This window comes from Bos taurus, chromosome X (assembly GCF_002263795.3).
Source record: "Bos taurus isolate L1 Dominette 01449 registration number 42190680 breed Hereford chromosome X, ARS-UCD2.0, whole genome shotgun sequence".
Lineage (NCBI taxonomy): Eukaryota > Metazoa > Chordata > Mammalia > Artiodactyla > Bovidae > Bos > Bos taurus.
This window is the reverse complement of record NC_037357.1, coordinates 13,445,684-13,567,579: the sequence shown is the minus strand read 5'-3', so window position 1 is coordinate 13,567,579 and position 121,896 is coordinate 13,445,684. Positions and strand designations below refer to the sequence as shown.

General features: G+C 38.2%; 1 protein-coding gene and 1 non-coding gene across 7 annotated transcripts; one reads left to right on the top strand and one right to left on the bottom strand.

Moving 5' to 3' along the window:
• Positions 1–3,125: 3,125 nt before the first annotated feature.
• On the top strand, positions 3,126–76,120 carry SMARCA1 (SWI/SNF related, matrix associated, actin dependent regulator of chromatin, subfamily a, member 1). Of its 6 annotated transcripts, none has more exons than XM_005227493.5 (25): positions 3,126–3,424; positions 8,062–8,148; positions 10,104–10,270; positions 10,579–10,679; positions 10,786–10,886; positions 13,800–13,979; positions 22,873–23,028; positions 24,152–24,283; positions 25,616–25,684; positions 29,239–29,348; positions 30,678–30,904; positions 32,021–32,142; positions 34,706–34,741; positions 35,670–35,822; positions 38,003–38,135; positions 38,900–39,048; positions 40,496–40,615; positions 46,628–46,738; positions 46,995–47,108; positions 55,632–55,754; positions 58,408–58,540; positions 60,961–61,079; positions 61,204–61,416; positions 74,168–74,278; positions 75,386–76,120. In XM_005227493.5, exons 1-25 carry the CDS (start codon positions 3,242–3,244, stop codon positions 75,455–75,457), a joined length of 3,222 nt encoding a protein of 1,073 aa, XP_005227550.1. In that variant the 5' UTR covers positions 3,126–3,241; the 3' UTR covers positions 75,458–76,120. The 6 variants fall into 6 exon arrangements, with proteins under 6 accessions (XP_005227550.1, XP_005227552.1, XP_005227553.1 ...); XM_005227495.5 differs by having other exon boundaries at positions 74,168–74,309; positions 75,317–76,120; XM_005227496.5 differs by having other exon boundaries at positions 74,168–74,309; positions 75,386–75,520.
• On the bottom strand, positions 7,878–7,948 carry LOC112445269 (small nucleolar RNA SNORD112). The gene has a single exon (XR_003033635.1). It is a non-coding gene; the product is annotated as a small nucleolar RNA SNORD112 (small nucleolar RNA).
• Positions 76,121–121,896: the final 45,776 nt, after the last annotated feature.

Here is a 121,896-nt window from a genome sequence, read left to right as displayed (position 1 = left end):
GTTTAGCCTAAGTCTTTGTTTTCTGATATGTAAAATAGGGGTAAAATATTTATTTCATAAATTACCAGGAGGATTACCAGTATCATACGTAAAGAGCCTAACACAGTGCCTGATACAAGAGTATACCATAGACATACTAGCTATTTTACTATTTTACCTTTTCCTTAACGTACCAAGGAAACTGCATATTTTCAAAAATGTCACTAGCTTAAATGTCTTTGATAAGAATCGTGAAGTAGCTTGCTGATAAGAACAGAATGATCACTAGAGTGGTAAGCAAGATACTGTTACCAGAAGTGTTTGTTCCAGCTTCTGAAGAACACTGAGCAATGGGATCATAATGTGGTTCTTGGCATACTGTGGTTTCAGTGATGAATTTCAGATATAGGATAGAGAAGGAACACCAAGCCCTTGACCTTGCCTTTATGAACTTTATGAAAGTATTTAAAAGCACCACTGGACACGCATTCTGATAGCTAGTAAACAAGCTTTGGCTATGTGAAAATGACTATTGGATAACTTCTACAATGTTCACACTTGGCCAAAATGGACATATTGTCCTGTCCTATGGACTAGGATTCATTTTGAGGTTCTCAAAGATGACTCCACGGTTCTCTATAAAAACTTTCCTTGCTCTACAGCCTCAACAGGGAAGAACAATTTAAGACCATTTCAAATGAAAAGACATAATAGGGGAAAGTAGAAACAGACAGGGCAAGGTGCTGAGTAGGATCAGAAACAAGGTGACTCGAGAACAAAGTCTACAGATAATGAATTTTAGGCAGATTTGCAAATAAGGATAGTACATGCTCTGTAAATAGCAGTTGTTGCCACAAGCCAAAGGGCAATATTTACATGAATCCGGTGGCAAGGTCTGTGGACCAAGCCTTGACCTTTCCAGCCAAACTTATACTTGCTAGCACTTTCAGCCACGTCATCTTGCAAAGGATCACATAATACATACATGGAAAATTGCCAAATACAAATATGCTTTGTTCCCCCAAATTAATTTCTAAATTCTTTTTTCTTGAAACTGGGAACACATGTTCCCACAGAAAAGGTGTTATGAAAGTATGTGAGTTTCCCACATCTCCTCACAAAAGTACATTTAGACCACTTCTTTAACTGAAATACCATACACTGGAAATGAGAAAATCAATCGAATAAAGTACCCTTGCAAGCAGGAATACATCAATACACAAGGAATATTTCTTGAGACTTTCTTTGTGGATGCCCCAGGCAATGAAAAGGGGCATTCTATCCTCCCATAGCTGCAATTTGGTGATAAAGAACTCTTCCATTGCCCTTGTCTGGAAGGGTCTTTCTCAAGTCAGGTGGATGCATGTACTATAGCATCCTTCTCTTTCAGTGCTTCTTGAACTTTCCCACCAGACAACTCTTAGTGACTGAGGAGACTGAACAGCTAGTGGGGAAGGGGTAGGATATTTAATTAGAAGTTTCAAGCTATCATTTGGAGACACTTCAAACTCTGCAGTTCATTCTTTAATACATTTGCACATTTTAATTTTAAAAAGTCGTGTTTAGAATGACCTGTCAAGTAAATTAATTCCATCCCACTTTTGGATTGCAGTTGATGCTTCAGAAATAGGAACGATTTTTAATATTGAGACTCCATATACCTGTTGGATAGTACACATGTGTACTTCAGGGTGAGAAATGTAGGCACTGGGGGCAAAATCTAAAGTAAATGAGAAGAACATAATGAAAGTAAAATCAGAGAAAAGCTAGCACCACCAGCCTCTCCTTTCTTCTCAGTGGCACACTCCTTCCATCTTCTGTGTTTTGCTCTTTCCTTTTCTCTGTTCAAAACCAGTCCCAGGACAGGATCTCACACTCCTTCACACTAAGGTGTAAATGATCAATAATAGCCGAAATGTCACATGGTCTTTGGACATTAACGAGTCACAGCTTTAAAACAAAAAATGAATTTAGGGTACTATCCCAAGGAAAAAGGGATGTATTTAGGGGGCAATTGTGTGCTTTCCCTCTTTTTGCGGAAATCACACTTGACTTCAGGTTCATAATTTAGAAAGGTGTGTTGAGGGAAATTAATTGTGACTTCTTTCCACTTTGGAAAACACTTGCTTCTTTTTGGAAATTTTAGGTTTGTGATTGTTGCTTGGTATACTGTGTTCTATATGTTTTGCTACCTTTTTTTTCCCCTAATGACTGAATTTTAAGACTAAGATGTAAATCTTCCCATTATTGATCAAAATAAATGCGTGGGGAGAAACAGAAACAATAATATTTAATAACAATATTTGCATACCCTTTACAAAATTCCTTTGTATCCACAATCATGCATGATCGGTGTTGACTTACTACTAAATAACAACAGGGATATGAATAAAACAAAAAAACCCACAATAACTCAATCTAATTATTAATATTAGGCACCTAACATGAATTGCCCCAGGTTCTGTGCGGACCTTAACTTTGCCCCCCAGGACTTTTAAAATTCAGGGGTGAATGCAAAAGAAGGGCTTCTGTACACTGGCCATCTGAGAGATAGCAGAGTTGAAAACAGATCGAGTCACGCTTTGCCTTGAAAGTGAACGTCTGCAGCTGCAATCAAGAGATTCAAGGAATGCTTCTTTTGCAGAATTTACGAAGGTGGGAAAGGCACCACCAGTCCCTCTTTGGGGACCTCGGAAAGGGCAGTCCCCTGAGGGGTTCTGGGCTTGCAAATGGTGAGACAGACCTTCTACAGTACAGTTATAAGCAGAGGAAAAGTTCTTTGTGCAAGAAGAGGAGAGCGCCCCGAGGTACAAAGAGCAGATTTAAGGGGAAGAGGATTCCTTCTGCACACATCTGCGAGGGGAGCTCGGGCTGACTGTTGGGGGCGTGTGGGGAGCGAGATTTTCAGGGGGCCGCGGGCTGTGGGTTCCCGCCTCCACCCCTGTCCGCGCCCCACGCTCAGGCAACAGTTGGTCGTGCGGGGCCGCCCGGGCTCCGAGTGGGGAGGGGGAGTCTCGCGATCGTTGGGGGGGGGGGGTGGAGGAAGGGGGGAGGGTGACGGGGGGAGGCCATGACGTAGGGTGGGTGGACGGAAGTGGGGCAGGGTTGAGGGTTATTTAAAGAAGGGGGGCCCGAGCGAAGGGGTTGGAAGCGAGTGATTCCCCACCCCTGCTCCATCCAGCTCGTTCCAGTGCAGACACTGCCGCCGCCCCGGAGCCCTCGTCCCCTTGTTCGTCCCCCTCCTCGTTCCCGCTCCAACGCCATGGAGCCGGACACCGCCGCAGTGGCAGGCACCGTGGCAGCCTCTGATGCTACCGCCGCGATCGTGCTCATAGAGGACGATCAGCCGGGGCCGTCCACCTCTAAGGAGGAGGGAGCGGCCGCCGCGGCCACCGCGGCCACCGAAGCCACCGTGGCCACGGAGAAGGGCGAGAAGAAGAAGGAGGTAAATAGGAAGGGGGTGTGTATGCGGTGGACAAATCCCGCGCCGGGCCCCTCCAAGGGGCCCAAACCTTGACCTTTGGGCGCCGACAGGTACCCGCAGAGCTCGGCGGGGCTGGGGGCTGCGGGCGTGCGGGGTGGGGGCGGCGGAACAGTCTGGGCTTCGCTCCCCTCCCCCTTCCCTTCTCGCCGCCGGGAGGGCGGGGGCGGGGCGCGGGTGCAGCGCGGGGTGACTGGTTCCCGTTATCCCGTGGCTGGGGTGCTGGGGAGCCCCCCGACAGCCCCCGGCCCCCTTCGCGTTCCCGGAACTGGGGTAACGGGGTGGGGGATGGGGCCGTGCAGGAAAAAGCCTCCGCCTCTCCCTCTCCTCTCGCTCTCTCTCCCCCCCTTCCCGTCGGCCTCTGCCTGGGAAATCTGGGCCCTTCAATCCCACACTCGCGCAAAAGGGGGTTTGCCGGAGGCTTATTTTTTTAAAATTTGAATTTCCAGGTGCCGGTGGTGGGGAGGCGGAGGACGAGAGGAGAGACTTTTACATCTTTGATTGGCAGTGTCGGCCTCTTGGGTGGCAGGGGAAAAAGAGAAAAAAAATCATCTCTTGTTCGTTTGGTCCCCGCCTGCTGAGTGAGGCGGGGGTGTCACCCCGAGAAAATGAGCTCTCGGCGTTGTACCCCCGCCCCCTTCCAATCCAAACCCCAAACTGAGGCACCGTGGACGCTGACTTAGGAAAATTTCCAACGTGTGCACCCTCACCCTCTCCTGCCCCGCCCCCGACGGTATAGTGTTTCACTCCAGGGCCACCCAAATGGTCCCCCAATCCGGCCCCAAGCCTTCCAGGCTTCCGCCTCTCTTTCCTAGTGGGCGCTGCTGGCTCCTGGACACACGCAGGTTTTTTTTTTTTTTAATTTTTTTTTAAACCCAGCGTCGCCAGGATGAACTGCTGCTACTGTACATAAGGGGACCGCTCTGACACCTATTAAAGCCAGATCCAGAAAAATATGTATTATCTCCGTAAGGCATATGTCGTATGGACCGAGACGTGCAAATGAAAACTAGGAAACTCGCTGAAAAAATTAAGATAATGAATAGGATGGGGCATAAGGATTTTTCATGTATAATGAAATTGCTTATGGCTGGATTTTTTTCCATTTACGAGTAGACGTATCGCAATTTTTAAAAAAGGTAGGTAATTAGAATTATGCTTTAGCGATCTCCAGTGGCTTTGTCTGAATCATTATATGATATTATACGACCAAATGAAAAGCTTTTGAGGGAAATTGACACCTTTCACCCTGAATTAGAGTAATTTTAAATTCAGCAGTTGCTTAAGTGACATATTTTACTATTACAAGGTTGACTAAACAGAAAGACAGTTGTAGTGCTAAGTGAAAACCATAGAAAACACACGCATTTCAAGATCTGTGTGGTACTTGGATCCGTAAGACAATATCAGTGATTAAAGCTGGGCCAAATACCAAGCATCAATATAAATCAATGTTGGGAAATTCAGCAGTGTGTCTAGGTGCCTTTTATTCCCTAGACTGGACGAATGTAAGTGCTCACCCGTCTTTTGAACGGCAATCAAGGTTGTCGAATTTCCAGGGTGGATTAAATTTTTTGGATTGTGAAGAGATTGGGAATCAATAGAAAACCTGTATGATCACTGAATTGAGGCATAGATATTGCTATAACTCGGTGGCCTCATCAGAAATTGCCCGAATAGTACCTCATCTGTCCGTTCAGCACAGGGAAATGAGATGCTGCCTGGAACTTACTTCCTGGATATCTGAAGTTTACTACTTTAGTCACTGCTTCTTTTTTATTTTTAATTTTTCCTTGAAAATCTGAATAGCCAAAACATCTGCTTAAGTGCTTTCATTTGTACCATTCCTTCAAATAAAGTAATCTGGTACCTACCCCCATTCTAAATATTTACATGCTGCCTTGACGCCTTAACTGGTGTCCTAAAAGTGCAGATTAAATGCCTTTTTCTTACGTGTGTCAGTTATTGTATTCTGACAGTGATACAAAGGCATTTAAGACCTAGGAGGTTGTTTCCCCTCAATTAAATAACCATCTCCCAGACACTTCAATATTGTGTTGATTTTTTTCATAATGTTTCAGTCTCCTCCCTCAATTGTCAGACTGTTGTTGTTCAGTCACTCAGTGGTGTCCAACTCTTTGCGACCCCATGGACTGCAGCATGCCAGACTTCCCTGTCTTTCACCATCTCCCGGAGTTTGCTCAAACTCATGTCCATTGAGTTGGTGATGCCGTCCAACCATCTCATCCTCTGTTATGATAAAGGACATAGATGTAACACAACATTTCAAATAAAACAAATGTAATGTACAAAATTACAAGTGATCCAAAAGGGAGAGGGAAATCACCTGAACACCCAGCAGAAGGGCTATTCCTGCAGTGGAACTGAAGTTTCAGTCCTGGGCTTCGGCCATTCCTCTTGCTGTTGCCAGGGTGTCTTCTTCAAATGGTGGTTCCCAAGTCGTTTGCTGCTGCTTTTACTCTCTGTAGAATAGGAAGCCAGATTATCAATCACGCTGGAATTGTGTATATATTAAATAAAAGAAAATAGGCTCTGAATGAGAGCATTTTCATGATGCATAAAATAGATGAGAGTGGATTGTCTTCTGACATTTAGCTAAGAAGGGTATTTTTGCTTACCTTCTGGTTCTTTTTTTTTTTTTTAACCTTCTGGTTCTTGAACTTCTTTTTCTAAGTAGCAGTTGGATAACCCAATGCCATGACAATTGGAGTTGGTATTTTTGGTAATGAAAATGTCAAAAAAAAGGTCATGGTCTTTAAACAGGACATCTTGGTGACCTTGTGCTGCATTCTTATAGCATCTAGACTACCAAATGAGAAAACCCATAAGGAATTCATTAGAATATCTTAGTCACCTTTTATATTTCCTAGGATGAGAGGTATATTTGCAAAAACATACACATACAAAAATGGAAAGGTTTTGAAGGTAGGTATTTTAAAATTTGTTGTGAAAGATAGTGCCAATTAAGTAATTGCCTACTGCTTTAAATGGCAGTGCTCACAATTAGGAATTTTAATTATCATATAATTAAAATTTTATGATACTCTACTACAAGGCAAGGAGAAAAGTAACAAGTGTTTTTCTAATATTAAAGTTTTAGTTTTCTGTAAATGAAATTTGCATTCCACATTATTAGATATATACTTGTGTATTTGAGAGGTAATTTTTGAAACTTGTAGATTTTATTTAGCTTTTCAAGGAATGATAAAGGATTTTCTTATCCATTTTTTTTTTTTACTTTTTGCTTAGAAAATAAAAGAGAGTTTCTAGCATATGTGACAGTTTGAAAGTGTGTTATTAAGGGCATTTTAGTAGTTTTTATTCTCATCCATCCAGAATTACATTCAAAACATCCCACATATATACATATGAGATGCTGTAAATCAAGACGGCTGTTATTTGGGCTAAGAATAACTGGACAGTATCTAATCAGTGCTCCAAAGGAGAACCCTGATCAGGGTCAAATTCCATAATCTTAGTTTGGATTTCCTCAAAATAGAAATTTTAATAAATGTTGGAAAACATTTATTAACTACCCGAGCCAGATTTTTCTTGTTTAAGATCACATTCTTCTATTGATTTATGACCCAAGCTTTCAGGAACAGTATGTTCCTGGAAAAAAAAAAAAAAGTAATGCTCAAATGGACATAATTTCTTTAGTTTTCACAGATTTGTATTTTGAATTTGCAGTCTGTGTTAAAACTTGAATGCCCTCTAATTTGGTACTAATGGGTAGATTTATATTTGTATCATTTTATTTCTTGATTTCTTACAGGGATGGAGGTGTATTCTACATATCTGTTTATAAGTACAAGCTTGTCTTTCAAAAGGATAGGGTACATGACATAACCCTCTAGATAATTTCAGTATTCTAAAGTAGCTGATTTATGTTACTATTCACTAAATTACAGTGTTTTAAATATCAAAGTTTAACAATTAATAGCCCTGAGAAACTGCTTCTACAAGATATTCATGTATATACTTTTAAAAGGTTTTCTGTCCAGTTGGAGAAAATTAACATAAACCAGAAGTTTGAAGCTACTGTTTGATTGTTTCAAATATAAATGATCACACTGCAGTACATAAAAGTTTTAATGTTCTAATTAAAATATAAAAACTATTAAAAAATTACATCTTTTCAGGAGCAGAAACCACAGTCTTTTCTCATGAAAGTTTGGCTTCTTTCCATTACATAAAGAAGTACCTTTGAGAATTAATATTTACTTTCTTTGAATTCTTTGGTTTGTGGTTGAAAATATCCTAGCTTTTGAATCTCCTCTTGAGTGGTTATGCACTTCTTTCACTTTACACAATAGGTGAAAAGGCTCATTTTCCCACCTTTTGGTTTTTAATTAGTATTATTTCTCTGGCTTTACAATTCTTTGGATTTTTTTTAATTGGACCTCAGGTGCACAGAACTGGATTAATCATAAGCCCTGTTCATGACATGCTCTCATCATTGGTCCATGCATGGCCCATGTGGATTTATTTATTTAGTATTTAATTACTTTTTATTTTCTTCAAATGAGAATGCTGACCTTGCTTTGCAATTTGATGATTTATTTTCTTTGAAATTCTAGAAAAACGTTTCTCCATTTCAACTCAAACTTGCTGTTAAAGCTTCTAAATCTGAAAAGGAAATGGATCCAGAATATGAAGAGAAAATGGTAAATATGTTCTTGGGTAGAAGAGTGAATACAGTAGTTGATTTTTATAGAGGAGATGTGAAAGATTAAAAAATACATGTGTGTATATGATGAATACAGAATTATAGGCTTTAGAATTCAAAAGTAATTTAATATATAATCCATCATAATAGATTTTTGTTGGATAAATGAATCTCCTCATTTTCAGATGAGGAAATAGAGTATCAGAGAAATGATATGGAATAGTTGAGACCAGAAGCCACATCTCTTCATTTTTGTTTAGCCCTCTTTACCCCATAATAGGATGTTTTATGCTAGAAATATTTTATCCACAAAGTGAAAATATAAGTGGCAATATCAGTATGGCTGAGAGAAAGCAGGTCACAAAACCAGCCTGGTATTTCTTTTCCTCTCTCTCTCTTTGCTCTGGATATGTGAATGAATGCTTCATATTATGAAACATGTAATACATGTTTTTGAGGGAAGGCTATTTGCCCAGTGCATGAAAATATTACACATTTAAGCAATATAACCTTAGATACACCTACCTAGTGCTTTGCTGTACATTTCATTATTTAATTTTTACTCACCAAAACTCATATTTTAGCTTTAATTTTAACTGGACTTTTATGCCTTGGGATCTTTCAAAACCAGTGAACTTGGTTAACTGAAAAGAGAAATAAATGGGTAGCTGGAACTGGATTTTTTTTTTTTTTTTTGTCAAGGGGTTGTTTTTGAAAGTAAGTAGAGATGAAGTACATTTTTCGGTCATTTGTAGTGATTTTACAGAACTCAGTGCCTTAACGCTTAAGGCCACATCTAACATGGACAAGTTAATGTTTTAACAACTCTAGAAACAACATTCCAGTGAGGATAACATAAAATGGAAAGATTTTGGCCTCCTTCCAGCTACTGGTTTGAATGTATTTGTCTAATTCTTGTATTTATGGTAATGAATTCTTGGAAGATTCTTATGTTATTAATTATGCATTCTTCATTGGTAATCAAATATTGTCTACCCTGTGGTTAGAAAGTGACTGGGAATTAAAAAATCACCTTTGTTTTTTTTTTATCTGGAATAATAGTCTTTTGATCTTTTAAGATGTTTTTAGTGAAAAAATTTTATTGCATTTATTTTTATAAGCTATATGACCTTTTAAAATGTATTTAGAATTTATAACATACACTTCTGAATTGCTAATGTGTATTAACTGTTTCACTTATATGTGTGTGTGTGTATTTTTTCTCTAAATCCTCACTTTCAGGAGAAACTTTATATACTCTTAGCATAAACCACAATTCTGCAGATCACTGTACTTGAACAGAGAAAAGTATTGTACCAAAGCATTGAAAATATTTTGAGAGAAGATGACACTGTATTCTGAGTTTTAAATTATTTCTAGATGAAAATTCTTGGCTTTCCAAACCATTCAGAATTTGCTTTTTGACCCCAATACTTTAAGCAGAATACTTATTATTGAGGCATTTATTAAGCCTGTCAGATCACTTGGCTTCTATTCAAACAATCTGAAAATACCATTTCCAAATTCTCCTTATTAGCTGTGGGAGCTTGGGCAAGTTACTTACCCTTTGTGTGCCTCAGTTTTATTTTTATTTATTAATTTTTATTTTAATTGGAGGCTAATTATTTTACAATATTGTATTGGTTTTGCCATACATCAACATGAATCTGCCCTGGGTGTACACGTGTCCCCAGTCCTGAACCCCCCTCCCACCTCCCTTCCCATACCATCCCTCTGGGTCATCCTAGTGCACCAGCCCCAAGCATCCTGTATCCTGCATCAAACCAGGGATGATACTAGTACCTACCTCATAGATTTATTAAAAGAATTAAATGAGTTAGTATGTTTAAAGTACTTAGAGTGTAGTACAAATTAAGTGCAATGTGTGTATTTGTTGAATTTTGAAAGAACAGAAAAGGAAATCATTACTTTTTCTTTTGTCTTGTAAATTAGAAAGCAGATCGAGCAAAGAGATTTGAATTTTTACTGAAGCAGACAGAGCTTTTTGCACATTTCATTCAACCTTCAGCACAGAAATCTCCAACATCTCCTCTGAACATGAAATTGGGACGCCCTCGAATAAAGAAAGATGACAAGCAGAGCTTAATTTCTGTTGGAGAGTATGTTGGCATCTCTCTAACTTTCTTCCCTCCTTTCCTCCTGCCCTTCATATTTACCTTCCTTCTTCATGTATTTAGTGTGATTTTATGTCTAAAAAACAAGGTTATCGCCTGTGTAAATATGTTTTAGAGACAATACTTTTTTTCTCAATAGAAGTCAACCAATAAAAATGTCAGCTGGTTTTATCAACTTTTATGCAAGACTCTAGATAACTTTTTTTTCATAAAAGATATTAACAGAATATACTGACTTAATTGACACCTTAGCATTTGAATTGAATATGAAGATATGTCTTTTTCTGTTTCAGCTACCGTCACAGGCGCACAGAACAGGAAGAAGATGAAGAGCTCCTCTCAGAGAGTCGGAAAACATCTAATGTATGTGTTAGATTTGAAGTGTCACCTTCGTGTAAGTACCTCATCATGTTGGTGTTTTTTGTTTTCAGTTTAGTTTTAGAAAAATTTTACTTGGTTGTACTAATGAAAGTATGTGAGTCTTGATTTTTTTTTTTCAGATGTGAAAGGAGGACCACTGAGAGATTATCAGATTCGAGGACTGAACTGGTTGATCTCTTTGTATGAAAATGGAGTCAACGGTATTTTGGCTGATGAAATGGTAAGGCGTTGGTAGCTAAAAATACATTCTCACTTATCAATAATTTTATGTAAATTTGAAATACCTGAGCTGAAATTCCCACCAGCCCTGGAGTTCAGAGGCTAGATGTTTTATTTAGCTGTAACATACAAGGTATTTGTAAAGTCTAGAATTGTTTAACCTCTGGAACATATGCTTTTACAGGCCCCTAAATTTGTTATTGAAATTTCCTCAAATGGTATTAAAAAAAAACCTCCTGTACTTTTGTCGATATTTGCACTTTGGCTTCCAAAGAGCTCAGAGCTATAGTGAACGCCGAAATGGAACATCTGTGTAACTTTTAATGGTCTGCCCATTGTGTTCTTTGTGCCTTTTCCTATTCTTTACCTTTTACTTTCCTTGGCCCTCTTTATTTCTCTTTGACCATTAATTTATGTTCCATGTTTTCATTGTAGGCTACCTGAAATCCTTTTGGGACTGAGGTGGGGCTAAAAGCCAAATGCTAAATGAATGAATGCATGCATGAGTGAATGTAAATGCCTTTGTGTGTGATCAAACCAAGTGTGAATAGATGGAATAAAGAACAAAAAAGTGAAGAGCAGTATTGAGTCTTGATAGTAGAGTGCCAGCTGGGTCAGGAAATGAGCTGAGCATTGTTGGGAGATATAGTCTTCCCTCCATATATGGGGGAGATTGGTTCAGGGACTCCCCGTGGATACCAAAATCTGTGGAAGCTCAAGTCCTCATGTAGAATGGCATAGCACAGTTGGGCCCTCTGTGGATTTTGATCTGCGGTTGGTTGAATACCTGGATGTGAAACCTGTGGATTCTGAGGGCACACTGTGTTAAAAAAAAAATGACCAAAGAGAAAAAGTAAGGCCATTTAAGATGCTAATTCAGCAGGTCAGAGGAGTATATGAAGACTTGGTTTGACATTTTAAGACCAAATGTATATGGTGGGGGTTAAGAGAGGGTAGTGATACTACTATATATGACTCTGGAGCCATATTTGCAATCACTTGTCCATATGGGCAACATGACTATTTATGCTCCATAGCTTGTAGTGTGGTAGTTGGTTCCATAAGTACTCATCCCTGGCTAAGCAACTGGTAGGTGTGTGGCAGGTCCTTGAAAACTGCAGTCAGCTCAGGCAGGAAGGAGCTTAGTTAATTGTTTGCAACTCCATGGATTGTAGCTCCCCAGGCTTCTCTTTCCATGGGATTTCCCAAGCAAGTATACCTGAAGGGGGTGCCATTTCCTTCTCCAGGACAACGGAAAGACTAGGATTATTTGCCCCAAACTCCTCTTGGCTGCAGTCTGTCTAAACAGGAATTAACTAAAGATATTTCATATTGAATTTGTGCTGATACCAGTTATGTTTTAATTATTAAAAAGGAGAAAGTTTAATGATGCTAGAAAATTTGGGAAAAACTCAGCAAAAAATTTAAAGCAAGTTTTATTTTTATTACTTAGAAACAACAATATATAACAGTTTGCATATTTCTTTTTAGTCTTTTTCCTCTGGTTTTATTTATTTTTCATATTTGAGGTTGTATTGTATATATGATTTGGTATTCTGATTTCTTCACCTTCATACATATTTTCCACATAATTAAAACATTTTGGTAAAAATAATTGTTAATTACTGCATAATAATTAATTATAGGGAGGTAACATAATTTTATTCATTTCATATGGATTGGTTGATGCATAATATATACATATAGTATATATAACATATATGTATATAGTATATATTGGTTCATATATATGTATCTACTTGATGTCTAATAATACTATTATGAAAACCCTTGTAATTCAGTTTTCTGCACCTCTCAGATTATTTCCATAGTATTTCTAGAAGCGGAATTACTTGGTTGAGGAGTATAAACATTTTAAGTTTTTTTTTTCATTTTAAGATTTTAATGCATAACATCCATAAAACCCATCTCATAAGTGAAATGTCAGGCAGGATAAAGCCTACAAAAATAGCTTTTAGCTTAGGTTTATAAAAGAAATATATACCTTGACTAGAGACAAAGTCAGAAAGTGTTTTAAAAGGTCATGTGACATAGGACATAGTTCCTTTTCCCGTAGGTTAGGTAGTGGGTTCATGGGTGTTAGTATATTATTTTTCTTTTTAAAGTCACCTGGACTAAGTGATTTCTAGGTTCCTTTCTGGCTGCAAAGTTCTTTTATGTTTTGTTCCCTTATAATTCCTTAGGTCTCAAGGGTATGAGATGCTATAGAGGGTATGAGGTCTCAAGGGTATGAGAGTCTATAGAGCTATAGACTCCTTGAGATGCAGAGTCTGAATATTTCAAACCTGGGCTGTAATAATGTTGAGGGCAATGGGAAAGAAAGAGTGGTATCTAAGCAGGCTGACTGGCTTCCCTGGTGGCTTAGTCTGTAAAGAATTAGCCTGCAGGGCAAGAGATCTAGGAGATGCGGGTTTGATCCTTGGGTTGGGAAGATCCCCTGGAGAAGGAAATGGCAACCCATCCCAGTATTCTTGCCTGGGAAATCCCATGGACAGAGGAGCCTGGAGGGCTATGGGTGTCCGACATTTTGTGACTAAACCACCACCACTAACACCAAGCAGGCTGATAAAGGAAATGTGTCTTTGTGAAATACACAAAGTTCCTAATTTTGCAAACTAGTAGAAAAAATGATAGGGGTTGCTCACTCCTTTAGGAGTAAAAGTCTCCTAAATAGAAAATTGCTTTGTTGAGCAACTTTCTAACTGCAAGTTCTTGGCTTCTTTTTGTGCTCAGCCTAAGTATTGAATTGGAATGGTTATTCACTTTAAAAAAAGTCTTTTAACTTTTCCCAATGTGAGATACTTGGCAGATATCTTTTGTAATGTTGCTACTAACAAATGTTTCATTAAATAAAAAATGATTATGGATTTTTTTCTCTGTGATGATAATGCAGGGTCTTGGTAAGACTTTACAGACGATTGCTTTGCTTGGTTATCTGAAACATTACCGAAACATTCCTGGACCTCACATGGTTTTAGTTCCAAAATCGACTTTACACAACTGGATGAACGAGTTTAAGCGATGGGTCCCATCTCTTCGTGTTATTTGTTTCGTTGGAGACAAGGATGCGAGAGTAAGTGAGAAACAGGTTTTAAAAGGCAATCAAGAATAACAACATTTCTGGGGTTAAATTTTGTTGCTATAAAAGACATTTGAATTGACTACTACTACTAAATAACACTTAAGTTGTGCTTAGTCTGTGTTAGATTCTTTTGTAAGTGCTTTTTTTAAATACCACATTTATTCCTTATTATTGACTTTTGTGTGTATCTCTGTCAATGTACTTATACATTTAAAAAAAATTGGAATATAGTTGCTTTACAGTGTTGTGTTTCTGCTGTACAGCAGAGTGAATCGGTTATATGTATACATATATCCCCTCTCTTTGTTTAAAATTTCCTTCCCATTTAGGTCACCACACAGCACTGAGTAGAGTTCCCTGTGCTATATAGTAGGTTCTCATTAGTTATCTATTTTGTACATAGGGGTGTATATATGTCAATCCCAATATCCCAACTCATCCCACCCCCGCTTCCCTCCTTGGTATCCATATGTTTGTTCTCTACATTTGTGTCTCAATTTCTGCTTTCAGATAAGTTCATCTGTACCAGGTAAGTACTTTTAATATATTAATTGAGCTAATTCTCACAACACTCTTCTGAGGTAGATGTATTACCTATTCATAACAGAAAATCCGTTATTATGCTTATTTGCATTTACTTTTAACCAGCTCATTAATCTAAGCACTTTTGAGTTGCACTGAGTAACTTTCTGTTTTTAAAAAAATCTTATTTTATTGACCATCTATCTTTTTTTTTACTTTTTTAAAATTTTATTATTTAACTTTACAATATTGTATTGGTTTTGCCATATATCAACATGAATCTGCCACAGGTATATACGTGTTCCCCATCCTGACCCCTCCTCCCTCCTCCCTCCCCATACCATCCCTCTGGGTCGTCCCAGTGCACCAGCCCCAAGCATCCAGTATCGTGCATCGAACCTGGACTGGCGACTTGTTTCATATATGATATTATACATGTTTCAATGCCATTCTCCCAAATCATCCCACCCTCTCCCTCTCCCACAGAGTCCAAAAGACTGTTCTGTACATCAGTGTCTCTTTTGCTGTCTCGTATACAGGGTTATTGTTACCATCTTTCTAAATTCCGTATATGTGCGTTAGTATACTGTATTGGTGTTTTTCTTTCTGGCTTACTTCACTCTGTATAATAGGCTCCAGTTTCATCCACTTCATTAGAACTGATTCAAATGTATTCTTTTTAATGGCTGAGTAATACTCCATTGTGTATATGTACCACAGCTTTCTTATCCATTCATCTGCTGATGGACATGTAGGTTGCTTCCATGTCCTGGCTATTATAAGCAGTACTGCGATGAACATTGGGGTACACGTGTCTTTTTCAATTCTGGTTTCCTCAGTGTGTATGCCCAGCAGTGGGATTGCTGGGTCATAAGGCAGTTCTATTTCCAGTTTTTTAAGGAATCTCCACACCGTTCTCCATAATGGTTGTACTAGTTTGCATTCCCATCAACAGTGTTAGAGGGTTCCCTTTTCTCCACACCCTCTCCAGCATTTATTGCTTGTAGACTTTTGGATTGCAGCCATTCTGACTGGTGTGATATGGTACCTCATTGTGGTTTTGATTTGCATTTCTCTGATAATGAGTGATGTTGAGCATCTTTTCATGTTTTTGTTAACCATCTGTATGTCTTCTTTGGAGAAATGTCTATTTAGTTCTTTGGCCCATTTTTTGATTGGGTCATTTATTTATCTGGAATTGAGCTGTAGGAGTTGCTTGTATATTTTTAAGATCAGTTATTTGTCAGTTGCTTCATTTCCTATTATTTTCTCCCATTCTGAAGGCTGTCTTTTCACCTTGCTTATAGTTTCCTTTGTTGTGCAGAAGCTTTTAAGTTTAATTAGGTCCCATTTGTTTATTTTTGCTTTTATTTCCAATATTCTGGGAGGTGGGTCATAGAGGATCCTGCTGTGATGTATGTCGGAGAGTGTTTTGCCTATGTTCTCCTCTAGGAGTTTTATAGTTTCTGGTCTTACGTTGAGATCTTTAATGCATTTTGAGTTTATTTTTGTGTATGGTGTTAGAAAGTGTTCTAGTTTCATTCTTTTACCAGTGGTTGACCAGTTTTCCCAGTACCACTTGTTAAAGAGATTGTCTTTAATCCTTTGTATATTCTTGCCTCCTTTGTCAAAGATAAGGTGTCCATAGGTGCGTGGATTTATCTCTGGGCTTTCTATTTTGTTCCATTGATCTATATTTCTGTCTTTGTGCCAGTACCATACTGTCTTGATGACTGTGGCTTTGTAGTAGAGCCTGAAGTCAGGCAGGTTGATTCCTCCAGTTCCATTCTTCTTTCTCAAGATTGCTTTGGCTATTTGAGGTTTTTTGTATTTCCATACAAATTGTGAAATTATTTGTTCTAGCTCTGTGAAAAATACCTTTGGTAGCTTGATAGGGATTGCATTGAATCTATAAATTGCTTTGGGTAGTATACTCATTTTCACTATATTGATTCTTCCGATCCATGAACATGGTATATTTCTCCATCTATTAGTGTCCTCTTTGATTTCTTTCACCAGTGTTTTATAGTTTTCTATATATAGGTCTTTAGTTTCTTTAGGTAGATATATTCCTAAGTATTTTATTCTTTTCGTTGCAATGGTGAATGGAATTGTTTCCTTAATTTCTTTTTCTGTTTTCTCATTATTAGTGTATAGGAATGCAAGGGATTTCTGTGTGTTGATTTTATATCCTGCAACTTTACTATAGTCATTGATTAGCTCTAGTAATTTTCTGGTGGAGTCTTTAGGGTTTTCTATGTAGAGGATCATGTCATCTGCAAACAGTGAGAGTTTTACTTCTTTTCCAATTTGGATTCCTTTTATTTCTTTTTCTGCTCTGATTGCTGTGGCCAAAACTTCCAAAACTATGTTGAATAGTAGTGGTGAAAGTGGGCACCCTTGTCTTGTTCCTGACTTCAGGGGAAATGCTTTCAGTTTTTCACCATTGAGGATAATGTTTGCTGTGGGTTTGTCATATATAGCTTTTATTATGTTGAGGTATGTTCCTTCTATTCCTGCTTTCTGGAGAGTTTTTATCATAAATGGGTGTTGAATTTTGTCAAAGGCTTTCTCTGCATCTATTGAGATAATCATATGGTTTTTATTTTTCAATTTGTTAACGTGGTGTATTACATTGATTGATTTGCGGATATTGAAGAATCCTTGCATCCCTGGGATAAAGCCCACTTGGTCAAGGTGTATGATCTTTTTAATGTGTTGTTGGATTCTGATTGCTAGAATTTTGTTGAGGATTTTTGCATCTATGTTCATCAGTGATATTGGCCTGTAGTTTTCTTTTTTTGTGGGATCTTTGTCAGGTTTTGGTATTAGGGTGATGGTGGCCTCATAGAATGAGTTTGGAAGTTTACCTTCCTCTGCAATTTTCTGGAAGAGTTTGAGTAGGATAGGTGTTAGCTCTTCTCTAAATTTTTGGTAGAATTCAGCTGTGAAGCTGTCTGGACCTGGGCTTTTGTTTGCTGGAAGATTTCTCATTACAGTTTCAATTTCCGTGCTTGTGATGGGTCTGTTAAGATTCTCTCTTTCTGGTCCAGTTTTGGAAAGTTGTATTTTTCTAAGAATTTGTCCATTTCTTCCACGTTGTCCATTTTATTGGCATAAAATTGCTGATAGTAATCTCTTATGATCCTTTGTATTTCTGTGTTGTCTGTTGTGATCTCTCCATTTTCATTTCTAATTTTATTGATTTGATTTTTCTCCCTTTGTTTCTTGATGAGTCTGGCTAATGGTTTGTCAATTTTATTTATCCTTTCAAAGAACCAGCTTTTGGCTTTGTTGATTTTTGCTATGGTCTCTTTTGTTTCTTTTGCATTTATTTCTGCCCTAATTTTTAAGATTTCTTTCCTTCTACTAACCCTGGGGTTCTTCATTTCTTACTTTTCTAGTTGTTGACCATCTATCTTATCAGTGATTCTATCATTTGTGCTATTTTGATGCCAAAAGTGTATAAATTTGCATTTCAGTTTGTTTAATTTTTTTACTTTTGACTTTGACTTGTTTACATGCACACATGCACATGCAGACTCACATGAATGGAACCTTTTATCCTTGTACAGAGAACCTTGTGTTTTGTGTTTATGCACAGACAGCTTTCAATTTTGATCTTTGAATAGAAAAATAAGTGTCTGCATACATTCTTAGATAATATTCGAAATTAAGGGTTCTTGTTTAAATTAACTATTTGTCAATCTAGAAGGCTACAATTATTTTAGGACTGTTGAATTAATCTAAAAATAATGAATTATGCAAAAATACCAAAATGAATAATCAGCTTAGAAAGCATATTATTAAACTTGGTCTTTATTTGCCTCCAGAGAACATAGTTTGGAGTAAAGATTTATTCTATTTTACATATTTAGATAGGTTATCAAAAGATATTCTCAAAAGAGTGGTAACATAATGAATTATGTAATTTTATTCTTATCATTTTGCTTGAAGAAAAATTACTTAAATTTATTTAAATTTAACTTATAAATAATTTAAATATTGAAATACTGAGCTCATAAATTTAGAATTACAGGCTTGATTCTTCCCTATGCCTCATATTTCCCAGTAGCAAATTAGTCACTTAGAATTCTTTCTGATCACTGCCATTATTTAAATGTAATACCATTCCTTATAAAAATTTTGTATTTCCAAATTACTGATTTGTTTTGCTGTAATTTTCTTGACGATCATAGATATTGAGAAATATCTGGGCTGTGTTTTCATTATGTCTTCAGTCAGTTCAGTCACTCAGTTGTATCTGACTCTTTGTGACCCCATGGACTGTAGCACACCAGGCTTTCCTGTCCATCACCGACATGTATGCCAGTGGTTTTCGATTTTACTATATGGAATCCATGGGCTCCATGAAGTGTCTCTGGGAGTTTTCAAGAAAGAGTGGATTTAATTGGTTACTTCCCTATCTCTTTTTTTAAAAAATATAAATTTATTTATTTTAATTGGAGGCTAATTACTTTACAGTATTGTAGTGGTTTTGTCATACATTGACATGAATCCACCACGGGAGTACATGTGTTGTTCCCCATCCTGAACCCCCCTTCCCCCTCCCTCCCCATCTCATCCCTCTGGATGCACCAGCCCCAAGCACCCTCTCTCATGCATCGAACCTGGACTGGTGATTTGTCTTATATATGATAATATACATGTTTCAATACCATTCTCCCAAATCATCCCATCTTCGCCCTCTCCCACAGAGTCCAAAAAACTGTTCTATACATCTGTGTCTCTTTTGCTGTCTCGCATATAGGGTTATCGTTACCATCTTTCTAAATTCCATATATATGTGTTAGTATACTGTATTGATGTTTTTCTTTCTGGCTAACTTCACTCTGTATAATAGGCTCCAGTTTCATCCACCTCATTAGAACTGATTCAAATGTATTCTTTTTAATGGCTGAGTAATATTCCATTGTGTATATGTACCACAGCTTTCTTATCCATTCATCTGCTGATGGACATGTAGGTTGCTTCCATGTCCTGGCTATTATAAGCAGTGCTACGATGAACATTGGGGCACATGTGTCTCTTTCAATTCTGATTTCCTCGGTGTGTATGCCCAGCAGTGGGATTGCTGGGTTGTATGGCAGTTCTATTTCCAGTTTTTTTGAGGAATCTCCACACTGTTCTCCATAGTGGCTGTACTAGTTTGCATTCCCACCAACAGTGTAAGAGGGTTCCCTTCTCTCCACACCCTCTCCAGCATTTATTGCTTGTAGACTTTTGGATCACAACCATTCTGACTGGCGTGAAATGGTACCTCATAGTGGTTTTGATTTGCATTTCTCTGATAATGAGTGATGTTGAGCATCTTTTCATGTGTTTGTTAGCCATCTGTATGTCTTCTTTGGAGAAATGTCTGTTTAGTTCTTTGGCCCATTTTTTGATTGGGTCATTTATTTTTCTGGAATTGAGCTGCAGGAGTTGCTGGTATATTTTTGAGATTAATTCTTTGTCAGTTGCCTCTTTTGCTATTATTTTCTCCCGTTCTGAAGGCTGTCTTTTCACCTTGCTTACAGTTTCCTTTGTTGTGCAAAAGCTTTTAAATTTAATTAGGTCCCATTTGTTTATTTTTGCTTTTATTTCCCATACTCTGGGAGCTGGGTCATAGAGGAGCCTGCTGTGATTTATGTCGGAGAGTGTGCCCTATATCTTTACCGCTCCTGGACTTCCCAGGTGGCGCTAGTGGTAAAGAATGCAGGATGGTGCAAGAGATTAAGAGACACGAGTTTGATCCCTGGGTTGGGAAGACCCCCTGGAGTAGGGCATGGGAATCTACTCCAGTATTCTTGCCTGGAGAATCCCACAGACAGAGGAGCCTAGCAGGCTACAGCCCATAGAGTTGCATAGAGTCGGACATGACTGAAGAGACTTAGCACGCCCTACCTCTACCCCATGGGAGGTTGAAATTCTTCTAGAGACTTCAAAAACTTCTTAATCATGAAAACTAACCTTCGAAGTTGGTGTTTTGCAAATTACCACTCATTAATGTGTTGGGATTCAGCTTTGTGGGTGGTGACAACAATTTTTTGAAACACTGAGATAGGATAGAATAGAAAACAGGAGTGAGAATATGTAATATGTATTGTTTCTTTCTAAAAACATGTCCTCAAACACATATGTATACTGAATTGCAACCTAAAACACAATTTTACTCGGCCATGGTCAAAGAGTTTGAGAACCAGTAATTGTTAATTACATAAATAATTAATGTGCCATATGCAACACTTAAAGATTGATGTCGTTATGTATAGAGAACATCTGGAACATTACTTATAGACAGATTTGAACGTTTGTACTGCACAGGATAGATATATTGGGTCTTTTTACTTTCCTGGCCTCCTGTAAACATTTTATGAGGTCAGTTTGGTAACAAAGTATTTGATGTAGGCTACAGTAAGTATTTAATTGAGGTAGGAAATTATTTGAGAAAATTATGATCCTATTTGAAGCTAATGTAGTTCTGAAGTATTTAGAGGTATGATTCCTAAATGTAATTCTTTTCTTTAAAAATGTTTTATTTATTTGGTTGCACTGGGTCTTAGCTGTGGCAAGCAGGATCTTAGTCGCAGGCATGTGGGATCTTTAGTTGCAGGCATGTGGAATCTAGCTCCTTGACCAGGGATTGAACCTGGGTCCTCTGCAGTGGGAGCTTAGAGTCTTAGCCACTGGACCACCAGGGGAGTCCTCCAAACATAGTTTTTGACACCTTCCTGTCCTACTCTAGAGGCATCAAAGGTCATGGACACGGAAACAGATCTGGTTTTAGTTCTAGGTTTGCTACTGACTGTGATGTTGAATGAATCTCAAAGGGCCTTAATTTTTGTCACCTATGAGAACTTTTGAATTATGTGATATTGAATGTTCTGTCGACATTTAACTCTGAAACTATCAAATAGTTACACAAGTTTCAAAGCAGAGGTAATTTAAATTAAAATGTGTATGTTCTGTGAAACTGTAGGAGGAACCATTAAACTGAGTATTTCACAAACTCTAATAAGGATAAAGTATTTGCAGGACCAGATGGGGTCTGGCGCCCTGGTTCTTTTTATTTTGCCTCTAACTCCCTAATGTCTTAACTTTTTGACTACGACCACTTCCCAGGGTGAGGCTGAGATCTACAGAGGACTTTTTTCCTGTCCTCTCCTTCAGTCCAGGCAGTCCTTTTATACATAGTGGGCACTCATTGAATATTTGTTAAGAGTGTCCCTGGTGTGTTTGGTGCACGACTGAATTTATGAAATAACGACTTTGAGATGAACAGTCGGTTATGTTTGAGCACTGTCATTTCAGATTTACAGTACTAATCAGCCCCTTCTCAGTGTAGATTTTGCTGCTCCTTGTTAACCTTTTTGGTTTTATTTTAACCCATAATAGAGGTGATCTGGAATTCAGTTAATACACATTAGAAGTGCTTTCAGTCACATTGCACATTGGCCACATGAAGATTTAAAAATAGTTTTAAGCAGTCTCACTTTTTTAAAAAATAGATTCCTGTAGTATATAGAGCAAGCCTCCTTTATAAAATTGCATTTGTAGCCTTATAACATCAGGACTTTCACAAAAACACTAATGGGCTTTCATGACCCTTTAACAGAGTTTATGACTCATCCCTGCTAGAAAGTGAAGGAAACATAGGAGAGATCTCAAAAGGTTGGAATCACTCATGAATATTGAGCTTTTTTCGTTTATCAAACAGAGAAGGAGATGGCACCCCACTCCAGTACTCTTGCCTGGAAAATCCCATGGATGGAGGAGCCTGGTGGGCTGCAGTCCATGGGGTCGCGAAGAGTCGGACACAACTGAGCGATTTCACTTTCACTTTTCACTTTCGTGCATTGGAGAAGGACATGGCAACCCACTCCAGTGTTCTTGCCTAGAGAATCCCAGGGACGGGGGAGCCTGATGGGCTGCCATCTATGGGGTCGCACAGAGTCAGACACGACTGAAGCGACTTAGCAGCAGCAGCATTTATCAAAATGATATCATGTTGGTTAGTGCTTGGATCTTGGTAAGAGTATGGTATTCAGAAACTAGTTCCTTTTGCCCATGTCCTTTTGATCCCTTGTGGTATGAAGAATAATTGTCATCTTTTGGTGATACGAACTTCTCCAGTTCATTGAATATACTGTACTTGTTTAATGGAAACCTCTGCTTCTCTTTCGTTAATGGAAGTATTAGCATGTCATCCAGATAATTGACCATAAAAGTACCTTTGGGCTTTAGCATTCCTATCTCTAAAATGAATGAGACCAAATGATTCTAGAATAGTCTCTTGATGCTTTAATTCTGTGACATCTTGTCAGCATATTCTAATATAAGGAACTTTGTTTTGCATCAGGCTGCTTTTATTCGTGATGAAATGATGCCAGGAGAGTGGGATGTTTGTGTTACTTCTTATGAGATGGTAATTAAAGAAAAATCTGTATTCAAAAAGTTTCACTGGCGATACCTTGTCATTGATGAGGCTCACAGAATAAAGAATGAAAAATCTAAGGTAAGCTAGTTCTGAATATCTGTATTAAAGTTTCTGTTAACTACCACATCTATTGGTTTACTCCTCTGTATTCAGAATTTGAAAAGTGATAGATTGTGATTTTATTCACAGAATGTGAATGAAAATCAGTTTTTAAAAATGATTTTGGAGTTTAAATAATTGAATATAAGATAAATGAAAATTGAACTCAGTTTTTAATGTAAAGAAAATTCATTTACTATACCTGTTGCAGTCTAAATAACTCTGTTATGCTACAGTGGTTTAATATTTTTGCAATATTTGGTGTACAAATGTCATTTGCTTTGGTTTATTTTTTATTGAGGAGCTAACTTATGTGTATTCATATGGATTAGAAAAAAAACTCGTTTTCTAGAATTACCTGACTTGTGTGTATTAGAGTGTGGTGTTAACATTGAAAAATACCAATATTTCTTGCCATTACACTCCATCAATAGTAGAAAAAGCCTCAGTTAGGATGATGAACCTCTCTTTGGGTCATTGGTCTGCTTTGGGAGAACCAGAGACAGAACTGAAGCAAAATCACCAGGTGGTGCTTTTTGTAGTTAATACTCAGTAAGAGGATACATGTTAGAGAATAATTGTTAATTTAAGAGCAATATAAAACGAGCCTTTTTATTGATAAGATTACTGTTATTTCTACTTTTTGTGCTTTAATTTTTGTGGTTTTATATTTAGAAAGTTAACATAAGATATTCGGGGAAGACGGGCTCAGGTGTGGTGCTTAAAAATTGTGACCAGGCCAAGTTAGAAGTTGGTGAGGTGTGGTGGATGAACATGATTGGCATGGAGAAGGTGATTCTATGCTGTAAAGTGACCAGCCTGGATTCCATAGAGTTCTGACTGTTTCTGTGGACCGAAAATAGAAGAAAATAAATTTTTTACAGTGGGGGAAGGGTCTCAGATGTGACTGTGATCTACATTCTTGTAAGTGTAGAAATGCCTATAATATTTTGTTTAGCTGTGCTTCACTGTGGCAATGTCACGTGAACTAGGATTAATAGTTATTTCAACTTTCATTCAAAAAATGTTTTGGGTTGGATGAAGATCTGAATGTTCAACATTCTAATAAATAAAACAATGTTAACATAACTTATTTTTCTAGCTCTCAGAGATTGTTCGTGACTTCAAGTCAACTAACCGCTTGCTCCTGACTGGAACACCTTTGCAGAATAACCTGCATGAACTCTGGGCACTACTCAACTTTTTATTGCCTGATGTCTTTAATTCTGCAGAAGTAAGTTTAAGTAGTGCATTTGAAGTATACTTTTCTTATGTTCACGACATCTGTTTTCAAAACACAAAATGTATGCCTGCGTGCTAAGTTGCTTCAGTTGTGTCCGACTCTTTGCGACCTTGTGGACTGTAGCCCACCAGGCTCCTTGGTCCATGGGATTCTCTAGGCAAGAATACTGGAGTGGGTTTCCATGGATGGAAATTGATAGTTCTTTTTTATTTGTGATTCTTTGTGGTTTAGCTCTTGAATAGAAATTTTTTCAAATGGGGGTATTTAGAGAAATAAGTTTCTTTGCTTTGAGATTATCCTATTAAGGTTTGCCTGTATCACATTGCTACCACAACTTATGACATGAGGTAGGCTGAGTTCAGAATAGTGCTTTCTACATTTTCTTTTAATTAAATTGGAAGGGCTTTCTGCATACTAGTTTAGCAAGTAGAGTCATTGAAATAATCTTGAGTTATTGCAGGTATTAACATTTGGTGAGTACTAAAGAGCTTATAATATGTGATTTGAAAAGCAACATATTTTATAAATATGATTTATACTGTTTTTATCATTGACACAAGGTTATGCTAGTGCAGCAAACAGAATTGAATGATTTAAGGACTTTGGAGCTTGATTTTCCTTATTGATATTAATTGATAATAAAAAAGTATCAAGTTCATCTACCTATTTGTATACCTTACTTTGCTTTTGTTAATTTTTACTGTTTGATTAACATTTTCATTAGCATGTCTTCCATTTTATATTCTTATTCCTACTCCTCTTAACTGGTTATAATTCTGCTGTGGTATGCTGCTGCTGCTACTGCTAAGTCGCTTCAGTCGTGTCAGACTCTGTGCGACCCCATAGAGGGCAGCCCACCAGGCTCCCCTGTCCCTGGGATTCTCCAGGCAAGAACACTGGAGTGGGTTGCCATGTCCTTCTCCAATGCACGAAAGTGAAAAGTGAAAGTGAAGTCGCTCAGTTGTGTCCGACTCCTAGTGACCCCATGGACTGCAGCCCACCAGGCTCCTCCGTCCATGGGATTTTCCAGGCAAGAGTACTGGAGTGGGGTGCCATTACCTTCTCCGCTATGGTATGGGGAAGCCTAATAAAAGCCTTTTAAAGAAAAACTGCTGATGGAGTACTTGTATAATGGTGTTCAAATTTTGTTAACTGCTCCAGTATTTATTTTCAGAAGTAAATAATATTGGCCATAACAGTTAACATAATTTTGACAGTGCTTTTAAAATGGATTATTGCTATATGAGTTGTGTAAGAATTTATAGAATGTTACATTTATTTAAAAAAACTACGCACTTACTGCAGAATTTTCGCCCTCCACAGGACTTTGATTCTTGGTTTGATACTAAAAATTGTCTTGGTGATCAAAAACTTGTGGAAAGACTTCACACAGTAAGTAATAGAAGACAGGAAAACTTAGTAATTACATGTGTAACTGAGCTGGAAAACATACTGAATCTGTTGGAACCTGTGGATGGGCCTCTGAGCTCAGTCTCAGTGTTTTTCTCTCTCAACCTTTCTGACAGCCTCTTTGGGAGGTGCGCTCCCACTGTATCCTCAGCCTCTCTGTGGAACAGCTCTTTTGCTTTGGCGCTGTCCCATGGACAATGTCGTGCTCTCCCGTAGAGGCTGTTCACTCTCCCCTATTCCATGGATCCTTGAGATCGCATTCATTGAACATCAGTTTTCCCTTCTTGTATCCTTCTTTCACTCATGTTACTCCTTTTGTACTTGTCCTGTTATCTCACAAGGACATCCAGTGCCTGGACCCCTGCTTTACCCCCATCTGTCAGCCCATTTCTGTTGTTACATTTTCTGTATCCAGCAAGGAGGAAGTTCTCTATCACTTGAACCACTTTTTTGGGGGCCAATATCTCAAACTCTCTTGCTCTCTTGATCTGCCATTTCTGCCCTAAAAGCCCTAAACCAATTATGTAACTGTGTCTGCTATCCTCTGGGTTTGAATTCAGCTTCTACCACTTACTAGCAGAGTGACCTGCTCTGTACTCAGGCTGCTCAATACTGACTGATAAAGAAGATGACACCCACTGTACAGGTTGGAACCACTACATTTTCATGTTTGCTGACATGATTTGATTTCCTTTAATACCTTTCCCTTAATACCTTCCCCTTCTGGGATTTGACGATGTTGGTGATCCTTCTTCGTAGCCTTCTTTAGCATTCTCTCTCACTTCCTGTAAGAGCTATTTCAGACTTTCCACAGTCTCCCCGAGACCTCTAACGCATGTGTTCCCTGTCCTCCTTTCTCAGCAAGTAACGTCATTCCTTTCTCAAAGAGGAAATAAAAGTCATTAGGCAGGAACTCTTGAAGGATATCCATCTTCTAAGAATATCTGCATCTGTATTACCTTCTGTTTGAGTGGAAGAGGTTTTTTTTCTCTTTTTGATAGTTGTTCAGTCACTAAGTCGTGTCTAACTCTTTACAACCCCATGGACTGCTGCACGCCAGACTCCTCTATCCTCCACCATCTCCCAGAATTTGCTCAAATTCATGAGCAGTGGCTAATTCTTCCAACATGAACCCTGGATCTCATCTTTTCCTGTTTCCTTAGGGACTTTTCTCTTTGATTTTTCCTTTTTATTGGCTGAATTTTCTACCTCTCTCTCCATGTTGGCTCTTCTCCCTCAACATGTAAACATGCTCAAGTATCTCCCTCATTAAATCCTAACCCACACTTAGACTCTCCTCCCTACATCCACAGAACAGTACTCCTTCAACACTCTGTCCCTCTCGAGCTGTGATTCTGGTTTATTCCCTTGATGGCTAAGCTATTTGAAAGTTTAGTTTCTCCCCTCTTCATCCACCACCAAATCGTCTATTCACGCTTCTTTTTTATTGGCCGTGACGCCTGTGGCATGTGGGAATCTTAGTTCCCCGACTGACCGGGCATTGAAACTGCGCCCCCTGAATTGGAAGTGTCGAGTCTTAACCACTGGACTATCAGGGAAGTCAGTATTCACTTTTTTAAAAAATGTACAACTAAATTTTAATTGACTCAGTGGAGTTTTGTAAGATGGTATAGATGTGTTTTTTTTTTTGTCTGCTGTTTTTAATGAGAATCTCAGTCTTTGTTTATAAATTAAAAAAAAACAAACATGTATTGCTCATCTCTCCTTCTCTCCCCCTCCCCCAGAAAAATGTAAACTTAATGTGGCAGGGATCCTGTCTGTTTTCCACCACATTGTGCCCCGTGTGCCTGGTCCAGAGTAACTGCTCATTAAATTTATTTATTGACTCGAAGCCCCACCAGTCATCATGTGTTATGCAAATATTTATTTAGAGTTAAACAGAACAAGTCAGAAACCAGTGACCTTATGTAATAGGGAACTTATTGTAAGAATGCAGAGGCGTAGAAGACAAATCTTCGAAGAATCCTGTCATACAAGTTGCAGTACAGCTGGGCCTCTCATAGCAGGAACTCGGTCAGCTCTGAGGAATGGCTACTCTGTTTCTGATGGGTCCTATTCATTTCTGAATCCACTGACCATTAAATACAACTGAAACTTAACCTCACAAGTATTTGTGATTTTTCATTGTACCTTTTGGTCAGTGCCCTCAGTTCTCTGTAATACTTAGTACCTCTAACCATGCGTGCTTGAAGTGCTTTCCTGCTTAGTGTCTGGGGATGGGATACATTTTGTCTTATCTCTTTGGCGGTTCTTTTCTGTTTCCATCATGGGCTTTTCTTTCTTTGTCCCTGAAAGTTCAGTGTTGCAGGGCTTTGTCTTTGATTTCCTTTTTCATATGTGCTCTCCTGGAGGATCACTCCCATAGTTTCAGCTATACCTCTATACTTATAACTCCCAAATTTCTCTCTCCTTATCGCTCTCCTAAGCTCAAGACTTACATATCCCACTGCCATCTGCGTGTTCTGCTGAATGTCTCACAGACAGTTTAAACTCTTAAAAATGCAACTTAGGCAAATTTAAGAGGCCCAAACAGGAAACCAGAAGTCTTCTTTTGCACTTCCCTTTTCCTTACCTCCCATGGATCTCTAGTAATAATAGCTACAGTTTACTGATGTCTGTTGTGGTTAAACTCTACTTATGTACTGCCACAGATTGTCACAGCAGCCTTGAAAATAGCTATCTTTTCCCCCATTTAAAATGCTTAGCATAGATATATACCATAAATCTATATGTTTTGGATGAATGAATGAGGAAACAGGCTTGGAAAAGTTAAAGAACTTGCCCAGTTTACAACCGCTAATCAGGGACTGAGCTAAATGTAAATCAGCCTGATGTGGGTTTGATTACTGTTTCTACCATTTACTAGCAGAGTGACTTTGGTGATGTTACTAAAATTGAAATAAATGTCTTTCCCTCAAAGACTTATTATAAGGATTTAATACTCTATCTAAAGTTCATGGTACATTGTCTGGCACATTCAGGTGCCCCACAGATGTTCTTTTCTTGTAATAGAATCTGCCTTGCAGGTATACATGGATAATTTCATGTTTTTTTCTTTTTGTTCTGATCTTCTTTTTCATTGAACCATTTTCTTCTCATTCATATATTTAAAGCCATTTTTAAATGGCTTGAATTTTTATTTCATTTTTAGAGACACTCTGATTCATACTCTGATTTCAGATTTCCTCTCAGGTTTACAAATCTTATATGACAGCAGATAATTTTAAAAAGGTTTTTTTTTTTGTACTTTTTCAATATTCAGTAATCTTGTTGTCTTAATTTTTATTGTCTTTTGTGCCATCAAATCATGGATGTCTAATTTAGGTCCCCTATTCTGGTTTGCTAATGGGCCATTACTTGGTTCTTTTTTACCAAGAAAATTAGCAACTGGTGTTGGTAGTGTTTTTCAGATTATACAGTGGGAAGTAAATTTCACCTCAGAGTGTTGTCAATGAAATAAATGGTTTATAATATTGAATGTTTTATAAACGTTTATAAAAACTCTCACTTTTTAGGTTTTAAAACCATTTTTGTTACGTCGAATAAAAACTGATGTGGAGAAGAGTCTGCCTCCTAAAAAGGAAATCAAGATTTACTTGGGACTGAGTAAAATGCAGCGGGAATGGTGAGTTATTTTATTTCTGCTAGAATTTATGTGTAAAGATTTATTAAAAATCAGCTTTGTAGTGTTTCAATTGTGACTTTAGTTCAGAAAGTACATTTTAGGTTCAAGTGCCAAGTTAAGTAGTTCAAATATTTTAATATAAAGTTGATAAGTATTTTATTTAACCTTTAGGAAAGAATATAGGGAGTCTGTAGACCTGTGTTTGAATCCATGCATTGCCTCTTAATGGCTGTTTAGCTTGGACAAGTTATGTAACCTCAATTTCCCTTCTGTAAAATGGCGATAATAATACTTATAAGAATGATGTCAGAGTTAAAGGGGATAATGTCACTGGCACATTTGTTATTCTTGCTTTTTCCATCAATGAAAATAGTAATAACCATAATAATGAGTGAAAATATCAGTGCTTGTAGATATTATAAAAATAGACGCTGGATTGGTTTGATAAATACAAGCAGAACAGGAAATTGACAAGAGTCACACAGAATCATAAATTTGATATAAATTGAACATGTTAGTAATGTAATAATGCTAGTAAGAGAAGCAAAGTGTTGCTTATATAAATAAAATTTAGGTAACATATACTATATAGACACTTCTCTATTACTGAAGCCAGTATAGGGTAGTGATAAAGAGGATATTTCTCTAGACTCAGAAGTAAGATCAAACCCTTGCTTTGTCCCTTTCTGTGGCTCTGAATAAATTGTTTCACTTCTTTTAGCTGCCTGAATTTCTATCAGTAAAGTGGTGGCGACCCTAGTACATACCTCAGAGTTGTGAAGATTTAACAAGATGATTCATATGCCTGGCACTTGCACTCAGTACAAGTTGGCTATTGTTAGAATTAAATACTACTACTCCCCAGGTGCATACATAGATCTGTTTTTTTCCTGGGTGAAAGTCTGGAAAAGTCAATAAAAATGTTTATAGGGTCAGAAAAAAATGACCTATGAAGACAGGTATAAGAAATTGCAACTGTTTTTAGCTCAAACAAGTAAAAGCTGGATGCCAACTTTGAAAAAATATTGTAGTTATTAAATAATTATTGTATGTAGTTGTCTGAATTGTTATCAACTGATGGCAATTTTTAGCAATGGATAGAGCAGAAGGAAATCGGTTTATAGGCAGCACACAAGTTAAAATACTCAAATCCTCGCTAGTTTTTTGGTTTTGCTCATCAGATTTAGTCTCCAATCAGATCTTTTTGTTCTTCTTTAAATAGGAATCTAAGCAGATTATCAAAAGGACATTTTTTTTCCCAAACAGACATTTCTTGATGGTGTTAAGCCTGTATAATAGTTGATGATTAATTATAGTTTAAATTTTTAGGTATACAAAAATCCTGATGAAAGATATTGACGTTTTAAACTCTGCTGGCAAAATGGACAAGATGCGACTCTTAAACATTCTGATGCAGCTTCGAAAGTGTTGTAATCACCCTTACCTGTTTGATGGTGCTGAGCCTGGTCCCCCCTACACCACTGATGAGCACATTGTTAGCAACAGTGGTAAAATGGTAGTCCTCGATAAACTATTGGCCAAACTCAAAGAACAGGGTAAGTTACAGATCTTCAAAGTAATGTGGAATAACGTAATATTGTGTATGAATAACATTTTGCTTAGTTGTTCATCATTCATCCGTTCACTTATTCAGCACACATTGTTGAGTACTTACTCTTTGGTTAGGGATTGTCCTGTGGGCTGTGTATGTTGTTGTTTAGTTGATAAGTTGTGACTGACTCTTTTGTGCTGCTGTGGACTGTAGCCCATCAGGCTTCTTTGTCCATGGGATTTCCCAGGCAGGAAGACTGGAATGGGTTGCCATTTCTTCCTTCAGGAGATCTTCCCAACCCAGGGATAGAACCCGCGTCTCCTGCGGCTCCTGCATTGGCAGGTGAATTCTTTACCACTGTGCCACCTGGGAAGCCCCTATGGGCTGGGTATACAAGAATGCGTAAGACAACAGTCCTTGCCTTGTAGATGCTCACAGTGCAGTCAGGAGACATAATTGCAAGTCATTGCGATAAGTGCTGTGATATGCTAAGATATTAGGGGTTGAGGGAGTCTTCACAAAGATAACATTTAGGGTGAGCACTGCAGGATGTGTAGGAGTAAACAGTGGAAAAAAAGGAGGGCAAGGGTTTTCCATCTCTGCAATGAAGCAGAGGTGTGAAAGAAGGGAATGTGGAGCTTATGGTATTTGGATAGAGTGGCAGTGGATGAGTCTGGGAAGATGAATTGGGGCTATTACAAAAGGCCATTTAAACCATGCTTTATGGGTTTTGGGCTATTTTGAAGGTGCTGTGGGTAATTGCAGAAGATTTGCCTGTGGAGAATGACACAATCAGACTTGTATGTTAGGAAGAGAATCTTGAAAGCAATGTGGGGGTGTACCTCCTGAGCCTGAGAGACTAGAAACATCCTCAGGACAAAGTAAAGGCAGACTTTAAATCATCTCAATATGTATGATTTTGAAGACCTTAAAAATGTATAACTCAGCAAATACATACTTCTGTATAGTATCCATTGAAGAGATGTGTGTAGGGGGCTTAGTATTCATTAGTGGTATGAGTGTTCACGTGTTAAATATTTATATTGCATATGATGTTTTAACTTTCAAGTTAGTTTTACACAAGTTGAATAACTTGCCTTTTGTTTGTGAAATGTTTTAGGTTCAAGGGTTCTCATTTTTAGCCAGATGACACGCTTGCTAGACATTTTGGAGGATTATTGTATGTGGCGTGGTTACGAGTATTGTCGACTGGATGGACAAACTCCACATGAAGAAAGAGAGGTGAGGAAGAGAAAATAAAACAAGACTTGAAAAATCAGAGTTCAGTTACGCCATGTTTTTCATCATTAGGTAGTTTTGAATTTTGGCCTTTTCTTTAGCTAGGTGCATTGAATTGCTCACTACCATCTTTCGCTCCTTGAGATCTTCAGCTGGACTTTCATTACACTGCCTCTTTACAAATCATTCTTTCCAAGGTTTTCAAAGACATTCTCGCTTATCAAAAGGACACTGCACCATCGCATCCTTACCTCTTCTAACCACTGCTATCCTTGGCCTTTTGACTTGCTGTTTCTCCGCTTCCTCTTTGACCCTTGATTCTATGTCATTTTCTTTTCCTGATTTGCCTCCTACATTAGACCCTCGCCATTCATGGAGTTGAACAGTTGAGACTTTTTCAGTTTATGAGCAAGTGTAAGGATTCATGAGACAATAATTTGTAAAGGAAATGATCTCAATAGACATTTTGTAAAACTGAAATTGGACGACATAGGTACAGGTGCTTATCATTCAGTTGGATCTTGGAAGACTAAAAGGTTGGTGTGCAGGAATGAGTCACTTAGCTAATGAGGAAGCCAGTCTAGCACCCAGTATATTTTAACTTGGAAATTCTTAAAGATTTTAAGATTATTTTTCATGAATATCAGGGGTCTAATGTATATAAAACCCTTTAAAGCACTTTTTCTGAGGGAGGGCTTTGCTAATTTATCTTCTCTTTTCTGTGATCCTTCAGGGCTCTGTCTTTGGCCTCTGTTTTAAGTCTATACTCATGCTGTGGGCAGAGACCGTGATTTCATGGTATAGTGGAAAATGCATTGAACTTGGTTTCCGAAGACTTGAATTTAACATCAACTCCACCATTATGTGTGCAAGCTATTTAATCCTCTGAGCCTCAGTATCTTTAACTGTATATTATAAGGGTACTTTAATGCCTAAGCTTTTGTTTTCCTGACAGTGTTGTGAGGATCACTGGATAGAATAGGTATGAACATAGTTTTTGTGCCGTGCAGTGCAGTATAGATCACAGGTCATGAAAGTGCACACAGGCCTTTGCACTTCTCAGCTCTTGGACCCCTTCTCAGGCCACAGAGACTCTCAGCCTATGTCCTTGTCCTTCCATAGCTGCAGGGGGCACTCTGTCCCTTGTGTGCCTCCTATAGCAGAAGCACAGGCCCTTTTCACATTAAGGGTTTCCCTGCTACCCACTATGGGGAAACGCTTGTGGTAATATTTATAAATAAGGATGTTTCAAAGCTTACACTGTTCCCTGCTCTATAGTCTGACTCTCTCAGAAATGGTAACTCAAAACTTTATTGGGCTTTTGCTGATTTCTTCCTGAGAATGGATTTCTGCCAATCCACATGAAGCATAGGCCATATAGTACCATTCAAGATGGCCCTTCTTCCTGGAATGAAGTTGGTATTAAAGCAGAAGAGTAGGTGCTTTCTGATCTCAAATAGCCAGTTTGCATTTCTGACTGATCTCTCTGCTCATGAATAATATGGACTTTACCTAATTATGCCCCAATTATCTGGTCTCTTAAAATGCTAAATAATGTTCTCTCTTCAGAGAGTTGGAATCACATGTTTTGACTTTAGATGCAGCACAGTGAGAGCTGTTCATTTTATTTTGGAAACATCCTGCCTCCCCATTATGTCATCGTTCAGATAAGCATTTCATCTGTTTTCCCAATAAGAAGTGGAAATCCACCTTGGATTCCTTACTCAAATTGTTCACGAGCTGTTCATAAGCAGTTCTTTCTCAATAGCACTCAGATTTGCCATAGATATAGCTAAATTCAGCTAGCTTCTGTAACCTTGACTTACCTTAACTTTAACCTCACTTTTATAGGGAAAGGAGCTAACATTTATCAAGTAACAGCTATAAGCGAGGCAACTTTATAGTTCCAGTTGAATTCTCCTAGCAGCCCAGTGAAGTATTGGCATAATTTGCTCCACTTGAAACTGTGTCTCAGAGAGGTTAAATGCTTGCTGAGAACCACATGTGTAATAAATGGTAGAGTTATGACTCATGCCCAGGTTTTTGCTATTTCCTCTACACCAAATTGCCTCTCACTACACCATGCTGCTTTCTGTACTGCCCCTCTACGTGCTGTATGGACTGCAGCAGAGTCGCCTTCTCTGCCTGCAGCTTTTGACCATGCCATTCCATTCCTTGAAAATAGAACTTCCTGTATTTCATGATTATAAAAGTGATATATGATTGCCAAGGAAATTTGGAAAATAAAAGTATTTCTGGCGGATCTTTCTATGCATATATAATATATAAGTAATTAATATTATACTGTATATGCTACATATAAAGTTCAGTATCCTGATACATTGTACTCAACATTATGTTGTATTTCCCCATATTAGTAAAAAAAAAATAAATCACCGTAAAAATAATTTCAGTGTACTGTTTCATCCTATGGACATACAGTAAATAATTTATCCCCCTGTTGTTGATCATTTAGGTTGTTTCCAATTTTTCACTATTATAAATAATGCTTAAGTAAAAGTCCTTCTACATAAATCTTTGTGCCCATCTCTGATTATTTCCTTAGGATAAATTCCTAGAAGTGGAATTACTGGGTCAAAGGGTATGAACACATTTAAGACTCTTGATGCATGTTGCCAAATTGCTTTCCAGAAAGGTTGTACCAATTTACACTCCCAGCAGCAATGTATGAGAGTGCCCGTCTCATCGCCCCCTCGTCAACATTGAGTATTATCATTCTTTTAATCTTCAAAAAATGGTATTATGTTTTTTTTATTTGCATTTACTTGATGACTAGTAAGACTGAACATTATTCTTGTGTTTATTAGCCATTTGTATTTGTTCTTCTGTGTACTGTCTGTTCTTTTTTTTTTTTTCCCCTCATTTTTCTACTGGGGTCTTAGTGTTTTTTTTTCTCTAATTAATTGAAATCTTTATATAGTAAGGATATTAATGTCCTATTAATTTTTAAGACTCTTTACTAAATATCCATGGATTACCTTCCTGATTTTCCTCATTACTTCCCTGTTTGCTCCTTTTCACCATACGGTAGTAAATCTACCTACCTCCCCTTTATCTGTTGCTCTCATTCCCATTTCTAAACTTTTTTTTCTCTCTTGGTTGGTCTTCTAAACTATATCTTCTTTATTAATCCTTCATAAATTAATGGGAATGAAGTTGAGATATCTGACATTTTGCCCCCTAAATAAATTTTAGCTCTCACTCAATTAAAACATTTTCACTATTTTTATTTTAAAATAATTTATCACTTGCTTAGTTAAATTTGTGTTTGTGATTGTTGTTTGTCTTTACTGGTGTAAGTGTCTAAAGATTAGTTACATTATTTAATATACTTTTTACTGTATACACAGTGCAGTTTATAGATAGATGCTTAAATATTTTTGAAGGTGGAAGAATATTACAAAGTGGGGGTTTGAGCATGCATGTTAAAATGTTTATTTATTTCTTAAGAACTCTGGTAATATAATTATATTTTTCTTTTTCTTCCATCTCCCATCAATTAAAAAAAGGAAGCAATAGAGGCCTTTAATATTCCTAATAGTAGCAAATTCATCTTCATGCTGAGTACCAGGGCTGGAGGTCTCGGAATTAACTTGGCAAGTGCTGATGTGGTTATACTGTATGACTCAGACTGGAATCCACAGGTGGATCTGCAAGCTATGGTTAGTTATCTTTAATGATATCAGATATTTATCTTAGTTGAGAAAACTATTGCGATTTATACAGCATGAAGGCAATTTATGATGAAAGGGTAACAGCAATCTTTGGGAGGTTTGGAAAAAAAAGTTGCTATGCTAATTGCAAAAACGAAATGAAAACAGATAGATGCCAAATCCAACTGCAGCATTTCTGTGTTGATTTTGGCTTTTATCATGAAACACAAATGAAAATTTTCCCCATTCCTAAATATTGAAGAGGGTACATTCATGTTTGAATGATAAGGGATTAAAAATTAGTCTCTCTAAGTATTATTCTGCTCAACAACTAAATATATTAAAATCCTTAGCACTAAAATTGGGAGAGATAGGATTTTAACTTCTGTAATAAAACAACTGGAGCAAGAAGGTGAAAATGTAACAAAGGAATATATTCCAGGAAAACATTTGCTACCTAGAAACACTATCAGAAACTATTCCACCCTAAGAAATTCAAAGAGCTTTTCTTACTTTTAATCATGTTATCATTTATTGAACTAGAGCTACAACTTCAGTCACTGTGACTCAAATTTTAAGGTGAATTTAATTTCAGAAGTAAAAAGATACAAAATAGCTATGCATTCAAAATCCCCAGATTTTTGGGGACAATTGACTGTCTTTGGAAACAAAATCATATGCCAATGAGGCAGAGCTTAGAAGTCCTCCCTTTTCTTTTGTAATAGAGAATTGAAAATACTTACATTAGGACATTTTAAAATTCACATGCTTTGGCATGCTGCTGCTGGTGCTAACTTGCTTCAGTTGGACTCTGACTCTGACCCTGGACTGTAGCCCACCAGGCTCCTCTGTCCATGGGATTCTCCAGGCAAGAATAATGGAATGGGTTGCTATTCCCTCCTCTAGGGGATCTTCCCCGGAGAGGGCAATGGCACCCCACTCCAGTACTCTTGCCTGGAAAATCCCATGGACGGAGGAGCCTGGTGGGCTGCAGTCCATGGGGTCGCTAAGAGTCGGACACAACTGAGCGACTTCACTTTCACTTTTCCCTTTCATGCATTGGAGAAGGAAATGGCAACCCACTCCAGTATTCTTGCCTGGAGAATCCCAGGGACGGGGGAGCCTGGTGGGCTGCCGTCTGTGGGGTCACACAGAGTCGGACATGACTGAAGTGACTTAGCAGCAACAGCAGCAGCAGGGGATCTTCCCAACCCAGGAATCTTACCTGCATCTCTTATGTCTACTGCATTGGGAGGCAGGTTCTTTACCACTAGCACCAGTTATTACTACTTTAGCGTGTTTGATCTGACTCGGTAGGAGTAAGTCCTGGTAAATTAGTGTTAGTGAACTGGAAAACCTGTTGACAACACTTCATTTCCTTAAAAGTGTTAGAGTATAGCTGATCTTTCACAATTTACTGATTTGAGTTTGAAATGTAAATGTGTGTAGGGGTGTTGCATTCTCTTTCAGCGTGCTGTGTTGAAACTGTTACTGGTGCTGGTGTTTTTATATTTAGTACAGGGCTGTTTGAAACTTGTTTCTTTGCTTTTTTGCTCAGCTACCCTTCTCCCTTCACATATTTGCTGAGAACTTCTGGGGTTTTAGAAAATACTCCCCCTAGCTGTTTATCTGTTATCAGAACTTGCCACCTGTCACCTTTACCAACTGTAAACCACAGGACCAAATTCTAGACCATACAGTAAGGGTATTAATCTCCCATTAATGTTTATGACCCTTTACTGCAGATTGCTGAATTGCCTCAGTAAGCAGAAAGAACTGCTTGCTGATGAGAGAAGGCTGACTTTTGCCACCATAGCAACCCTTGTTAACTACTTTGCCCCTCACTTAAAAACCTCCTTGCTAGGGTGGAAGATATTTTTATTTAATGGCTTAAAGTTACTCAGTAACTCAGTCCAGAAGCTTTCAGCTCTTTTTAGACCTTATCTTAAAGGGCTTTTGTCTTTTGTCCTTCTGGAAATTTCCATTAATTATACAGCAGAATATTTGTGGATTTCTTTGTTCCCAGGGTTCTCTAGATAATCTTAATATTTATTATCCTTCTTTCAGAAGTGGCCGGTCTAGAGAGATCAGGAACTAATTTTATTTTCAGAATTTTATAGCATAAGCTAGCTATACCATACATTTTATCCAAAATACCAAGTGTCTTATATTAGGATTTTTTCTACTAGGATCGGGCACATCGTATTGGTCAGAAGAAGCCAGTACGTGTGTTTCGTCTCATCACTGACAACACTGTTGAAGAAAGGATTGTTGAAAGAGCTGAGATAAAACTGAGACTGGATTCAATTGTCATACAACAAGGTATTTATATGTGTAAACTTACTTAGATGTTTCTTTGGAAAAACACATGCAGTTTTCTTCAAAGGAGATTGCTTTTAATGATAGTTGACCAAAATCTGCAATCTTAGAGAAGAAAGTCAAATTAAAAATAAATCCCCATTTTGAAACCTTGTGTTCAGTATATGGGGTAGGTAGTTGAACCTCACTAGCTTATAGTTGAATGTCAATGGCATGTCTTTTGAAGTACTTGATATTATGTAGCAGATAAAAGTTTGGCTTAAAATTTTAAGTATGTATTAGAGGGTGCCTTTTCATACAGAGAAATTTGATCTGAGAAATGAAGTTTGAACATGAAAAAATGTTTTTGTCCTCCTGTGTTTTAAGTGAATTTTATAGAAGGAAATTCATTGAAATAGAAGGTATTGTAGAAGAAAAACTTGCAGGGTTATTCATTTAAAAAACTACTTCAAAGTTCACTAATTTTCTGCTGTAAAGCTTTACTTATGGTTAAATGTGTGCTTAGTCACTCAGTCGTGTCTGACTCTTGTGACCCCATAGACTGTAGCCTGCCGGGTTCCACTGTCCATGTGATTCTCCAGGCAAGAATACTGGACTGGGTTGCCATTTCCTTCTCCAGGAGATCTTCCCGACCCAGGAATTGAACCCAGGTCTCCTGCACTGCAGGAAGACTCATGGTTAAATGTAGTAGTGTCTGATTAGAACTATTATGCTATGCTTTCTCTGAAATATCATTGAATATATACAGTTTTTATTTTTATTATTAGGGCGACTCATTGATCAACAGTCTAACAAGATGGCAAAAGAGGAAATGTTGCAAATGATACGTCATGGAGCCACCCATGTTTTTGCTTCTAAAGAAAGTGAGCTGACAGATGAAGACATTACAACTCTTCTGGAAAGAGGGGAAAAGAAGGTAGGTTAAAATGGCTTTTTGTTTTCCTGATCAATTGCTTTAAAATCAACATACTTCAGCATAATTATTTTATTGCATTGTTTCAAATGCCTGTTTCAAATAACACATGTTCTCTGTAAGAATTTATAGATTTATATCTAGGGATAATTAAGTATTTTTTATTTTTTTAGTTTAATTTTTGGTGAGAAAGACTAAGAACCAGAGTTTAAAATCAAGTGACCTTATACCTCATACTTATAATATTGGTATTTACTGTATTTAAAAGCCAAGTAAATTTTTTGTTTAATCACTTGTATCAGGACTGCATTTTATGACCTTTCTTTTTGCATGGGATTAGAAATTATCTTGGAGAAGGAAATGGCAACCCACTCCAGTATTGTTGCCTAGAGAATTCCGTGGACAGAGGAGCCTGGTGGGCTGCTGTCCATAGGGTTGCACAGAGTCGGACACGACTGAAACAGCCCACCAGGCTCCTCTGTCCATGGAATTCTCTGGGGAAGAATACTGGAGTGGGTCGCCATGTCCCTCTCCATTCTTTCCCTGACTTATTTCATTTAGCATAATAGCCTCAAGATCCATCCATCCTGTCTCAAATGGCAGGATTTCCTTCTCTTTAATGGCTGAATAATAGTCCATTGTATCCATATACACCACATTTTCTTTATCCATTCATCCATTGATGGACACTTAAGTTGTATTCCTGTCTTGGCTATTGTAAATAGTGCTGCAACAAACATGGGGGTGAAGGTATCTTTTCGAATTAATGAGTTCATTTCCTTCAAATAAATACCCTGAAGTGGAATTTAGAATTGCTGGATCATATGGTAGTTCTATTTTTAATTTTTAGAGCAACCTTCATACTGTTTTCCACGGTGGCTGTACCAGTACCAATAGTGCACAAGGGTTCCTCTTTTTCCACATCCTCACCAACACTTGCTATTTCTTGTCTTTTTGATAATAGCCATTCTAACAGGTGTGAGATGATATCACACCTTTGTGGCTTTGACTTGCATTTCCCTGACAATTAGTGATATTGAGCACCTTTTCAGGTATCTGAGGTTATATGTTGGATTTTGAGCAGTCTTGTATTACTGTGTTTCATATTAGTGTGCAGATGTGTTGTTTAGTCCAAGTTTGCCTTTGTTTTATCATTACCATGTGTCCCATAAAATTATGCAGCAGAAATTATAATAGGGATACATTTTCAATGATGAAAGATTTTAGAGAAAGCCTTAGTCAGAGCACTTAAGAAGAACCATTGAAATATTTAAAATACTTAGGGTAAATTAAATTTATATTCAAGTTTGATGTTAGCATTGCATTATTACCTTGTAAATGAACAGATTGTATATTTCATATCAATAATTGCCTTTAAGAGACAGAGAACTCACAGATTTTTATAAGTAATTCAGTGATAATTTTCTAATTTCAATGCATTCAACTTTAGACCGCAGAGATGAATGAACGCTTGCAGAAAATGGGAGAGTCTTCTCTGAGAAATTTTAGAATGGACATTGAACAAAGTTTGTACAAGTTTGAAGGAGAAGATTATAGAGAAAAACAGAAGGTAACTTTTTACTGTCAACCGTTAGATTCTCAGATTAGCATTTCTTCCCATAACAATTAAATATTTAACAAAACACTGGCATTTACCTGTTAACAGTACTCTACTATAGAGTGAAAATGATGTAGGTCAAAATGATCTTATCCACGGGCTACCTTTAATATATTTTGCTGGTTGTTTATTGTTATTATTATTACCACTATCATCATTATCATTTTTGCTGTTGCTGCTATTACTGTACCACTACTTTGGTTTTTGAGAAGTAGTATAGGATTGTGGTTGAGTTCCTGGATTCTGAAGCTGAAATCACAACTCTATTACTAATTATGTGACTTAAATTTTTTTTTAGTTTAAATATAGTTGATTTACAATGTTGTGTTAGTTTTAGGTATACAGCAAAGCAATTCAGTTACATGTACATATATATTTTTTTCACATTCCTTTCCCTTATAGGTCATTACAAAATATTGAGTATAGTTCCCTGTGCTGTACAGTAGGCCCTTGTTGGTTATCTATTTTATATATAGTAGTGTGTATATGTGAATCCCAAACTCCTGATTTATCCTTCCTCCCCTTTCCCCATAATCAAGTGACTTTAGATAATCAGTGTTTTCACCAGTCAAATGGATGTTGTCATCATTACATTTTAGAGCAATTAGAACAAAATGTGCAGTATTTAGTATTAATTACATTAGTAATAATATTACCGTTGACATATAGTTGGTTAAATGCTGGAAGGACTTTGTTACAGGTGGTCTCATAAAATAATGCCTTCTAATATTCTTCATGGGCCACAAAGTTCCCTTGAAAAAAATGGGAAATTTGTTTATTGTCTCTGTTTAAACTGAAATTATGGCTGTAATTTTTAAAACTTTTAATTTTGAAATGGCTTTAGACTTTATTGCAAAAAAATAGTACAGAGTTCACATATATCCTTTACTCAGCTTCCCGTAATGTTAACAATTTACCTAATCATATTACAGTGATCAAGTATAGAAAGTTAACCTTTTCCCCCAGTACCCTAGTATACTTTCCCTGTTGCAGGGTTTACAATCTAGGATCCCACTTTGCAGTTTCTAAAAACAGTTTTATTTTTAAGAGCAGTTTTAGGTTCATAGCAAAAAGGAGCGGAAAATACAAAGAGTTCCCATATCCTATCTGCACCCCCCCCAACAGCTTCCTACACTATCAACCTACGTTGACATATCATTATCATGCAAAGTCCATCATTTACATTAGGGTTCACTTTTGAAATTGTACAGTCTATGGGTTTGGATAAATTTATAAATGATTGATATCCACCATTATAATATCATCCAGGATAGTTTCATTGCCCTAAAACCCCTCCGTGTGCTGCCTAGTAATCCCACCCTCCCCTCAGCCACTTTATACTATTGCCATAGTTTTTCCCTTTCCAGAATATTATATTGTTGGAATCATACAGTATGTAGCCTTTTCTGCTTGGCTTCTTTCACTTAGTAATATGCATTTAAAATTCCTTTGTGTTTTTTCATGACTTGATGGCTCATTTCTTTGTAGTGCTAAGATCCATTTCTGATGTACTACAGTTTATTTATGCATTTATCTACTGAAGGACATCTTGATTGCTTCCAAGTTTTGGTATTATGAATAAAAGCTGCCATAAACATTCATGTGCAGGTTTTTGTGGGAATATAGATTTTCAACTCTTTTGGGTAAATCCCAAGGAGCACGATTATTGGATTGTATGGTAGTAGTGGTGGTGTAGTTGCTAAGTCAAGTCTGACTCTTGTGACCCCATGGACTGTAGCCCACTAGGCTCCTCTGCCCATGGGATTTCCCAGGCAAGAATACTGGAGTGGGTTGCCATTTCCTTTTCCAGGGGATCTTCCCGACCCAGGGATAGAACCCAGGTCTCCTGCATTGCAGGTAGTTTCTTTACCAACTGAGCCACCAGGGGAGCCCTGATTGTATGGTAAGAATGTTTAATTTTGTAAGAAACTGACAACCTGTCCTCCAAAATGGCCATACTGTTTACATTCTCATGGGCAGTGAATGGGGCTTCCCAGGTGGCACAGTGGTAAAGAAACTTCCTGCCAGTGCAGGAGATGTGGGTTCGATACCTGGGACACGACTAAGCAAGCATGCAGTGTAGTAGTATCTCTTTGTTTTAATTTGTATTTCGCTGATGAATGATATGGGGCATATTTTCACTTGCTTATTTGCCATCTGTGTATTTCATTAGGGAGGTGTCTGTTCAGATCTTTTGCCCGTTTAAAAATCTGATTGGTTGTTTTCTTATTGACAAAGGAGGCAAGAATATACAATGGATTAAAGACAATCTCTTTAACAAGTGGTGCTGGGAAATCTGGTCAACCACTTGTAAAAGAATGAAACTAGACCACTTTCTAACACCATACACAAAAATAAATTCAAAATGGACTATTATTGAGTTTTAAGAGTTCTTTGTATATTTTGGATAACAGTCTTTTATCAGCTTTTTTTTTTAAATAAGGCAAGATTTATTTCTTCTCAGAGTTTACATGAAACATTGGTTGCTAGTCAGATAGGTCTTTTGCAAACACTTCTCTCAGTCTGTGGCTTGTCTTCTCATTGTCTTCACATTGCATTTCGTTGCTGTGTCTCCTTGGTCTCTTCTAATCTGTGATAGTTCTCAGTCTTTCTTTGTTTTTCATGAGCTTGACACTTTTGAACAGTATTTTTCTGCTGTCTTATAGTTTGTCTTTCACTTTGGGTGTTTTTTTTTTTTTTCATGATTTGATTGCTATTGTGCATTTTTGGCAAGAATGCCTTGGAAGGGATGTTATGTCTTTCTCAGTACGTCATACCAGGGAACATGATGTCACTATGTTGTGTTACTGGGGACATTAATCTTAGTCACTTTGTTGAGGTGGCGCCTGCTGGATTTTTCCACTGTAGAGTTACCAATTTTCCTTTTATAATTGATAAATATCTTGGTGGGGGGAGCTACTTCTCAAACTTTTACACACTGATTTTGGCATCTCTTGGTGGAGTTTGCTTACAATAGTTATTGTGGCATTTACCTAAAGGTAATTTTGTATTTCCTTCATTCCATCTATATTTATTAACTGGGATTTTTCTATAAGGAAAAGCTGTCCCTTCTACCCATTTATTTATATACTCATTTATTTATATCACCATGGACTTAAGAATGTTTATTTTTTTAGTTATAATAAAATTCTGTCATTTTTATTTTGTTACTCAAATTGCTCTATAAAGCTGTTATATTTTTTAACTGACAGTGAATTTTTTAAAATAAAAAAAGCTTATTCTTGGGTATTGATTTTATTGAAAAATGAGGTGGGTCATTTTAATTTACATTGCAACTAGTATGGTGATAACACTTTGTTGCTACCATTATTACTGGTTAGTTTTTAGTATCTTGACCAAAATCTATCTGGTTATTCCATCTCTAACCTTAATTGAGACCATTTATGGTTTACTCTGATGAGATGGAGGTGATAGCCTGCATGCACAGTGTAGAAACTGCCTTCCTAATATGCTTTTTAGATCTCATTATGTGACTTTTTAAAAATTAATTTTGCAGTCATTCCTGTGGGCTTATTGGCTTTAAGAGTGTTTTTTAAAGTAGAAAATATTAAACAGTGAAGAGTCTAACCATCACTGGTGCATCTTATCTACATTCTTCAGGGAAAATTAGGCTTAATAAAATATTTGTCATTTCTAATATAACATATTTTCCTGTGCTTCTAAGAAAATAATGATGTGCAGATACAAAAAAATTTAATAACAATTATGATGACATACTTTTATAATTGAATGATTAAATCAGAATTTTTATGAATATTCTGAGTTGAGATTATAATGTGTTTCCTTATTTTTTAGATAGGTTCTTAAAATAGGTTCATACTATCCTTTGAAAAGAATTGAAAACCTGCAAGAATGTTGTTCATACATATCATGGAAATTGCACAGTAAGGGAGATTTTCATGTAAGATTTGTTGAACTAGTTGCATTAATTCATAGCCATACTTGATGAATTAAGTCACAGTGGCTGACATTGATTCTGAATAAATTGACCTAAATAAGTTTGTATTAATGTACTCTTATCTAAAACTAATTTAGCATATTTGTTCTGTTTTTGAAAGTACAGGAATTGCCCTTTAATACTTGTTTCAAATTTGAGTACCTAAACCTACACACGAGTATAGATTAAATGGCCAGATACATTACTTTTAGAAAGTCGTTATTATTGATTTATTTTAACCCCAATTGAGACAAATAAAATATTGGTTATTGAAAAATGTCTTTTCTTTCCATTACTGTCATCTCACATTAGCCCATCTGAGGGGAAAGACAAAACACAGCTCATTTCACTGTTGTGAGTATTTCTCATTTTACATAAACTCACATTATACTCTCCATCTCTTACGAACTTACAGAGTTAAAAGAGACATTTAGTCTAACAAAGAACTGGTTTTTTTCTGTCTCACAGATGTTTCCATATGTGGATACCGCCATTTTATTTGACTTTAGCCTTTACTTCTTTAGACACTGAGAATTTGTAGATTTCTAACCATTCTAGTCATGTTAGTTTATTATCCACTCTTTTAAGCTAATTTTTAAGCTAAACTAAAAAATTATTATCTTTAAGCTAATAAATGTATTAGCTTAAAAAATACTTAAAATGTATTATCCACTCTTAAAACTCAGCCTGTAGATGTGGTCAAATAGAGTGGGACCATTAATTGTAGATTAGTGGCCAGTTTTATGTAAAGGCACTAGGCTAGGTACTGTGAAATCAAGAAAAATATCTGAGCTAGAAAACCACACCTCAGACTCTAGAACTTCATTTTGTCATGTTTGTATATTGACTTTTAAATAACTTTTTCTAGCTGATATCAGGGTAAAGTTTTGTAATGCTACCAAATCATTGTCTACCAAATGCTACTAAATCACCCCACTTTGGATGTTTAATAATAGCTTACATTTAGCTCTTGACAGTCTACCTAATGCTTTCACATATGGTCACATGTAATCCTCAGGTAGGTATTATTATTATTCCCATTTTACAGATAGAAAAAATAATTTCTTCAAAGTTACACAGTTGATAAAGTGGCAGAACCTGTTTCAAATTTCAAGTCTTTCTGATTCCACTGGCTTGTCCCACATCTACCTTACCAAGAGGTCTCATTTTAAAATTTCTCTTGATTTGAAGGGATATATGGCTGTCATGTTGATATTCAGTATTTTATGCTTTTCAACTGTTTTCTAATTCATACACTTAACAAAGTTACCAGAACCAATGTTAGTCTTCCTCCAGTATTAAGTCACTATTTATTTTGACATAAAATATTAACCAGATTGTACAAATTCTTCTCAATTACTAATAAGGAAGAGCTAAGCTTCAGAAGGCAATGGCACCCCATTCCAGTACTCTTGCTTGGAAAACCCCATGGACAGAGGAGCCGGGTAGGCTGCAGTCCATGGGGTCGCTAAGAGTCGGACACGACTGAGCAACTTCAGTTTCACTTTTCACTTGCATGCATTGGACAAGGAAATGGCAACCCACTCCAGTGTTTTTGCCTGGAGAATCCCAGGGACAAGGGAGCCTGGTGGGCTGCCGTCTATGGGGTCACACAGAGTCGGACACGACTGAAGTGACTTAGCAGCAGCAGCAAGCTTCAAACATACTTAAAAAAAAAAAAAACCAAAACCATCTTTGCACCTGAACTTGCTATATAGAATGAGGTTTTGGAATTTGGGATGTATAGCTGTGACTTAAAAACGCTTTGTTTTGAAGTATAGTTGATTTACAATATCGTGTTAGTTTCAAGTGTACAGCATAGTAATTTAGTTATTTTTTCAGATTCTTTTGGGGGTGCATGTATCTCTTCCATTGAGAGTTTTATAAAGCAAGTTTTGATTCTTCCTAATGCTTTGGTTTTCTCGCACTTCTACAGCCTTGATGTACTGGATATTTATAAAACAATTTGGAGTAATTAAACTCTGCATTCTTGTTTTTGTGTACAGCTTGGAATGGTGGAATGGATTGAACCTCCCAAACGAGAACGCAAAGCAAACTATGCTGTGGATGCCTACTTCAGAGAGGCTTTACGTGTTAGTGAGCCGAAGGTTCCAAAGGTAAAGCAGTATGAGGCCAGGTTTCACGTCCTATAGCAGAATTCTCTTGTAGCATGGTCTCTGATTCAGATTTACTTATATTAGTACTAAATCTTAGTCTCTAAAATATAACAGTACAGAAAAGTACTTGATATGCCCCAGCCTTATGAATGGATTCCATTGTATTTATTTTTCTATGTATAAAAGAAATAATAAAAGATAAGTTCACTTCATGAACTGAAACAAATATGTGTGTAATGCATTTTTTCCCCCACAGGCTCCACGACCTCCAAAACAGCCAAATGTTCAGGATTTTCAATTTTTCCCACCACGTTTATTTGAGCTCCTTGAAAAGGAAATCCTTTATTATAGGAAGACAATAGGCTATAAGGTAATTTTTCAGTTTTTTAGATTAGCACAATATAATCTTTTAAGCTAATGTAATGTATTAAGCTAGACTAGAAAGTGTTCCATTTTAATGTGAGAGAACCTAAGAGTAAATAAAAATAGTGGTGTTTTTAAAACCAAAGAGAAGGTTTTTACTAGAAGTAAAGTATCAAACTACCCAGTCACTAGTGAGATCATCACTAAATGAGATTAATGGAGAATTTTCTAATATTTTAAAAATATTTAAAAATATTAAAATTTCATTTTAATAATGCTAGTGTTCAAGTGCTCAAAGAATATGTAGAATAAGTAATAGGTATGTATTTAGATAGAAGTGAATGTATGGTAGATGATAAGAAATTTTTGATTATTTTCCTCAAAATGACCAAGAAATAATGTTTTCTTGTTGATTGCTCATAGATTGATAGAAGCCCCGGTGGTGGTTGGTAGATTATGTTCACTTAGGTGTTAAAATAATGATAAATATGATAGTGAATTGTGGAATTTAAAAATGATCTTTTGGAATTCAAATTTCTTATTTATATGGGTAGATAGGAACCTATTTACAGTGAGTGAAATTTAAAGTTTGTGATACTAAAGCTATCACATTGAGAGATTAAGCATTCCAGGCTATTTTCTATATGTTGAAATTGGCTTCCTAGTGAATGGAAAGAGATGACCAAAGGTATAATAATCAATAGTATGAACAAAATTATGCAGATATTAACACTAATAATAATTTTATGAAGATTTTTGTTTTATGAATTTGAAACTGTGTTTTAAAATTTATTGTGAATCTTTATCATAAATGGAACTATGACCAATTATTTTGATTAGTAACTGTCATGTGCCTAGAAGAGCTCCATACATATATATAAGATATTTATAAGTTAGTTCATATTTTGGAACTGAATGACTCTCTGGAATGTTTCTACTATTTGTCCAGAGTTAGAGCACCGTCTTTTGAAATAGAACAGAAAAGTTTTGCTTGCTGTTTATGTACCGAAGTTTAGATATATTTAAATAGGGATAAGAAACTTAAGGTGAATGTAAGTGGAAATGTATATATAAATAGGAACAAGAAAGTTAGGGTGAATATAAATGTAAACATTTATAAATAAAGTGGCTAGTTATAATCTGGTTAGGGAAATGTGATTAAATTTGAATGTATTTAACCAGCAGGACTGGATAAAATCCTTCTTAGGAAGTTGTAGAAGAGTAAAGTACTCATGGTTGAACATCAGATCAGGCATAAAACCAGCTTCAAAGAAAGTGAAAACAGTGATACGTTTGAAGAAACAGGCAAGTTATAGGTTCAAAATGTAAAATAAAAATAGTAAAATTAATAAAGTAGTGAATAAGATTTTATGAGGTAAGCATATATATACATGATCCCACTAGGGATTATTAAACATTTTAGATCATTATTTTCTGTTACTTTTATTGACTGTTATTAGTGAGACTTGAGAGGAGAATCAAATTGAAATGTTAGACCTCAGTTAGTAATCAACCAAATATCTGTGTAGAACATCTGATAATTGGATAATGCTTTACCACTTCATTTGATTTCTAAGAAATGCTATGAGATAGGTTTTGTTATCACCTCTATATAATAGGTGAGGAAACAAGTTTGGAGAGGTTAAATGACTTATTTAAGGTCAGGTAGCTAACAGAGTTGCCAAAGGTGCTGGTCTCAAACACAGGTTCTAAGCAGTCTAATGCTATGCTCTTACCACTCAGACATTCGGGGCTATTTCTGCATGTGACATAACTCTGCTTCTTTCTGCAGCCCTAAATAAGGACTGTGTTTACAGTGGTTTGACATGTTGTTTGGGAGGTGAGCCAAGTGGTAGTCAAGTAGCAGCAATAAAAAAATCACCTCTGTTAATATAGCTGTTTATACTCCTTCTTTGGGGATACTGCAATTCTGTTCCCTGTGATAATATAGTGCCCACCACATTCTCACCACAGCTCTGGTTTTAATGTAAACAGTGCCTGTCATTACAGGCAATTCTGGTTAGGGGTTGGGGGTCTTACATGAACAGTTGGGCAGTGGCCAGCTGGAAGGAGATGGAGGAGAGAGGAAACTTTAGAAGAGAGGGGAATGAAAGTACAGCTTTTAAAGGGTGATAGGGAGGAAGATGCGAGGAGAGGAAAGGGATGAGTGATGAGAGGGAAGGGCGTGGAATCCATGCTATGGCACCTTCCTGGGTTCTGTTCCTCACCTCCTGGAGAGAAGTGACAAGAAAGGGAGTGTGAGTGAAAGGAGAGCTGTTTTTCATTTAAGACATATTCATCGAGTGCTCCCCTGTGCCAGATTCTATGCCAAGCTCTGAGGATAAACTGGTGAATAGGACAAGGGGGTTCCTCACACATGGTACTTAACATTTTAATGGGAGACGAAGACATTACGCTGAAAGTACAGAGTAGTAACTTTATTTGGTTTCAGTGCTTATAAAGGGTGCTACGAGGGAGCATAACGTGGGTATCTAACGTGGACTGGGAGGTCAGGGAGGTGGTCTCTAAGGATCAGCATTTAAGCTGAGATCAGAGAGATGCATAGGAATTAGCCAAGTGAAGTGTGGAAGATAAACGCTAGGTTGGGGAGCCACAGGTACAGAGGTGTTGTAGGAAGGAAGAGTGCCCCTTTAGAAACACTCCCCAGTGTTGCTGGGGAGTGGTGAGAAGGAGAATGACAGATGAGTGGGTTGAGTTGGATCATGTGGAGCATTGAACATTAATTATAGGTCATATTAATTAGGTGGAACTTTAGAGCAAAAGAAAGCCTTTGAGATGTTTTTTTAAGGCAGAGGGGTAGGTGGGTGATGGAATAATAACAGCAGATGCTTATTTAGTCCTTACTTGTGTTGCTTACTCTCCTCAGTTTAAAATGATTAGTTCATCCTTCTCAGAAGAGCCCTGGAACTACATACCTATTTTACAGATGGGGAAACTGAGGCATAGAGAGGTTGAGTAATTTGCCCTGAGTAATTTGCTCAAGGTCAAACCACTTATAAGAGGTAGAGTATGATCAGCTTTACATTTTTAAAAACCACTCTGGCTGCAACACAGAGAATGGTGAGTTTCTCCAGGGAAACCCAGCCAGGAAGCTGCCACAGTGTGAAGATGAAAAGATGGAGGTGGCTGGGAGTGTGGTGGTGGGTTGGAGGTGGAAGGAGAATGATCCCCTGGCACTCCACTCCTAGTCCCAAACTCTCCTCAGCCCCATCTGGGATTTCCTTTGTATTGTCTTAAGACTTCCCTTGGTCCTCCATATGCATACTTAGCTGAGGATTTACAAAACAAAGAAGAAAATATTCTGGATGTTGGTTCTTTCTGAACCTTGTCTCTTCCATTCTTTACCAGGGGCTACAGACCTGAGCTAAGGTGGGTGCTTTAATTGGGTGGATCTTGTGTTTGAGTACAGCTGTCCCTCAGTATCTGCGGGGCATCAGTTCCAGAAGCCCCCACAGGTACCACAATCCGTGGATGCTCAAGTCTCTTTAATAAAATGGTGTAGGATTTGCATGTAACCTATGCAAATGTGACCATATATTTTACATCATGTCTGTATTACTTACAATACCTAATCCAATGTAATTGCTATGTAAATAGGTATAAATACAATGTGAATGCTACGTAAATAGTTACCTGCATGCAGCCAAAGCCAATTCACATTTTGCTCTTTGGAACTTTCTGGAATTTTTTTTCCCGAATATTTTTTTAATCTGAGGTTGCTTGAATCCACGGATGCAGAACCCACAGATACAGAGGGCCGACTGTATGGACAGATGAGCATGGCATGTTAATCATCTGCAAAAGCTTCCTGTTAAGGACGATGTGGTATTGATAAGTGTTGGGCATATCTTCTCAAGGATATATAGCATTGATTTTTTTTCCCCTACTAAACCTCCAGAAAACTCAACCCAAGCCACAAAAGTGAATGGAGCAATAGTTTGTTCTCAGATAAACGGGACCGTCGTAATGGAGTTTCCTGATATTCTGTACATAGTTAAACTCTCAAAAAGGGACTCCTCTCTCCCTTTTTTTTGCTTAAATGATTGTTAGCCCAGGGACTACAGGTTCTGTGTGAAGCTGGGGGCACTGTGGTGCATGGTTCCATTTTGCCCATTTTGAGTCCCCACAGTCACGTTCTGTAGTGACTTGGGGTGGAGCTGGTGAGGGACTCAGTAGGTTTGAAGCAGTTGGTAAATAGCATTTTTCTCCAAGGCCTGCTTATTTGCATTTTTATTTCCTGTTGTGTTTTTTTCCGCTCCATACTCAGCTTGACAAAGTCACAGCAGTATTGTTGATAATAAGATCTGGAATTGAAGAGTTTTGTTTTATTTGAAGCTGAGAGAAGTAGTTGTTTTACTCTCACCACTTGGTGGAGAGCTGTGTATTATGTGCCAGTTTTCCCTGCTGTCTAAGTTTTGACCTTGTTCCAAGTTAAACATATTCAGAAGCTTCATTGCTCTTGTGACTTAAAGGAGTTACCCTAATGCTTTTAATTACTTGTTCACTAAAACCTTTCTGTCGGAAGAAGGTGACTGAATTGAAATTTCAATTGCAGAATTTTAAAAATCCAGAGTATCCAGAAGTCCCATGGAGTCTAAAGACCTACAGTGAAAGAGTTTTGCCGTAGTAGAAGCTGAAGAAGGCTGTAGAACATTCTAACATATATCTTCAGTAAAAAAAAATTCTTTAGAAGTGGATATAAACATTTGACAAATGCAGGAAGTTCTATGATCTTTGTGAGTTTTGGTAATGTGTCATTGTGGGCCACCTGTTGTGCTGTGGTAGAACTAAAATACGTGAGTTGATTTCAGGTTACTACTTTCATTTTGTGTGTTGTCACATTTAATTCTGTACTCCATATTTCTATGAGATGCTTGCTGAAACTCCTAAGAAAAATGACCCTCCAAAAAGTTTTTCACTTTTCCATGGAACATAGCTCTTAATCACAAATTCCTTACAATCTGACTAGAAATCTAAATCATAATTGAGCTGTTTTCTTGAAAGATAACTTCTTGTATGTTAAGTGTTGCTGGGGACCATCAGTGAGATATATACAATGTGAGTACTTGAGATACTATCTAGGTATCTGTTTAGTCTTTTGGCCTATAATTTGTCTATTTAATTCTTTTATAGCACTTTGAGATCGAGGGAAGCTTAGTGCTCATAAAACCTCATGAGGTGAAAAATGAATACCTTTTAAAAATAATAAATATTAAGAAGTAGATTATTTGTAGGAGATACAGGAATTTAGGAAATTTGAGTCATTTCTAATTAAAAAATTCTAGCAGCTATTTTTGAGTAACTTTTAGAATTAAAATAGTAAATGTAAAATTAAATGTCATTCTCAAGTTTTGCTATATTAAAAATGTGAGCAGTGGATCCTAAAATTTAATGGGTATAATGTAATATTCTGATTTTGCCTTTATTAAAATTCAAGGGATGAATTTTTAGTATTGGGGAATATCTACACAGGAATAAGCAGTTTATTTTGTGTGGGTATATTATCCATTTTCTATCATAAAAATGAGGTATTTGTGAAATTTTTTGTTAAAGTAAGGGTTTTTGCATATGCAAAGTTTGAAGCTATTTGGTAGAGCAATATCTTAAGATTAAATAGATTTTCCTCAATTAAAATTAAAATTTGAGGCCAAAGTAACTTCATCAGCAATTTAAAGGGTCTGTTAAACTTTTAAAGCTGTGTCTGTAATTTTTTCAACATTTTATTATGAAAAAATTTCAAATATAGAAAAATGTTGAAATAATTATACAGTGAACACCACATATATTCTCCAATTTACATCTTACTGTATTTGCTTTATCACCTATTTAACCATTTCTCCAGCTTTCTATCAAATGAATATCCTTATTTTTTAATGCATTTCTAAGTTACAGATATAAAGCACTTCAATATGCATATCATTAGCCAGAGTTCAATATTTATTTGATTTTTAAGATAAAATTTATATACATTGAAATATATAAATCTTGTGTATCATTTGATGAATTTTGACAAATGGTATGCCCACATGACTGAAGTCCCTACAAAAATATAGAACATTACTGTCCCCCAGAAAGTGCATCTTTCCAGTCAATTCCCAAACCCACTCCCCAGACAAACTCACTGTTCTGATATTATTTTCCTCCGTAGATCAGGTTTTTTGTTCTAGAGTTTCACAGAAATGGAATCATATAATATTTGTAAGGCTTCTTTCACTTAGCATAATGTTTTTGAGATTCATCCATGTTGTCTCATTATCAATGGTTCATTCTTTTTTATTGCTGAGTACTATCCCATTGTAAGGAAATAGCACAATTTGCTTATCTAGTCTCTTGTTGACGGACATCTGGACTGTTTTCTGGATTTTGGCTCTTGTAAGTAAAGCTGTTGTAAGCATTCTCCTAAAAGTCTTTGTAACAGTTCAGAGTGAAATTGCTGGTGTGCCGGTAATCTAACAGTGGGATTTAGCTATTGAAAAAAGTTATGTTAAACCGTACATATCACTGGACTACACTTCATTTTTAATTTACAGCTTCCTTTTCATTTCCATTTGCTATCATCCTAGGCCAGGTGACCGTACCTCATTTCTAGGTTAGTTTAGCTGGTTCTCTTGCCTCTAGTTGCTTCCCTACTTCAGTCCATCCAGCACAAGGTTTACAGGTGATATAACACTACTCCCTTGTAATCTCCGGTGGCTTGTTGTTGCCTACTGTGTGGTTTGAGAAGGCCTTCTAATTCTGTCTCCACCTGGCCTTGTTTCTTATCCCTTCTCAACATAAACTCCATATATGCTCCTTCTGGTTTTTACCGTCACTGTTTTTGCTTTACTGCTCCAGCCTAGAATATTCTTTCTCTCTTTTCCATCTCCCCAGATCTTTAGAATTCTTAGAGTACAGCTCAGAATTCCACAACTAGGTTGTGAGCTCCTTATGTAGGCAAGGACCGTGTTGGCTGCTTTTTATATTCCAGTGAACACCTGTCATAGTGCTATGGATAAAACAGACATTTAGTCAGTACTTACTAATTTGATTGTCTCGTACTGATGATTACAAATGAATCTGTTTTTTCAGTATGTCTTAAAAATTTTTTCTTTTGGCCACAGCATGCATGTGGGATCTTGGTTCCCTGACAGGGGATCAAACTTGTGCCCTCTGCATTGGAAGCACATCAGGAAGGTCCTTCAGTATTTCTTTTTAATGCCCAGTTAGTAGGTTTCATATTTAAACAACTACTGGATACAATAGTTTTTAAAAACATTTAAGTTACAACCCTGTGGTTGAAATGCTATGAAATATGTATAATGATTAGAGAGATATACCCTAATATGCATTTAAAATTACATCACAGTAAAACCGTGACTATCTGATACCCCTGGAGGATGAGTCATTTATGATAGGTGTGCATTCGAAACAGTGGAAGGCTTACCATCAATCCTGTTCTTGCCATATTTAATGGAATGCTAAAAATAATGTACTATATATGTTATATACCTGCCCTCCTAAATCAATGTGCTGCATTGTCACTGCAGATGCACTTAAAAATGATGTGAGGCTTTGCGCTGAGTAACTTAGTTTATCACTCCATACAGTGAATGCTGCTCCATACTGCTGAACTATACGGGTTGTCTGTGTTCATGGGGCCACACTGAGGCCCCTGGGGCTACATTTTTGACATACAGATGATGGCTGACTGCTTGCTTCCTTGTAGAGCTGAGCTTCTGTCCTCAGTCTTTTGAACTTGAGCTCTCTTCTTCTCAGTTGTCAGTGTATTGCAATTCTCTATACTATGCAGAGATGTATAGTATACACTACACTTTTTGTTGGTCACGGCTGCTGTAGTCTTTTTCCCTTGACTGCAGGTCCCATCGCAGCTGTTTGTGTGCTTTGCTTATCCCTTCCCTCTTATATATATATATATATATATATATAGTCTCTTTCTTTCTCTCTCTCTTTTTTTTGCTTCTTCTTTATTCTGTCAATTCTTTCAGTCTTGGCATTTTATGTGAAGATGGTCTCTCTCTCCATACCCTGGCAGGCAGTAAAAGCACTCTTTTCTTTTTGCACGCTGAACTGATCAGAGCATTGGATGCAATCTTCAGGTGCATTGCTACTTCTATGCCCTGGTCTATATTGCCAGGTGAATATGGACTCTTTCCGTACTACCAAACTTTGTTTCTGGGCTTGAGATTTTATTGTATAATGTTGGTGTTGGGGATAATGATATTATTACCATGTATTAATAATATCATAGGGATTTTTTTCGTTCCACAGTATGATTAAATCTAGAATATAATGTGGCATTTAGCAATGGGTTTTTAACTATAAAATACCACATGGCACATTTAAGAACAATTTTACTTTGGTAATATCATGGTAGGAGAAATGTGGAGAGGATCATGTGTCATGGTATGATAATTTACTGTTGAAATAACTCTACATATTGATACAAGTATGTATACCCTTAATTAATTTTTCTCAACAGTTTACTCATAACACATCTCTCGATCTTTAGGTCCCAAGGAATCCTGATATCCCAAATCCAGCTGTTGCTCAAAGAGAGGAACAAAAAAAGATTGATGGAGCTGAACCTCTTACACCAGAAGAGACTGAAGAAAAAGAAAAACTTCTCACACAAGTAAAATATTTTAAGTGATTGAAATACTTTTAGTCAACCAGTAGAAGAAAAGAAAATATAGATCACACTTATTTTTTTATTGTATGGGCCTGGTACCCTGATCAGACACACCAGCAAAGCACAGGGCCATAGTGTAGACATATATTTAGATCAACAATCCCTATTTTTTAATCTCTTATATAAAACAGTTTTGGAAATACTAAAAGATACATAAATGAAAAATATGTGTCAATTATTAGAAATAAGACATACATTTTATCAATTATACTAAAGTCACTTAACCCACATATGAATCCTGATAGACAATAATTACTAGCATATTCTTAAAATATTTATTTTATTGATTATGAGCTGTCTTCTGAAATTATACTCTACTAATCTTTTATTTATGGAATGACTTCATAATCCTCAAAATGCCTCATATCCTTTCTTGAAAAGAATTTTAATACAATGGTGAGAAATTTCTGAAACTTTTAAAGATACTTATTGTATAGTTACAAGTTATTAAATATTTAAATAATATTTATATTTACTAATAATTAAATATAAACATTTTCATTTGAACAATATATTGATGCTTTCTGGTCATTGTTGCTTTAATGAGTTTTATGAGTGACATAACTTCCAAAATAATCTGTAGAAGATAAAAAGAATTACAGTGCAAAAGGTACTTACAAAATAATAAATAAAAATGTGTTCTACCTTAGTATAGAAAAGAGCCAGAAAGATTTATTATTCAACAGATTTTTTGAGCAATATGCAAAGCACAGTGCTAGGAAATTTTCCATATTAATTATTGAAAGTTCATTTTTATATTTATATATTATTTTTATATAGGTCTTTTTGTTATAACATGTAATTTTATTGAATGAATTTTTACAAATTACATTCATAAGTTTCTGAGCCAAATGCCTGGAAGTCATAAAGTTCAGTTGGAAAATGTAATTGCGACTGGCTAAATATTAGGACTTCAGTTCAGTTCAGTTCAGTCGCTCAGTCGTGTCCGACTCTTTGCGATCCCATGAATCGCAGCACGCCAGGCCTCCCTGCCCATCACCAACTCTCAGAATTTACTCAAACTCATGTCCATTGAGTCGGTGATGCCATCCAACCATCTCATCCTCTGTTGTCCCCTTCTCCTCCTGCCCCCAATCCCTCCCAGCATCAGAGTCTTTTCCAGTGAGTCAGCTCTTCGCATGAGGTGGCCAAAGTATTGGAGTTTCAGCTTTAGCATCAGTCCTTCCAAAGAACACCCAGGACTGATCTCCTTTAGAATGGACTGGTTGGATCTCCTTGCAGTCCAAGGGACTCTCAAGAGTCTTCCCCAATACCACAGTTCAAAAGCATCAATTCTTTGGTGCTCAGCTTTCTTCACAGTCCAATTCTCACATCCATACATGACCACTGGAAAAACCATAGGCTTGACTAGACGGACCTTTGTTGGCAAAGTAATGTCTCTGCTTTTGAATATGCTATCTAGGTTGGTCATAACTTTCCTTCCAAGGAGTAAACGTCTTTTAATTTCATGGCTGCAGTCACCATCTGCAGTGATTTTGGAGCCCAAAAGAATAAAGTCTGACACTGTTTCCCTATCATATTAGGACTTACCATAGAATAAAATAAAATATTTAAATATTCATGTTTTATTTTCAAAATTTATTTCCTGAACACAAAAATAAAGTTATGGTCTTAGAATGTTCCCTGGCTTGCAGTATATTGTAAATGTACAACATATTGTGAACATACAATCTCAAGTGAGAAATTGCTTTTGTTTGTAATTAGAAACAAAATCAATTTTTTGTCCCTCTTAGTACTTGAAGTCATTTTTAGTCATTTTTCTCTACTGCCCTAAATAATTAATCTTTCAAAAAATCACAGGAGTACAAAGGAACAAAATGTGGCATAAAACTTTATCAACTAGAGGTTAAGGATAGAGTTTTGCTTTGTTGAGGTTATCACATTTATGTGGGTTGGGGCATGAGGAATGGAAGACAGAAATTTAGTCTTGTGACTTCAGAGACATGCTAATAAATACCAAAGAGACTGAAAACACTGATTGGTCAAACTGTTCTCTTTTAGGAAAGAAACTGAGTGGGCCCAATAACACCGTTTATAGAAATCCTATTTATGAATATAATTTTGAACAGAAATTATTTATTCATAGTAGTTTGGAATGATGTAAAGAGTTATAAAAGTTTTTCTTCAGTCTTTTTTTCTTTATGTATTTTTTTGATTTAAAGCATCAACAATTTTTTTCTTAATTTACGTGGGAACATGTCTGTGAAAAAAATGAAGTACTGGAATATCCAGGACTTCAGCATTTATATTAGCATTTTTATTTTATGCATTTGTATTTTAATGTAGTAGGCATCTATAAAATACGGAGTTAAAAACTATATAATATCTTGGAACTATAAATCAGTTTTTAGTACTTAGAGGGAAATATATTCTCTTTATGATAGAAAAGCAGTTATTTTTGCAATAACACTATTCAACTTTTGATTCCAACATAAAAAAACCTGGGATTTTATAAGAAGAAAAATTTTAAGTCTTTTGAACTGTTTTTAATGTATTGTTGTATAGAACTAAATAGAACAATATTTGGATTTGTTAATTTAACCTCTATTGATGATGCTTGCTTTCTTGTTCACAGGGATTCACAAACTGGACTAAGCGAGATTTCAATCAGTTCATTAAAGCTAATGAGAAATATGGAAGAGATGACATTGATAATATAGCTCGAGAGGTGGAGGGCAAATCCCCTGAGGAGGTCATGGAATATTCAGGTTTGTATATATAACTTCAAAAATGGTGTTTTACTTGTAACCTTATGCATTTCTTTGTGTCAGTTTAATTATACCTTTGTTCAAAGACCTTTCAACTTTTATGAATAAACTGTAGGTGAAAGTATAAAATATAATTGCATTTCTATGAAAAGATGATAAGACTTACAAAAACAAATTGCTGTTGTCCCTGCTAGTTAGCTAATAGAGCGAAGTATAGCACTGATAAAACAAGGGTAGCTAGTGGATGATCATCTTCTGGGCAAGTCAAGTTCTGGACTTCAGTTTCAGTGGATGGAATTAGTGTTTTTCTAGGTTGTCCTTGAAGTAGAGGATTCCTATCAGGTTCTTTTAGATCCTCAGGCACTCTCAGGATTTCTGTTTGCTCCAGGGAGGTTATATGAATTCCATTAACTCCAGGCAAGCTGGAGTAGATCTGAAAAGACTGCTTGAATAAATCTGTTGACAGGTCCTAGAATCAACTCCCTCTCTTACTCAGCTGTGTCTTTGGTCTTGACCAGAACTAAATTATGTGCCAACTCCCTCTCTTACTCAGCTGTGTCTTTGGTCTTGACCAGAACTAAATTATGTGCCAAAGCATATGGAATAAATACTGATTACAATGTCACAGTGCAGCCAACCTCAGGCTTCTGAAAACAAATCTTTTAAAATAGACAAGTATGTGTAGTAAGTTTTCTTTATGTAGAACATAGGAAGTTTCTAAAGTCCAAATAGGTTGAGCTCTCAAATTTAGCCACTTCACTTTCATTTTTCACTTTCATGCATTGGAGAAGGAAATGGCAACCCACTCTAGTGTTCTTGCCTGGAGAATCCCAGGGACGGAGGAGCCTGGTGGGCTGCCATCTATGGGGTCACACAGAGTCAGACATGACTGAAGTGACTTAGCAGCAGCAGCAGCAGCTGTATAGAACCTAGAACATTTCTCCCCATAGAAATGTTACAAAGTAGGTTTAGGTTTCTGTGCTAGCCCCTCAAAGCCTACTTAGCCTAACAAGTGAAATTCTATATTTTTGCTGTGAAAAATAGTAAGGAGGAAACATTGAAATACTAATAAATATGCCAAAGATTAATACAGACTAGGAACAACATTTTATTTATTTTTAGTGCTAGTGCTTGAATAAGTCTATGTTTAATTAGGGAGCAGATACTTTATTTTTCTTTTGGAAATGTGAAAGAGCCTTCTGGTGATTTCCAGGGACTTTAGAGATGGATTATATTGAGTTGTTATTGTATAACATCAAGTCTATGAATGTTCTTTACTTTGATACCAGCATAACATTACTACTGCTGTTACCATTTGCCGCATAAGTTTAGGGTATTTGGAGACTTAAAAAGGGGTAAAATAGAGGAGAGAGTTAAATTTTAGCAGCAAGAGTTGAATGAAAATAGTGTAAAAAGATATGTGCTGAGAAATTTTCTGAAGTAGAATTTTCTTCAAAAGACAAGAAGGGGAATAAGCATCAATGTGTATGAAGTTGCGAGAAAAAAAAAGTTGATTAGAGAAGATATTATGTCAGATATTCCTTCAAGTTGACATCAGGCCAGGTAGGATGACTAACTCAGGACAGCTTAATTGGGGCTGTGCTAGAGGATATAATGTTCAAATAAAAGCATAGCTTAAATCAGTATCTGTATTATCTTTTGAAATTGTAGTCATCTGAGATGGATAATTAAAAACTTCATAATAGGGACTTCCCTGGTGGTCCAGTGGCTAGGACTCCACCCTCCCAGTGCAGGGGGCCTGGGTTCAATCCTTGTCAGGGAACTGGATCCCACATGCTGTAACTAAGATAGAATATCCCACTTACCGCAACTAAGACCTAGTGCAGCCAAATAAATGAAAATAAATAAAATAGAAAAAAAAGCTTCATAATATTTTATGAAAGGAAAATTGCTAACCTAAAATCTTCTTGTTGAGGTCTTACTTGTAAATGAAAAGAGGCATTTAATACCCCTCATTTATTACACCTTAAGAGTATTTAATAATTGAACATATATATATATATGTGCATGTGAAAGTGAAGTCGCTCAGTTGTGTCCAACTCTTTGCAACCCCATGGACTGTAGCCTATCAGGTTCCTCCATCCATGGGATTTTCCAGGCAAGAGTACTGGAGTGGGCTGCCATTTCCTTCTCCAGGGGATCTTCCCAGCCCAGGGATCGAACCTGGGTCTCCTGCATTGCAGACAGACACTTTACCGTCTGAGCCACCAGAGAAGCCCTGTATATATGCATATATATGTATATATATATATGTCTATATATACTGATGAATCTGAATCTTAAGTATAAACAGTATAAGTTCACTGCATCCTTTCCTGCTAATTCTTCATTCTATAGTTCCTTGGATTCATTTATGTAAGATGACAGAATTGTGAAATAATAACTCTTGTTTTTTTCAGCTGTATTTTGGGAGCGTTGCAATGAATTACAGGACATTGAGAAAATTATGGCTCAAATTGAACGTGGAGAAGCAAGAATTCAACGAAGGATTAGTATCAAGAAAGCCCTGGATGCTAAAGTACTATATTTCCTAATTGTCAAATTACCAATAGATTGCTTCAATTGATGATTAAATGGTGATTAGCTTTGACTTTTTACTACTGCATATTTAGTTAAAAGCACTATTTTGTTTAAATCTATAGATTGCAAGATACAAGGCTCCATTTCATCAGTTACGTATTCAGTATGGAACTAGCAAAGGAAAGAACTATACTGAGGAAGAAGATAGATTCCTGATATGTATGTTACACAAAATGGGCTTTGATAGAGAAAACGTGTATGAAGAATTGAGACAGTGTGTTCGGAATGCTCCTCAGTTTAGATTTGACTGGTTTATCAAGTCTAGAACCGCCATGGTATGTATTCCTTTCTTGTTTATTTCCTCCTACTTTTTATTTTGAAAAATTTCAAGCATCACATATCCTTCACTTAGATTCTGTACCACATTGGCTTTCTCCTCTTACTAGTATATGCATATGTGTGTATATATGTATGTGTGTGTGTGTATATATACTTACATACATAGAATCTATCTATACATACAGAATCTATATATAATACTCAGAAATTCAGAAACACAGCTATATTCAGAAATCTAGATCTGTATTTTCTATTTATTAATATACAGATCTATGTTTCTAAACCATTTGAAAGTAGGTCACAGACATCATGTGTTCACCTCTAAATACTTCAGCATTTATCACCTAAAAATAAGTGTTTATCTCTTAAATAAAAATATTTTCCTCCATGAGCATAATACCATCATCCTACCTGAAAATATTAACATTGATTCAGTAGTATCATCTCGTATACAGTCCATGTACAAAATTTTCCACTTGTCCCCAAAGTGTCTCTTATAGCTGTTCTTTTAAATTGATGAGCCAGTCACAGTTCACATACTGCATTTGGTTGAGTCTCTTTAGTCTCTTCAATCTACAACTTTTGTTTTTCACGACAGTGACTTTTGTAAGGTACCCAGGCTCATTTTGTAGAATACCCAACATGTATCTCATTGTTTGCTCACTGTTAGATTTAAGTTAAGCATTTTTGGCAACCGGCTGCCTAAGTGATGTGTACTGCATCATATCAGGAGGCTCATTATGTCAGGTTGTCACACTCTTGGTGATGGTGAGTTTGATTACAGGGTTAATATGGTGACCATCAGAGCTCTCCACTTTAAAGGTACTTTCCCCTTTGTAATGAGGCAGGTGATATTTGAGACTGTGTGAATAACTTAATTTATTTTTAATGAGAAGGAATTGTTGCCTGAGTTTTTGTAAGAGTATCATGAGACCGAATAATTAAGAAGAGATTTTATTTTAGCTTGATGTAATTTCTTGTTACTTTCTGACATGAATTGTGTTCCTGTTAAATCCTAATGCCGCTTAGTAGTGTTCTTGCTGGTATGGAAATAAATGCTGGTATGGAAAGAGTCGTGTTCGACTCTTTGCGATCCGACCCCATGGACTATACAGTCCATGGAATTCTCCAGGCCAGAAGCCTATCCCTTCTCCAGCAGATCTTCCTGACCCAGGAATCGAACTGGGGTCTCCTGCATTGCAGGTGGATTCTTTACCAACTGAGCTATCAGGGAAGCCGGAAATAAATGCAACATGTTTTTAATGTTGGCACGTCAGTCTTTTGTTAGTTGAGTTAATTAAGACAAAATAGATTCATATAGCCTAAAAGAGTTGGACACGACTGAGCGACTGAACAACAACAAAACATTAAAAGTAGCCAGAACCAACAATCCAAACCATGGACATTTTTCTTTAGTTTCTATTATAAATGTTTTCTTGGCCAAAAGTTCATAGAGATGTGAAGCTATGCTTGATATTTTGTCTGACCCATTTTATATTCTCAGTTCAAATTGAATAAAAAGAAAAGTATGACTTGCTATATTGAAGGTGCTAATTTTGGTGGATGCTTTATAAATCAGATATTTTGTGTTAAAACTTAACACAAATTTAGAGTGTTCCTGGATTGTTATTAGACTGTGTCTATCAAGTTTATGGAATACATAATACTGAGAGAGGTAGCAAATACTTTGGATCAAGCTTGGATCAAGCCAGAATACAAAAGGAACTAGAGAAATTGTAATGATGAATCGATTGAATCTCCCTTGCTGCATGTCAGTAATAGGGATGAATGTAAAGTGCTGTACTTGTATAAAGGAATAGGAAGAGGTATAAATGTTAGTAATACACAGTAGAAAGAACTGAGGAAAGAATAAAAAAGATGAGGATTAATCTGTAGCATGAAGGACTGATGTTGGAGGGAAGAGTTGTTTGACAGGTTCTTTGGATCATTGAAATAGACTATTGAAGAACAGTGTAGAATAGCTTTTCTATTAGCTTTGAAAATTAGATTCTATTTTGAAGACTTTGGCCGTGAGCTTGTTGGCCTTTTAAGGTGCCTTCTAGCTTGATGCATCTATGACCATGTTTAGCAGAGAACTCCTTTCAAAAGCCAGGCATTTAAAATTTTTAGCCATTTGGCGTTTTATGCATATAGTTATCTAATTTACAGCAGCATTAACAGCTTGTAAAAGATGAATACCCACCTGCATTTGTTGATGAATTATGTTTTAAATCATACATGCCCTTTTATGTGATGGAACATTTGCAGAGTTTTGTATATTATTTCAGTGATATTTTACTACTTTTTACAGGTTGAGTTTAATGCTGTTTTCGGTTTCTGGAAACATTAAGCTAAAGCAGTAGGGTGAAACAGATTCAGAAGTGCAGGGGAAATCTTACATTATTTGTAATATGAACATGACTGTAGAACTATGTAACCTTATTTCATTTTCTAGGAAAAAAACCAAGTGTATTGTTAACGACCACTAGATGTCTCTGAACTCCCTTGTAAAGAATCTTTTCCTCCATCTTTCTACAAAACATTTATGTCTTTCTTTACCAAGAGGTTTAAATCTTTAATGTATGTTTTTCAAAGAGTAGATATTAACTACATACGTGACTGAAAAATGAAACTTTTGTCTTAAAAACGAAGACAATTCTGTCCTTAATTATGTTCTGGAAGGTGGAAATTTATGATTTCTAAAGAATCTTTAAAAACATATAGTAGCTTATTTCATAGTAAATATTTTAATCCAGAGTTTTTGTTACGTTTTCCACTATATCCTTTCCTTCCTAGTTAATGGGTAATTTTTATGTTTCTGGATTTAGACTATGTAGACCATCTTTTTAGAATGTTTCATGATAATATAAATCATTAGGGAATTAAAAAATGGATTACTGTTATTTCTAGATGATCTCTTTTCCCCTCATTTTAAACAATTGGTCTTGTATAGTGGATCATTCACAATCTAGGAAGTGAAGCTTCCCCCTTGAAGGAGGCAGTTGTGATTTCCAAAATTAAAATAATTTGCTTCGTTAAAAAACCCCAAAATACAGAGGATATAACTTGATTCATTATGTGAGTGTGTCACTGTGTTCAAATTAACATTTTATTAATGATTAAACCTTAAACTTAGCTTACTAAAGAAGCTGTCTTTAAAAACAGTCTTGCTTAAAGATGACTTTCCCAGAGACACCAATAAATAGTGTGAAATACTTAGAAAAAAATAGAAACTTTGGTAGTTATATTTTATTCAGAGATCTCAAACTACTGAATTCATGGCTTCTGACTTAACTAACAGTCTTAAAATGCTTAAAGGCATGAACCTTCACTTCTGAATATGCCACATTTTGAAAGCCTTCAGCTAAAGGTTGAAAATTTCTTTGAGGCTCTTTTCCATTTAAAAATGCTGGCTATACAAAAGAGAAAATGAGTTTTAGTTCCATTTCTCTGTGCTAAAAAGATTGTGATTTCTTTCTCTGAGAAATTGTGTGGTCTTTAAGTAAGTAATCAGTCTCTATTGAACTACATAAACAAGTAGGAAGGATATGATCAATTTAGATTTTTAAGCTCAGAGCATATGAATTGCTCTACCATTTTCCTTCTAAGAAAAAAATGTATTATAGTGAGGTCTTAGTCTTAGGACATTTAAAACTATCAGAATTAAAAGTATCTTTGCCGGATGACTATAAGAAGAAAAGATAATACTTTGTATAGTACCTTTTATATTATAAGGTTGCCAATCCCTTTATCAACAGTAGCTCATTAATTCCTTTTACTGAATGAATTTCAGGGCACTATCTTCATTCATTTAGTGACAGACTGATATGACTGGGATATTTGAAAAGAATCTGAGAAGTCTAAAAGATCTAGCACATTAGTCAGTTTACTGGAAAGGACATATTGAAAGTATCCAGAGTTTAATCAGTAAGTCCTTGCTCCTTCTTAAGTTCTTTGAAGTACTCAAAGGATAAAAAGCAGAATTTGGCTCTCTGAAATAAAGAACATTTCTTGATATAGCGACTATACTTCCTTGGCAAGGTTTCTCTGACTCTTCATTTTAGCCAAAAAATATTCTTAATTTTTAGACTCTAGGGAATTTTTTCTTTCCTCTCTTAGACTCTCAAGAAGCTCTGTGTGCATATCCTGTGGCCATGGACCTTAGAGTTGAATGAAAGTATTAATAATTCGTGATTACAATTGCCTCGCCTTTTGTGGTAGTTCAAATGAATTTTTTAGGTAGTATTTCAGAGAATTACACACTGTTGTACAATGTAATAAAAATTTCATGTTATTGCTGTTTGTTTTCAAATCACAGCTTTATTATTAATGAAAGTGTTCCTTATTTAAAATTAAGAACATGGCATTCCTCATTAGAGTTGTAGGAGAAAAAAGACTTTTTAGAAAATATTGCTATAGCTTTTTATGAGCTTGCTTCCCTTTTTGTAGGTTTATCTGTGATAGTAAACATTAATTAAGTTATTAGTTCAGCACAGGATATTTGATAAATTATCTGTCCAGTCAGAGAAGAATTTTCTTTATAGATACTTTAGAAAAACAGAAGTCAAGTTAAAAAATTTCCAAGCTATTCTGTGGTCACAATGACACTTTTGTTTGTTGCTTATGCAGTGTAGCCTAGGAAATTTTATAAGGAAGGCCACTCATGATTTTTCATTTTATGTACTAGTACTTAAATTGTGTGATAACAGCTAATATTGGTATCTTAGAGCATTACTTTCTTAATGAAATGTGAGGATATGAATTAATACATTATTCAAAAAATTGGTAAAATATAAAATTATTGATGAGTTCTTGACTATAGAATTGTTAAAATATATTTATGCTTATCAGTTCAGTTTAGTTCAGTCACTCAGTCCTGTCCGACTCTTTGCGACCCCATGAATCGCAGCAGGCGATTCATGTCCAGGCCTCCCTGTCCATCACCAACTCCCGGAGTTCACTCAGACTCACGTCCATCGAGTTGGTGATGCCATCCAGCCATCTCATCCTCTGTCATTCCCTTCTCCTCCTGCCCCCAATCCCTCCCAGCATCAGGGTCTTTTCCAATGAGGTGGAAGACCTTTTCCAAAGAGGTCTTTTCCTCTTCGCATGAGGTGGCCAAAGTACTGGAGTTTCAGCTTTAGCATCATTCCTTCCAAAGAAATCCCAGGGCTGATCTCCTTCAGAATGGACTGGTTGGATCTCCTTGCAGTCCAAGGGACTCTCAAGAGTCTTCTCCAACACCACAGTTCAAAAGCATCAATTCTTTGGTGCTCAGCTTTCTTCACAGTCCAACTCTTTTATGCTTATAGCTCTGTATTATTTCTCCATGTGCTTGAAAGACTAAAATGTCCTCTTCAGCCTTAATTTTCCAAAAGATCCTATATAGAGGTGTGTACAGGAGGAGTTGTGCTTAACTTTGCCTTAAGGGTTAGGTCAGAGGAACGGCTTCACAGAAGAGGTCTGTCTTGGAAATGAGCCTTGAAAGACCAGGAAGGAATTGGCCCTGGGACTATGGAAATGGCATGTGCAAAGGTAGAAACAAGCACAGCATATTCACAAACTGCAAGTAGGTTGGTGTGCTGGGGTGTGAATAGGAAAGTCCCGGAAGATGAGGAAAGAGCTGGCAGCCAAATGACCAGGGGCCCTGTTGAACTTTGATCACTATTCCATAGGAAATGGGGAGTCATTGAAAGATTTTAAGAGGGCGGTGACATGGTCAGATTCACTGTATAGAAATACTGCTCTGTGGAAATGGGCAAATGTCTACCTCAACTCCCATATAGGCTGATAATTCCCAAATTTCTATCTCTGTCTCTTCTCTGTTCCTTCTCTTTTCCCCCAACCCCCGCCTTGGCTAATATATCACCATCTGCCCCAGAGTCATTTTTTATTACTGCTGTCTTAACCTTCAAGAGCAAATGGTTACATCTAAAGGTACCAGCATAACACTTCGCACAAAGTGGGCATTCAGTGAATAAATGAGCATGGAACTTTGGTTCTTCAGTTGGCTTCTGTCTCATAGACCCTATCATTGGATCACATTTGGATAGAATGTGAAGAAATGTAGCAATGGGTTTGAGTTCTTTTTTCCTCTTCCTTTATTTTCTTTTCATCTCCCTTTCTCTAATGATGGACTTTAGTTGGCTATAACCCCTGAAGCTTTGGTTTGAATAGCCAGTTGTAAACATCATGTGTTTTATTAGTAACTGTAGTGTTTGATTTAAGACTGAATTGTTCTAACAATCTGAAATATGATACATGCACTAACAGGAGTTTGTTTTACGTATTTATGCTTATGTGCTATCCTGGCAACCCACTTCAGTATTCTTGCCTGGGAAATCCCATGGGCAGAGGAGTCTGGCGGGCTACAGTCCATAGGGTTGCAAAGAGTCAGGCCTGACTTAGCGACTACATAGCAGCATCAGCTATCCTGTGAGGAAGTGACATGACATTGTACAAATAATGATGTTTAAGTAGCAGCAATTAGGTAAAACTGTCATAACATTTGATACTTGCTTAAGAAATACAAGATATTTTTATACTATTATTATTAGAATATATAACTCCCATCTAATGGCCAGTGTGCTTGGGCCCTGAGATTCTGGCATAGAATGCCATTGCTTTTTGTTAGTATGAGAGGGGTTCCAAGGTGACAAAGAACCTGGGAAATATACCACAGAATATATAGTTGAAGGTGTTGATTCTGAAGGTAAAGTACAGGGAGTTTACAAAACAGCAAAGGAGAAAAAACCTCCCAGTTTTGTTTTACTAAGAACTATAGAAGAAAATTCTGACTTTATAGAACTACCTACAAATTTTGAGGCACCAATGTGGAGTGCAATTTATTTATTTTTTTTGCTTCTGCTCATTCACCTGCTTTTGACTTTGAACCAATAGCGGGCACCGACCTTCTGTCATTCAGACTTAGGCAGGCTTAGTGTCTAGGATTTTAGTACATAGGAAATGTAATGTGGAGTCTCTTTAATCTCTTTCAATAAGTCACTTCAAGTCTACTGATGCTTTCTGTGCCTTTTGAATTGATGCTTTGAAGCTGAGTATTGGGGCAAAGGATGTTTGAACTTGGTGCCTGGCATGATTGATATTCACCACACAGTACAGGGCAGCGCCACTTACTGAAAACATCCCATCATTTATTAAATAAAGGTAGAGATCCATGTCCTAGTACTCAAAAGTTGGGACTTGGGTGATTTTGCATTGAACAGAATCATAAACCATTAAAAAGACATGGAAAACCAAGGCAGACAGTTTGCTTAAAGTCAATCTAAAGTCTAGTTTAAACCAGGGGTTGGCAAACTACAGCCCTTTACCTGTTTTTGTACAGCCTGCAAGCCAAGAATGATTTTTACATTTTCAAATGGTTGAAAGAAAATCAAAAGAAGGCTATTTTGTGACATGTGAAAATTATGCAAAGTTCAGATTTTAGTGTCTGTACAGTTTTGTTGGAACCCAGCCACACGCCTTCATGCTGCAGTGGCAAAGCTGAGTAGTTGTGACAGAGACCATGTGGTCTGCGGAGCCGACAGTATTTACTGTTGGGCTCTTTGCAGAAAAGAGGTGCTGATCCCTGATTTAAAGAATATGTAAGAAAACTTGAAGGAAAGAAATAATATAACCAAGGTAGACATAAGCATTATACAGTCCTTCAGGAAACATGTTAAATGAAGGATGGGTAAAGGGGAGCCTATTGAGCCTAAAGGAGAGATGTTTGGCAGGTCTGGTGGTGACTGTGGTGATTGTGATGGAGGCATGAGAGCTGCCTTGTAATATTTGAAAGATTGTCGTACAGAAGAGAGAATCAGCTTGTTCAATCTGACTACAAAGGTTAGATCTAGAACCAATTGTTGGAAATGATAAGGTAGCACATTGTAGCTTTGCATAAGGGAATATTTTAAACTTATTCAGAGGTGGGCTAGGCAATCTTGTGAGGTAATGAGTACTCCATCATGGGAAGAATTCAGACAGGCTGGACAGCTAATTAGCAAGGACATAGTAGAAGAGATTCAGCATCAACTTGAGTGATTTTTATTTTTTTAATTTTTTTTTCTAATTTTATTTTATTTATTTATTTATTTTTTTTTATTTTTTATTTTTTAATTTTATTTTATTTTTAGACTTTACATAATTGTATTAGTTTTGCCAAGTATCAAAATGAATCCGCCACAGGTATACATGTGTTCCCCATCCTGAACCCTAAAGGTCCTTTTCAATCTTGAGAGTCTGTAATTTTATGAGCTCCCCCTATTGAGACTCTGTATCAGGGGAAGATTTCAGAGTACACAATATACCTTTGATTACATGACTCCTCCTGCTTAAAAATCATCAGTGAGATCCTTTTGTCAACTGAATTAAGTAAAATTGCTTAGTTCTTTGTTTTTAGCTTCTAGGTTCTTTGTATTTTGATTCAAACTTAGTCTTCTCCATCACTCTTACCTGCACAGCATTTCCCAAGTTGGTTTCTACCAAGCATTGTTCCAGGATTTGCAAATATACAGTATGCAAAACAAGGTTTCGAAGCCTGCCCTTTCCCCTTGCAATCTACATTAGACTGCTAAGAGCTCTGTGAAATCCTGCCATGACAAAATTTGTTTAACCTTTTAAAAACCTAGCATTTCCTGAGCATGTGTGAACACAAAGTGCTTTTTTTTTTTCCTTTGGCTACAGCTATTAACACTGCACAACAGTTTTCCATTTGTCATTTTCCTATGTTCTTCTGTTGTTTTTCTTGTTTTTGTGTCTCCTGTCTTCATCTTGTGTTGTGTTTTTCTCCCTTCAATTTCATTCCTAAATCCAGCATGGGGAAATTGTGAAAGAAAGAGATAATTAGACCACAGAACTGTGAAAACAGTTCGAGACCATGTGAACCACTCCCTGTAACCCCAAGGAAAATAGGAAGATAAAAAGGTACAAGAATCTAGGGGGAACATGTATGTGAAAGAAGAAATTATATAAGATAAAATTGCTTTAGACATCATAAAATTTCTCAGAATCATTTTGTTGTCATTTAGTTATTCAAAAAGTGAATCACTGTTTTATTGGTAATCTGGCCACTTTCTTTGTAGAAATTTCTGGTGTTAGCTAGTGTTCTGTTTATGATACCATCTGCTTAGTTAGGCAGTCTTTAAGCATGTGAATAAAAGATGGGGTTGGTATCTTTAGAGGAAGTGGCATTACCTACACTAGGAAGGTAGCATCCAGACTCACTCATTCCTTGATGCCTTTCTCCAGAGAGATTATTTTTCTGTCTGTAGTTAGTGACAGGTTAAAAGGAATGAAGGTAAGAACTTATTGTAGAGTCTATTTATAATCATCTTGAGATATTCTACTTACCTGCATATGAAACTGTCTCAAAAGTATTAGTTTTTTCCTGAACCACCCATATGAACCATGAATATGTATCTAAAGATATCTGCAGTCACAGGCAACTATTACTTATTGAGAATAATAATAGCCAGAGGGTATAGCTTAATGATTCAAGAATCAGCTTCACATAAAGACTCTATCTAGTCTCCCTAGAAACCAACAATCAAATCTCATCAGGGTCAACTTAGCCCTTTCTATAATAGATAAATTGAATAACATGCTGTTTAATTTGTATGTGTGGTATTGAATGAAGCTATGAAGAGTGTTTGGTCTGCATATTAAAGATACTGCTATTGTTTTGGTAAGTAAGGAAAATTCCAATGTTACTTTTCCTAAATTATTTAACCTTGAGTAATTGAAGATGGTTATTTTTAATAGTTAAACAATAATTTGTTAATGAAGGATTTTTTTCTGGCTAGACTGTCTTTGGTTTTCTGCCTTCTTTTGGGCTTGAATTTTACAGAGTAGAAAATGCTTGGATAATTGATAATATTTCTGTGTGCCATTTTTCTAGCTTTTATTTGTAAAGATAAAACTGTATTTAAAAAATTTGCCACTTCTTAAAAATGTTACAGATTGCAATATTCATTACAAAAAAAATTTAGAAAATACATGCTAGTATAAAGAAGAAAATAAAAGTTCCCATTGGTTCTATATTCAGAAATAGCTGCTATTAACTACCAGTAACTCTGCACATAGTTCTCTGTCAGCTATTTCTATTGTGTATGTGTATATATAGTAAGATGTATTTATATGTATATCATAATTTCCAAATTAGCAAAAATTTAGTTCCCAGTATTTCTCTGCTAAAAAGCTGCTGCTGCTGCTAAGTCACTTCAGTCGTGTCCTACTCTGTGCGACCCCATAGACGGCAGCCCACCAGGCTCCCCCGTCCCTGGGATTCTCCAGGCAAGAACACTGGAGTGGGTTGCCATTTCCTTCTCCAATGCATGAAAGTGAAAAGTGAAAGTGAAGTCGCTCAGTTGTGTCCAACCCTTAGCATGGACTGTAGCCTACCAGGCTCCTCCTTCCATGTGATTTTCCAGGCAAGAGTACTGGAGTGGGGTGCCATTGCCTTCTCCACTGCTAAAAAGCACACTGCTCTACATATTTTTTGTAAATCTTTGTGTACATTTATTTCCTTACATTAAGCATCTAGAAGTGGAATTGTTCATTCAAAGAATATGAAATTTTTAGGATACATCATTGATATTCCCAATTTTCTTTCTAGAAAGATAGTATTTTAGTCTGCTTGGGCTGCCATAACACCCTACCCACATGAGGTGACAATTTCTCATGGGTTTGGCTCCAGGCGGGTTGGTTTCTGGTGAGGCCTTTCTCCCTGGCTTGTAGATGGTGTCTTCTTCCTTTGGTTAACCTTAATTACCTCCTTTTAAAGGCCCTCTCTCCAAACGCAATCACGTTGTGAGGGTGTTAAGGCTTCAACTTACAGATTTGGGGAGGACACAGTTTTTTCACAGTGGCATCCCATCATCAGTGAATGAGAACTTCCATTTCAGTATCTTACTGCCAACACTGGATGCACGTATCACACGCACATGAACATGTCTTTGCTGATTTGATAAATATATATCATTGTTTTACTTCACATGTCTTTGAGTGAAAAAAAGTTTTTAATATTTGGACACTTAAAATTATTTTGTTTTCTATTCTTGTACTTTGACCACTTTTTGGTTGGAGTTCTCAATTGTTAGGAGAAGGCAATGGCACCCCACTCCAGTACTCTTGCCTGGAAAATCCCATGGATGGAGGAGCCTGGTGGGCTGCAGTCCATGGGGTCGCGACTGAGCAACTTCCCTTTTACTTTTCACTTTCATGCATTGGACAAGGAAATGGCAACCCACTCCAGTGTTCTTGCCTGGAGAATCCCAGGGACGGCAGGGCCTGGTGGGCTGCAGTCTGTGGGGTCACACAGAGTCGGACACGACTGAAGTGACTTAGCAGCTCAATTGTTAATAAATCCACATTTTTATTTGAGCATTTAGCTATTTTATATCTTATCAGATATTTTTGCTTATGCAAAAAGAAACCGTTTTAAATGTTATTTATCCTTTGATATTAAGCCATTATTTACCTTTAAAATACAGCAAAATGTACAAGGTTAATGTATATGAGTGTCCATATTAATGAATCATATATTTAACGCCCACCATACATTCATAAAAGCTGTTGATAGTTTGGATGTATTGATTTGCTGGCAGTGAAATATAGGTAGTGGCAAGATTAATGTGGAATCTTTCCAGCTATTGTTTGCTTTGAATTAACAACTGCAGTAGTGTTTCCTCAGAACTCTGATCCCACGAGGTATCCTTTGAGAAGAGACTTCTGCTGGTTGAATGGCTTTGGGAATTGCTTGCTTTCTCCATCTCCTACCCTAGTGGTTGACAGTGCTTATTAGAACTTTAAAGGCTCTGAGCATCCCTGTAGAAAAGAAATCTGACTTTTGTAAGCTGAGTACTTCCAAGTCGTACTTTGACAAGAGGACATCCCCTTATTTTTTTAATGTGATTTTTGTTAACTTTTTGTTTTGAAATATTTATAGATTCACAGGAAGCTGTGAAGAAATGTCCAGGGAGGGCCCATGCACCCTTCATCAAGTTTTCCCAGATGGCAACATCTTCCATAAACACAGGACAGTGTCACCATCAGAAAATGGACATTAGTACAATCCAAAGAGCTTATTCAGATTTCATTGGTTATAGATGAACTCATGTTTGTGTGTGGATGTGTGTGCTCATGACTCTTTGTGACCCCATGGACTGTAGCCTGCCAGGCTTCTCTGTTCATGGGATTCTCCAGGAAAGAATACTGAAGTGGGTTGCCGTGCCCTCCTCATGAGTGTGTAGTTCAATACAATTTGATCACACATAGGTACATGTAACTAGCACCACCAGAAGACTTACTCATGCTGGCTCTTTAAAGTCACACCCCCTCACCCCCTTTTTCTAGTCCCTGGTAACCGTTGACATGTTCTCCATTTCTAAACTTCTGTCATTTAATAAGTTATATAAATGGAACACTGTGCTATGTAACCTTTTGAGATTGGCTTTTTTTCACTCAGATAGGGTTCATTTAGGTTTCTACATATACCCATAGTTCTTTCCTTTTTACTGCTGAGCAGTATTTCATGATATGGATGTACCACAGTTTACTCATTGTCCCACTGAATGATATTTATCCACTTATCATATATTTAGTGGAATATTGCCTGTATGAATATTGTTCTGAAGAATACCAGCTTAGAAAATTCTCTATCACAGAAGTGATAGAATCGAAGAATTACCACTTTTTGAAGGTTGTACCTGGGTTGCAGAAATTAAAAGTCTTCTTTATTTGGTTCAGGAATTCCAGAGACGCTGTAATACTCTGATTTCATTGATTGAGAAAGAAAATATGGAAATTGAGGAAAGAGAGAGAGCAGAAAAGAAGAAACGGGCAACTAAAACTCCAATGGTAAAATTTTCAGCATTTTCCTAACTTTTAGGTAGATCCCATTTTTTTTACATAATTAAAATGCCTATATTATGTTTAATGCTATAGTGATACCTATTATAAAGACTGGTTTTTATGAAATGCTGATTTGTTTTTGACAGAAAAAGAATTACACTACAACCACGTGTTTCCTATCTGTTTGTAGCGTATATGGTTAGGAACTCCCTAGTAACAGGGCTCAGTATTTTTAAAAATTTCTCATTACTTTTAAGCAGAAGTATAATGCAAGTAAAACCCTCTGAACTGAGACTGGAGTTGTCATGGGGAGTAGAAGAGGGGTGGGGTGGGGTGGGGTGGGGCTGAGGTTGAAACTGAGAGTTCTGATTTGATCAAAGAAGTTTTCTGATCTTTGTGGAACTATGAATACAAATAAGAACTTTGAGGAGACAGCAAAGCTTTACTTGATTTACTTGGTAATAAGTTAACTGTTCATAGTAAGATGATTTTAACTCAGTCAGGTTGCCTTGTACAGTTACAATTTCAAGTACTCTTTAACATATTATTTGAGTGTGGTTAAGTAAACTACCATATTTCATCAAGTCTAAGATGCCTTCTATTGTAAGACAAAGCATTATTTTATGTGCTACTAAGAAAAACTGCTGCCAAGTAACTCTGATTTGTCATCAATTCTAGGATGCATCCTGATTTCAGAGATGCTAAAGTGGGAAACAAGTGTGCATCATAGAATATATGAAATATGATATTTTAGCATCTATCATAACATTTCAAAAGTAATACACTCATAAATAACATTTTTCCCAGAAAACTTTAAGTATTAAGTAGTTCTTTAAGCATACATTTTTGGTACCATGTGTAAGTAGAAACTTGATGACTATTTTTGATGGGTATTTTATGTCTTTTCTTAACAAGAAAACATGTTTGGAGGTTATTTTACATTGGGTTATATAGTTTGTTGGGCTATATAGAACATTAACTGTGAGTATAACATTTAAGTGAATATTCATGTTAAAATTTTTTTTTGATGCATTTACATCCTAGATTTAACATTGTTGGGCCATTTAAAAATGTGCATATTGGAGCAGAACATTAAATCTGTTTCCATTTTAGTCACAGAAAAGAAAAGCAGAGTCAGCTACTGAGAGCTCTGGAAAGAAGGATGTCAAGAAGGTGAAATCCTAAAGCCTAGAAATAAAGTTTTAAATGGGAAACTGCTATTTTCTTGTTCCCATCTTCAAATGCTAATTGCCAGTTCCAGTGTATTCATGGTACTCTAAGAAAAATCAATTTGGTTTTGATTTCTTGCATATTTTATATATTTTACAATGCTTTCTACCTGAAATGTGTAGCTTTATATTTTATGCATTCTAGTATTTTTGTGTACTGTATTTTGTGTATTTCATGTCTTCATCTAAATCCTCTCAGTCCTTGTTCTTTTGAAGCTTGTGCTGAGGTTTTAGCTTTTCTATGTTTTATATGCCGCTGCTTTGAAAGAGAACCTAGATTCTATAGCTGTATTATTGTTGTTTCATACTTTAAATTTATATGGCTGTGGAAAAATGAATTAAAATGATTTGAGGAGAAAGACTTTTTCACTTCTTTGTTGCTTTCTTTTCTATTGATTATGGGCTTGTACGTGTTACTGCATACTGTGATTAGCATAATAATTGTTTCTTTGAGGTCATCTAAATATTTTTTTCCTAAAGGAATAAAGGGTGAGAACAGAAAATTATTAAAAAACTAATATTTGATACTGTGCTTGCTGTCAGTATGCATTACATTTAAATTATTCTCTAAATATTCAAGTGGGAAAGTATAATAAAGAAATGTCTATAAGAAATTTAATTATTTCCTGTGTTTTGTGCAGTAGAAAATAGTTGTGTTTACTGAATTGTATTGTTCACAACTATGTATTTGGTTGAAAGTTAAAGCTTTGTTTGCTGACTTGTGCCTGATCTTTTATCACATACAGCCAGTTCAGGGGAGTCTGGGTATAACACGTAGATTTATTAACAACTCAGTTGCGAGTATGAAATAAGCAGCATGCATGCGAAAGAAAGGGGGAGGTCTTCCATAGGAATGCAAGTATGCTCAGTTCACAAGACAGAGTATCCGAGTTTTTATATACTAAGAGCTTCTATCTTTCCCACACCACAGATCCCACACAGGCCAGTGAGATGTGAGATGGGAGGAGATCGGCTCCACACAGTCACTCCAGGCTCCAGTCTGACTGAGGCTCCCTTGTTTCGTATCTGCACCATCTAGGACATGTGGGTTATTCATCTGCCACCGTAGGAGAACAGGAGTCTGGAGAATCACATATAGGCTGTTTATTGCCTCAGTCCAGAAGTGACAGATGTCACACCCATTTATATTTCATTGTCCAAAACTAGTCACATGGTCTTGTGTATGTGCCAGAGAACTGGCAAATGTAGGAGAACAAATGGAACGCCTTACAGTACTGCCTCCGCCACAGGGGCTGTCACACGAAACTGTTAGTGTGTGATTAATCAGAGTCAAGGTCAGGTTATGAGGGAACAGGGAAAATGGATCAGAACCTAGTGTGAAACGCATAGCAGTTAAGTAAAGCTGGGCATGTGGGATGGTGGTGTTTGTTATTAAAACAAAATTTGGACGACAAAAGAGTTGCTCTCTTCCTGACCCAAGATCTTTTTGCATTTCCTCTGCGACTCTGTTTAGTGTACCACTGGCAAAGCTTGGTACAAGTCAGCATCTTTCACATCCTCATTGTCATTGGGGTTCTGCAACATAGGAATAGATCTTCTAGAATGACAACCCATCGTCTGCTGGACTCTTCCAAGTCTTTGTTCATTGTCCAGATTTCATATTTCTTACTGCCGTGCTCCTGATTGGATTCTTTTTACTGTTTCCACTATTAGGAGACTTGTACTCTGTTGGAGGTTTGGATGAAACTGGGTTGCTATTAAGAGATGAGTTTACAATGATGTTAGGTCAAGGGACCCAGAGATATCCAAATCTATCCTTGGCTTAACCACCCTTACTGTAAGGTTCACAAAAGAGGCAAAGGTAAGCAAAGTCATACTTCACTAGCTGGTGCTTTGCTCCAAACTTAAATCCAGAGCTCTTAGATCCAAAATAAAATCTCAGAATTTTCCACTCCAATGAAATTAAAAGTTCCAGTCATCTGAGATGGAGAAAATTATACATTAGAGGGTCTTATTAATACCCACAAGTTCTGTGCACTGAAAAACATCCCAATTAGGGTCTTGGACTCTGATCAATCAGTTCAGCATTTCTTGCGGAGAAATGAAGGTGGAGGGTGGGAGCAGGTACAATTAGGATCTTTGAACTTCTTTCATGGACATGTAACAATCTCTACTTCTTGTTCTTTTTCTGTTAACCCAAAGGGGTTAATGACTAAGCTGTATGTGGTATCTACTTTAGGAGAGAAAATCTGCAGGTAAGTTCTTCCACGCTTTTTCATGGGACCATTTTCCTGGCCATATGGCTCTTTCTTGGACCCAAGAGATGGGAAATTCAGCTCTCCTAGATTATGTGCAGCATCACTGGTGAATGTAGCCTACCAAGGAGGTCCACATAGTGAACAAGCAGATGATAGCATGGTCCAAACCATATGATGTTGGGAATGCAGAATGCCCCAAGTCTCCATAGGAAACCCCTCTGATTGTCAATTTCCCACAGAGAAATTAAACTGTCGTAGAAAAGTTAAAAGTCCCAACAAATAAATCCTGTTTCATACCAGAGGCCTGGGCTGATGGGGTAGTAACCCTGGACCTGACTGCCGTGTTGGATTGGAAGAACAGGATAGTTACTGTGTCAGCTGCTCAGAGGCCAGAAGCAGTGGAAGAGTGCTGTATCCATGAATGCAATTTGACAGATGCATAGTGCTCCAGCCCACCAGTAAAAGTGGTCTAATAGATGGTATTGGAATCTGACCTAACCTGATTGCTTGTTTAGAGAATGTGCAAGGAGGGAACCAGGGACTCTGGTTTCCCAGTAACCCCCAGGCTTCTGCAGAGGCCTTTGTAAAGCATCTATCTTGATCTGTTGGATATTCTAAAATCACAAAAAGATAGAAAGCTCAGCAGTCTCTCATTTGCATCATAGTCGCTTGTCTCTCAGTCTTTATCACACAATTCCTTCTGGCTCCCCAGCCTACAAGTGCTTACGCTGTCTGGAAAACCCGGGTTCTTGTCAGATTACACATTCTCCCATGAAGAATGCCCCCAAATTAGGTCCATTATGTGAGACCTAGTTAAGAGAAGTTACTGAACTAGAATCTTTGCAGCTTAGTCGCTGGGTGTTTGGCTTGAAAACCTAACTGGTGAAACTGTAGTATCTACTGTCACCCAAATAAAGTGCTATTATTTCCCAATTATTGGCAAAGCTCTCCACTGTGGTCCATTATGGTGCTGTGCACCTTGTTCAGATTACTGGGCCGGTGTCAGTGATGAGACTAGGGTCTGCATGCTTTTTCTCCAGGTGTTTTTTTTTAAATCCTCCAGTTGCCAAATCTCAAACAAAGTTGTTCCCCAGAGTTTACCAATGGCATGAAGCTCCAGTCGGCCACAGTTGTGGCTGTGTTGATAACAAACTCCATACTGACTGCTTTCATTTCCCTCTCTCACTTCCTCGCTCCTTTTTGACTGTTTCCTGGGGCCAACTCATAAAGAAACTGCTTGCGTTAGAATCTTTGTCTCAGGGTCTGCTTCCGAGGAAATCCAAATTAAAACCCCTTGTATGTGTAGCTCTTCTTCAGTTCAGTCACTTAGTTGTGTCTGACTCTTTGCGACCCCATGGACTTTAGCATGCCAGGCTTCCATGTCCGTCACCAACTCCCAAAGCCTACTCAAACTCATGTCCATCAAGTCGGTGATGCCATCCAACCATCTCATCCTCTGTTGTCCCCTTCTCCTCCCGCCTTCAATCTTTCCCAGCATCAGGGTCTTTTCCAATGAGTCAGTTCTTCGCATCAGGTGGCCAAAGTATTGGAGTTTGGGCTTCAGCATCAGTCCTTCCAATGAATATTCAAGACTGATTTCCTTTAGGATGGACAGGTTTGATCTCCTTGCAGGCCAAGGGACTCTCAAGAGTCTTCTCCAACACCACAGTTCAAAAGCATCAATTCTTCAGTGCTCATATTTCTTTATGGTTCAACTCTCACATCCATACATGACTACTGGAAAAACCATAGCTTTGACTAGATGGACCTTTGTTGGTAAAGTAATGTTTCTGCTTTTTAATATGCTGTCTAAGTTGGTCATAGCTTTTCTTCCAAGGAGCAAGCATCTTTTAATTTCATGGCTGCAGTCACCATCTGCAGTGATTTTGGAGCCCCCCAAAATAAAGTTTCCATTGTTTCCCCATTTATTTGCCATGAAGTGATGGGACCAGATGCCATGATCTTAGTTTTCTGAATGTTGAGGTTTAAGCCAACTTTTTCACTCTCCTCTTTCATTTCATCAAGAGGCTCTTTAGTTCTTCACTTTCTGCCGTAAGTGTGGCATCATCTGTGTATCTGAGGTTATTGATATTTCTCCCTGTTCTTAGCCCTTAGTTATTTCACAAGCAGGTGTTGGGTGTTTAAGAAGAGTAATGATCGATATTATATCATTGATTCCTAGATCTAACCCTCTGTGGACAGTTAGTGTGTGACTTGACTGGCCCAGGATATTTTGCACTGGTACAAAGTATTGGATTCTCATTTCTCTCCATTAATGAATGAGACTTTTTTATCTCACCAGTAGCTATGGTCCTGGGAATTACCAGGAAGAGGTTAAAGGCTTCCCAAATTTTTGGTAAGGCCAGAGCGGGTATCCAGCTGTTGTCTCTCTCAAGCTTTCTCCATGCTGGTTGGCGCCCCTTCCCTGTGGTTCATTGAGGTAACTGGACTAAGTGTTGGCCTTTCTCACTGTGCTGTTCCATATAGCCGTTGCAGAAACTTGGTCATAACAGGCTTTTTTTCCCATCTGTTGGTCTGTCTAGTGACCTGATTATTTTGTTCTTCCCCAATACATTGCTTTCCCACTGGGAGAACTTTCATTTAGGCCACTCTAAGTCAGGCTCAAGCTATATCTTTCTCTTGACTTTCAACCTTGCCTTCCATATTGACCCCAAGACATGCTTAGTTAATTTCTGATCTTTCTGTGATCTGATACTAGATTTGTCCATGTGTCGGACTATCGAATTGTGTGGCCTATTTTTTAGGGTCTCCATATACCTATGAGGGTGATGGTGAGTACTGTACCTGTCAACTGTCTACCTTCCATCATTAATACAGTTTTGAACTAACATATCTCCTTCAATGGTAGACACTAAAGCCTATTTGCTATATCTGAGACAGAAAATATCTTTAAATAAGGTGTCATCTTGGCTAAAGTATTTGGTGTGTGACAGTCATCATCAGTTAGGATTGATACCTTATTTGTCTCTGTTGTAGAATCAACTGGAAGTCTCGAAACACCATTTAGTTTTTGTACTGGCCATATAAGAGCATTACCAAAATATAATTTACCCATTTTCTGTTAATATTTGCATGGTATTCCATCTACTGTTTCCCAGTATATATTGGATAGGTGGCTTTTTCCATTCATGATAGCTGATTACAATTAAGTCTGGGTGTATCCTTGTAGGTGTGTCCTTTTTTCCTTTCATGTATATCCATCCTGGTTTCTGAGATTTCAATGTTTCTTCTTTCTCTTAATTTCATCTTTCCTAGTTTGCCTCCCATCACTCCTACAGCTCAAATTATCTCCTGGGCAAGAGATTTTAGTTCATTTAAAATATCCTATAATCATGCTGCCTGGTAGAGGGCCTTCCACTATGTCTAGCCCACCTCAATTCTCAAAGTCAGAGCAAGAGGCTACCTTCCCCAGGCAGTAAAGACTTGGATTCTCTTGTACTAGTGATCTCTACCTCCCTGCAGTGATTGCATCCCACGTTGGAAATCTCTGAAATCCACAGCCATGACTGGAACTTGGCCAATGCTCACTGAAGATACCCGATCGGAAAAGCCATTGCAAGGAATATACTGTCTCCTGATCAAACCTTGCAAACCACTAATGGTTATTTTTTGTTACTCTATCCTTTTATCTTTCTATAAATTTGTAGATTAGAATTTAGAGGATGCCCAAATCAGAGTCAACATGAGAACATAGCATGGAGAAGGGACTCAGAAAACTTAAGAGAAGGCACATGATACCACCAGAATTTCATTTCTTCATCATTTTCTCTTTACCCCTGGACCTGCCATCTAGTTGGCCATATGATTATTTGGATCTAACCATCTAATAGGCCAAAAATGTCACACACTTCTTATAGGGAGACCTAGGTTGTGTTCGAGACATTCCTGCTCCCGTACTTGGCAGTCAGGGACAAGGCTAGCTCCTAATACCAACACCTGCCTATTACACATGGGAGATTATAGCTTGGGTTTACAGAAGCAGTGCTGCTTCTGTAGTTTGAGGACTGAACTTCAGTCTCTTTTGTGGGACCTTGCCCTCTGAATGTCAGTTTCTAGGACATATTTCTGCTGTCTACTGAGACCATGTTAGCATTAGGGATGGAGGTAAGGTCCAGGTGTTATTAACGGATGGAATTACAGCAGTAGTAGGCTAGGGAACTCAGGAATACTTATCTTGCCTTGGCCCTACCACTCTTGCTGTTCTACAAAGGATACATATGCTTAAAAGAGTGTCAAAAGAATGCAAAGCAACGTTTTGTTAACTGAGACATTGGCTCCAAACCCTAGTTCAGCACTCTATTGAGCTGGACTTGACTACTGGAAAAACCATCACAAGGCAGCTTAGGGTAGAGGCAGCCTGCAACTCAGAACTAAAGCAGGGTGAATGGCTTAGCATTTCCTGTAAGCCACAATCAAACTTCAGAATTTGCCACTCCAGTGAGAAAAAAGCTCACAGCTACCAGCTCCAGTTAGAATGAATCCAAAAACAGTCTTTCTGTCCATATGGGATTGTTTATATTCCTAAGGCTCCATCCACTAGAAACTGGTTCAACAGGTGTTCAGGAATTTTACCCATCGGTTGTACGTGAACTGTGAACTTCCAGATGTTCAAGCTGGTTTTAGAAAAGGCAGAGGAACCAGAGATCAAATTGCCAACATTCGCTGGATCACTGAAAAAGCAAGAGAGTTCCAGAAAAACATCTATTTCTGCTTTATTGATTATGCCAAAGACTTTGTGTGGATCACAACAAACCGTGGAAAATTCTGAAAGAGATGGAAATACCAGACCACCTGACCTGCCTTTTGAGAAACCTATATGCAGGTCAGGAAGCAACAGTTAGAACTGGACATGGAACAACAGACTGGTTCCAAATAGGAAAAGGAGTACGTCAAGGCTGTATATTGTCACCCTGCTTATTTAACTTATATGCAGAGTACATCATGAGAGATGCTTGGCTGGATGAAGCGCAAGCTGGAATCAAGATTGCTGGGAGAAATATCAATAACCTCAGGTATGCAGATGACACCACCCTTATGGCAGAAAGTGAAGAAGAACTAAAGAGCCTCTTGATGAAAGTGAAAGAGGAGAGTGAAAAAGTTGGCTTAAAGCTCAACATTCAGAAAACGAAGATCACGGCATCCGGTCCCATCACTTCATGGCAAATAGATGGGGAAACAGTGGAAACAGTGTCAAACTTTATTTTGGGGGGCTCCAAAATCACTGCAGATGGTGACTGCAGCCATGAAATTAAAAGATGCTTACTCCTTGGAAGGAAAGTTATGACCAACTAGACAGCATATTAAAAAGCAGAAACATTACTTTGTCAACAAAGGTCTGTCTAGTCAAGGCTGTGGTTTTTCCAGTAGTCACGTATGGATGTGAGAGTTGAACTGTAAAGAAAGCTGAGTGCTTAAGAATTGATGCTTTTGAACTGTGGTGTTGGAGAAGACTCCTGAGAGTCCCTTGGACTCCAAGGAGATCCAACCAGTCCATCCTAAAAGAAATCAGTCCTGGGTGTTCATTGGAGGGACTGATGTTGAAGCTGAAACTCCAATATTTTGGCCACCTAATACAGAGAGCTGACTCATTTGAAAAGACCCTAATGTTGAGAAAGATTGAGGGCAGGAGGAGAAGGGGACGACAGAGGATGAGATGGTTAGATGGGATCACCGACTCAGTGGTATGAGTTTGGGTAAACTCTGGAAGTTGGTGATGGACAGGGAGGCCTGGCATGCTGTGGTTCATGGTGTCACAAAGAGTTGGACACGACTGAGCGACTGAACTGAACTGAACCCATCAGTTGAACAGTCTGCCATGACTTGTGTAAGAGGATAGGAAGAGGATCAGAGAGGAGCCTTGAACCCCTTCCCCTGGAGGCCAATATGGACACTGCTTAGATACCCAGTTTCTGTAGCCAGGTCTGTTTCTATAGTCTGTGGTTGATTGAATGTTGATATATGGCTGGAACACTGACAACCACAAAATGTCACAAGAAATACCATTACAGAATGCAAACCTGACAACTTCTCTTGAGAATCATATCACCTAAGTGGGATTTCTTATTTACCATATTTTGTGATTATTGGTGAGACAGTTTGTCAGTGAACTTGAGTCCTTGAGAACAATGGCCCATGATGTGACAGTATCACAGTATTTTGAGTCTTCTCTTCTGGGAGATGGCAACTGTTGCCAGTCATGATAGTAGGAGAAAAAAGTGTTGCTTTAATATGCTATTATAAATGCACATTTACTGCTAAAATTTAAATACGGACACACTGTGTTTTTAAAAGATTCACTTTTATGGTTAAAAAAGCAAGATAAACTGTGTGTGAATAACTTGCATGCTGTAATTTTCTTCATGTGGAGATCTTCCACAATGCTAGGTGCTGGAGCATGGCAAGATATACTACTACTACATGGCAAGATACATGGCAAGATTCCTGAGCCTTCTGGACCTGCTAACTAGTGGCTGTACCTCCCAGGGTGCAGGCATTTGGACTTAATACATTAAGGAGAATATTCAGAATTAGCTTCAGGCTTTGAGGGTAACTGAGCTTGGTTTAGCTTTACTTTAGTTAGGCACTGCATCAGTTAGCTTTTCCTACCAGCCACTCTTAAAACTTAATGGCTTAAAATAACCATTCCTTGAACTCAAAATTCTGTCGGTTGGCAGTTTGGGTTGGGCTCAGATGGGTGGTTCTTTTGGTCTTGGCTCTGTTCACTCACATATCTATGTCAGCTACTGGCTAAATAGCTCTGGTTGTGGGAATTGACTGATTGTAAGCTTGGGCAATGGGGGTAGCTTTATCATCCAGTAGGTTAGCTGGGGCTTGTTCACATGGCAGCTTGGCAGGGATCCAAAAGAAAGAGCAGGAGTTTAGAAGGCTTTCTTGACGCCCAGTCTTGGATTCCACACTAGATACTACTGGTCAAAGCATATCACAAGGCCGGACCAAATTTACAGGATACTGAAAACGACTCCACTTCTTGATAAGAGGTGCTGCAAAGTTACGTGGCCAAAGGTCTAAATACAAGATGTGGGTGGACAAGAATCTACCACAAGCTTCTGTTGAGGTGTCCTGATTTATAGTTAGTGTGCGAAAAACAGTCCTCTAGGAGTAGCCCAAATTATAACATGGGATCCCCTTGCACACAGCTCAGTGGAAAGTCCAGAGTCTATCACTTAGAACCTTCCTTCCTGATGTGTCCATGAAGGGCATCAAGATATTTTGCACCTGCCTGTTTACTATGCCGTTTGAACTAGTAGTCTTTTTGAGCCCCTAGTTTGGATCCCTTATCTATTTGGCTACAAGAACATTTGGACCCCCCATTTCTGAGTACAAGGATGTATATATGTCACCATATAGGAAGCTAATTGCTTCCCTATATATTTCTTAAGGGGCTTTCTGCAATGGCTCAGTGGGTAAAGAATCTGCCTGTAATGCAGGAGACACAGGAGATGCTGGTTCAGTCCTTGGATTGGGTAGATACCCTGGAGGAGGAAATGGCAAGCCACTCTTGCCTGAAGTATCCCATGGACAGAGAAGACTGGTGGGCTACAGTCCAAAGGGTCACAAAGAGTCAGACACGACTTAGCAACTGAGCACACACAGCACATACATCTCTTACTTCTTGCTTAGTAATAAGACTATATTTTCAGCTGTTCACATTGCCAGTTGTCTAAAAGACTTCATTAGCCCGTTCCCTTTGTGGCTGGGTATAGCTGCATACTAAAGTTTGGCCAGTGAAATGTAAACAGAAGTGACATCGCAACTCCTGGAAAGTGTCCTTAAAAGAAGAGGTTTTCTTCCTCTTTTCCTCTTTCCTGCTGGTTAGAATGTGCCTATTATGGCTGAAGTTTGAGTAACCACCTTGAGTGATGTGGAGGCATGTCAAGGATGGTGTAGCAGCTGGATACAAGGAGCCTGGGTCCCTGATGACCGTGGAACTGCCTGACTAGCCACTGGGTGCTTCCACTTCCAGACTGTATCTTGAGAGAGAAATAGTTTTCCATCTGTTTAAGCCACTGTTTTTGATTTTTGTTGTCATTGGTATCTGGACTGTCACAGGTATCTATATCCTAACTAATACCCCAACATAGATTTTTTTAAATTGAGCAAATTCTTATTGAAACAAATTCCCTTAACCCAACTAAAGTCCTTAATCGATTTTCTAACCTGTACCGATTTTTTTTTTCCATTTGTATTTTTATTCTACTGAAAGTATCAATATTTTCTTTGGGATTCATTAGTTTCATTTTAAGTTCACAGTAAGGATTTGCTTTATCAATAAACTTTTTCATAGTAAAATTTGCTTTGTAAATTATAATCTGTGGATGTTATTTTTTATCAGTCTGTTTCCTTGGGTCAAAGTTTACATGTCAAAAAATTTTAAGAACCTGTAATTTTTATTTGTAAAATTATATTAAATAACAAATTTTATCTTGTGCAGTTTTACAAGTTGCCATGTTTTTCTATGGTCGTTATTTCCACCAAGTCTAAACTTTCTCAGGTCAGTTTTCAGTTTCCAGTATTACAAATGACATGTATTTTTTTCAGTTTTTTGTTTCTAATACATCTTAGCATGTGCTGTCTTAGACACTGACCGTTTTATTTTGTGTTGATTAGTTAGTTCTACCAGTTATATTTATTATTAAGACTCGGAAATTGATAATTTCTTGGTGATCCCACAAGGAAATTGTGTGCAACTCCCCTCAGGTGTCCCAGAATTTCCCCATTCTTAAGGATGGATCTCTGGTATTGCACATCAAGGCTTGTGAATACAATCTTTCTCCTCATGATTTGTTCCTGGCACTCTCCTTTGGTGCTGCTGCTGCTAAGTCGTGTCCGACTCTGTGTGACCCCATAGACAGCAGCCCACCAGGCTCCGCCATCCCTGAGATTCTCCAGGCAAGAATACTGGAGTGGATTGCCATTTCCTTCTCCAATGCATGAAGGTGAAAAGTGAAAGTGAAGTCTCTCCGTCGTGTCTAATTCTTAGCGATCCCATAGACTACAGCCCACCAGGCTCCTCCGTCCATGGGATTTTCCAGGCAAGAGTACTGGAGTGGGGTGCCACTGCCTTCTCTGCTCCTTTGGTGCAAATGCTACTGAATCAAAGTTGCAATTACCATTACTTAAAGTGGGAAAAAATGTTATGCATCCCTGAGCCCCCACCTTGACAGCCATTTTGTTAAAATACCACCAAAATATCATTAAAATGGACTCACGTGGTTTATAAGTAACATGACTTATCATACGTAGTACAACACGTAACAGGCAGTTCCTCCAAATATAATTATGACTGGTTATTTGTTCTTCTTAAACTTTTGGTACATAGTTTACACTCAATATGAAACTCTGTTACCTCTACAAAATCATAAATATAATACTGAAACTTTCTGTCTTTCCACCTTCTGTGCAAAATTCACACACAGACACACACACACTCATAAACAAGCAATAAAAACAAATCAATTAAAAGAATGCATGTTAGGGGCAAGGCAATGCCCTTCAGCTAAAGCCCACCAGGAACACATCTGTAGTTGGTCCAGTTGGGTTTACTACTTGCTACAGAGAAGCTGAATGCACACCCTGGGAAGCCATGGGGTCTCAGTGAAAGGAAAGTAGAAAGAACCTACTTATTAAAGGATTTGGGCTTTGGTTAAGTAGCGGAAGGGTCTGAGGAAGTGGAGGTTCTTTCTAGATTGATGCTGTCAGGAATCAGAGACGATTCTATGACTGGGTATCTCATTGAAATCTTTCTTACAGGGAGGGCAGGCTAGAGAAAGGATAAAGCTCTAATCAGGGGTCCCCAACTTCCAGGATCTAACGCCTGATGATCTGAGGTGGAATTGATGTAATAATAGTAGAAATAAAGTGCGCAGTAATGTAATGTTGAATCATCCCGAAACCACCCCACAACTCTGGTCCATGGAAAAATCGTCTTGCATGAAGCCAGTCCCTGGTGCCAAAAAGATTGGGGACCACTACGTCTAACTGGTAGAGAAATAGCAGTTCCTCATTTAGCTAAGAGGGAGCGGTGTTTGGTAGTTTGTTTGGAGCACAGTGACCTTGACCTTGTGCTTAAGACAAAATTATGAAGTGTCCTTTCTTTGTTTCTCATTCAAACAATACTTGTTTGAAGTTTTATGTGAACTTATTAAAATGTCCAGTGGAAGAAGAACATGGCCTAACTGTGAGCACCAGGCCATCAGCTTTTGTATTTCAGAGGCTGTCTTTTTTTTTATTCTCCTTTCTCAGTCACTGCGCTTGAGGTTATCATGGCTATAAACTGGTAAAGCAGGAGTACTCTGAGAAGAAACCCTAATGCAACATGTGCCACCTCTATTCGTGGGAAGATTAGCACACCTCTCCTGGGCTCAGCTGATTTCAAGGCATCAAAGCCCTATTTGTACACTCGAAGAAGGAAAAAAGTTGAAATAGAGGTATTAAACTCCTAGTAAAATTGAATTCCTCTCACCGGAATGGTCCATATTCTGGGTGGATGAAAGAACAAAATTCAGAACAAAAGTGTTCTGGGGGTCAAAAATGGCAGGGTCAGAATAGAGGCCTTCAGAGCAAATGTCCTGCACTATCTGGGAATGCCCCAAGGGCGCACAGGGTTTCCCAAGGTCTCTGTCTGGTCTCCTGCCTGTCCCTTGGAACTAGGCCAAGATTTGCATAAACCCTTTCGAGGTTGGAAACCTCCGCCTTTGTTACCCTAAGTTGTTTCCTTCAGAACAGGCTTTCCATGCCACTTTTTTTTCCTTTTTTTTTTTTCCATGCCACTTTTGCAGCCACTGAATTTGGCAAGGTTTGTGATTCCTTCATTGCCCCAGAGGCCATGGCTGGTGCTGGACTGTTCAGTGTGATAACTGAACTGATGTGTCCAGGGCAGAACGTCCCCACTCCATCACTTCCAGGGGCCCCGAGCGAGATCCCCACCCAGGCCACTCCTGAGGAAAGGTCAAAAATGGTGTGAAATCCGAACATGAGCTCTTTAAAACGTTAACTAACTCTTCTTCAAGATGCCAGAAGATCCTCTTTGATTCTATTGGACAAGGTCTGACCCACAGTGCTCTTTGTACTCTCATTGTGATTTGATCTTAGAAGCTTTGTTGCTCTTTCTGTCACTGGACCTTGGCCAGAGTCCTCTCTCTCTATCCTGACAAATGTCATTACCTACACATTCATTTAAAATGTGTTTATCTATTATTTATTCATTGGTACATTCATTTATTCATTCTTCATTTAATTGGAGTTCGGGTTAACCTCCTGGGAGAAGGGGTTGTGGCCATGAGGATCTCAACAGAAAGCCTTTCAAGGTTTGCATCTGTAGGCACTTTGTCTCTGATGGTCTGCAGGTATTTCTTTGTTTCTTTCTTTCATTTTCTTTGTCTTTCTAATGGACTCTGGGTCTCGCCCATCCCGTTAATTGCCTTCACCTGCTTTTACACTCAAATTCATTTAAACAGCCCTCCCCCTCCTCAGGCATTCCAGTAATTCTGACCACCTCACCATGAAAAGGTGGCTATCGTAAGGACACAAGCCATCAGGAATCCAGGTACTTCTGCTTTCCATCTCTCTCCAGGACTCCATGATGTCTGTACTGTCATTCTCAGTATCTGCTTCTTTCTGTGATTATGCCTTAATGGATGGCCAACTAAGATTTTAGGTCTTAGAAGCCCGTGCTATGTGGAGCGTTCTGTGTTTGTTGTTGGTTTGCCTTGCTGTGACTCTTCATAGATTCTTCTCTTCAGGGCCTTTTCGGGAAGCTTCAGCTGTCATTTCTAACTGTTTCAGCCTTCACATTTCTGAGTGGGAGACTAGTAGGTATACTGATCCTCTTCTACATCAGGTCACATTGTAGGTAAGTGTTTTGATTGACCTGATTGCACCCAGGTCGGGGGTATACCCTGTGGCTAGAGGACAAGGTCATGTGATATTAAAAACTTGGTGGCACGAGCAGCAGACAGTAAAGGCAGGCTGTGGCTAACAGGCATGTCCCTCTGGTTGGTTTCTGCGTGGTTGGTCCACCAACCTTTCTCCTATATGCAGGACCCAAGTTTCTCTGCATAGAAGGGTCTCCCTATCACACCTCAGCCACAAACACCTGCTCCCCCCACTTCCAGGAGAAAGACAACCCAATTTTATCTAGAAATAAAGGCTTCCCCAGTGGCTCAGTGGTAAAGACTCTGCCTGCAATGCAAGAGACAATGCAAGAGATGCGAGTTCTATTCCTGGGTCAGGAAGATCCCCTAGAGGAGGGCATGGCAACCCACTCCAGTATTCTTGCCTGGAGAATCCCATGGACAGAGGAGCCTGGCAGGCTATAGTCCATGCGGTCATAAAGAGTCAGACATGACTGAAGTGACTCAGCACACACGCACACAATATGAAAAGAACACATTAAAAGCTGCTCATCAGACTCAGTGTCTAGAACTCTTAGGTGACATCTTCAAATCTTCAATTCCTGGGCCTGTCTGTGGCTCCTGGTTCAGAGTATATACTGCATCCAGCAGGTGCTTGGGAGTGGTGGGTTTTACACTGGGACTGGTAGGCATACATGTACTGCAAAGAAGTGACTTCCTTGATGAGCAAATCTGACCCACTGGAGACCTGCCTCTGGGAGGCTTACCCCTGAGATGCCCTGAGGGCAGCTGCAGTGCATTTGCAGGTAATGCTGGCACTCTTGGCCAAGCAGTTTGAGGGCTGGGCTCTCAAACTGGAGCTTGGATTGGAATCACCTGCAGGGCTTATAAACCATAGATAGCTGAGCTTCACCCTCAGAGTTCTTGCTTTCATGGGAATGTGCATTCTAATAAGTTCTCAGGTGATGATGATTCTGCTGGTCGGGGAATCACACTTTGAAACCCGCCATTTTAGGGTGCTTGAATCAGGCCTCTGGTGGTCAAGTAGAAGTGGGTTTTGTTTTTCCAAATAGTAAAAATTAAAAAAAAAAAAAAGAAGTGGGGTTTTGGTGGTAGTCTCAATCCAGGAGAATTTCTCTAGGTCTTCTGTTACTTGTGTGCCTGGGAACCTCTATATTTGTCATTTCCAAACAGAGGTCTCCCTGTGTCCCATCCCTCCTGGCACCTGGCTGTTGTGATGTCCACATGTAGTTCTGTGATGAACTGCAGACACTTGTGTATTTCATGATCCTTTTCTTATCACCTTTCCCATTCTCCATTCCTGCCAGGAAAGGACCAACAGCTACTTGTGTTTCCTAACTCCAATTGCTAATACTAGGAATTGGATTGGCTGGCCAGGTTATCTTTTTGTGTCAGGCCAAAAAGGGTTGCTGGCTGGCCTAGGGATTTTTCAGCCTTTGGATTGTGAGTCCATCCTGAGTCCTGTTGACTGTGGCCAGTGCAGAGCAGAGAAATATCGTGTAGAACATGGCTGTGTGGGCAGCAGAGGCTAAGGATAGGGCAGTTGCACAACGGGCCTCGGGCCTGGCAGGCACTGATGAACATTTTGAATACAGAGTATTGACTGGCAAAGTTGATTTTCAGATGGTACACAGCATCCTGGTTAATTTTGATCAATATGGTGATATTTAATGTAATCAGTTCAGTCAGTCAGTTCAGTCACTCAGTCGTGTTCGACTCTGAGACCCCATGGACTGCAGCATGCCAGGCCTCCCTGTTGTCCATCACCAACTCCTGGAGTATACACAAACTCATGTCCATCGAGTTGGTGATGCCATCCAAAAATCTCATCCTCTGTCGTCCCCTTCTTCTCCTGCCTTCGATCTTTTCTAGCAACAGGGTTTTTCAGTGAGTCATTTCTTCACATCAGGTGGCCAAAGTATTGGAGTTTCCGCTTCAACATCGGTCCTTTCAATGAATATTCAGGACTGATTTCCTTTAGGATGGACTGGTTTGATCTCCTTGCAGTCCAAGGGACTCTCAAGACTCTTCTCCAACACCACAGTTCAAAAGCATCAATACTTCGGCACTCAGCTTTCTTTATAGTCCAACTCTCACATCCATACATGACTACTGGAAAAACAGCCTTGACTAGATGGACCTTTGTTGGCAAAGTAATGTCTTTGCTTTTTAGTATGCTGTCTAGGTTGGTCATAACTTTTCTTCCAAGGAGCAAGAATCTTTTAATTTCATGACTGCAGTCACCATCTGCAGTGATTTTGGAGCCCCCCAAAATAAAGTCAGCCACTGTTTCCACTGTTTCCCCATCTATTTCCCATGAAGTGATTGGACAAGATGCCATGATCTTAGTTTTCTGAATGTTGAGCTTTAAGCCAACTTTTTCACTTTCATCAAGAAGCTTTTTAGTTCCTCTTCACTTTCTGCCATAAGGGTGGTGTTATCTGCATATCTGAGGTTATTGATATTTCTCCTGGCAATCTTGATTCCAGCTTGTGCTTCATCCAGCCCAGCGTTTCTCATGATGTACTCTGCATATAAGTTAAATAAGCAGGGTGACAATATACAGCCTTGACGTACTCCTTTTCCTATTTGGAACCAATCTGTTGTTCCATGTCCAGTTCTAACTGTTGCTTCCTGACCTGCATATAGGTTTCTCAAGAGGCAGGTCAGGTGGTCTGGTATTCCCATCTATTTCAGAATTTTCCACAGTTTATTGTGATCCACACAGTCAAAGGCTTTGGCATAGTCAATAAAGCAGAAATAGATGTTCTCTGGAACTCTCTTCCTTTTTCCATGATCCAGTGAATGTTGGCAATTTGATCTCTGGTTCCTCTGCCTTTTCTCAAACCAGCTTGAACATCTTGAAGTTCACAGTTCACGTACTGCTGAAGCCTGGCTTGGAGAATTTTGAACATTACATGTGAGATGAGTGCAATTGTGCAGTAATTGGAGCATTCTTTGGCATTGCCTTTCTTAGGGATTGGAATGAAAACTGACCTTTTCCAGTCCTGTGGCCACTGCTGAGTTTTCCAAATTTGCTGGCATATTGAGTGCAGCACTTTCACAGCATCATCTTCTAGGATTTGAGATAGCTCAACTGGAATTCCATCACCTCCACTAGCTTTGTTTGTAATGATGATTTCTAAAGCCCACTTGACCTCACATTTACCAAATGATTATTTACAGAAGGATCCACTCTGGATGTCTTCTAAATAGCCATTCGTATATTGTATTGAAATGAGTTTTAATTTGTAAAAGGTCAATCTGTGTGACACTTCACATCATAACCAACAAATACTTAATGATTGAATGACTGAATGAATGAATGCAAAACTACTGTAGCATGAAATTGAAAATACCATTTTATAAATACCTGCAGGATAAAAGATTTTGATACAAATTTAACAACAGTAAGTTGTAATCATAAGTGCAACAGGCAAAATATTAAATAGAAACCATCATGAGTTGTCAAAATACCAGTGATTGGCACTTAGAGTTCATTATTTTGAAGCGAAATATAAAACTGCTTCCTGAATATTCAGTCTGAAAAAAACATTCTGCTGGTTTGTGGTGATCTTGGAAGTTAGTTTAAACTTCACATGCAGCTACGTATTAAAGAAAAGACATTTTTATGGCATGTGGACAATTCAGCAACTGATGCATTCTCCATTTCTTGAGCTACAGTGGAATTTGCCAGTGTCAAGAGTATCAAGAGACTTTTTTTTTGCAAAGAGAAAAGACCACAGGAGAGATAAAAGGAAGTTATAAGGAAACGTAAAGGAAGGAGTATTATGTTCCAAGCCTTTAAAATATAGAAAAGTGAGGGAGAAGTCATTTTGAACACATGCTATGCTGTGCTACAGTACTCTGTACATTTTTAATAATGAAAGGCAGATCAGCTCAAGATTTATTTAATGTATATCAAAACCAATGGTTTAGAAAATACATAAAGTGCCTTTGAATACAGGGTGAACAGGAACTAGGACAATGCTGCTTTTCTTTCTTTGGTTAAATGAGGCTTAGTTATGGGTATCACATAGGTTTTATATAAACACAATGCTGGAAGGGAAGTTCTAACTTTACAAGGACAAATGGAGTTTAATTTAAAACTAAATTGTGTCTCAGAAACTATTAATATATTATGTCTCTCAAGGGTTGGGGAATGATTTCATTATCCCGTAGGAGCTATGAAAAAATGGGGGTGATTTTAGTTTTGGTGAGATCTCAAGATGAGCAAAAGAGCTTCAAGATGGAAGGAGTTAATTTGATTATAAAATATGTCACTACTTTTTATTGGTTTCAAATGAATTTGGAGCCTCATGCCAACATTTTTGGAATTGTAAAATGAATGAGTTCTATTAATAGTGGGGAATGTCATCCTTAAGGGGACCTTAATGGTTATGCAGCCCAATCCCTGAATTTTATAAATGGGAAAACTTATGCTCACAGAGTTAGTGACTTGCCTAATGTCACAGAGTGAGTCAGGAGAGAACTGGGACAAAAACTGAGGTCAACTCTTAGTCCAGTGTTATTTCTCCCTTCCTCACTCCCTGCCTCCCTCCTTCTCTTCCTTCCTTCCCTTCTTTCTTTCACACCTCACCAACCAGGGTTTGAACCCAGGTCACAACAGTTAAAGCACTGAATCCTAACCACTGGACCACCAGGGAACTCCTCCAATATTATTTCTCATCCCATACTAGTTGAAACTCTGTGTTATTTTATTTATTTATGCTCTAAATAGCTGTATTATTTTGCTAGGACTATTAGAACAAAGTACCACAAACTAGATGGCTTAAAATGACAGAAATTGATCGTCTCTCATTTATGGAGGCTAGAAGCCTGACGTCAAGGTGTCAGCAAGGCCATGCTTCCTGTGAGATTGTAGGTAGAATCACCCTTTGTCTCTTCCTAGCTTCTGGTAGTGGCCATCAACCCTTGGTGTTCCTTGGCTGGCTGCTATGTCACTCCAATCTGTACCTTTGGCATAGGTGGCATTTCCCCTATGTATCTATCTTTGTCCAGGTTTCCTTCTTCTTTTAAGGATACCAGTCATGTTGAATTAGGGACCAACCTAATGATGTCACCTTTTTTTTTTAAATGATTTAATTATTTACTTTATTTTTGTTGTGCTGGGTCTTTGTTGCTGCACGGGCAAGCTGGGGCTGCTCTTCATTGTGGTGCACGGGCTTCTCATTGCGGTGGTTTCTCTTGTTGCAAAGCATGCACTCTAGGACACTTGGGCTTCAGCAGTTGCAGCTCCCAGGCTCTAGAGCACAGACTCAGTAGTTGTGACAAACGGGCTTTGTTGCTCTGCATCATGTGGGATCTTCCCAGATTAGGCATTGAACCCATGTCTCCTGCACTGGCAGGCAGATTCTTTACCACTTGAGAGTCCCTTGGACTGCAAGGAGATCCAACCAGTCCATTCTGAAGGAGATCAGCCCTGGGATTTCTTTGGAAGGAATGATGCTAAAGCTGAAACTCCAGTACTTTGGCCACCTCATGCAAAGAGTTGACTCATTGGAAAAGACTCTGATGCTGGGAGGGATTGGGGGCAGGAGGAGAAGGGGAAGACAGAGGATGAGATGGCTGGATGGCATCACTGACTCGATGGACGTGAGTCTGAGTGAACTCCGGGAGTTGGTGATGGACAGGGAGGCCTGGCGTGCTGCGATTCATGGGGTCACAAAGAGTCGGACACGACTGAGCGACTGATCTGATCTGAAGCCACCAGGAAAGCCCCATGACTTCATCTTAACTTGATTAAATCTGCGAAGACCCTATGTATAAATAAGGTCATATTCACAAGTGCCAGTCCTTAGTATTTTATCATGTCTTTTTCGAGACACAATTCAACTCATAATATCAGTTTTATTGAGATATCACTCACATGTCTTATAATTCACCAATTGAAGTGTACAATCTATGTTTGTTAGTATATTTGGAGTTGTGTAATTATCACCACAATCTAATTTTAGAATTTCCATTCCCCCTAAAAGAAACTCCATACCCATTAGGGACCATTCCCTACTTTCCCTCTCCCTGCCCTATCCCTAAGCATTCACTAATCTGCTTTTGTCTCTCTAAATATGCCTCCTCTGGACATTTCATGTAAAAGGAGTCATAAAATATGTAGTCTGATGTTACTGTTCTTTCACTTAGAAAAATGTTTTCAAGGTTGATCCATGTATCAGTACTCCATTATTTTTTATAGCTGCATAATATCCTTTGTACGATATTATGGATGAATGGATATCTATCCATTCATCAGTTGATGGACATTTGAGTTTTCACTTCATTTTGGGGTTATATGGATAATGCTTCTGTGAACATTTGTCTTCAAACTTTTGTGTGGAGATATGTTTTGGTTCCTCTTAGATATGTATAATTAGGAGTGGAATTGCTGGGTCATATGACAACTATATTTAGCTATTTGAGGAATTGGCAGATGGTTTTTCATAGTGGCTGTACCATTTTACATTCCCACCAGAAAGTATGAGGGTTCCAATTTCTCTGTATTTTTCCCAGCATTTGTTAGTGTTTATATCTTTTTTATTATATCCTAAGGGGTATGAAATGGTTTTAATATTGTGGTTTTAATTTGCATTTCCCTAATGGCTAATGATGTTGAGTGTTTTTTCATATGCTAATTGGCCATTTTATATCTTCTTTTGAGAAAAGTCTATTCAGATCATTTGACTATATTTTAAATTGAGTTATTTTGACTTTTTATTGTTGAGGTATAAGAGTTTTTAAATAGTCTGGATACAAATTCCTTATCAGATACATGATTTGCAAATATTTTCTCCCATTCTGTTGATTCTCTGTTCATTTTTTTCATGGCATCTTTAGAAGCACAAATGTTTTAAATTTTGATGAAGTCCAAATTATCTATTTTATTGTGGTTGTTGCCCAATATGTCTATATTGTACCAGACTGTCCTGATTACCATTATTTTTTAGTAAGTTTTGAAATCAGAAAGTTTGACTCCTCCTCCTTTGTCCTTGCTTTTCAAGGTTGTTTTGGCTGTTCTGGGAAGTTTGCAATTCCTTACTATAATTCTAATACATTAATATTAGAATCATTTTTTACACTTCTATAAAGAAATCATCTTGGATTCTGATAGGAATTTTGTTGAATATGTAGATTAATTTGTGGAATATTGACACCTTAACAGTCTGAAATCTTCCAATCCATGAACATGGAATATTTTTCCATTTATTTAGATCTCTAATATCCTTCAACAACAATGCTTTGTAGTTTTTGGAGTATACTTCTTTCAAAATTTATTCCCAAATATTTTATTGTTTTTTATGCTATTGTAAATATAACTATTTTCTTAATTTCATTCTTTGTTCATCAAGATACAGTTGAGTTTTGTATATTCATCTTGCATCCTGCAGCCTTGCTGAACTTGTTTATTAGTTATAATAGATTTTTTAGTAGATTCTTTAGTGTTTTCTATGTAGAAGATCATGTCATCTTAAATTAGAAATAGTTTTACTTCTTTCCAATCTGGATGCCTTTTATTTCTTGCTTGATCGACTGGGTTAGAGCCACCAGGACAATGTTGAATAGAATTGGTGCTGGTTAGCATTATTGTCTCATTCCTGACCTGAGAGGAAAAGCTTTCAGTCTCTCACTATTATGATGTTAACCATGAGTTCTGAAGCTCTCCTTCCATTAGTCTCAACTGATCAATCCAACATTTCCCCCCACTATCAACCTTTGCATGCCGATTTGCCCAACTCCCCAGTTCCAGCCTTGCTCACAAAGACCCACTGGTCTAAATAGCCTGACTTTTAAAATCCTTTTCTTTACATGCCCTATTTTATTTTTTACCTTTGTGCCCACTGCTCATATAGTTACAGCAAATGCTCCATTTCCTCCACATTCTAGTTCACGCACTTCCTCAAGATGAAGCTCCATTTCCCAAGACTATGACACTACTACCTCCCCAACAGGCACAAGAAGGGAACACATTGGACACACACACATCATGTAATTCCTCGAGACCCCATTTCCTAGGTTCTTGAAGCTAATTTATATTTTGATTCCACTAATAACACTTTGTAAATTTTCTTTTGTTATTTGAGTTATCTTTATCTTGGCTCCACCAACTATACTATAGCATTCTACAGAGGAAGGAACAAGAATGCTGTATTTTAATATTATCCCCAAAGGACTAGACACAAAGACCTCTAGGGCCCAAAGATGCTTAGTAAAAGCTGACTTCAGTCCAATTTAGTTCTCTCAGAAGGACCCCCTCTTTTTGTGAGCCATTTGGAAGATCAGAGCTGCCTGGTACCACTCATCGCTCTATCCGTGTCCCATTTCCATTTTCAAGGCCTCTCTCTTCTCCTCCTTATATTGGCTGAGTTTTAGAGGGAGATAATTGGCTCCATCAATTTTTATAGCTTAATGAAAATCTCAACCATATTTACCTGCTTCTCTTCCAGAGTAAATGCATCATAAACCAAGGCAAAGTTATTCCTACAGCCCTTGTTTAAAAAATGTATGATTTTTATATTGGCCCCATTAAAGCAATATGGGGCCAAAGTCCAGTAGCTATGACCTCAAAGATGACCTCCTTTAAAAATCAGTGTCTCTCAGTGAGAAATGTTCACTCTCAAGGCCAGGCCCATGCTGGGGTTTGAGTGTGTCTGATAAGGGTCCCAGATTTCTGAGCACAGTATCTGCTGTTGTTTTTTCCCCATGGCATTTGTCTGTTTTTTGTGCTTTACTGCAACTGAAGTATTGACATCTTCCTGCCTCACCCCATTAACTATGGGAAATGCCATGGAATGAAGATCCTTTGCAATAAGCATACCACCAATAACAGAGAGTGGGGCTTAGTCTTATGGCCTTAATAGCTAAAAAGGAAGGCTGAATACCAGTTTCAGGAGAAAATAGTTTTTATTAGGTACTTGGTGAGCACATAGCCTGTGTCTGGCATGTAGGAGTGGATAGGCAAGTAAATACATAGTTGCTGCTCTAAAAGAATTTATAGTCTTACTAGGGTGATAAGACTGACATATCTCAAACAGAGAACTGTTTAGGTAGAAGTAGTATGTGGTAATTGCTAAAGTGAGGGCAGAGGAACATACCATCAGTGTCACTTGAAGTCAAGGAAGGCCTTACAGAGAAGGTGAACTTTTTCACCTTTGAAAGAGTTTGACTTGGAAGAATTTTGGTTGTCAGAGAAGAGAAAAAAGATGCTGACAATAAAAGGAGACTGATTAATAGGGTCAAAGGCCCAGGAACTCTTTGAAGATAATGTTAGTGAAATAGGATAAGTCTAGACTGAAATGTATCTTGAGAGGATAGAATCACAGAATATTAGAGTTGGAAAGGCATTGCTAATATTTCTGCTTAACCTGGAGCTCCTAGTCCAGTGTCTACTTCCTGTTGTTTCCATTAGATTTTTTTTTAAATCCATGGAATTTTTTCTTAAAATGGAATCTTATGTAAAGAAGCCCAGTATATAAAGCAAACAAGAGGGAAAATACTTTGGTTGAATTTAGGCAAGATCAAGATGAACCCACCTGAGATATGGGGGCAGGTAATTATCTCCTTGTCATTAAATCTAATGAACACTTCTTAGTCCCCATCTTGCTTGGCTTCTCAGCAGCTTACTACATTGTTCACTACTCGCTTTTGCTAAACACATTCCTTTCCTATGTCTTCTATGATACAGCTCTTCTAATTTTCCTCTTCCTGGACTCTCCCTCTCAGTCTCATTTGGGTGCTCATTCTCCTACACCTAGACTTTTAAATGTTGGATATCTCAGGACTTGAGCCTCAACCCTTTTTACTTGGTGCTCTACATTCCCTGCCCAGGCAATCTTATCTGATGACTTCAAGTATAATATAAATAATGGTGACTCTCAAGTTTTATTTCTAGCCCAAGCCTCTCCTCTATTACTGATTAGGCATCTCCATCTGGATATGCCACTGGTGCTGCAAAACTCAGAATTCCCAGTACTAAACTCATCTCCTTCACCTCCCCATAGCCCTTCAAGTTCACACCTTGTCCTATGTTCTGTATCTCAGTGAATGACATCATCAACCACCCAGAGTTCTGTGCCCTAAATCAAGGACTCATCCTTGACACCTTTTTTCCTCTCTTCCATACTCATTCAATCTTATCTTCCAAATATCTCTTGAATCTCTCCACTATTCTCCATTTCCACCACTGTACCATAGACTACCATTCCCCTCTGCCTTTTCTCTGTTGGACTACTGCAATTCCTTCATTGGTCTCCTGCCTCTACTCTTTCCCCCCACTCCAGTCAGTTCTCTACACTGAAGCTGGAGCATGCTTTTTAAAGCATAAATCTGATCATGTCACTTCCCTGCTCAAAAGCCTTCAGTGGCTCTCCCATTGCCTAAAGAAAATGTCTAAAATTCTTAACACATTTTAGAAAATCTTTCATGACCAGGTCTCTGTCCGCTTACTTAACATCATTTGCTTAAATCAGACCACTCTCTCTTTTACACTAATAACGACCATAACAAATTTAATTCAGTTCCCGGTACATACCCTACTCAAAGCCTCACAGCTTTAGCCTGTTGTATGGGTTCTTACAGACTGGAACTCCCATCTGTCCATATACTGCCAGACTAACTCATCCTTCTAGTCTCAGCTGAAATTTCCCCACTACCGGGAAGTCTTCCTAACTCCATTCCTACTCCCAAGTCCAGGAGAAATGTCCCTCTATCATAGTCTCACAGCTCCTTGAGGGGTTAACATTTTACAGAATGCATCACATATTATTGCAATTGCTGCTTTAGTTGTATTAATATATCTTCATAATTAACCCATAAGCTCAGTGCAGACAGAGCCCATTTTGCCTACCACAGTGTGTAACCTGCTGCCTGAAATTTAGTAAGTTCTTTAAAAAAATCTGCTGAATGAATACATAAGTGAATGAATCATACCATACATCAGAGCTTATACTGTTTCAAAAGGCTTAACAAAATATACTGTCAATGCAAAACTTTGCCATAATTCCTTCATTTTACATTTTTATTTAATGTCTTCTTAAAGAGATATACCTTTAGATCTTGGAAAATCTTTACAAATGCCAAGGGTATGATTATTTATGATGATTAGATGTTGGTCAAGATGATTATGGTTGAAAAGCTTGCCAATTATTCTTTAGGGAAGACCTTCCCTTTGATTTCTAATTATGGTTACCTAAATTCTGCAAAATCCACTAGGGAAATTAAAAGAGAGAAGATAATTAAAAATAAAAGATGACACATTTTAAACTTACATAGTCAACTAAGATATGGGTTCTCTCCTATTTCAGCTATTTGTCATTCATGAACCTCAAGATATTTTGCTGAGAAGGGGCTATTATTTTTGCATTATGGGCACTCTGGCAGGAGGCTGGAACACAGGATGACACAGATGAGAAGTGAGAGAACATTAAGAGCCAGTTTCAGCAAGTGAACATTCCAACCTCATGAACTTCAAAATTCTGTGAATTTCATTTTTAATGAGAAGGGGATGTCAATTTCAAGATCTGGAGAAAGAGTCCTGTCTTTTTAACCACTAGGCAGGTCAGCAGGGTTACAAGGTAGCTTTCTAGTCAGGCCTCTGTGGTTTTAGTTCCAGCTCTTTGACAACAGCTGCTGGCTCAAAGATCTTCCTGGATTTCTGAGCCTGAGGTCTATAGTAAGGAAATCACACCATGGTTGACAGAGAAGTGGGCCCCGCTGCCAGCCTTCTGGGAAAGGCAGATTGAATATCCCAACTCATTCCAAATGCCATGTTTTCAAAGCTTCTACCCAATACTCGGGGTAGCCTGCTGGTGCTGCTGCTAAGTCTCTTCAGTCGTGTCTGAATCTGTGTGACCCCATAGACGGCAGTCCACCAGACTCCCCCGTCCCTGGGATTCTCCAGGCAAGAACACTGGAGTGGGTTGCCATTTCCTTCTCCAATGCATGAAAGTGAAAGTGAAGTCGCTCAGTCGTGTCTGACTCTTCGCGACCCCATGGACTGCAGCTCATCAGGCTCCTCTGTCCCTGGGATTCTCCAGGCAAGAATACTGGAGTGGGTTGCCATTTCCTTCTCCAATTTAAAAGACAAAAGTCAGCCTCCTATTAAGCAACATGTGAGCTGAACACTAGGTAGTGCTTCATGATGCCAAACTGGAGTGCTTACAAATGAGAGCACCTGCCTTCCTTTTCCTTAGGCACCTATCCACTCCCAAGAGATCTCTTTAGATGAGCAAAAAAATACCACAAAAAAGGAAGAAGTTATATATCATGTGGCACCAGGGAGTCATCAGATAGACCCAGAAAAAATATCGTTGGAAGCACAAGGAAAATGGCAGTAAGCAGGCCTGCTTTTTCATTGGAAAAGTCCCTGATGCTGAGAAAAATTGAGGGCAGAAGGAGAAGAGGGCGTCAGAGGATGAGATGGCTGGATGGCATCACCGATGAACCCGGGCAAACTTTGGGAAATGGTGAGGAACAGACAGGCCTGGTGTGCTGCACTGCATGGAGTCGTAAAGAGTCAGACATGATTGGGCAACTGAACAACAACAATAATGAGGCCTGCTTTTTAGTAGACATTCTGAGTCTTCCAGGAACCCAAGAGCCTTATCATGCCCTCTACTGTCCATAGCTCCATTTACATTTGGCAACTCACTCCAGTATTCTTGCCTGGATAATGCCATTGATAGAGAAGCCTGGTGGGCTACAGTCCATGGGGCTGCAAAGAGTCAGACATGATTGAGTGACTGAGTACAAATACATTAGTTTACTCGATTCTATTATTCATGATATTTGGATTTTTTCCATCCAGTTTTTAGCAATAACAAATAAAGCTGGTCTGAACCATCTCGTATATGTGTTTAGGTAAACATATGCATTGGGTATATACAATAGGAGTGGAATTGCTGGATCCTAGGGTATGTATGTATGTATTCAGGTGTTTATTTCCAATTTTACTAAATATTTATACTCCTTTTAGCAGTATGTGAGATTTTCATTTGCTCTGCATAACTCACTTGGTGTTTTTCTTTTTTCACTTTGGCCATTCTGGTGAATATTTATATGGTTATATAATGGTTATTGTTACGATTTGTGTTTCCATGATGAGTAATGAAGTTGAGCACCCATTCCTAATGTTTTGAGATTAGTTCTACTCTAAATATAAATGCCATTTTACTGATATTTTAGTCTAAGAGTTATTTCAAACTGTGCTTTTTAAAAATTTCCAGGTAAAAGATTTTAAGGAACTATCTTTTTGTAGCTGATGTCCAATTTTATTGCATTGAGAATAATCAACATGGCCTACAGGGCATCATGTTTTTGTACAGGCTTCAGTGGTAAAGAATCCACCTGCCAATGCAGGAAACATAAGAGATGTGGGTTTGATCCCTGGGTCAGGAAGATTTACTGGAGGAGAGCATGGAAACCCACTCCTGTATTCCTGCCTGGGAAATTCCATGGACAGAAGAGACTGGCAGGCTACAGTCCATGGGGTCTCAAAAAGTTAGACATGACTGAGCGACTGAGCATGCATGCATGCATATATTGCATGCTAAAATCTTATAATGTTAGAATTTTTTACTTTAAATCTGAATTTCAGACAAATACTGAACCTTTTTTAGTATAAGTATGTCCCATGCAATTTATGGGGCATAGTTATGGGGGGGAAAGTTCATTGCTTATCTGAAATTCAAATTGAACTGGGTGTCCTATAATTCATCTGACAATCTTATACCTAAAGCATTGATGTCTCTTGGATTCTAGCTCCCATACTCATGGATCCCACCTGGATACAGACACTACTGTTCCTACTACCTGGCCTGTGGAAGGAGAAGGTGGGACGGCCCTTCCTGACTCCACCACCTGAGTGCATGAAGCATCCTTTGCTCTGCTCTTATCTGCCACAGCAGAGTTTTATTGCCTGTGTCGTGAGCTGTGGTTTCACTAACACCATCCCACCTGCTTCATGTCTTTCAAGGACATGAATTTGATTCCTCTATATTTCAATGGTATTGGTGTTGGATTGAGAGATTGCTGCAAATATTAGGTCTTACATCTTGAAATCATGGATCCTGTACCTTTATTACCAGATGATCCAGTTTTAATTTCCCACCATGATCATTTGTTTCTGGTTGTTTGAGGTCTTCTGGATGGAAGAAACTAGGTATTTGTGTCAACCTAGCAGCTGGGCTTGAGGAGTTAGAAGAACTCCATGAAAGAGAATGGAAGGTGACATTTGGGGAGGATAAGAGCATGGCACCTAAGATATGTGGCAAAGAAAATAAAGAGATCTTACTTCTATAGGCACTGGAATCAGTGATCTGGGTTCGAACACTGGTCACCACTTTCTAGCTTTGTGACCTTGGACTGGTTATGTATCGCCTCTGGACTTCAGTTTCCTCATCTGTAAATGGAGATAGTTCATGGGGTTGCAAAGCGTCTTGAGAGCATGGAAAACTGGCCTGGGACTTAGAATGGATTCTGGGACTTAACAAGGAAAAGACCTCTGTGTACTCTGACAATGACAAATAATAAGCTCATAGGCTAATCTTTTTGATTGGGGGTAGGGGCTGCAGTTGGTTTTTGTTTAGTCGTGGTCCTCCAAGAATAATAAAATCAGGCTAGCTTTGCCTGAGGGCTCTACATCAATATATTCTGCTTAATATATACTTCCTGGCAGCCATATCATTACTAAGCATGAGGAACTGTATTAGTCACTTTCGGGACAAGTGACCAGTCAGGAACAACTGCCTCACTCTGGTATATGGATTCTTTTAATTAAAAATCCAGAAGAGTTTGCATAGGAAGGGAGGCCAAGAGTGAACATGTTTGCATTCTTTTTAAGAGTTGACTTGTAATGTTGTGCGGCCGTTGGTGGGGGGGCACTAAGCTTCAAGCTCAGAGTCGATGTGTTTGGGATTTATCTGCATGGTATAAAGCCTACAGTGCCAGCAATGATTGGTTTTCTTTTGGCTCTGTGTGATTCCAATCGATAATTACACCTATTGATCAAAGGCATACATTCAAAACATTAATTTACATTGAGCACCTTAGCTTCATAAAATGGCAACAACTGAATTGGCTGAAATTGATTTCCCTTTTGTTTTCAAAAGAAAAATTCTCAGTGCTGTGGATATCCTCAGTGTGGATTCAGAGCTCAAGGTGGTTAATTATCCACCAATATCACAGGGAAGAAATTTATGCAAATGTTATTAGGGTGCAAATTGGAATCCCAGTGGAGGTTATTCACATGTCCTTTCGAAAGTTTATCTGCTGAGGTGGGGACCTCTCTCTGGACTTGGAGGGAGTTGGGCATGAGGAACGGCTGTCATTTGGAGCCACTGACTTTTTCATTCTCTACATTCTATTGGAACCATATTTCATTGACTCCAAGATACCACTGGTGGAAAAAACACGCCATTATCTACTGAATCACTAAGAAAAATAAAACACCACTAAATATACGACAGCATGCCATCCATTGGAAGACACATCTTAATAATTTCAGAACATTAAAAATGTATTTCTTAGAATCAATGAAATACAGTAATGAATTCTTCAGAGTTTTATGTATTAGTTATCCAACAAGATTGTCCTTCAATATAAATACTGGGTTTTCATCTTCTTTGGGGAACAGTTTTGGAGTGAGGCATGTGGCTTCCCAAGTGGCGCTAGTGATAAAGAATCCGCTTGCCAATGCAGGAGACTCAAGAGACATGGGTTTAATCCCTGGGTTGGGAAGATTCCCTGGAGTAGGAAATGGCAACCCACTCAAGTATTCTTGCCTGGAAAATTCCATGGGCAGAGGAGCCTAGCAGGTTGCAGTCCATGGGGCCACAAAAAGTCTGATACAACTGAGCAACTGAGCGTACATAAAAACCTTGGTCAGGAAATTGACCCTGAATATTCTTTGGAAGGACTGATGTTGAAGCTGAAGCTCCAATACTTTGGCCACCTGATGAGAAGAGCTGACTCAATGGAAAAGACCCTGATCCTGGGAAAGACTGAAGGCGAAAAGGGAAGCGGGTGGCAGAGGATGAGATGGTTAGATAGCATCACTGACTCAATGGACATGAATCTGAGCATACTCTGAGAGGCAGTGAAGGACAGGAGAGCCTGGGATGCTGCAGTCCATGGGGTTGTAAAGAGCCAGACACAATTTAGTAACTGAACAACAGCAACACGAACCTTGTTCAGATTCTGGTTCTCTTACTTAACTAGTGTGAGCTGAGGCAAGTGACCTAAATTCTCAGAGCTCTAGTTTTCTCTCTCTAAAAATAGAGATAACAATTCGTATCTCAAAGGCTCATTATGGGAATTTATTAGATCATGCAAATAACATGATGGACATTTAAAACAATGTTTAATTTCTTCAATTAGGTAATATGGGTACATGATCAAAATTTCAAAACATACACAAGGGGCTATAGTGCAAAATAAGCCTTCTTTTATTACTGTCCCCCACCCCCGCCATGACTCAGTTTCCCTCCCAGGAGAATCATAGTTACCAGTTTCTTGATGATTTTTCCAAGGATGCTCACAGAGATCATTGAATAAATGTCAATTTCTTCCGGCCTCTTTCAAACCCCACAGAACCTAGAGAGCTAGGCTTTTTGTAAGGGCCAAGGTGCTGATCACCCATTACTTCCTGCAACTCAAGATGGAAATAGATAGTACAGGAAATTGGACTGAATAGACTAGTGCCAGACATTTCTGGGGGGAAAATGTTTGTCAGTCCATCCTTACATAATTGCTTCTTTTTTTTTTCATAAGAGCAAAGTGCAGAAAATTTTCAATTAACAGAGGGCTTGTTATTTGGGTGCAAGTTAATATAAGTTTTACTGTAACTGCCACTTCTTCAAAAGTGCTGAGATAGGGAATGCAGACTTCACTTACCACAACTGCAAAGCTAGCTAAACAGAGGAAACCAAACTAATAATGTGGCTGATACTGTCAACTGCTATACATATGCAGATAGAGGAAACCTGTATTGACATAATAATAATAAATATGTAAAGAAAGCTCATGGTTTACCAATAAAATCATTTACCATGTTGCTGACTTTACTGGAAAATAATGCTTTATAACCAGTCTCTCTATTTGATTGATACCTAATTAAAAATTCACTAGGCTCAACTTCAAGCATCTCAAACTATATTAAAGTCACTGCTATACCCATCGAGGCATAATATCATTTAAAACTAAAGCAAGTATAATCATTTATTTAAAGCTTAGAGATAGTTCTGAAAACTTCAATGTTGCATAAAACCTGTAGCCACATAGAGAAAAACAGATTTTAGTACTCCAAGGGATATATAGGCTGAAAAGATAAATAAAAGAGGTTAAATAAGTGCTGATATATGGACAGAGATCTCAGGGTATAGGGCAAGCAATAAATATTCAGTTAACTCATCTACGTCTGGAAGTCTGGAGGGGTGGATGACTTAGTATTGGTTCACAGAAGAAAGCAAGGAATTTTCTGGGCAGGTCAAATGACTGAATGATTGGACTATGATCTTTGGTCAAGGGTGTATGCTGGAGCCGGCTCATTCTGGCTCACAAGAACCAATGTTAACTTTTCAGGAAATTTTGCAAGCCAATTTTTAAACATAGCCATTGGTGAAAATTGGGCTCTCCAGGTGGCACAGTGGTAAAGAATCTGCCTGCCAATGCAGGAGACACAAGAGACTCAGGTTTGATCTCTGGGTTGGGAAGATCTCCTGGAGTAGGAAATGGCAACCCACTCCAGTATTCTTGCCTTGAAAATTCCATGGACAGTGGAGCCTGGTGGGCTACAGTTTATGGGGTCATAAAGACTCAGACACTACTGAGAGACTGAGCACACACACATTGCTAAAAATTAAATTATATCAACTTATTAAAAACTGAATTGAAAACAAATATGCAAAAGTCATCAATTCCTAATTGTTTTACTACATTTTACTTCTATATGCTCTTGAGATTATATTCCATATTTGTATATGGAAATAGCTATATAATTTTGTGTTATTGCATATATCTTCCTGACTGTTTTCAGTGATGTCAAGTTGGAGGTTTGAGATTGACTGAGATGGGAGTATATTTTATTCATGGAAATCAGCAAATATTACAAATAAGGGCTTTTGCCCCCAGAGAGCTGATTGCTAAAACATTTAGCCATTAGCCATTGGGATATAAGGACTCCTTCCCCATTAGGCAGAACAGTGGTATGATTATATTATTAGGTTGAACTATATGAAATTGCTGTTACTCCATTGTTTTTGATCTATGAGAATGATAATTTCATATGGCTTAAACTAATACAAAAGGCACTCCTTCTAGATTCACTGAACCTTGACCTATGGCTCCCTGATTTTCTTAGTGGGCACTGGCTAAATTTCATCTCCCATCTTTCTGCTTTTCTAAATCCACAAAGTGCACAATCATATGTGGGAAACTTGTACCTACCTATGGTAGATATTTTTAATTGTTCCCCCAATATGTTCCCCTTTCTGCATCAGCAATAGAACCCCACTTCTTTAGCTGGTCACATAGTCATCAAGACTGAGGACTACATTTTCCAGCGACTCTTGCAGTTTGGTGTGGCCATGTGAGTAAGTTCTAGCCAATGCATTGTAACCAGTATGTGCAACTTTTAGGAAATGTCCTTAAAGGGAAGGGGCAAACGCTTCCCATTACTTTTCCACTTTCTGTTGGATGGAATGGGATCATCACAGTTAAAGTCTCAGTAGCCAGCTAGGACTGTGAAATGACAGTGGAACTGGAAGCAAGACTCAAGATGGAGCAATGGTATTCCAGGCCTCTGACACAGGGGGTATCATACCAGTCTTACCTGGATGTGAGAGGAAATGAAGCACCATGCTATTTAAACCATTATTACTTCCCTTTTATTTCTGTTTTTTTTTTTTTTTTTTTTTCCTGGGCAAAACTAATCCCAACCAGGAATTGCATAATAGAGTGGTTTTGAGGATTGAGTGTGATAATAGAGTTATCACAGCATTTGACCACAGAGCACTTGCTAAATACATATGTAATATTATTAGGAGCTCACCTCAGTAACAGAATAAAACACAATGCGGGGAAAATGCTGTGGTGTGGAGAGGGATTAGCAAGGGCATCATGGTAGGCTGACACTCATATGAACTGCTGGCACATTCCTTTGGGACTAATGTCAGAGTCTGAGGAGAGAGGGCTCCCACATCGTATCTGGAATGTAGCAGCACATTCTGGTGTAGTGTTTCTGTGCGAGATTAAGAGTGCCAATACAGAAGAGCCCTGCCACAGTGCTGACAAGGACGCTAGCGGTACCATGGAGGGGAGTACTGAAATAGCAAATAGCAGTAGGCTCTTTGGGCAGTGACCACGTGGTAGGTTCCAGAAAGAGTGCTCAGGACCTGGTCTCCAGGAATATGTGGAAATACAGTCTAAGGTGGAAGTTGCAAAACACTCCAAGGATGCTTCCTCTTCTGTTCTTCACCATAGCTAACTTGAGCCAGAAGGAAGTAGTGGATGGGGCTAGAGTTCCTCCAATTCTGCAAGTAGGGACTGAGTCAGAGACAGATGAATTTGTTCCTGTTGCTTTCTGGGTGACTGTATTCTCCACTAGGTTGATGGTCTGGACAACACCTGTTGCTCATAAATCCAGGAGCAGGAGACTGAAAATGAACCCCAGGAGGTCACAATGTTTACATAGACCTGTAATCTTTGAGGTGAAGGGCTGGGAGAGTAATTTCCACACTCCTACAGTAGCCTGTGGAAGGGGCACCTGTTCTTCTGTCCACCCCCACAATGCAATTCTGATGTAACTGGTTCACTCAGGAATATTAAGTTAGTAGAATATTAACATGTAAAGTTTTCAAGTTTGCTGAACATTGACTCCAACCTTGCTTTGTTGAGTTCCTTTTTTAAAGTTTATTTTTTAATTGGGGAAGAATTGCTTTATAATGTTATGTTGATTTTCTGCTGTATAATAATGCAAATCAGCCATAATTAAACATATATCCCTTCCCTGTTAAGTCTCCCTCCCCTCCCCACCCCCTCTAGATTATCACAGAGTGCCAGGCTGGGCTCCCTGTGTTATATAGCTACTTATCATTCCTTTTAAAAAAACATTTATAATATTTATTTGGTCATGCAGCATGTGGGATCGTAGTTCCCCAAGCAGGGATTGAACCTGTGCCCTGTGTGTTGGAAGTGTGGAGTCTTAACCACTGGACCATCATGGAAGTCCCTGTTGATTTCCTTTTTTATTTCATAATCTTCTAGTCCTTGTCAGTGAGTAAAATTTAGTCTATTAAAAATTCCTATCTCATATCTGAATCAGAGATACCCTGTTTCTACCACATTTTTGTCTAGATGGGTGGATAGGAGAACTAGGAGTAGATGCAGGGGGTGCTATTTGTCTCCCTCCTCTGTCTCCTTCCCCTTCCTGTTTGTCCTTTGGCTCCTTTGCTCTTGCTTTCTATTTTAGCTGTTTGTTGGCATGAGGTGATGCCCCTGGCCTCACCCTGGTTAGATTTTCTTCTAGCTCTTGTGGGTAGCTTCCTCTGCTGGGCTACCATCTGTGAACAGAGGCAGCATATGTGACTTCCATGGGAGGGGTGGCTAGCTCTATTGAAGTGTCCTCTGTGACTAAGAACTCACTTAGAGAGGGGCAGTTTGTCTCTCACAGTCATTCCCAGAAGCAAATGTGCCCAACCCCTTCACTAGATAGGTTGCCATGACTGATGGCCCTGAAGCTGTCTGGGTAGCACTCAGGCTCCTTCTCTTCTACTCCAGGCTCCTTCGGGTGGAGTCACATAACTACTGTGGTCCTTTTCTGTGACTTTCACGCACAGTGGAGATCTGGGGGTCAGAGCATCATCTTGTTCTCCTCCAAGTTACATTACACTGCAATCCTTTCATGTCCTACTGGGATGGAGTATTCCAGCAAGTCACCTGCCTTCAGAAATCTCCAGGTGAGTAACAGAGCTAGCCTCAACATTCACACACAACTTCTTTCTTTAGAGAATCTATATCACGCTATCTTAAGGATTCTCACCCTGTTGCACCCAAAGGTATAAGAGTAAGTATGCAGGGTCTACCATCACTCTTCAAGCATCCTGTTGGATGATACCAGTCTGAAGATCCCAGTCTCCTGTTCTTACAGGTTCTCCTCAAATCTATGAAAGCTGCTCTTGGGGTCCATGCCCTATTTCACTTGTTTTGGTGGTGGGAAGAGAAAAACCTTTTCTCCTTTTCCACCAAGCTGAAAACTCTAATAAATTGCTCTCTCGCTTTCTCCAGGCCTCAGGGGAGTAGACTGGAGGTGGAGAGTGGTAGAGGATAGAAGATGACAGTATGTCCAGTAAGCTCTGGGGAAAATATCTGGCCTCATTTATTGGTGGCTCTCTTTAGATTTTGAGACAATCTAGGCTACAAGGCACTGCAAGTCTGGAGCTAGAGCTCCTGAGTTCAAATCCTGAATTTTCTATTTACAAACTGTATCCCTGGGCAGCTTATTTAAATTTTCTGTGCCTCAGTTTCCTCTTCTCTAAAATGGGGATAATGATGAGATAATATTATAGATATCTTATGGTCATTGTGAGGACTAATTGGATCAAGCTTTGTAAACTGCTTAGTACACAGTGCCTGGTACATAATAAATGTCATGCAAACTTGCTATTATTATTATTTATTACTTATCTTCAGTTTTGGACAATAGTCACCAGTTTGGGGGCACTAGGAGAAGTCCCTTTCAACATTCTGTTATGGTTGATAGGTGGATTATGAAATCAACCTAGGAACAGGGAAGGACATTTGGAATCACATATGGAAACAATTATAGCTTAACTGAAGCTGAGCAAAGAAACAAATTCACTATATCTACTTGAATGTCCCATTAAAAAGATCAGGAAAACAATCTTGGGTGGATCATTGGTCCCTAGTTAGTAAATCATCCCTAGTTAGTAAATCAATCAGGCTTCCCTCTGGCAGAGGAGATACTATGTCACAGGAATATATTCATTCAAATCGGGAGCCAACACATTCTTAATAAATACTCCACATGTGCGCAAGTGAATTAGCATGCTGCATAAACTCTGGAAAGATTTTTCTAACTTTCCACTGGATAGGAAAGCTTTTTTTATTAAATATATTGAATAATAGCATTCTGTAAACAACTCATACTTTTTAGATTTACTCCCTTTAAAGAATGCCATACTTAAGTGCTTGGAATTGATGCTTGAAAATGAAATACTGCTGGAAATAATGGGGAAATTGTAGATGTATTTTATACCGCTCTTTCCCAAATCAAAAGGTCTCATAAATAGTCTCTAAAAGTGTTGGTGAGGGAGTTAACATAACTGTACAAGCAATAAGCTTGACCTTTCAATGTAATTTATTTTCGATGTGCTCAATCCCTTTTTATTAAAACTAGCACATCTGAAGCAGAATTAAATCCTATTATAACAGGTGTGTGATCATATCAGGTTCTCCCTGCCAGCAACCCACTTTATTAAAAGTTACTTTGTTTCAAGGAGGATAACCTGATCAGGGCAGTGGGATGCCTTTGGAAGACTGGGGACAGCAGGGGAAGGACGGTTTTATTTTCCTGTGAGCAACTGCTGTTACCAGTGAAATCAAAGAATATTTATGAGCATTTCTTTTGTGTTTGAAAAGCCATGGTGGGATGTAATCTTTCTTCTATGTTTATAAAGGTTATTTCTCTCTGGGGTTACTTAGACCCAGGAAGACAGATGGGTCATCAAGCTGTTCTATATCACGATCCACACATTACTTAGCCTGTGATCATTTTCATGTGCAGCATTTTCACTTTACCAGCTAGCTACCAGGGTACTCTAGTGATCATTGGAGGGGAAAAAACCTTTGAGATACTACTTAGACACAGATCCACTTGGTAGAAACTAGCTTTCAGTATTTGGCCCCCAGTACTCTTGCCTGGAAAATCTCATGGAAGGAAGAGCCTGGTAGGCTGCAGTCCATGGGGTCGAGAAGGGTCAGACACAACTGAGTGACTTCACTTTCACTTTTCAATTTCATGCCTTGGAGAGGGAAATGGCAACCCACTCCAGTGTTCTTTCCTGGAGAGTCCCAGGGATGGGGGAGGCTGGTGGGCTGCCGTCTATGGGGTCACACAGAGTCAGACAGGACTGAAGCGACTTAGCAGCAGCAGGGAATCTAGGTCTACTAGGCCTTTCAAGACGATTTAGAATTTTAGAACATCGCCTCATTGATGAGTGGTTTGACCTGTTTTTCCTTGGTTTCTAGAAACTTTCTCTCTACTTAGTCATCGTGCTGTCCAATTCCTTTTCCGCCTCTTTCAGAAAGCCAGTCCTGACACATTCCTGCCCTAGGTGACCTCTTTCCCCCTCCCAAATCTGATCACCAATAGTTTATATCCATCAGTTGGCCACGGTGTTTGGAAGAGGGCCTGGCACCTAGTATCTACCATCTATGTTTGTTAGACTCATAAATTGCCAGCTGGGAAACTTACTAGCTGTGTTTGACCTTTGTTGTTGTTCAGTTGCTAAGTTGTATCTGACTCTTTGTTACCCCATGGAATGCAGCACACCAGGCTTCCCTGTCCTTTATTACCTCCCGGAGTTTGCTAAAACTCATGTCTATTGAGTCTATGATACCATCCGACCATCTCATCCTCTGTTGCCCCCTTCTCCTCCTGCCTTCAATCTTTCCCACCATCAGGGTCTTTTCTAATGACTCAGCTCTTTGCAGCAGGTGGCCAAAGTATTGGAGCTTCAGCTTCACCATTAGTCCTTCCAATGGATATTCAGGGCTGATTTCCCTTAGGATTGTTTGGTTTGATCTCCTTATAGTCCAAAGGACTCTCAAGAGTGTTCTCCAGCACCACAGTTTGAAAGTATCAATTCTTTGGTGCTCAGCCTTCTTTATGGTCCAACTCTCACATCTGTACATGACTACTGGAAAAACCATAGCTTTGACTAGATGGACCTTCATCACAAAGTGATGTCTCTACATTTTAATATGCTGTCTAGGTTTGTTATAGCTTTCTGAATGGATTTGTCATAACTCCTCCATCAACCTGAGAACTCCTGGAGGGCAAAAAGCCAAGCCAGCCTGATGTTTCCTTGTAGTGAGCTTGAGAGCCTGTCTGGGCTGATTAAGGAAAAATGGATGACCATAAGGTGGCAGTAACACACAATGAGATTGATTTGGGTGCTAATTTGACAGCTTTAAATGGTAGAGGTCCCTGATGGCTCAGAGGGTAAACAATCCACCTGTAATCCAGGAGATTCAGGTTCAATCCCTGGGTCAGAGATCCCTTGGAGAAGGAAATGGCAATCCACTCCAGTATTCTTGCCTGGGAAATCCCATAAACAGAGGAGCCTGAAGGGATCTAGGTGATGTTGCTGGGAAGCCTCTGAGTCAGAGAGCTCTTAACAGGTCAGTGGCTTGTGGTCTTTTATAGCGATAAGGTTTATCTGACTTGTGGGAGCAGATGTTAGGTGTGGTTTTGTAGGGTATGCAAAGCAAGTAGGCTCTAAATAGCTAAGTATCTACCTGTTTGGGCTATATTTGAAACAGTTGGATGTGTAAAATTTTGAGTTTTCTACCTATTGGCTTTTTTTGAAGTATACTTGGTTTACAATACGGTGTTAATTTCAGGTGTATAGCAAAGTGGTTCAGTTATATGTACATATTCTTTTCCTTTATAGGCTATTACAAACTATTGAGTAGAGTTTCCTGTGTTATACAGTAGGTTCTTGTTGGTTGTGTATCTTATATATAGTAATGTTTATGTTAATCCCAAACTTCTAATTTATCCCCCCACCCCCACCATGCCTATTGGCTTTTGAACCGAAAGATCCCAGCCTGCTATGAAGAAGTCAACATCATAGGGCTAATATATAGAGACCACTTTGGGATCATTTATACAACATCTTTTAGTACTTTTGGTAATGTTGAAGGCTAATACTCAGACTGAAAGCAAAAGCTGAGTCTATTGCTTGCTTAACTAAGGGAGAGCTTCACTTGTAAGGTGTAGATACTCTAAGAGAAGCAGCGAGTTTACCTCGTATAGAGTTTTGGAAAGCACAGAATTCAGGGACTGGTGGACTTCAGAAGCAAGAATACTTAGGAACTTGGCATCTTTAGCTATAGTAACGTAGTAACTCGGAGAAGGCAATGGCAACCCACTCCAGTACTCTTGCCTGGAAAATCCCATGGACGGAGGGGCCTGGTGGGCTGCCGTCTATGGGGTCACACAGAGTCGGACACGACTGAAGTGACTTAGCAGTAGCAGCAGCAGCAATGTGGTAACTGGAGTGTGTCTGCTGTGGGCTGGCTGACTTTCTCAAGCATGGGTTTATCACTGACCAGTTGGCTTTCAGAAGCCTGACTATTGGTACCCCATGTCACTGACCAAAGAAATGGGTTTAAAACTGGCTCTAAGGGTTCCTTGTTGCTGTGGCCAAAGAACAAATCAGTGTTTTCTTAAGAGAATGGGGAATTTTGATTCTCAGTACCTAGCGCAGTGTTTTGCAAACAGGGAGCACTCGTAGAATAAATGAGCAATGTATGTGTCTCATTTAAAAACACACTGGCCTCCCTAGTGTTGAAGCCCTCCCTGGGGTTTAAATGTGAAAGAATAATAGCGCCCACCACATGTCCTCTCTTTTTAAAAAAACATTATTATTATTTATTTAGGCTGCACTGGGGCTTAGTTATGGTATGCGGGATCTTCAATCTTTGTGTGGTGTGTGGGATCTTTTAGTTGTGGCATGCAAAGTCTTCGTTGCGGCATCTAGCACCCTGACCAGGGATCAAACCTGGGCCCCCTGCATTGGGAGCACGGAATCTTAGTCACTGGATTGCCAGGGAAGTCCCTGTCCTTTTTATTTTCAAACAAAGCACATTGACATCCACCACCTCCCTCGATACTCACTTTAGCCTCTGAGACTGGGAAGGAAAGGAACATTGATATCTCTGTTTGTAAAGGAGAGGTAAAGTGAAGTGTCCAAGAGCGCAAAGTGTTGGACCTTTGGACTCTACAATTCTTAGCCTCTCTTAAAAAAAGGGTAAGGCCATCAGAGCAGAGATTTCCATCTGGTGTTGGTCCTCTCACCCTCAGGTGGGGTTAGCGTTGGCCAGAAGCCTGACCACTTGCTCTGGTTGCAAGCAACCTGGTCCATTCTCCTCAGTATGCCAACAAACATGTTCATGTTCTATGTGTGTCCTGATGTGAAAATGTGCAAAGCACTGCCCAGAAATGCCATTGAGTGCAGATGTGTGTCTGTTCAGATTGCACGTAACTCTTTATGAAATAATAACACCTTACATAAGATTGTTATGTGAAAGTTTACAAAGCACTTTCATACCTATCAGTGTCTCATTCAATCCTCACCTGAAGTCTGTTATGAAGACAAGGCAGAAGTTAGTATGATTTAAACCTACATTGAAAAAAATAAAAGACAGCTTGGAAATTAGAGAAGAAGAAGAATTTAGTTTGGTTGTCGCAATCATTCTTATAATTTTGGTACGTTTTTAAAAAACAGGAATATCATTTTCTAACATAATTAGAATAATATTGTATGTATAGCTTATTATCTGGTTATAGCTATATAAGCATTTTTCCATGTTATAATAACACTTTATTACTGTCATTTTAATGGTTGTAAAATATTCTTCCGAATGAATGTACAATAATTTATTTAACAGTTCCTCTATTGTTGCTTCCATCTTTCTGTTATTATAAATTCTTTCACAATGACTTCACTCATGGGAAAAATACCCCTCTACCACCATATTTCAGATTACTTCTAGTGCTATAGAAATTTATTTGCTTAGTTGTTCAATTTTAAAAGTTAAAGATTTTTATACATAGAGACAAATTGTTTTCCAAAAGCCTAGCTACAATTTGTACTTCTACCATGAATGTATAAGTTTAACCACATTTTGTAGGTACTGTTGTCCTTATATTCAAGATGAAGACATCCATGCCTAAGATCACATGGCTAGTAAGTTTCCCAGCTGGCAATTTATGTGTCTAACAAACATATATAGTAGATACTTGGTGTCAGGCCCCCTTCCAAACACTTAAAAAAATAACTAATTTCATACCAACAGAGAAACCTTATATAGTAGGTACTACTATTGTATCTTTTTTTTTCCAGATAAAAGAACTGAGGCACAGATAAACTATGTAATTTGCCCAAGGTCACACAGCTAATAAGTGGCTGTTGTTTGCTTGTGCTCATTAGTGTCCGACTCTGCAATCGCATGGACTGTAGCCCACCAGGCTCCTCTGTCCATGGAATTTTCCAGGCAAGAATACTGACATGGGTTGCCAGTTCCTACTCTGGAGAATCTTCCCAAACCTGGGATCAAACCTGCATCTCCTGCGTTTCCTGTATTGGCAGGTGGATTCTTTACTTCTGTGCCACCTAGAAAGCCCCAGTAAGTGGCAGAGGAGAGATTTAAACCCAGGAAGTCTGGCTCCATAAATATGGGATTGGCCAACATATATTCTCTTTTTTTCTCTTAACTGATTTAAAAAAATCATTGCATAAAATACCAATTAAAAATAATATTGTTTGAATTATATAAAGATGCAACATATATAACAACAATAGCACAAAGCAAGGGAGAAGGAGTAGATCTATGCTGAGGCAGGGGAATGACACCAGATAAATAACTCATTTCTGTAAGAAGAAATGAAGAGTGCCAGAAATGGTAAATAGGAAGGTGAATATAAAAGATTCTGTATTTTTATCCTGTATTCTCTTAAATTATTTAAAAATATTTATATAGAAATAATTATTACTCAATATTTTTGTGTTCATAACATGTATAGATATACAATATATAATAGTAATGGTACAAAGGTGGGGAAGAAGTGAGCTTATTGGAGCAAAGTTTCTATATTTTACTAGATTTAAGTTATTAAAAATCTGTAAGTAGATTTTACTATGTTAGGATATATGTTGTAGGGCTTCCCAGGTGGTCTAGTGCTTAAGAATCTGCCTTCCAATGCAAGGGACACTGATTTGATCCCTGGTCCGGGAAGATCCTACATGCTGCAGAGCGACTAAGTTTGTGCACCACAACTACTGAGCCCAGTGCTCCACAACAAGAGGAGTTATCACCATGAGAAGCTGGAACACTGCAGCTAGAGAGTAGCCCCTGCTCTCTGCAACTAGAGAAAGCCCATGCAGCAACAAAGACCCAGCACAGTAAAAAAATAATAAATTAATAATTAGTAATCACTTCATGGCAAATAGATGGGGAAACAGTGGAAACAGTGACAGACTTTATTTTTGGGGGGCTCAAAAATCACTGCAGATGGTGACTGCAGCCATGAAATTAAAAGATTCTTGCTCCTTGGAAGAAAAGCTATGACAAAGTAAGCCAGGATGGCTTACTAAAAAGCAGAGACATTACTTTGCCAACAAAGGTCTGTCTAGTCAAAGCTATGGTTTTTCCAGTATTCATGTATGGATGTGAGAGGTGGACTATAAAGAAATCTGAGCACTGAAGAACTGATGCTTTTAAGCTGTGGTATTGGGGAAGACTCTTGAGAGTCCCTTGGACTGCAAGGAGATCCAACCAGTCCATCCTAAAGGAAATCAGTCCTGAATATTCATTGGCGGGACTGATGTTGAAGCTGAAACTGCAATACTTTGGCCACCTGATGTGAAGAACTAACTCATTGGAAAAGACCCTGATGCTGGGAAAGATTGAAGGCAGGAGGAGAAGGGGATGACAGAGGATGAGATGGCTGGATGGCATCACCAACTCAATGGACATGAGTTTGAGTGAACTCCGGGAGTTGGTGATGGACAGGGAGGCCTGGTGCGCTGCAGTCCATGGGGTTGCAAAGAGTTGGACATGACTGAGCGACTGAACTGAATAATTAAAAAAAAAGTTCTAAATCCTAGAAAAACCACTAATAAATAACTCACAAATATAGTTAAAAGTCAAATCATTAAAATAAATCAAAATGTTATATTGGAAAATATTCACTTAAGACAGAAGGCTTTAAAGGAGTAACAGAAGAAAAAAAGAGGTACAATATATAGAAAATAAATAGGAAAGTGACAGACATCAATCCTACATGATAAGTAATCACCATTAATGTAAACACTTCAACCAAAACACAGAGATTGTTAACTTGGATTAAGAGTGAAGAAGTTCCAACTATATATGTCTGCAAAAGATACACTTTAGATTCAATGATACAAATAAGTTCAAAGTAAAATCATGGAAAAAGTAATACCATTCAAACAGCAATTATAAAAGAACTGCGATGGCTTTACTAATATTAGACAAATAGAGTTTAAAACAAAAAAAATTACTAGAGATGGTGGGCTATGTTACAATGAAAATATGGTCAGTCTATCAGGAAGGCAGACAATTATAAATATATTAACAATACAGTTCCAAAATACATCTAGCAAAAACTAACAGAATTAAAGGGAGAAATAGACAATTCAACAGTAATTTTTGGAGACCTCAATACTCTACTTTTAATAATGAATAGAAGAAGTAGGCAGAAAATCAGCAAGGTTATATATGACTTGAATAATGTTATCAACTAACTTGGCCTAAGTGATGTCTGTAGAATAATTCACCCACCAATAGCAGAATAATCTTTCCATGGTTAATATGTGCACCTCAGTCTAGTGCTTTGCAACTCACTAAGATCAAGCCTGTTTTATATAGGCACCTTCTTCCCATTTGTTAGTAACATGAGATAAACTTTTGTTTATTATTTTAAAGACAGATTATATTCAGGATTGAATACTCATTACAGTTACAAGGAAATGATGACTGACAGACCATTCTCCTGTGCTTCCAGTTATAGCGTTGAAAAGTTGGGAGGCTTCTTTAAATCCAGTGGAAGTCAGTTAATTATAGCTGATACCTTGGTGTGGAGTTAGACAATGGTATGGGATTCCCTTTTTTTGTTTTTGATCTTAAAAGTGTTGATAACAATTTCAGAGTAATAAAAAAGTAAAGGGAATGGTATAAGACCCTCATTATATATTACCTGCCTTCAATGATGATCACTTCATGGCCACTCTTGTTTTACCTATACCACCCTACCTACTCTTTCCAATCTTAATACCAAATTATTTTCAAGCAAAATTCAACGTATAATGTTATGGAAAATCTTTTTGTAAATTCACCTAGTCAGGAGCTGAAGGTGACAGAGGTAGTGTTGGGAACATACCGGGTTATCAGGAATCCCAGACCTGTCCCCTGATAATTAAGTGATGCTTGGAAATTTTTTTTTTCTTTTCTCATGTTGGCCTTCAGCATCTTCATCTGTGAAATGAGGAGACTTGGTCTCCAAATTAGTGGTTGTCCATCCTGACTGCACTAATCATTGGAATTGCATGACAAGCTATTAAAAATTATGGAATCTCTTGGGAGTAAGGTCTGGCTTTGGTATTTATTGTTAAAGGAAAAAAAATATTGTTAAAAAATTTATTGTTAAAGAAAAAAAATCATTGGAATTGCATGACAAGCTATTAAAAATTATGGAATCTCTTGGGAGTAAGGTCTGGCTTTGGTATTTATTGTTAAAGGAAAAAAATATTGTTAAAAAATTTATTGTTAAAGAAAAAAAATCATTGGAATTGCATGACAAGCTATTAAAAATTATGGAATCCCTTGGGAGTAAGGTCTGGCTTTGGTATTTATTGTTAAAGGAAAAAAAATCTTAATGTGAAACCAGGGCTGAGAAACAATGACCTAGAATAGTCTCTGTGATAGTTGACTGCCAACTTGGCTAGACTGTATTACCCAAGTATTTAATCAAACACTATTATAAATGTTGCTGTGAAGTATTTGGTAGATGTGGTTAACATCTATAGTCAATTGGCTTTAAGTAAAAGAGATTATGCTTCATAATGTGTGTGCTGCTGCTGCTAAGTCACTTCAGTTGTGTCCGACTCTGTGCGACCCCGTAGACTGCAGCCCACCAGGCTCCCCCATCCCTGGGATTCTCCAGGCAATAACACTGGAGTGGGTTGCCATTTCCTTCTCCAACGCATGAAAGTGAAAACTGAAAGTAAAGTCGCTCAGTCGTGTCCGACTCTTCACAACCCCATGGACTGCAGCCTACCAGGGTCCTCCACCCATGAGAGTTCCCAGGCAAGAGTATTGGAGTTGGGTGCCATTGCCTTCTCCTAAAGTGTGTGGGAGCCATCTAATTAATTGAAGGCCTTAAGAGCAAAAACAAAAGTTTCCTGGAGAAGAAGAAACTCTGCCTTGAGACTGTAGCATCATCTCCTGCCTGAGCTTCTAGCCTGTTAAACTGGCCTACAGATATTAGACTTGACAGTCCTTACAATAAATATCTTTTACATATAATATAGTATATAATATATCGGTTCTGTTTCTCTGAAGAATCCTGGCTAACACAGTCTTCCTCTACATTTCTAAAGTTTTCTGGTTCCCATTACGTATCCTTGCTCCTGTCAAAGCCAGTCTTGCCTTTCTGAAATCTGTCTTCGTTAGTTTGAAGATTTACTGAGAGGTTGCTACTTGCTGAAGAGTTATGATGTGCTCGGCAGCATGCTTAGCGTCTTTTCCTGACCACCCTTGGTTGCTGTGTTAACTGAACTGTCTCTGTCAATATCTGAAGGAGAGTACTTACAAAATAGTAGATAGCATATATTTTATTCCTTTGATCTCATACTTTTTTTAGGTTTGTATTAGTGTCTTGGGTCACAGAGCCTTAGTAACTAGGAGATAATATTTTGCTCCCATTGTTATTGTTTCTATTGCCTGTGTTCTTTTGCTCCAGATGTATTTTTCTTAGCCCAAGGAGACAGGATTATTTACAGTACCTAATGCTCAATAAAAGGCACCTAAGTGTAAAGATAGCATGGAGTAAAAGTTGATTGCTATAAATTCTAATTGCACCTTTTCTCTGAAATCTCAAGGGCTCACATAGGGACTATCAACATTGAAAGAGTGAACCTAGGAGGTGAGCATTAGTGAGAAGAGGCCTCAATCTAGACCCTCGCAATTCAGCCAGTATGTAGTCTTTGGATTTGCAGGCGTGATGCTTGTAAAAATGCTGAACTAGGGCTCCGTCCCAGATCTACTGAATCTGAATCTGCATCTTAACAAGCTTCTCAGGTGAGTGATATATACATTAAAGTTGAGACGTGCTGGTCTGTTCTGCATCTTTCACCTTATTTTAGCTATCCTATTTGTGGCCAACTACTCACTTCATGACATGACTTTTGGGGTTAGGTCTCTGA

Excerpts from the sequence above, each read along its gene's own strand:
- SMARCA1 (XM_005227493.5), top strand. The coding sequence starts at position 3,242 with ATGGAGCCGGACACCGCCGCAGTGGCAGGCACCGTGGCAGCCTCTGAT. Across the intron at positions 10,887-13,799 it reads GTATTTTGGCTGATGAAATG|GGTCTTGGTAAGACTTTACA; the intron begins GTAAGGCGTTGG and ends ATGATAATGCAG. Across the intron at positions 40,616-46,627 it reads ATTATAGAGAAAAACAGAAG|CTTGGAATGGTGGAATGGAT; the intron begins GTAACTTTTTAC and ends TTTTGTGTACAG.